The following is a 121,896-nucleotide window of genomic DNA, read 5'->3' on the forward strand; positions in this document are numbered from 1 at the left end:
TTATGTCTTCTTTATTTTTTGAGGATGGAAAACAGAATTGGAATGTCTTATTTATTCTATTTTTCTCGAAACCCAACTTTTTCACTTTAAGTCTGTAAACCAGTAATTAAAATTTAAAAAAGACTGCACTGGAGCAAACTGAAAACATACATAAACATGACATTTCCTTGTTGTTTTTGTGTTAAGCATTTGAGATATATAGCCCAGGGTTGTTACACACAGTCCCCAAATCCCCACATGCACATCTTGTATTTGAGTGGCTTCATATTAGAGACTTCTTTCTTCCGTTGTCTGGTACAAAGATACTGTCAGTACAGTGTGTTGTCAGGGAAGCAAGGAAATGTTATAACTGTAATTGTGGTATCGTAAATAGCTGTGAATATTAATTAATCCCCCCATGACATGATAAAGTTTCCATCCCTGAAACAGGAATGTACAATTATGGGTCTGAATACCAGATTTGCCCTGATTTTGTTTCTAGGTATGTTAGCACCATATGCATCATGTTGGCCTTTGGTGATACCCAACTGTTGGATATCACCAGACTCATACAAGGGTAGGAGACCTCCATCAGACTCGCTGACTGGGTTGACACATGTCATCGTATCCCAATTGTGTAGATCGATGCTGATGCTGTTGATCACTGGATTGTCTAGTCCAGACCCGATTATTTACTGATTGCCACCATATAGCTGGAATATTGCTGAGTGTGGTGTAACAACAAACCAACCAACCTACATGAAGATGACACTGTGATGTACCTGGAATACTGTTGAACCCAACTCACAAATACATGTTTCTTCATTCTAAATATGATTCCAGCTTTTGATTACCAGTCAGTCCTTCAGGATTCCATACATATCAGGCATTCCTGTGGGACTAAGGTCATGCACATCCAACAATAGCTTACATGTTGTGTTGTTTGGCACAGTTGATATTCACATCCAACAATAGCTTACATGTTGTGTTGTTTGGTGCAGCTGATATTCACATCCAACAATAGATTACATGTTCTGTTGTTGGTGCAGCTGATCTTCACATCCAACAATAGATTACATGTTGTGTTGTTTGGTGCAGCTGATCTTCACATCCAACAATAGATTACATGTTGTGTTGTTTGGTGCAGCTGATCTTCACATCCAACAATAGATTACATGTTGTGTTGTTTGGTCCAGTTGATCTTCACATCCAACAATAGATTACATGTTCTGTTGTTTGGTGCAGCTGATCTTCACATCCAACAATCGATTACATGTTGTGTTGTTTGGTGCTGCTGATCTTCACATCCAAAAATAGATTACATGTTATTATTATGGGATATTCATGGGATATTTATATAGCGCACATATCCACGCAACTAGTACATGCTCAAGGCACTGGTATTTTTTCCCTCGATCATTGGATGTCACTCTCAGCGGCACATCATACTTTCAATCTCAACTCCCTGGGGAGCATACAACTCTTGAAGCCACTAGACGCACTGATGTAATGTGGCTTTCCCATTCTTACGAAGTACCCATTCACAGCTGGGTAGACACATAGTCACAGTACTTTGTCCAAGTTTACTGCACGTTGCTGTACCCGCAACTAGGTGTTTGCACGTATTCATGTGGCCTTCATCTGGTCATATACTTGTAAACGGTTTCGTGGGTTCTTTTAAGTGCACCGGGTTGTGTACTGTACACTAGGGGTAGTGACAACACAGAGAGTCTGCACACGAAGTTGACTCCAAGGTCTTTACACCCGGTCACAGGTGGGCTCGAGCTCGCTGGATCACTTGCCTGGTGCCTTAGCCAGCTCGCCCACCATGCCCCCACTGTTGTGTAGTACATGTAGTATGCAGGTGATGTGCACAATGAACAATAGCTTACCTGTTGTATATATGATGCACTTGATGTTCACATCCAGCAGTAGCTCCCATGTTATGTATCTGTGCTGCAGGTTCTGGTGAGAGGATCAGCGGAGGCAACTGATGCACTGGCAGACTACTGTAAGTCTCAGTCAATAGTCCAGGGCAACATCTTCACACCCAGGGTAGGGGAGGTGATTGATGCCACCACAGAAAGTCACATCTACCAGGTACGTTTTAGTCATAAGTTTAATGCCTTTGAACTTTTCCTTCAATTGTTCTTGCATATTAATAATGTCAAATAAAGAAAATATGGAGTTTTTCTGGAGTTCTTTTTGAGGAACATAATATTATGATCACTTCCGTCAACCAGGTGTATATATGTAAGACTGCCATTTTCATGGTTACAATGATAATGGCAGAATTAAAATAAGACATTTAATTGAAAGAAATACATGGAAAATGAACAGTGCATGCCATGATACACTCTACAGGCCACACATTTTCTGATTGCAATATACTCTGTGCAGGGGATCAAACTGACCCAGCTTAAAGCAAAGCAATGCTAATGAGTTGATCTAATCAGCTTTTATATGACACCTCAAGCCCTATCAAAAACAACTAGTGTTTGTTTTTTTCAAATCTCCAAACATGTTAAAAACTTGAGAGATTTTTCCCCAGCATTACACTGGCTTACTCTGCTCAATGAGATTAGAGCTGAAACTAACTTACAACTAACTACAAGGATCCAAAAGGGAACCTAACTCTAAATGAAGAGAGGTTTCATAGGTAAAGGTATGAAACCCAAGTACCTTTAATCATATCATGATCGGAAAGAGGACACAAAAGATAAGGTTTGAGTTAACCTGCATTAACCCATGGGATCCCCAAGGATTGAAGATGCACAAGATATCTGTGAATCGAATGAAAAGGCTTTAAGCTAGAGTCGATCAACACTATAAGCTGCAACTGTAACCTGCAGGCTTGCTGATTCAGAATTTTAAAAGGGTATAATTGATCTCTTTGATAAAAGTTAAATTCAGTAAACTCCTGGATTTGATAAAAGAAGTAAAGTATCATATTTTATATTCAGGGATATTGCCAGTGAGATATTGAGTTTTCTCGGAGCCAGCATGTCCCAGAGCATTGACCTCTGTCAGAATTCAGGCTGGGAGTTTCCCTGTCATGCATCTATGTAGAAACAGTTACTGCAGATGGATGGCAGTTGTCACATAGTGCTGACTATCCTATCTGGTTTATCTCAGCGGACTCAGTAATGACATTTTGCTGTACTTGTATATCAATCTTCTGTGCTGTTGTCAGTGTTAATCTTGATGTGTAACCTTGGGAACACATCATGCCATTGAAAAACTGGGACAGGTTCCAGAAAGTTGCATCTCTGAACTTCTCATTGTTTGAAATATGGACTGTTATATGTGTCAAATCCCATCTACAATGGCTGTTCACATGTTATTCTTCCCAGAGAGTGAGTGATTATGGTAAGTTAAGGTTTTTAGTCAAATTGGCAGTATTTCAGTCATATTTGACATGGCCACAAGACAGGTATTTTGGACACTGTTTTAAACGGTATGTTAGGGCTTCTTATCTGTGGACATGGGCTTCACTTCTGTGGATGGGCGTCATATATCTGCGGACATGGGTTTCATATATGGGGACAGAGACATCATATCTATTGCCAAAGGTGTCATATCCGTGCACTGGGTTTTCATATGTCGACAAGAGCTTCATTCCTGTTGAGGCCAGGCTTGCTGACTTGTTGACACATATCATCGTATCCCAATTGCATAGAACGATGCTCATGAGGTTGATCACTGGAATGTCTGGTCCATGCTCGATTATTTACAGACCGCTGCCATATAGCTGGAATATTGCTGAGTGCGGTGTTAAACAACAAACAGACCAACCAACAATCCTGTTGCTTGTATGGGGAAAGTTTCTGGTCATGGTTGGCCAACTGTCTGTAAATTGTGTGTGTTACAGCTGAGGATGAGAGACCACCTGGTAACCTCCCTGATGTTTTCCAAGGCCAGAGATATAGAGCTGGCCTGGATAGATGGCTATCTCAATATGTCCAGTGACAAGACAGACACAGGCGCTATGTTTGAGATTGAGGAAGGGGATGCCATGGACCAAGAGAAACGCAAAGGTATGTAAAGCCTAACTTTGCTCCTGAAATGGTGAAAAGTAAATGTAAAGGTGGATGATGCTAGTGGGGGTTCATATTAAATTGTTGTTGAAGTTGACATGAGTTCATGTTCAGAGAGTGAAAAGGTACACTTAATGGTAGGTAAATCTACTGTTAGTTCATGCTCCAGATGGAGTGGTTATGTAAGTCACCATGCTCTGCTGGATATGGCTCAGGATTAGAAAGTAATGCTCCAGAAAATGATTAACAACAACTTATAAAAGCAGAATCCCACAAGGAAATATCATAATTTACATAATTTAAGTGAACCTGACCTCTATGTTTACATCTCAGGGAATTATATCCTTTCTGTCATTCACGCTCACTCACATTTTTCATGACTTGTTCTTGAATAACAGAAAGAATTGTTCTTCATTTCAGCCTTAGAAGATGATAAAGAGGCTCAGGATCTGATCCCTACACTGGAATCCTTTCCACCAACACAGGTGTGTTGCTAGTGTAGATACACTGAAATTGTTTTACTTCTTTACTAGAGAGAATGGTATCAGTCTAGATTGGTATCTAACACCACAGGACCAGTGCTTGAGCCAATTTGAGCAGTCTCTTAACAGATGTAATCTTTAATTCCAAGAATCCCCTTATGATATTCAGTCTTTTATAACCATACCTGTTCACATTTTATACAGTGATGAATGTCTATGATCTGTATCACATTGTCTGCTGTCGCCTATCTTGCTATTCTGTATAACTCAGTCTGCACTAACTGATCTACCTGTGAAGATATGGGTTAGAATTGATCTTCAGTAACTCATGCTTGTCGTAAGAGGCGGCTGATGGGATCGGATGGTCAGACTCGCTGACTTCGTTGACACATGTCATTGTATCCTGATTGCGTAGATCAATGCTCATGCTGTTGATCACTGGATTGTCTGGTCCAGACTCGATTATTTACAGACCGTCGCCATATAGCTGGAATATTGCTGAGTGCAGCGTTAAACAACAACCAAACCAAATGAAAACTCACTCTTCTATTGTCCTGACTGATCTGTAACTGATGTTCCTCTGACCAGGTCCCAGTGCACACATCTGTGTTCATCAATGAGCCCAAGTTGTCCGACTTCAAGCTGGTGCTGCTTCAAGAAGGAATCCCCTGCGAGTTTGTGGCTGGTGTGCTTATCTGTAACAACGCTGTGGCAGTTAGGAGGGTGAGCAGGCTGATTTAAGTGGATTCATTCATTCATTCATTCATTCATTCCATTCATTCCATTCACTCACTCACTCACTCACTCATTCATTCATTCGACTGCCTCCATGGTGTAGTGGTTAGAGCGTCCGCCCAGAGAGTGAAAGGTCGCAGGTTCGATCCCCGACCGTGTCATACCAAAGGACATTAAAATATGGTACTTGTTAGTCCCTGCCTGGGACTCGGCATTAATGGGTACAACAAGGACAGGTCGGCTCGGAGTCAGTATAATGTGTCTGAGTGGGGTATTCATGCTTAACTGTGGCATGGTATCTCAGTGGGCTAGCACTATTGAACCAGCTTAAGTCTGGGTTAGTACAAGTACCCACACATACACACGCATGCACGTCGTCATATGAGTGAAATATTCTTAAGTACTACGTTAAACACCATTTCACCTAACAACATTCATTGGCAGTGTAGATGTGTGCCCCTAAATGTGAAACCTTTGATTAAGAGTTTGAAACCCAGACTTCATCATTTCTCAAACTGTGATGCCTACTCAGCTGTGGACCTGTGCAGTCTTTCTTTCACTTGTAAGACTGCATGTTGTCATTTTGCACATAATCCTGAATTCTAAAGGTAAGCTACAGTGCCTTTTGGCAACAGGCACAGTTTTGACAAAAGTGTGATTCACCAGACAGATACCAGTAAAATTTAATCAGGATCATATATGCTTTGCCAATGTGGGTGTTTTAAGTTGCACAACAGAATAAACTATAAAGGACAGAAATGGCAGATGTTTTCAATATAATTGTGTGAAAGTCAATCCAGAGGCTGCCCCTCGGCAAATTTTCTTTTTGAGCAGTGATTAGTCTACATTGTGTCAGTGGTCATGTATTGTCATAAAGTGCTTGCAGTGTGTCATGAAAACCATTACTATGAATGGCTACAAACTTGTTGGTAGAGAACTTCTTTCTGACTCACTCGCTACTAGACTAACGCTTAGTCTCTGAATATATCTACTTTCGAGAGAAACAAATAAAGCCATTTAGGGGGATAACTGTACTGTGTTTGACAAATTGGGGACGTATACCGGTGGTTATATAGCCGCAAATTTAGTTATATCGGCGACGCATAAAGAAAGAAATTCATTAATGAAATGAGCGGCCCGCTGATTCCTCAACTACGGGCCATTATCAGTTCTGTTGTCAAATGACGTCACAGCAGGTGATGTCATGCTGCATAATGACGTCATAAATCATGTTTCATGATCTAACAGTGTTGGGTCAACGGCCCATTGCGAGTAAGTTGTTTGAACTTAAAATTAAATTTATGATACTGTTTTGTCTTTTTTAACACAAATTCCACCTATTTTAGCTGGATAGGGGGAGTTAATTGACCAATGGCTTCTGCAAATGAAAATGTCCTGCAAAACAGCATCACCCCAATAGTGTAGGGATACATTCAAAGGTTTTGGTGACAGTGTGATAATGCTCTTCATATAAAATATCCATCTGAAATCTGTCCATCTAGTTTTTCTTGAATGCTGCACTGTAACAGAGGGAATTTATTTTAGAAAACATATGATATTTTCTCTCTCACCTTTGATGTTGAGTGATCCTCTTTAATAGAGCACTGAAGTATTTACACATTGTGCTGGGGATTAACCATAGCTTTTACTTTTCAATAGGGATGGTTACAAACATGGTTCTTGCTGAGGCAGCCAGATGTGCAAATGCAAGGTTGTGTTGTCATGGTAAACTTCAGTTCATGGAGACAAGCTTTGATAAAACATCCATCTTGATTTATTTTGTACAGATGTTGATATAGTCAACCTTTGGTTTGGAAATAATCTGCAAGCTTGGATGGGGAAAAGTTGTTGCATTCTTTGATGCTGATGTTTTGGGGGTTTTGTTAAAGGAGAATGAAGAGGATTTTCTTGGAATTGTGACAAAAACTCAAGGTTTGTTTAGTTGGGCATTGAAACAGATATCTTCTCAAGTGCGTAAGTGAAGGGGGTTGTTGTTTAAGAACATATGTAAACCTCCCTCATGCACTCACTGATTGTAATCACTTCCACACCAATCCTTCCAACTGTACCCATGTGGGAATCGAACCTGGGCAAGCAAAACCTTTAAACACTGTGCTTCGCTGCAGAACTTGAACTTTAAATACCTGTGTTGATGTCAGGGCAAAATAGGTTCCCAACACATGTTTGTCTGCCTGATTGTATTCCAAAATGGATATCAGACACCAGGTTTTTTTCCCCCCTGTGGGATTCTGTGACAGAATTGCTTTCCAGCACCCAAAGATTGTTTTTCCTTGGGATTTCTGGACTGCCTGTAGGGACTCGGGAAGAGGTTCCCACCATCCCTTCTCATCCAGCTTGTTTCCACATCGGGAGTCTCCAACAGAAAAGAAACCTTGCAACCTTGTGGGTCTTCCCCTGGGATTTTAGTGTAGAATAGCCCCTTGTTACTCTAGCAATGTTTATTTATGCAGACTTGTTTTCGTCACTATATGGCTGGAATAATGCCGATGTGACGTAAAGCCCAACTCAACTCAACTCAACTTATCTACCAGTGGGAATCTTACTCAGAATATGTCTCAAACACCTAGTGTTTGTCTCCCCATGTTGATTCACAAGCAGAATAGGACCTGAGTACCACATTTCAACAGTTTGACCCAAACATTTTTTTAACATTTCTGGAATATTGCTAACTGCAGCAGAAACACAGTCCTTTTCATTTGACTTTATACATTTTCTACTTTAATAAGGTCCTTATTTCCTTCAGTTGATAGATGGATCATTGGCTGAGCTTGTCTTTTTAGTGGCATTTGTAGGCGTTTAAATCTTCAACAACAACATGTAAAGACAAGTTTTGTCCATGCATTACAGCTTGTTGTTTTGAGACTTTGACCTTTTTTACTTATTACATTGTGTGAGTGTCAGCTAAGTCTATCAGGAATGTACAGTTTTTAAGCCTTCATAGACTCAAATCCAATATAAGCATGTACAGACTAGAAATCCATTACAGTCATGTCTGGACCAGATAGTCCAGTGATTGACATCATGCTCATCCATCTGTGCAATTATGATATGACGGCATTCAAGCTCCTCAGAAAACCTATCAGGGGACATCCTCAAGACTGACAGGCTTGAACAGTTACAGTTATTGTATAGAGGCCTCAGAGAGTCTAAGACCTCATGCTTGCACTCTACAAGTTCACACAAAGTAGATTTTCCACATCTGCAAATCAGGAAGTAACTGTGGCATACTACTGTAATTCATTACAACACATGAGACGGTGGGGTAGCCTTGTGGTTCAAGACCCAGGTTCAATTCCCCACATGGGTACAATGTGTGAAGCCCATTTCTGGTGCCCCCTGCCGTGATATTGCTGGAATATTGCTTAAAGCACCATAAAACTAACTCACGCACACATTATAGCAAATAAAGGATATCGTAAACCATGTCAAGTAACATGCTTATTTCATATGACTTATGTTGAAAGTTGATGACCGTCAGAGTTGTAAGATGAGGTATATGTGTTTCTAGATCAACAGAGTAAGGGAGGAAATGTTGTGTAAACAGTAGGAGTCTGCATCAGACAGACCAGTGGTTGATGTTAAGAGCAGTGTCACACACCATCAGGATAAAATCCCATGCTGTCACCCTGATGCCAAGGCTGACTACCTGTTCCAGTAAACTCATCTCTCATAACAGTGGTGTTTCAGTTTCCAGATGGAGACAATATTTCATCACTGATTACACAGTGCAAAATCTCGTGTTTAAAATTTGCTATAATCATGACACTGGGGCCAATATTGATATGATATGTGCACTCCTTGCTTTCATCTCAGTGACTTTGTAAATTCCTGTTGTGTCTAGTGTGTGTTTATTAAATTACCTTTATGTTAATGAATATACTTGGATAACATTTTGTGTTTCAGAACGAGGCTGGGAGGATACAGCTAGAGGGGGCTCTCTGTGACGACTACTACGTTATCCGGGATCTGTTGTATCAGCAGTACGCTATTGTGTGACAATGTTTTCTGTCACTGATCTGTGAAATGTGGAATACTGTTCCCTTTCTACAAAGTGATCTTGGAGCTCATACCATCGTACTCCTACTTTGACCAAGGCATACAACATTTGTTACAACAATTGTTACAATTGCTAAGGTCACTTTGTGGAACAGGAGCTTCATCACTTGGTAGTGACCCTCAAAAACTGCCATGTCTGCTTGAGGTTGTTCATGTGACTCGGAGATCATTTTTCTCTGGTAAAGAAACATTATCAGTACCTATCATTGGTTGAACGACTTATGTGTTGTATTTTTGTTTTATTTGTCTGATAGGATCATGAATAGGTTTGATTCAAAAGTCATTATTCTCACGTGTATGTTTCTTTCTCGACTGGTGGGAGATGATTGTATTTCGGTTTAGTTTAAAAGGCAAAAAGGCAGTGGGATTTTTTCTTCTCATTAATGTCAAATTATGAATTTATTAATTTCAACATGTACATGTTAAGTAAATGTCATCACCTGTGTCCGTCTGAACTGATGATTTGAACTGAGTCAAAGATTCATTACCTTACAGTTAGTATGTCATTTGTGGCAAAGTATCATTGCAAGTTGTCCTTCATATTTGATTGAAAAGTGTTACAATCTGAGGTGTATCTCGTCAGACATAATCAAAACATGAATTCCTCATTGTCATCAAGACATTGTTGTGAACTGTGTATATAAATCACACTGTCACCAAGGGGTCAAGAATTTTGGTGTCCAGATCTGGAATTTGATTTCATGTATTCATCTTCATGTGTCACAATTTGTTACGCCATCATTCATCACTCGTTAGTTGTTATGGTGACAAACAATTTTTTGCATCAGATTGTAATTTTGAAACCTGAAATGAATAAATTTTACACAGGTTGTGACTGTTTTTGTCTTTTGTTGGACATGTTACCATTTCAGGTGTTTGGGAGAGATTGACCTATTGGGTTCAGATCGACACCCCTTTAATTCACTAAGGACCAAGCATTCAAAATTTCTTAAGAGTCCTAAAGGGTAAAGTCTTCAAGATATAACATGTTTTGTGTGAAAGTGGAGCTGAAAATTGTCAGTTTTCGTTAACAGCACATTCTTTCACAAAACCAAGCATGCCTTTTGAAAGCTGCTAACATGACCCCTTGTCCTTACTGAGTGTCCTTTGACCTCGGATCTCAAACAGAATGTATTCAGGATCAATTGAATATGTCTCCATGTTGATGAGAGGAGACCAAAATATGGAATATTTCTGACCAAAAAGAACTCACTAAATAACTCCATACTTGTTATCCCTACGTAAATGGTGTAAAATAGGGATAATGTTTTTATTTAAATGTCACCCAAAAACAATAAATGACAAAATATTATCTCATGCTTGATCTGAATCAGTTTTTACACTGCTATGGAAATGATAATCTTGGGATGGATGTCAGTCTGACGTGTTTTGTAAGACACAAAGTTCATAACATAGGGACCTTAATTTCAGAAACAAATACTTTTATATGACTGTGAAGAAAATACACTCTCCTTTTTTGACATGCTAGAAACCTATAATTATCAGTCCTGATTATGTGTCAAGGTTTGCAAGCAACCATACCCATGATCATGAGTTTCAAGTTTTAAATGTTTGATATAGCCCCAGGCTTTCCCCAACTTAAAGGTTCCATGCAGGGATATGACTTAAATGTTGTTCAAAGCTTGTTGAAACCCAACTCACACATTGACTCACCCATGCACTTTGAAGACATGACTGAAAATATATAAATATGTCAATTCAACTTCATGAGTGACTTCACTGATTGTATGCCATCATTCCCAGTGGATCAGTGCTCATGTGAACCGTTTGTTTGGCCAGGAATCAATAGTCCACAAGGGTAGGTGATATAGCTGGAATATTGTGTCTGTGTAAAACATAAGGTAACTGAGTACTCAATGCAGTAAACAGAGAATCAGCACAGAAATAAATACATGTGGAGTTGGCATAACAAGAACCATTCCTTGTGAAAAACGTTCCTGTGTTCCTGCAAATGAGGCATGTCAAATGAGGGGGTTCAAAAGCAAGTTCATACAGACAGTAGCACTGTTTCCACCTTGTGCATTGATGCAAGCCTGACAACCTCGGCTCATTAAGGCCACTTAACCTGAAAAAAGACTGATGGATAAGCTGGAGCTGTTCCATTTCACCCAAGCCATGTCCAATTTGTAACAGATCGGGGATCCTGCAGGGTAGGGTAACAAACACATTGACATTCAGAAGGAAACGTAAAACCAGAAATCCGCATTGTATCCATGTCAGGAATCGAACTGGGGCCTTTTGAATGACGAGCCAACACTTTAACCATTAAGCTACCCCACTGCTCCCAGAGGGTTCAAATATTCCTCATCATGTTCAGTCCAGCCATGATGCAATTTCAAAACAGTCGGCACAGAATTACAGTCTGAGAACACCGGTTATTGCATTTACATCACCATAAGCGCAAAACATATTGGAGTCCATTCTTAATTTGATTTATGGACTCCCATACAGAACATATAAAGCAACTGCTTCAGATATAGTTATTTGATGTACAATATTGCAGTATCGCCGACATTTGGTTTGCGTTTCTTTGAATTCCGATGTTTAAAGTGATGAGGAATTCGTTCTGCATTTTGTAAGTGAAAATGATGCTCGCCACTGTTATCATTGCCTTTGAGTTTAAACAACTGGTTATTGAGAATAGGATAATGTCAATATCTCCTTCTGATTAGGTGTTCTATCTAAAATCCCATTTCACATGTTTTTGTTAAGCTAATGGTCAGTGGCGTGCAAAGTCGAATATTCCTTCCTAAACGCTGTGACAGACAGGAATATTTACAGACCAATTAACAGTGGGAGTGGATGTCAACAGATCATTCAGCTGAGCAGGTACATCGACATATCACCGTTAGTCTTACACCACTGTCATACCCAAACCAACCGAGGGACACTGCTATCTATTTTTTGTCTCTGTTGATTAACGTTTTTTATTTGGGACGCGTAAGATAAGCGTGTCGATAACAAAATATAATAAACCTTCGAATTCCCTTGCTTCAGCGAAAAACTTAGGCTGCAGACATTTTGCCACATTGTATTGTTTTTGGCACTTTGCATCAACTGCATAAATGTCGTCATGTAACGATCTGTTGTACAGTAATATGGTATATACTCCCTATAGAAAGGTTTATCGTGACATGGAATTTATTTACAATTTAGGCAAGAAAAAAAATGAGTTTCCACCTATATAACTGTTTTTATACTGCGGTATCAGCAGCTTCATCTTAATGGTGTGAGTGTGAGCCTAGGTCGTGTCAGGTACAGAAACTGTCCAGAGCCAAATTATTTGCTGCTGGACTCCAACCTTTATAAACAGGGGACTGGTGACTAGATTAACTGGAAGACGCCACTGGATGACACTCGGCTGTTAAATATCAATAGAAATCACCTCCAGGTGCAGAATATAAGCTTGCTGAGAAACAGATATTCATATGAAGACATGGCAAACCTAATATATAAAGAATGGCGTCATGTATAAACCAGAATATTCATAAATAGAGTCCACATTAAAAGGTATTCAGTATGTCACAAATAATGCTGTTTTCTCGCCAGGAAGATTTACAGAATTTGAGTAATGCGCACTGATCTTGTATTTGAATTAATTCTCCAAGCTAAACCTATGGATTCCTAGATTTATTCACTTCAGTTTAGTTTAATATATTTTTACCAGAGTCTTGACAGAGTTAAATGACTTTTTAACGACCAAACATCCCCGTGCATATGTAAATACATCCGTGAAACTGCCACATCCGAGGCCACTCTTACTGTACCGCAGATGCAGTTGCCATGGAAATACGACACAGATGACTGGAATGAGAACGAGGTGCGATATATTCAGAGATGGCACCACCACAATGTTTCATTAACACGTTATCGAAGACAACCAAAACAGTGTTTTGAGGGTTCTTTTTTGTTGCATAGGGGTTTATTTTTAAACTGGAACATGACAGCAAAGTTTCTGTGAACTTTTAGGGGGCTAAAGTGATGCATTTGTTGCACAAAGTGGGTTGAAGAAAGTCAAACATAGAAGTTTTTGAAACCTGAACAAATACTGAAATCTCTTGTCCTTCAACGTTATAAAGCCATGGGTACATTGTGGCACTAATCGTAGCTCAAATGTTTTAAGGTTTTAATCGGCATTTAGCTTCCCTTGATGTTAGTATTTCAAAGAAAGGGCTTTCTTATTTGATATTTCTGCCCCTGAGATTTCAAACTTGGGAAATAGTTTTGGACCAAACAATCCAGAGATTGACAGCGTAAAATATGGCGACAAAGCATGTGTTTATGAATCACTATTAAATCTTGATGATACCAGGTATTTGCGAAGAGGTGAGCGTATCCTGCCCCATCGGTGGCACCCGACATAAACATATGCAAAGGCTTGTCACCTCTTCACTTGAAAACAGTTGGTACAAGTCAAACTACTGAATTGCGTCGGTCATCATTTGTGTCATTGATGTACGTTGCAAGGTCCGACTTAATTGGACGTTTCATCATACTTTCAAGCACTGGTTTCAATGGTTGAGGCTATATATTGGCAATAGTGACATAGTTTGAATATTGCTGGCTGCAAGCTTTAAAATGACTCGATGTACTCATTGTTAAGTGTTAAATCGTGATATTGTCTCTGTGCATTTAGTTGTGTCTCCACCTGCTGGATTTGTTTGCAAACAAACAAAGTGGATGTGTGTCTAAGTTTGTATCAATTTTGGGGTCACAATAGGAAATAGGCCACTGCAGATTCTAAGACGTCATATGAAGATACCAGTGTTAAGGGCATGTACCTACAGGTCATGTGGCACAATGCAGGCCGTGAGCCTAAAGTGGAAGTTACCCATGAAATATTCATTTCTTGTTTCATTTTTGTTCGAACAATATCTAAATGATATGTTAAAGAAATAGAAGTGTAACCTAATCACTGCCATTCTACCAATCATTATTTTGGTCGGGCATTTCTAGGATTTCTGCAAGAGACACGATCAGTTCTAATAGCCAAGAAAATGATCAGCTGAATTGGAGAGGGATTGAACTTTTGCGTAATGAGTGTGAAATCAAATTGAAAAACAAGACAAAAGTATAGTTAATGAGGCTTAAGACAACTGGTTCAACTCTTAATTGGATTTAAAGGACACTTCATGCCATTTTCCTATGATGACCATTTTGAGAAACTGTTTAACTTCAGGAAACTTTCTTCTGGTTTTCATGAACGTCTGCAAAATTAACATTGCTCATCAGCAGTGGCATGTTTTCGACAGTTCTAAGAGAGTTAAGTTGTCCGACACGTCCGAATTCGTCGTGCCTTGGTCCCTTAAGTGGCTCAACGATCTGCTGTCAGCTGAGTCCTCAAAATTTTGACCGCGTGGTTGTTTATCTCGATGTTCTAACTATCAACCTACCTACCTACACACATACACAAGCACACATACACACACACACACACACACACACACACGCACGCACGCACACACACACACACACACACACGCACGCACACACACACACATTGTACCCACTTGGTGAATCGAACACAGCTCTTCAACGTGACGAGCGAACACTTTAAATAACCACTAGGTTACCCCACAACCTCATGCATGGTATAAAGTGAGCGAGCACTATATAACTGGTATCAGTCGTGACAAGTTCAAGCACGTATGCCCACACGAACACAGGCACGGACGCACGCACGCACGCACGCACCCACATGACACGAATCAGGTACGCGGACTATCCCACCTGATGATACAGATTTATCATAAGAACAACTGAACAAAAGAATGTTTAAGCCTTATAGTTTCCTGTTGATAATTACACTCTACTTGATTTCACTCAAAGGTATTTGCTTAATGTGGGTGTGTTTTTGTCGTTTTGCTATATTTAGTGGATATTGCATTTGTTTTCGATGATAACGTACAGGAAATTCGCTTTAAGGAATGTAGTTCTGTAGCGTTGATAGTGTGATTAAGGTTTTTGTGTCTTCTATACCTCGTTGAGGCTATTTATTATGCTTGGTCTTTATGAATAATTGCTCTTCGATTCTCATCCATGTCCTTTTCGTGTGTATTGTGTATCAACGATATTTATATGATTAAATTTAGACAAATAACTAGTATGGACGCAGATAATAATCATCTCAAAACTCGCCTGACATTTGTGTAACATATTGGTCCTTTGATCTGTTGGTATTTCTATAAATGGGAAGAGAATTTTGAATCACGGTGTCTGTTTGGTGGGCGTTTTTATCAATCAGACTAATTCCAGATGACAAATACACACGAATACATTACGTTCACTGGGAACGTGCACGAAAACAGCAGAAACTTGTATTTTGACGGCAATCAAGAAGAGACACACTCGGCTGGCGTGTCCAGTAAGTCAACTATATTACAGCAATACCGTGGCACTGGACACCAGAAACAGGATTCATCCGTTGTATCCATGATGGAAGGCTAGGCATTACAACAACCCTATGTGTGTTACATTCTTTTGCCAACTGTCACTTTGCCCTTTTCAACAAATAACAACAAAGAAATGATTTTACATAACAATTGTATTCTAAAATTCACTAACTTTCCAAATCAATACAAAGAAATTACAATGACAGTCCAAAATGGAGGAACTGCACAAATTCAATGGCAGTCCAGGTACAGTGGCAAGATAATATACAAGCAGTGATTGTAGCAGTAAGGACAGCCATGCTGATATTCACTTCCCGCAATAGTTGTCACGCTTCCAAAATAGGCCTATTCTGAGTATCCAGGGTGAAGAGTGATCTCCACACAACTGCTGGGTTTCATGAAACGTGAGATGTAATGTAAGATGACCAGTGGGTCCAGTGCGATATTCATTGTAGAGATGGAGATATTCTACCATAGGTTACCATGGGTAATCAAGGATGGTTTAAGTTGTGCTGTTCGTAAGATTAACCGTATAATTATACATATATTATATAATATAAACTTACCTTACAGCTTGGTTGTATTGCACATGCATGTGACAGGGCTATAACTAATATAAACAACGATCAAGTTTTAAAGTGACTTGACTGTTTGACGCCACTTCAGTTGCGATCATAATTAGTTACTAGTTTCCTCTTTGTAGTTCAATAACAGTCATGTGTTCTTTTATCTGTAATCAACTTGTCGAAACTAACGCACTTACATTGACACTAACATCATTATTGTGCCAAATTAATGTTATTGTTTTCTCCTAAGTAAGTTGGTGTTTTAATATTGCTCACTGGATTTTAGGAATTGGCAAATTATTAGGCTTAGATGACACATTTATCAACACAATTATCTCCTTTGAGAACAGCGCTTCCATGTGTGTTTTTTTAAAGGGAATCACCAATGTTATGTCAAACGAGATTTCTTGCTGAATAACTTGTGGAATTAGAATTATTACATATCACTCATACGTCAGTCAATCAAGTGCTGTCCAGGAAGTTCTTATTGGCTATTAAAGATGCATAAATACATTCACATTATTGTCACTGTTAAACATATAGTCTCAGCGCCAGGGAATAAAAAGTTATGCTTATTAGTTGAAACAGATTCCAGTAGACTTTAATGGCAAAATAGTGGTTGATAGATTACTGAAAATCAGATGACACTACATGTTGACGGAAAGGGTATGAAGCATATGTTGCTAATCCCCATATTCATCATCACTCGCATCTTCTCGTAACCTGACCGACACGTCACGGAATGACACGAGCAGACCCAAATGACCAGCTGACATGACTTGTTGGAATAAAGAGATGTAGCAGCACTAGATATTCTGTAGCTGTCAAGTTCTCTTGGTAATCTTTGAACAGTTACTGTTATGTAACAGTTCACGCATAGATGCTGACTTGGACACAAAAGAAGACATTTAATGATAAAATGCAAAATACATTTAAATCTATTAACAACAAGAATCTCATGAACTGAAGAACCATGCAGAACAAAGAAAAGCTCGTTAGAATTTACTCTTGAACTTTTTAGAGATTCCTGTGTTTTCGATTGTATGAAGGCCATATATCTTCTTGTTTTGATTCAATTTCACACCAACTGCGACATCATTGTTCTTATTTTCGCTCTTCGTGCTGCTGTTTTGCATTGAGATGAAGTTCAACAGAACCTGACTATTGGATTAATTTCATCACTTTAATTTTTACTTTACTTTTTGTGTAATAAGGTTTTAGACTGGGAGCATTTGGACATTGCGAAATAGATCTTGGCATCGCTTTTCCTTCTGCGTCTGCACGTAAAGGGGCGGTAGGGTAGCCTAGTGGTTAAAGTGTTCGCTCGTCACACTGAAGGCTCGGGTTCGATTCCCCTCATGAGTTTCAGCAGTCGTGGTATTGCTGGAATATGTATAATAACCATACTCTCACTCACTCACTCGCTCGCTCCGAATTGAAAACGTCGATGCAACATCAGTCATTCGCTGCAGTTGCCAATTAGTTATTACTTGATCAACGAGGAGAGTTCTATGGACATGTAACTTCTTTAATTAATTAGTATTAATTCTTTAATTTTAATTCTCCTCGTTGTTCATCACACCAACTTCTAAATGCCACTCAAAGAAGTAGTTATTACTTGGGGTGGTCAATTGTGGTGTGGTCTTTGTATCAAATATTTAAGTGAAGTTCTTCAGGTAAACAAATGTATCTAATGCATTTGTGGCGGGGGCCAACAGTGGGGCACGATAGTTCGACTTCTCGCGAACGCCTGCGCCTGGTTCCCATTACTATTTGTGTTTCTAAACAAATGCTCATCACTTTTGTTCGCTGTGGAAAGGTGTGTTTTTTTCGTCATTTATCTATGCATGGTAAATGTTAAATTCCCTAGGTTTTAGTTTCCTTTTACAAGGTAAATAAATTACTATTTAATTTTTTTTCGGTGTATGTTCTCTAAATGCAAATACTGCACCTTATCACGAGGGTCTTATTACCTGTGTTAGATAAAATGCTAATCACGCAGTTTCGGCTTAATGTTTGTTCATAAACACAGTTAACAGCCTTGCCTCGCCGCCTTGGATGAAAACTACCAGATGAGAAGCTGTTTAGTATAACGTCTCTCTCATTACAACTCAATACAAGCAATTGACCAGTATCTCCTCCAGACATCTCAATTCTCTCCAGTTAACATAAGTCACACACACCGTGAAACCTATGGTGAGGCACAACACGCTGTAATTCAGATTAATGCAAATGGCATCCTACCACAATTTCATGAAATAAATTACTAATAAAACCAAATAAGCTCAATGAAAAATCAATACACATTCAAGAGTCTAAAATAACAAAGAATATACTCACTATATCATATTACACCAAATAGGTGTTCCACATGGTGGTCTAACTCTAATGATATGGGGTCACTCAGCTTCAAACAAATACCAATGAACACACCCTAATTAGAAACACATGCCCACATCAACCAACACATCAACAAAAATACAACCAATAAATGTATACACAAAACATTTCGACAACACAAAATTTGAAATAAACGTAATAAAGTTCCCTGGTGGACACCATACATCAGAATGCTAGAAGGCAAAGAAAACTATAATTTAGACGCGACAAAATACAAAACAATAACACAACAATTGACAGCCATGTGAAGCAAATATAGAACGTCAGAGCGAAAGTACCCAGTCTTGACTATCATAAAGGTAAAAAGGTGTGGAAGTTACATGAATGGATCACTATAAACCAGTGGTGACACCAGGTGTTTCCGAAGCAGGTAAGAGTGTCCTAGCACCTGCCAATCACAAAATTTGCAAAAAAAATGGAATTTACGGCCATACGGTATACAAAAGCTTTACTCATCCAACAGACAGAAACATGCATTAAAAGTACAAATATTAGCTCCACATTGTCAGCACGTAGGCAGTAGCACAAATCACCCATTCACGATACTCTCTACACATGCTTACATCCTCAATCACATCATTCGAACTGAATCGAACATCAAAGTAGCCCGAGCTACCAACCACTACCTTTTAGCCATATTGATCGACTTTTCAAAATCTTTCGAAATGATTCGGAAAAGCGGTCTAATCACTAAATTGTCAAACAGAAGTATCAATGGACGCATGCTCAACTGTACACACAATTTTCTCACCAATCGCCCCATAACCCTTAAAGTAAACAACGCACTTTGGGATCTGTATCTCATCCAAGATTGCACTCTGCAAGGAAATGTCTTATCTCCAACACTCTTCAGTATTGTCCAGAACATACTTAGCTGCACCTGCTCAGCAAACCGCTAAATTTGCAGACCACACATCTCTTTGGACCTCTCAGAAAACACTAGGTACAACTCAAGAACACATTTAACAAACGTTCAATGATATCGACAAATGGGCCAATGCCTGGGGCTTCAAAATCAATGTTGATAAAACTGTAGCCATGCTCTTAAAAACACCTTATTTGCAAAACTACTCTCAATCCACAACACTAAAATCAACTCCAGCACACAGACAAAATTCCTGGACCTGACGCTTGACCAACACTTAGCATATACTCCCATATCCAAACAAAGTGTCTATATTTTGATATTTCTTACGATTTAAGAGCGGTCCTTTCACAATTTAGATGTTGTAATTTTAGAACAGCAGTTGAAGCATTGAATATACTCAACGGCTGTGTTTGTATTGTAAAGAGAAGGGTTTAGTCCATACTGAGGATGAAATGCATGTACTTCATGAGATTCTTACCTCTACACTAAGATTACTAAATAGGTTACAAAACCATACACTAAGTACACTTTGGTATCTCTAATTCAGGTCATATCATCAGGTCTGTTGTTTATATCATGTCATACATACTTAGTCACAGAAATTAGGTGAGGTGAGGTGAGGTGTGGTGAAATTGGGTTTAACGTCGTACTTGAGAATATTTCGCTCATATGACGAAGTGTATGCGTGTGTATGTGTACGTGCGGCTGCTTGTACTAGCCCAGACTGAAGCTGGTTTTATAGTGCTAGCTCACTGAGATACCATGCCGCAGTGAAGAATGAATACCCCACTCAGACACATTATACTGACTCCGAGCCGACCAGTCCTTGTTGTACCCATTAATGCAGAGCGCCAGGCAGGGACCAACAAGTACCATATTTTAACGTCTTTTGGTATGACGCGGTCGGGGATCGAACCCGCGACCTTCCGCTCTCCGGGCTGACGCTCTAACCACTACACCGCGGAGGCGGTCCAGAAATCTTGCCCAACGAAACAGATCAACGATGTCTGTATTCTGGGCCGGAGGCCTGTTACTGAAATAAACCCGTCTGTCTGTCTGTCTGTATCAAAACTGTCATCTCTGTCTGTCTGTCTATATCAATACTGTGCAACTCAGATCTAATCCTAATGTATAGTATATGAGGTTACGTACAAGCTGGGGAACAGACCATCAGACGCCCTTTGCTATCTTCAAAAAACTTATTCCACCAAAATTTCCGACTCCAAACAGTTAGATTCAATGCTATACAAAACTCGTTCAATCTCACGAGGTACATAAACGCTAAAAATAACCGCATGATTCCCAAACAACCTATCCAGATATGCCAAAGATAACAAGGAGCAACATATCTAGCCCTCGAATGTCATAGACAATCACACACATAAACATTTCCATTTCCTACTTACCCACAACGCGCAATACAACCCAATTCAGCAGAAATTACATAACAGTATCCTAGACCTAATACAATATTGCATTGGAGAGGCATTGCCGTGTCACAGTGGATAAGAAGAGGTTTGACATTGAACGTAACAAGATCATGGAAGCGTATCTGGTAGCGTTTACAACTAAGACATACAATAGAAAATATTCACTCCCTGTTCAGAATGAGAATAAACATTTTATAAAGAGGAAAAGTAGACAATAAAACCCAAAGAAGTGATGAGAAATTGAAAACTTGAACCCCAAAACACTTTTAGGAAAAACGAACATTCGACGAGCGGGAGTATTCCAGAGGAGAATTGTGTGAGCATTTTTGGTGATTTTGGTGTTTATAGAGTTTACGTCATTCGGCAGACCGGAAGTATAGGAAGAGAAGTTCTACCTTAACATGAATGATACTGAAGAATGATTGCAAATGATCTGGATATGGATATAACTAAAGAGGAATTGATGGCATTTGTAAACAAACTGAAGAACAAGAAATCTGGACTTGATGGAACCTTAAACTCGGTAATTAAATCTACTGACGTGTTAGCAGATCCTGTAACTATATTATTCAACGAAATACTAAGTCTTTCCGCAATGCTGAACCGAAGGATTTATGATTCCAATACACAAGACAGCCGCAACAGAAGATGTTAACAACTACCGATTTGTGGCACTTAACAACTGCTTTTCCACTCTTCTGTGTTTCCTGGAATGTTAACAGATTTTCTTCCTGGACCAATCTCTGTTGTGCAGGCTGACTTTAGAGACGCCGGTTCAACACTGATGCAATCTATGTTTATATTCTCTCACCAGCGACTATATGATTGGTGTATTGTTCTTTTATTGAACGAAATCATTGATATTGTATACAGAAATGGGATGCTCGTCCAGCTGTTTTGACATGGATTCATAGGGACAATGTACTCCATCATCAAATCGATGAATACCGATTGCAATGATACACTCTCTACATTAGTATTGGTACAAACATCAAGCAAAGGATGGGTATGTCACCTGCGCTGATTTCCTTATTCATGGAAGACCTGAAATCTAGATAACACGAAAATTGAAATGATGGCACTGACAATGGTTTCATCAATTATATCTTGGTCTGCATATTCGCTGACATGTTTTGTTTTCTCTCCGAGTATTCTCAATTACATACAAACAAATTTTAAAGAATGGCGAATAAATATCAATGTTAAGAAGACCAAAGTTGTGGCGTTTCGTAAGAAGAGAAATTGTTTGACGATAGAGATAGATAAGTTGGAGATATTACAGCAGTGTTCCCGTCATATGCCATATCTGATAAGGGAAGTATAAGGTCATGTCAACGTGCCATTGCTAGTAAGGATTTCAGAATTCTAGTTAAGAAGAGGGGAATTTAAAACCCCAGCTGTCAATAGTTTGATTCCTTTGTTGCAAGCAGGATAAGCTACGGATGAGAGGTATGGGATCAACAAATGCTCCCGATTTGGAAAAGATTTATTTGAAGGTTTGTAAGAGAATCCCAGACTATTATCTTAGAGCCATGTGATATCACCTTTCCATCTCTATATGAATTCATCAAATAGACGTTGTTTGAATTCAGAACGAATTGATCGCAACGTGACACTTTGAGGATTTATCCATATGTACCCATAGACATTTAATATAACAAATCCCTCATGAATTAAGCCCAGTTCTTCTTGCCACTATTACAATAGTGCACATATACTTTTAGTGAGCATTTCACGACATTGTTATTGCTCTTACATTTCTTGAAGCGGTACCTGATCATTCTGACAAATCATTTGAGACAGAAAGTTTATCTACTCAACTCACCACACACACTTGTACAACTGGCTAAAACAAAATATATATGGTTGAACCAATGTTTTCGTAATACCCGACTAAATACACATTTGTGCGGCTATTATATTAGTTTTAATAAAAATAAGTTTACCTGTATTTTTCCAGATTTAAAAACGTTTAGTATAATACATTTAGTGTAACCTGTTCAAGTCCAGTCGCTGTGCTTTGAGACAAATGTGTATAGGCAATAACTCTGACTAAGCCCAATTTTTCCTTGAAAAAACTTCAGTTGTGTTCCGTGTCGAAATCAAGTAGTCACATCTAAATTCATTTGAATAATTTTCACATATTTTAAAATAATTTACCGTTCTATTTCCGGATTCCATGCTTTTTTGTTGTTGTTTGTTTTGTTTGTTTTTTTGGTTTTGTTTGGTTTTTTACTTTCATCTTTTGAAGTTTTTCCATACTTTCTGAACATTCATAAGTTAAGTGTGCATCAGACTTTATGGCTATTGTTGTTAACGTGGTCATTCATATGCTGACGTAGCTGTATGTATCATGGTGTCCCCGGGGACATTGACGTGAGATGTCACGCTGTGAGTAGAGGATTCAGTGAGTTAGTGAGTTGGGTTTTACGCCGCTTTTAGCAATATTCCAGCAATATCGGCGGGGGACACCAAAAATCCATATTGTATCCATTTGGGGAAACGAACCCGGGCCTTCGGAATGACGAGACAACACTTTAACCATTAAGTTACCCCACCGCTCCCAGAGGATTCAAATATTCCTCAGTCATGTTGAGTCCAGCCATGATGCAATTTCAAAACAGTCAAGCAGTGGCACGGAATTACAGGCTGAGAACACCGGTTATTGCATTTACATCACCATAAGCAAAAAATATTGAAGTCTATTCTTAATTTGATTGATGGACTCCCTCACAGAACTGAAAGGAACTTCTTCAGATATAGTTATTGATGTACAATATTGCAGTATCGCCGACATTTGGTTTGCGTTTCTTAAAATTCAGACGTTTAAAGTGAGGAAGTATTCGTTCTGCATTTTGTGAAAATAATTGAGTTTAAACAACTGGTTATTGGGAATAGGATAATGTCAGTATCTGCTTCTGCTTAAGTGTTCTATCTGAAAGCAATTTTTCATGTCAGTGGTCAGTGGTGTGCAAAGTCGAATGTTCCTTCCCTAAACGCTGTGACAGACAGGAATATTTACAGACCAATTTGCAATGGGAATGGATATTAACAGATCATTCAGCCGAGCAGATACATCGCCATATCATCGTTAGTCTAACACCACTGTCATACCCAAACCAACCGAGGGACATTGTTATGTATTTTTTGTCTGTTGATTAGTGTTTTTTATTTACGACACGTAAGACATGCGTGTTGATAACAAAATATGAACAGCTTCGAATTCCCTTGCTTCAGCAAACGAAATGCTGCAGACATTTTGCCACTTTGTATTGTGTATGTTTTTGTGCATAAATGTCGTCATGTAACAATATGATGTACAGTAATATGATCTATATCCCCTATAGAAAGGTTTTACCGTTACAGACTAAAAGTGCATGGAATTTATTCTCATACAATTTAGGCAAGAAAAATGGCGTTTCCATCTATGTTTCTATTTTATACTGCGGTAGCAGCAGCTTAATCTTAATGGTGTGAGTGTGAGCCTAGGTCGTGTCAGGGACAGAAACTGTCCAGAGCCAAATTACTTGCTGTTGGAACTCCAACCTTTATAAACAGGGGACTGGTGACTAGATTAACTGGAAGACGCCACAGGATGACATTAGTCTGTTCAATATCACTAGAAATCACCTCCAGGTGCAGAATATAAGCTTGCTGAGAAACAGATATTCATATGAAGACATGGCAAACCTAATAAAGAATGGCGTCATGTACAAACCAGAATATTCATAAATAGGATCCACTTTAAAATGTGTTCAGTATGTCACAAATAATGCTGTTTTCTCGCCAGGAAGATTTACAGAATTTGAGTAATGCGCACTGATCTTGTATTTGAATTAATTCTCCAAGCTAAACCTATAGATTCCCAGGTTTATTCACTTCAGTGTAGTTTAATATATTTTTATTAGTGTCATTTCAATTCTCAACAACAATATGAACTTATTCATACAATGTAAATGAATGACTTTGTAACGACCAAACACCTCCGTGCATATGTAAATACATCCGTGAAACTGCCACATCCGAGGCCACTCTTACTGTACCGCAGATGCAGTCGCCATGGAAATACGACACAGATGACTGGAATGAGAACAAGGTGAGATATTTAAAGAGATGGCACCACCACAATGTTTCATTAACACGTTATCGAAGACAACCAAAACAGTGTTTTGAGGGTTCTTTTTGTTGCATAGGGGTTTATTTCTAAACTGGAACATGACAGCAAAGTTTCTGTGAGCTTTTAGGGGGCTAAAGTGATCCATTCTTTTGCAAAAAGTGGGTTGAAGAAAGTCAAACATAGAAGTTTTTAAAACCTGAACAAATACTGAAATCTCTTGTCATTCAACGTCATAAAGCCATGGGTACACTGTGGCACTAATCGTAGCTCAAATGTTTTAAGGTTTTAATCGGCATTTAACTTCCCTTGATGTTGGTATTTAAAAGAAAGGTCTTTCTCCTTTCATTTTTCGGCCTCTGAGATTTCAAACTTGGGAAATAGTTTTGGACCAAACAATCCAGACATTGACAGCGTAGAATACGGCGACAAAGCATGTGTTCATGAATCACTATTAAATCGAGATGATACCGGATGTTCGTGAAGAGGTGAGCGTATCCTGCCCCATCGGTGGCACCCGACATAAACATATGCAAAGGCTTGTCACCTCTTCACTTGAAAATGTATGGTCAAACTAGGGAATTGTATCGGACATAATTTGTTCGACTTAACTGGGACGACTAAATTGGGATCATTTGTAAGACAATGTGACTTGACGGCGTGTTATCATACAACGATGGACGTTTCCTAATACCTTCAAGCACTGGTTTCAATGGTTGAGGCTATATATTGGCAATAGTGACATAGTTTAAATATTGCTGGCTGCAAGTTTCAAAATGACTCGATGTACTCATTGTTTAGTGTGGAACCGTGATATTTTCTCTGCGCATTTAGTTGTGTCTCCACCTGCTGGATTTATCTATGAAGAAAAGTTTGCAAACAAACAAAGTGGATGTGTGTCTAAGTTTGTATAAATTTTGGGGTCACAATAGGAAATAGGACACTGCAGGTTCTAAGACTCTACATGAGACTATACGTCATATGAAAATACCAGTGTTTAGGGCATGTACCTACAGGTCATGCAGGCCGTGAGCCTAAAGTGAAAGTTACACATGAAACATTGATTCTTGTTTCATTTTTGTTTGAACATTATCTAAATGATATGTTAAAGAAATAAAAGTGTAACCTAACCACTGCCATTCTACCAATCATTATTTTGGTCGGGCATTTCTAGGATTTCTGCAAGAGACATGATCAGTTCTAATAGTCAAGAAAATGATCAGCTGAATTGGAGAAGGATTTTTGCCCATGGGCGAGATTGTTTAAATAACGCTCTAAATTAGTCGAAATAAGTCCTAACAATTCTTTTTTTGTCATGATACTTATAAACATACACTCATTCATTTACAACCTCCAAAACATGGAGAAAAAAACTATTTTGAGTCAAATTAAATATTCTCACCCATGGGCCAAAATGTTTTTCGCCCATGGGCGAGATTTTTAAATATCGCTCTAAATTAGCTGAATTAAGTCAAAATGAGTTGAATTGTTTCATGATACTCATAAGTATACACTCATTCATTTACAACCTCCAAAACATGGAAAAGCATGTATTTTGAGTAAAAGTAAATATTCTCGCCCATGGGCCAACATATTTTTCGCCCATGGGCGAGCGAGTTTAAATTTAAAGTTTTCGAAAAAAGGTTTTATCCTTTTTTCATCTTTGGCATATATTCATAACAACTGCATGTTTAACTCAAATCCCTTGTCAGAAAGTGTCCACAGTGCGGAGACTTTCTGGACTTTTTTGAGTCCAGAATTAAATTGTGACGTGTTATAGTTAATGAGGCTTAAAACAACTGGTTCAAATCTTAATTGCATTTAAAGTACACTTCATGTCATTTGCCTATGATGACCATTTTGGGAAACTGTTCAACTTCAGGAACTTTCTTCTGCTTTCATGAACGTCTGCAAAATAAATTGCTCAGCAGCAGTTATATGTCTTCGACAGAGCTATGAGGGTTAAATTGTCCGACACGTCCGAATTCGTGGTGCCGAGTTACCTCCCTTACTGGTTCGACGATCTGCTGACAGCTGGGACCTCTGAAATCGTACTGATTTTGACCTGGTGGTGGTTTATCTTGGTGTTCTAACTATCTACCTACCTACAGATAGACACACAAACACACACACGCACGCACGCGCACACACACGCGCGTACACGCACACACACACACCTCACACATTGTACCCAAGTGGTGAATCGAACACGGGTCTTCAACGTGACGAGCGTACACTTTAACCACTAGGTTACCCCACAACCTCATGCATGGTATAAAGTGAGCTAGCACTATAAAACTGGTATCAGTCGTGACAGGTTCAAGCACGTATACTCACACGAACACAGGCACGCACGCACTCACATGAAACGAAACAGGCACGTGGACGGACTATCGTACCTGATGATCCTGACTTATCATAAGAACAACTGAACAAAAATAATTTTTAAGCCTTATAGTTTCCTGTTGATAATTACACTCTACTTGATTTCACTCAAAGGTATTTGCTTAATGTGGGTGTGTTTTTGTCGTTGTGCTATATTTATTGGATATTGTATTTGTTTTCGATGATGACGTACAGGAAATTCGCTTTAAGGAACATAGTTCTGTAGCTTTGATAGTGTGAATTAGTATTTGTGTCTTCTATACCTGTTTGAGGCTATTTATTATGCTTGGTCTTCATGGATAATTGCTCTTCGATTCTCATCCATGTCCTTTTCGTATGTTTTGTGTATCAATGATATTTATATGATTAAATTTTAACAAAAAACTGGTATGGAAGCAGATAATAATCATCTCAAAACTCGCTTGACATTTGTGTTAGATATTGGTCCTTTGATCTGTTGGTATTTTTATAAATGGGAAGAGAATTTAGAATCACGGTGTCTGTTCGGTGGGCGTTCTTATCTATCAGACTAATTCCAGATGACAAATACACACGAATACATTACGTTCACTGGGAACGTACACGATAACAGCAGAAACTTCTATTTTGACGGCAATCAAGTAGAGACACACTCGGCTGGCGTGTCCAGTAAGTCAACTATATTACAGCAATACCGTGGCACTGGACACCAGAAATTGGATTCACCCGTTGTATCCATGATGGAAGGCTAGGAATTACAACAACCCTATGTGTGTTACATTCTTTTGCCAACTGTCAGTTTGCCCTTTTCAACAAATAACAACAAAGAAATGATTTTACATAACAATTGTATTCTAAAATTCACTAACTTTCCAAATCAATACAAAAAAATTACAATGACACTCTAAAATAGAGGAACAGCACAAATTCAATGGCAGTCCAGGTACAGTGGCAAGATAATATACAAGCAGTGATTGTTGCAGTAAGGACAGCCATGCTGATATTCACTTGCCGCAATAGTTGTCACGCTTCCAAAATAGGCCTATTCTGAGTATCCAGGGTGAAGAGTGATCTCCACACAACTGCTGGGTTTCATGAAACGTGAGATGTAATGTGAGATGACCATGTTTTCCATTAATTCACGCTGCTGAATTGCTGGATATTACAACGTGTAAAGATGTTTAATCAGGGCTATAGCCAACTGCCACTTTAAAACAACGATCAAATTTTATATAGTGACACTAGATTATTCTGTAGCTGTCAAGTTGCCTTTATAATCTTGGGACTGTTATGTTGGTGTTTCAACATATGTGTGATACTCCTTTTATGTTTTAATCTTATATTTTATACATTTTATGCACATATTGTCTAGTAGACTGTCTCATTGGCCACCTGGCCTGGTGTTTGTATTTTCTATATTATTTACCACTGCCTTTTGTTGAATAAAGAGATGTAGCAGCACTTGAAATGCCTTTACAATTTGGGACAACATATGTGACAAGTTTTAATCTTATAAAATAAACTATTTTGTCTGTCTGTCTGTAACACTTCACGCATGGATACTCACTAGTACACAAAAGACATCTAAATCTATTAACAACAAGAATCTCATGAACTGAAGAACCATGGTGTTCGCAGAACAAAGAAAAGCTCGTTGGAATTTACTCTTGAACTTTTTAGAGTGTTGGGTGTTTTAAATTGTATGAAGGCCATATATCTTCTTGTTTTGATTCAATTTCACACCAACTGCGACATCGCTGTTCTTATTTTCGCTCTTCGTGCTGCTGTTTTGCATTGAGACGAAGTTCAACAGAACCTGACTATTGGATTAATTTCATCACTTTACTTTTTACTTTACTTTTTGTGAAATACGTTTTTTAGACTAAGAGCATTTGGACATTGCGAAATAGAACTTGGTATCGCTTTTCCTTCTGTGTCTGCACGTAAAGGGGCGGTAGGGTAGCCTAGTGGTTAAAGTGTTCGCTCGTCACACTGAAGACTCGGATTCGATTTCCCTCATGAGGTTTTGCAGTCGCGTTATTGCTGGAATATTGGTAAAACCATACTCTCACTCACTCGCTCGCTCGCTCGCTCGCTCTCCGAATTGAAAACACCGCAAACGTCGATGCAACGTTAGTCATTGGGTTCAATGTGTGAGGCCAACTGCGGTGTAATAGTCCGCTTATATGGCGCTCATATCCATGTACATTGCCTGCTTACGGCGCTACGTACATTACTATCCCCGGTCATAGGACACTATCGTACTTTCCGATACCTTTTCAACTCCCTGGGGACCATACAGCCATGCTCCCTGTTAGGCGCAATAAACTAAACTTTCACATTGCCAGCACATCCTCACGGGTACTCAATTTACAGCTGGGTGTGGTCTTTGTTTCAAATATTCAAGTGTATTAATATGTAAATATGTTTTGTATCTCTCTATTCGATTTTTCAGGTAAACAAATGAATTTTATTACAATTTAATGTTTTTAAACTTCGATTTTTTTTTCGTTGTGGAAAGGGTGTTTTTTCGGCATTTATTTATGCATGGTAAATGTTAAACTCCCTAGGTTTTAATTTCCTTTCACAAGGTAAATAAATTGCCACTTAAAACTTTGTCGCATATAAACATGTTCTTTACTTGCAAATACTGCACCTCATCATGAATGTCTTATTACCTGTGTTAGATAAAATGCTAATCCGCAGTGTAGGCTTAATGTTTGTTCATAAACACAGTTAACAGCTTTGACTCGCCGTCTGGGATGAAAGACTACCAGATGAGAAGCTGTTATGTACCACGTCTCTCTCATAACAACTCAATACAAGTAATTGATCAGTATCTCCTCCAGACATCTCTATACACTCTCCCGTTTACTCAAGTCACACACAACGTGAAACCTATGGTGAGACACACCACGCTGTAATTCAGATTAATGCAAATGGCATCCTACCACAATTCCATGAAATACATTACTAATAAAAAGAAATAAGCTCAATGAAAAAGCAATACACATTCAGGTGTCTAAAATAACAAAGAATAAACTCACTATACCATATTACACCACAATAAGTATTCCACATGGTGGTGGGTCGGTGGGGTAGCCTAGTGGGTAAAGCGTTCGCTCGTCACGCCGAAGACCCGGGTTCGATTCCCCACACGGGTTCAATGTGTGAAGCCCATTTCTCGTGTCCCCCGCCGTGATATTGCTGGAATGATGCTACAAGCGGCGTAAATCGTCACTTACTGCACCACATGGTGGTCTAACTTTAATGATATAGGGTCAAATACCAAACAAACAAACAGATACCAATAAACATACCTTAGTTAGAATGCAGACAAAAATATCACCAATAAACGTATACCATCACAAAATATTTCGCCAACACAGAATTTGAAATCGAAACACATACCAATGGACACACACAACTTAGAAACATGAGCACATATTTAGCTAGAATGAAGACGGGGCGGTAGGGTAACCCAGTGGTTAAAGTGTTCCCCGAAGACCCGGGTTTGATTCCCCACATGGGTTCAATGTGTGAGGTCCATTTCTGGTGTCCCCTGCTGTGATGTCGCTGGAATATTGGTAAAAGCGGCGTAATACCATACTCACTCACTCATACTCATACTCACTCACTCTAGAATGGAGACACAAATATCATTAATAAACAAATACGACCACAAACCCTTTGAAAATATAGACTTTGACATCGCGTAACAAAAAGTACTATCATCTTCGGAAGCTTCAATGCTCATCTCCATAGCTCGACCACCGGACATCATACAGTCATCTTTGGTAATTTACCATTTGGTAATTGAACTACCAAAATAACACACATCTTTAAAACTTGAAGATCCTCACTGACCTAATTGATCATTCATAAATGTTAATTCAGACTTGAAATCATTTTTGACAAATGCACTTAAGAAACATAACCCAACGTCATAAAGTTCTCTGGTGGACACCAGAAATCAAAATGCTAGAAGGCAAAGAAAACTATAATTTACACGCGACAAAATACAAAACAATCACACAATAATTGACAGTGATATGAAGCAAATGTAGAACGTCTGTGCGAAAGAATACTCAGTCTTCAATAAGAAATTTCTTTTTTGACTATGATAAAGGTTAAAACGTGTGGAAGTTACATGAATGGATCACTATAAACCAGTGGTGACACCAGGTGTTTCCGAAGCAGGTAAGCATGTCCAAGCACCTGCCAATCACAAAATTTGCAAAAAAATGGAATTTACGGCCATACGGTATACAAAAGCTTTACTCATCCAACAGACAGAAACATGCATTAAAAGTACAAATATTAGCTCCACATTGTCAGCACGTATGCAGTAGCACAAATCACCCATTCACGATACTCTCTACACCTGCTTACATCCTCAATCACATCATTCGAATTGAACAGGACATCAGAGTAGCCCGAGCTACCAACCACTACCTTCTAGCCATATTGATCGACTTTTCAAAAGCCTTCAGCATGATTCGGAATGGCGGCTTAATCACCAAATTGTCAAACAGAAATACCAATGGACGCATGCTCAACTGTACACACAATTTTCTCACCAATCGCCCCATAACCCTTTAAGTAAACAAAGCACTTTGGGATCTGTATCTCATCCAAGATGGCACTCTGCAAGGAAATGTCTTATCTCCAACACTCTTCAGTATTGTCCAGAACATGTTAAGGTGCACCTGCTCAGCAAACCGAACAGCTAAATCTGCAGACCACGCATCTCGATTGGCCTTTCAGAAAACACTAGGCACAACTCAGGGGCACATTTAACAAACGTTCAATGATATCGACAAATGGGCCAAAACGTGGGGCTTCAAAATCAATGTTGATAAAACTGTAGCCATGCTCTTGGAAACACCTTACTTGCAAAACTGCTCTCAATCCACAACACTAAAAAATAACACTAAAATCAACTCCAGCACACAGACAAAATTCCTAACCCTGATGCTTGACCAACACTTAGCATATACTCTCATATCCAAAAAGTATCTATCTTTGGATATTCCTTACAATTTAAGAGCAGTCCTATCACAATTTAGAAGTTGTGATTTTAAAATAGCTGTTAAAACACTGAATATGCTCAACGGCTGGGTTTGTATTGTAGAGAGAAGGGTTAAGTCCATACAGAGGATGAAATGCATGTATTTTCATCTGTGATTCTTGCCTCTACACTAAGATTCAAATATATCACTAAGTAAGTAAAGGAATCATACACTACTGACTACTGGTATCTTTAATTCAGAACAATAACCCTGATATGATTAGGTCTGTTGCTATATTCCTATATCATGTCAGGCATTTTTAAGTCACAGAAATTAGACAAATAATCTTGCCCAAGGAAATAAATCAACAATGTGTGTATTCTGGGCAGGAGGCCCGTTCCTGAAATAAAACTTGTTTGTCTGTCTGTCTATCTGTCTGTCCCTTCCTCTGTCCTTCTCTCCCTCCGTCCTTCCGTTTCAAAACTGTCATCTCAAAGTGAAAACTAAGACCTAACCCTAATGTATAGTATATGAGGTTACCCTAGCAGATCATCTGACGCTCTTTGCCACTTAAAAAAACTTATTCCACCCAAGTTGCAGACTCCAAGCAGTTAGATTCAGTACGATATAAAACGTTTTCAATCTCACTAGGTCCAGTATCGGTCACTACACTCAATTGTGACTAGCGAAATCATAATCCCCGTTTAACGCGGACAACTCTCACTACTACTGGACTATAGCATTCACGAACGCAAATTACCGAGTAGCTTTATAGCAACAAGCGAAAAAGCCACCACTATAAGACAAAAGTTCAGCAAAAGGTCGAAGTCTCGCTTGTACTCTTCGGCTGAAACCAATCAAACTTGCAACTGTTGAATTCATATGAAGTCCCTCTTGAAGACACTGCTCTAACAAACATAAACAAATAGCATGCTATGTCAACGGACTAAACATTCTGGCAATTGACTACACTCAGCAATCCAACAATCCAACAAATGAACATTTCCATTTCTTACATACAACGCGCAATACAACCCATTACTACAGAAATTACACAAACAGGCTCCTAGGCCTAATACAATATTGCATTGGAGATGCATTATCGTGTCACACGAAGTGGATAAGAAGTGGTTTGACATGGAACGTAAAAAGATCATGGGAGCGTATCTGGTAGCGTTTAAAACTCAGGTAGATGATAGAAATATTCACTCCCTGTTTAGAATGACTGACTGACTGACTGAGTTTGGTTTTACGCCGCTTTTAGCAATATTCCAGCAACATCACGGCGGGGGACACCAGAAATGGGCTTCACACATTGTACCCATGTGGGGATTCGAACCCGGCTGTTTAGAATGAAACATTTCATAAAGAGGAAAATAGACAATAAAATCCAAAGAAGTGATGAGAAATTGAAAACTTGAGCCCCAAAACACTTTTAGGAAAAACGGACATTCGACGAGCGGGAGTATTCCAGAGGAGAACTGTGTGAGCATTTTTGGTGATTTTGGTGTTTATAGAGTTTACGTCATTCGGCAGACCGGAAGTATAGGAAGAGAAGTTCTATCTAAACATGAATAATAGTGAAGAATAATTGCAAATGATCTTGATATGGATAGAGCTAAAGAGGAATTGATGGCATTTGTAAACAAACTGAAGAACAAGAAATCTGGACTTGATGGAACCACAAACTCGGTAGTTAAATCTACTGACGTGTTAGCAGATCCTGTAACTATATTATTCAACGAAATACTAAGTCTTTCCGCAATGCTGAACTGAAGGATTTATGATTCCAATACACAAGACAGCCGCAACAGAAGATGTTAACAACTACCGATTTGTGGCACAGCTGCTTTTCCACTCTGTTTCCGGAAGTGTTAACAGATTTTCTTCCTGGGCCAATCTCTGATGTTCAGGCTGGTTTTAGAGAAACCGTTTCACCATTGATGCAATATATGTGCTATATACTGATTATATTCTCTCACCAGCGACTGTATGATTGGTGCTTTGTCTTTTTATTGAACGAAATCATTGATATTGTATACAGAAATGGGATGCTCGTCCAGCTGTTTTGACATGGATTCATAAGGACAATGTACTCCATCATCAAATCGATGAATACCGATTGCAATGATACACTCTCTACAATAGTATTGGTACAAGCATCAAGCAAAGGATGAGTATGTCACCTGCGCTGATTTCCTTATTCATGGAAAACCTGAAATCCAGATAACACGAAAATGGAAATGATGGCACCGACAATGGTTTCATCAATTATATCTTGGTCTGCATATTCGCTGACATGTTTCGTTTTCTCTCCGAGTATTCACAATTACATACAAACAGATTTTAAAGAAAGGCGAATAAATATCAATGTTAAGAAGACCAATGTTGTGGCGTTTCGTAAGAAGGGAAATTGTTTGACGATAGAGATAGATAAGTTGGAGATATTACGGCAGTGTTCCCGTCTCGGAAATGCCATACCTGATAAAGGAAGTATACGGTCATGTCAACGTGCCATTGCTGGTAAAGGTTTCAGAATTTTAGTTAAGAAGTGGGAATTTTAATACCCCAGCTGTCAATAGTTTGATTCCTTTGTTGCAAGCAGGATAAGCTACGGATGAGAGGTATGGGATCAACAAATGCTCCCGATTTGGAAAAGATTTATTTGAAGGTTTGTAAGAGAATCCCAGACTATTATCTTAGAGCCATGTGATATCACCTTTCCATCTCCCTATGAATTCATGAAATAGACTTGAATCCAGAACGAATTGATCGCGACATGGCATTTATATAACAAATCCCTCATGAATTAAGCCCAGTTCTTCTTGCCACTATTACAATAGTACACATGTACTTTTAGTGAGTTTTTGCTCTTATATGGCTTGAAGGGGTACCTGATAATTCTGACGAATCAATTCATACAGAAAGTGTATCTACTCAACTCACCACACACACTGGTAGTACTGGCTCAAACAAAATAGATATTGTTGAACCAATGTATTGGTAATACCCGACTGAATACATATTTGTGCGGCTATTATGTTACTTTCAATAGAAATAACTTTACTTATATTTTTGTCCAGATTTAAAAAGGTTCAATGTAAGAAATTTAGTGTAACCTGTTTAAGTCCAGCCTCTGTGCTTTGAGACAAATGTGTACAGGGAATAACTCTGACTGAGCCCAATATTTCCTTGAAAAAACTTCAGTTGTGTTGTGTGTCTAAACAAAGTACTCACATCTCAATTCATTTGAATAATGTTCACATATATTAAAATAATCAACCGTTCTATTTCCGGGTTCCACGCTTTGTTAATTTGGTGTTAGCCTGTCCATCCCAATATGCTCACAAAAACGGTCTCAAACAAAGGGCGATAGTGACACACCTGGTCATACTTGGCCTGAAAGTCTTGAACCTGTCAAATACGATCAGTAACCTCTGTGCTCCAGTGTAACTCGTCAAGTCATATGCCGCTCTGGAAGAGAAGACGATAACAACCAGGATGGGTCTACCCCAAGCCATGTATCAAATGAGACATGAATCCCCAAGAGAGGACTAAACTTGAAGTTAAAATACCATCTCATACCTGGACGTCGCTCAGACTATAGGATTAACCACACCTTTCTTTTATCTGAGCTTGCTGAAGCAATCGAGTCACTCCCCAGGATCCTAATTGTTTCCGCCACTTCCGGGTTCAACTTATTTCCTATTGTGGTCAGCGGTCGCCCGTTTCCAAGTCAGAACATTATCGTTTCAAATTTGTGGGAACATAACTGTTTCAAAGCTTAGCCACAACAGGTTCATGACTCTACGGTTTCCAAAACTGTTGAATAGAGAATGCCTCATTCAGGACTCCGGAAATTTCTCAGACTTTTGAAGGACTATATATTTATGTACCTTCCCATTAACTATATCAATAGAGACTATCAGACAGCAGTACACTTACTATAATGGCTTGGTCTAAAAGGTCCTTTTCCTGTGTCTAAAACTCCTTGTCCAAGCCAACTAAGTCCAAATGCTTACTGTTCTCAATGGATGACATCAATGCATGTTCTGTTCACTGAAGAGTATTGTTTTCTATTTTCTGAGGTATAAAAAATGACATATTTGATTCTTGCAAGACATCCATTTTATATTACAGTGGGTGCCACTTTAATAACTATCAGAGAGATTCACAAATTACGCGGTCTAAACTACCAGTTGTGGGGCTGTCATTTAGTATGGAAGCGTCGGTGGATGAGTGGGTTAAAATCGCTGTCTTTGTGTGATGGTAATTTGGTACCAGTGTGGTACGAGAGCAAATTAGTTATACATAACAACGTCTCCCATTTCTAAAATATGTATTTCCGTTTAACACGTTAGAATAGTAATATCTCTTCAAAATAAAGCCGAACCTAATTATCAGTTGTAAAGGAACTGTAATGTGAAAAAATGAAGAAGTAATAAGATAAATCAATTGATAAATGATTAAGATGATAATTTTATTGATATTAAATTGGGGAGGCTGAAATGTCACCTTGCCCATGGAATCAAGACACCACCAACGAAATGTGGTTACATCGATTGAGGATTGTGCATTATGTACAACGCAGACACCTTTTATGGATAACTTCTACATTTCACTGCAAGCCACGCTTTCTTGGTGGATCCTTACACCGTTGCTAAGCAAGGGCCTATACCTAAATGTCTCAATTACAGTAAAATATAGAAGTTGTTGTCAATAATTGTACCAACTGTGTCATCCGTCAACTTCTCAGAAATGTACATAGACCTGTTTATGTACTACGTTGTTAACATACTCTTTGCTGTTGAGAATCTTGTCAGTTTCAAAAGGAGAACATGATCTATTTAATGACTCAAACTAAGGATCTACAAGTCATATGCCGCCCTCAATGAGAACATAACAAGAAGGATGGGTCTAGACCAAGGATGTATAAAGTCATGTAGACAATAATCCTTGAGAGAGGACTAGACGTGAAGTCATTATACCGTGAAAATACCAACTCGACCTAGACGTCACTCGTGCTGGTGGAGAAACCACTCTTTGCTGACACTTTTATGTGAGCTTGTTGAGGCAAACGAGACACTGCGACAGCGTTACTTCCCCTAGATTCTAATTGCTGCAACCACTTTCAGGTTCCAGTTATCTCCTATTATGCTCAGCGGCCGTCCGTTTCCAAGTCAGAACGTTGTCGTTTCAACTTGTGAGAACATTCAAAGCATAGCCACAACAGGCTCATGACCCTACAGTTTTCAAAACTGTTAAATAGAGAATGCCTCATTCAGGACTTCGGAAATTTCTCAAGCTGTTGAAGGACTATATATACCATTCAAAAAAGAAACGCATAACCCATAAATCTGTTGCGAACATGTATTTTCAAACATGTATAACTCTTCCACTAATAGACTTTAGTACATGAATTTTACATCAGTTTAGACAAAAGGAAATGTCTATACAACCAAGTGGATAGGTTTAGGCAACGGAGACGTTAGGCGCGATGGTGACGACGTAGCACGGTCCGCTGTAACACTGCCGCTGTTAGAAGTCATTGGCTCCTGTAACACTGCCGCTGTTACAAGTCATTGGCTCCCTCCCTCTGCAAGCCGTCTGCGTTCTGCTGTGTATTTTGTTGAGAGTTACATAGACAAATTCTTTACTACAAATGCATAAAATCGGTGATTTACAATGTGATTAGGTTGTCTGACAAAACATCCACTTGCACAGTTTGAGATCGATTGGGTCATTGGATGAAGAGATATTTACAAAAAACCGGGTCCACATGCATTTCATGCCAAACTATAGTCAACATTATGAACATGTAATGCCTTTTAGAAAGTGGTCAAATGTAAAAAGTGTTAAATTTGGGATTACACTCCGTTAAGTACAGATTCTAGCTTCTAGGTTAAAACCCACCCGGAATTCGAAACCACACCAAAAGTACTAGAATGTGTACTTTACTCAGAAAGCCTAATCCCAAATACAAAATATATGTTACAAATGGGTCGCCATCGTGTAAGAAGCTGGTTACATAATATGTGGTTTGAGCCAATGTCTGTTAGTCTATCCAGACTGGAATCGAAGCAGCCGATACCTGTGCAGACATATATTCCCTCTATGCATAATTTGGGTCGAGTCAGTACGTTACAACTGACTAGATTACTTCCAATTTTGTTAACGTGCATAAATTTGCTAGATCAAGTTCTTAGAAAACTGCATCAATTGTGTCGAGAGATTAAACAACACTCTTTCACATCTCTGCTTGACTACAAATCTTAAAACGAAAGTGAATTTTAAATAAAGATATCATTTGAAAATCAACAACTCCATAACGATTTGAAAAATCAAAATGGCGGTCCCCACGCATAGATTCCGGGACGCATCAAGTGCAGCTGAAGTTTTATTACTTGGGCCAGTTGCTCATAGCGTCCGGACGCATCGTACAAGTCATGATTCGCCGGATCTGTAGGGACTCCTGGAAGAGTAGGTCTCAAGTAGCTCATGCTTGTCGAGGGATCCAACAAACGACTATGGGGTAGACAGGTTCAGTGAAATGGCTGACTGCCTGTCATTTACTTCTATGGCTGGGTAGCTGCTCAAGTATCAGTCTCTGGTTTTGTCCTGCCAAGACTCGATTGTTTACAGACTAGCGGCTAATGTCTGGAATGTTAACTTGGGTATTAAACAATTGATGAACAAGAGGAACCACGATCAATTCTACTCTTGGTTTAGACGTTGTAATTATTATCTTTTGTCAATATGCGTAATACGTCTATGTGTATTCAGAGCAATCTTTACCTAATAGATCGACTTAAACAAAGCGGGTTTTAACGGCCTGGGCCAAGTTTGATAATAATGTCAATTCATCCTCTAGTTTAAACATTCTGTTCGATCAACATGTCCAATATGGGAACCCCAGATACACTGAACGTCACAATCAGATGTGTAAAGCTGCGTCCATTTAAGCTTTCCGTAGAGGGGCGACAGCATAGTGGTTATAGCGTTCGCTCGTCACGTCGATTCCTTACATGGGCACAATATGTGAAACCCATTTCTGATGTCCCCTCTCGTGATATTGCTGGAATATGTCTAAAAGCGGCGTAAAACCATACTCACTCAGTCACTTTCCGTAGATCGTTGGTTCGAATCCGTTATCATGGCTTTACTTCCACATTTAGGCTGACAGTCATGTCATATGACGATATTTATATGTGAGGCCTGAGAAAAGCAGAAAAAGATAATAAACACGTTGAACAGACAGCAATGACACAAAGGTATACCGCACTGTCAGCGCCAACGTAGGATACACGAACACATCACTGAATGTATGTTGACAGTGTTCAGTCACCCTTGGCTCCAAGAGTTATCACATCTATAATCAGGTCCGTTCGTTCTAACACTGACTGACCCTAGTCGTATACTAACCTGACAATAAAGGTGGTCCTCGGATGGTTACGTTGCTAATATGTCAGGAAAGCGAGCTAACGTCAGCTACAATCGCCATCTACCTTCTAAAAGCGATTTTAAACGAGGAGCACTGTAAGCTTCGAGCGAAACTTACAACTGATGCGGACCAATCATACATTGCTAAGATCGTTGTATTCGAACACCCACTGTTGAAGATCGCGATCTTAAATCTAGAGGTCTCACAATCGCACTATGATCGATTTGAGCAAGCAGAATAGGACTATTGTATTGTATCCTCGCCCAATGTAACGTAGGGATCTGAAATGCTAAATAGCAAGATCTTTTGTGACAACAAATCCCAATTAAGATCATTTCGCTGCCAAATGTAAATGATAATGCCTTCTATACACAACTACGAGCTACTGTATCTTCACACCGAGAACTCTCCTACGATATCACGTGAAGAGATAGGGCCTGCACTCTTCAGGAAACCGCCTTCCAGTTGTTTTCTGCAATCGCGGTAACCTGGGCATGACCTTTTGATATCGATGGTTGCGGTGTCAGTGGGATCCTCGGAATGGTTTATAGGCCCAAACACAACAGTGACACAATCATCAGGATCCACAGGAATGGATGTCAAGTACCAATCTCCTGTAGGTATGGCAGTTGTCTTAATGTCCTGGCACTGTCTACTGCGCTACTGGTTTCGTGAAAGCAACCTGGTGTTTGTAGCACGAATGCAACCCACGTGTCAAGCGACGGTCAAGTGTCATGTCCCAAACTGAAACAATAGTTATGGCCCTGTTTTCTGTTCTTTCAGTAAACTTGGCCTGCTCCTGTTGATTTCCAGACTCCTCAATACTAATGCCTACAGTGAGTAGTATTTATAGCCATATGCTTCCTGTGATCATGCGGCACATGCATTTTTGAGTTTAGCCAGAAAGTAATTTAACTCGGAATTCAATAAATTGAAGAAAGATTTTCCGTTACATCTGTGTAGTATTTTCAAAGTTTTACGTGATTTGCGAACAATATTTCACGACAGAATTCACATCTTAAAACATTGAAAGTATAGTATGAACCCATATATGAAGACAGCTAAAATTTAAATGAGCATGAAATGGTCATTAAATGGTAATTTATGCGGGTATTAGATCTGTGTTTTGGAACTTAAGTTTGAAGAGTTTCAGTGGCTCTTTGGAACATTTTTAAACTTATTTTTAACATTTGTAATCGTTTGGTCAAATTAGATGTTAAAGAGTTTTCTTTTCTTTGCGTCGAAAGCCATCAGAGAAAGTTAGATATTTATCGTGTTGCGTGATGGTGAGTCAGAGATGGATATCTCGCCGTTGGCACTACCGCCACGACACAGACTCGTTGGTCAGCTGTCTGGCTACGTGACACCACCTGGGTATTTCATCGCATATATCCATCCGATCCTGAAATGTATCAACGTCGATACTTTGTCGGGAAAGTGGACCGATCACCCCCAGGGATGACTAGCACGATGGAATACATCTGAGGCTATACATCACGCTAAGCTAATCACTTTCTTGAAATCATTTCTAAGCAGAAATGTGAGTTTTGTCAGTTCATCAATTGTCTTTCGTAATCATTCTCCGGCTTTCTGCACATCCACGATATTCCAATGTGTTATATATTTACCATGATAAATACCATGGGCCCAATAGCCATGATGGTTTTATGATGACGTCACCATCTCCTCCTCACGTTTCACTGATGTTGTTCCTTTCACCGACATATTGCAAGATTTAATTGTTTGCAGCGTAACATATCTGGACCATCATTTCATTCGCTTTAATCCAATGTATGTCAAAATGAAGCAACATTGGCGTACTGGTCAAGCGTATTAATTACAATGCATTTGATGTGGCAGATCTTTTCAGTTTGTGAAACTATTTGGGATTGAGTACCAAGACCAGTCTTTAAAGTTATGGTCATTCTCAATATCTTACCTTGCGTGTAAAATATTTGTTATTTATTAGTCGATGGCGTTTTGATTAATGTCTGTGCACGCCACATGCAGTTTACAATCGACGTAATTCAGCTCCTTACTGTGAAACGGTGTTAACATTGATTTTACAAATACGTGGTGCACAGAGTCTTCGCATATAAATCTCCGCTTGTTTTCAAATGCCTCAACATCTTTTATTTGAGCCTTTTTTCCAGAATCGGGCCTAGTCTATAGCCGCAGTAAGACAAAACTGTTGAAGGCTTGTCCTACTGTACATGTGCGGATACATCACACCGTATTCCCCTACAACATATACGGTATTAGTAACGAAGAAACACGCCTCATGTGGCAATTCCTGACAACCCTTTAGACAGATCAATTGCTGCAGGTATATTTCACCGAAACACATTCCACGTGGCATCGTCTGGGTTTTAGATATTCATCCAATACTGAAATGTAGCCAAACGATTATCGGCTCCGTAGAGACGACCTATCTGTCCGAATGAGATACTGTACATTATGGATTTCTTACGGGGATTTTAATGATGCTCACTCTCATTGTATACACAGGGATACAATATCCCGTCAAGTAGTGCATTGTGAAGGAATATAATAGTCGTTCTTAGAAGTGAATATAAACTGTCGTTGTTAGACGTATAATTAAATTACTTAAACTTATATAAATTGCGTATGTCTTCTTTAATAAACTTTCACCATGTAACATTGTCCGTCTGTGGGTCAAAGAGACTTCTAATCGTCATTCAGTCGACTTAGATCCAGTTTAATGTTGGTATGTCTAGACAGTGGTATTAGGAGAATAAAATGAGAATTTATGGCCGCTATTCCTCTGCAAGGTGGATTGTTTGTGTATATTCCAAATGTTATACATGATCACCATTAATTAATATCATCTTCTCTGTTGTTTATCAGGGGCGGTGGGGTAGCCTAGTGGTTAAAGCGTTGGCTCGTCACGCCGAAGACCCGGGTTCGAATCCCCACTTGGGCACAATGTGTTAAGCCCATTTCTGGTGTCCCCCGCCGTGATATTGCTGGAAGCGGCGTAAAAACTAAACTCAGTCAGTCAGTCTGTTGTTTATCTGGATATTTCCTGTGTGTATTTGCACGCGAGTGTGTGTGTGTGCGTGCGTGCGTGTGTTGGGAAAAGGGGGCGTGTACATGTAATGGGTGGGAAGTGCATTACTTCATCGTATTGACTGTTGATTAACACTCCTCGGGCTCCTTCAGGGTCTAAACGAGAGATTATGGGTCCGCTTCTATTAGTCTATACCTCGTATAACTGCGTATCCAATTTGTAAAATTGTTCTACTCACTAGAGGTTTATCTTTCATCATGAAACTAAAACAACTTTTAGCTAATCCCAAATTTCCTTGACACAAAACACTATCCAATTTGTAAAATTGTTCTACTCACTAGAGGTTTATATTTCATCATGAAACTAAAACAACTTTTAGCTAATCCCAAATTTCCTTGACACAAAACACTATCCAATTTGTAAAATTGTTCTACTCACTAGAGGTTTATCTTTCATCATGAAACTAAAACAACTTTTAGCTAATCCTAAATTTCCTTGACACAAAACACTATCCAATTTGTAAACTTGTTCCACTCACTAGAGGTTTATCTTTCATCATGAAACTAAAACAACTTTTAGCTAATCCCAAATTTCCTTTTTTAAAAAGTTGACACAATTCAATTCAATTCTGTATTTACCTTTAGCTGTAAAGCGTATCGGTTGTGAACATAAAAAATATACATCCTTGGTACAGACAGAGTGGTTGGTTTGGTACAATATATAAACAAACATACAAACACATTTTACAGTAAAGTTAGTCTTAACTGTGAAGCCTTGAATAGGAAGTTACCCAGATTACAGAGTTGCTTAACATTTTGGATACTCAAGAGCTGGACAAGTTTGAAAACTGATGGACTTTTCCAATAGTAAGGCTTAATGTACAATTTCCTTAAATTTTGATAAACAGGACATGTTAATACAAGATGGAATTCATCCTCTATATCATTGGGACATGACAGACATGTTCTATTGTTCATGTCAATATTATGAAATATTTTGTATAAATTGCAGGAATTGATTTTTGAAGATAATATTGCAAAGTGAAAGTATCAATAATATGTTTATACAGTCTACACTTAGTAAAACTGGACAGTTGACTTCCAATAAACTGAAAAGCATGATCAATGAGTCTTTGTTTAATGACAGGCAGATAGGAGACATTCAATTCTTGTTTATACCATATATCACCAAAACCAAGGGTTGTCAACATATTCTTAACCTGAAAGGCCCAGTTCTGAACATTATTTGTTTCTACCTCATCATATAGATGTTCATAACACCCACGTAGAATATACTTATCAGTTCCTAGCAGCTTACTCCAGTACTTGACAATATTGAACATCCGTTTGTAGCGCAAAGGATAACGACCAAGTTCGGCATAAACCATACAAGTTGATTTTTTGACACCCAATAACCGTTTACAATAATCCAAATGTAATCTTTCGATATTTTCAGCCTTATGAGAGCCCCATACTTCAGACGCATAGCACAAAACACTTCCAACATAGCAATCGAAAACAGACAACATCGTTTGAGGATTAAGATACAAGGACCGTGTGTTATTATTAAGAGCAAATGAGGCCTTTCTACCTTGACAAGATAACTGTTTTTGTGCATTTGTGAACTTATTGTTATAGTTAAATACGATACCTAAATATGTAAAACTATCTTGGACCTCAATGACGTCATGATTATACTTCCATATCTCACAAGGCCGAACTTTGCCACCGTGTCGGAAAACAACAATCTTGGTCTTCTGAGTGTTAACCTGCATTCCCCATTTCTCGGAGTAAGTTGATAGGGTATTAAGCATCTGTTGGAGACCATCGGCTGACTGAGAAAATAAATCGAGATCGTCAGCGTACATCAACAAGAAAAGATTAAGAGTTTTGCACTCATACGGAACGCAATTATCTTGCAGAAAAGCGTCTTCAAAGTCATTAATGAACAGAGAGAATAAGATGGGCGATTACACTTCCCCTTGCATTAAGCCTAAATTATTTTCAAAATATCGACTACAGAAACCATTGACATTGACACACGACCGTACATTAAGGTACATTGAGTGGATAACTGATAGGAGCTTACCTCTGATTCCAAGTTTAGACAATTTATACCACAAGTTGATAAAACACAATTAAATATTTTGTTCAGTAAAGGAAATACATATTCTTCATATTATAAAACACAATTAAATATTTTGTTCAGTAAAGGCAATAAATATTCTTCATATTCAAGAAAGTATTCATTTAACATATTATCAGGTCCGTGAGATTTCTGCCGTTTTAGAGAATGAATAGCGATGTCTTCGAACCATGCACCTCCAAGACAGGTTCCAGCCAGCAACCCCAAACTTTCTAATACCATAGTTGTGAAGATAACTGTTTCAGTTGAATGGAGACAGGTTTTGAGGAAGGCGGAGAAAGGTTCTTGTATAACACAAAGGGATGAAGAACCTACAGTACAGTTCATCTAGAAGTAAAACAGTTGAGTTACACAGGCATCAAGTACCAACTTCTACTTATACGGAACTGGACAATTCGTACCCACAAATGTTTAGTGTACTCGTACCTAAAATGTAAGTCTAATAGTATATGGAAATTACGTCAAGTGTCCGAATATAACAGGCACGGGTCTGTGTACAATAAGATGACCCGCGCACGGTGGGTATCTTGATAACGACAGGGGTATTGAAGTAATGCTACCAAAAGGAACGTTCTTCCTCTTGTAAAGACAAGTTTACATCTGTGAATATCGATCTGGAAATCAGATGGAGTAAGGGGGCGGAGAAAATAGTGCATAGCAGCATAAATACCGCGAAATGCATTTCGTAAATGAGCTGAAGTTGCGCAATCATTCACCGGAGCATTGTATCTTGAACATAGTCCATGTATAACTAACTTCGCGCCCATTGGAAGATTTTACCACCGCTTCAGTCAATCTCGTTCGTTCCCTGGTTTCACAATGTAAATATATTCCTGGTTACATTTGTGGCACGTAATGTTAAAAACTGTCTAGGTACGTCAAATAACACTTCAACCCCATCCCCCGATATTTCTTGAAGGACGCACTTTGCAATTTTTGAGAGAGAAAGAGAATTTTACACTGATTGTACACAGAAAACAAATGACCCATGGTCGATATGCTTTTGCACGTATTTTGACGTTACAGATGTTTCAGGCATTAAAATTTAAGAAGGTGGAAAGAAGAGCCTTCTCGCAACGGATAACAATAAACACAATGTTCTGACTCACATTTTCATATATAATCAGTACGCCTATTCGTTAAAACATCTTTTCAGTAGTTTTTAGGGATGTATTATCGCAAAGGGAGGCAAGTCATCGGTTACTTCCGATTAAAACAAACCAACGTGCAGGAAAAAGTCACATGATCAAATAAAACGACGTTCAGGAAAGGGGATACCTGTGATGTTCGATTTTTCTTTTGGAATACATCTGAATGACTCATTCACATCATTCTGACACCAAGCTGACGAATCTTAGCCCGACTGGAAGCGACAGCGCAGGATGGAACTACTGTACCTGTCGACGTTCGCAACGATATTCTGCACAATATTCGTGTTCAGTCTTAAATATCTCTCCCTATTGAGATGGATAAGTGGTCGGGCCTATGTATTAAGACAGGTGAGATATCAATGAAGATTGTAATGTTTATTTGGTAAATCCACGTTTTGTATATTGTGATACATCAAGTAGGATACATCACTTCCTGGCTAATGTTGAGTCAGGAAATCTACAACACCTGTTGAACACCTGTGTTTTTCTTGTTCGGCAGACGATCAAATTCAGTACGCACGTTTGTTATGGCGTTTAATATGGATAATAGAAACGGGACAGTAGGGATGATATGAGTGAATGATAGTAATATATGAAAAGATGTAATTATTGAAATATTCAGATTACCGTGATCATGACGATGTACTGTTAGTGTTACATGGCTATTTGGGAAAGACTTCCGCCCGTATCCCCCCTAAATTTCATTTTGCAAGACTAACCATAACCTGATAATGTCTGTATGCATAATGTCATTTTAAAACTTATTTTATAGATTCTAGTCAAATCATATTACCTGAATATATATATTTTTTCATCATCGTTAAAATTTAGGGGGATATCAGCTGAAGTCTTACTGCAGTTTGTACAGGTACTGGTGATGTTCAAGGAAGAGTTAGAACTGCCATGAACACTGATGAAACATACATAAAGAAATATTTCTCTGGTGGTCTTGGCAATGCTTTGACTGACTATAACAACAGAATTTCATTAACACTCACTGTTAACATGCTCAGGGGATAGACAAATCAGTGTCGCTACAATGATGAGAACTATTCTGTATGTGGGTTGGGATAGCAGGAAACTCACAATAAATCATATGATTATTGACATATATCAGTCCAGTAGCTAATGAACACTTACACAAAGACAATGAATAAGTTTCATATACAACACAAATTGCATCGTTCACTTGCAAAGACAAAAAGGGTTTGTTAATTGTCGGGTAACCAGAATCTGGTTGCTGTACCATCATAAAATCTTAAAAACAGGATGAGTTACGCATTGCACTATTTACTTACTTGCAGATTGGTATTCATGAATGAAAAAGATTCTGATCCCTGTAACATGTATGTATAGTATATACTTGAGGTGCATAATATTACCACTATGCTAGTACTCTACAGTAGTATACACAATGGCAGAATGGGACCACTCCCCATCATCCAGCACCCAGTTCGCTATTGTGTACACTACTACTCCACAATGTGAAAAGAACATGATGAATATGTATCAGAGTATAGTATAGTGCATTTTTAATGAAATATGTTATTTTCACCTAGTTTGCAAAGTTTATACACCTATTGTGACTAGTCGCAATGCAATCTGGACAAGTTTATTCCAGTGACCAACAGTGTCAGACTAGAAAAAACCCACTTCATTTGCAGTTTCTGGTTCACAATATTTTCAATAATAATGCAATTCTGCATAGCAAATGAAATTTTTGTGTTGATCATGTTTATTTTTTAGTACAGAGTAACCCTGACACTGACAATATTGATCAATTTCTTTTTGCAATATGGGTCATCAGAGCATTATTGAAACATTATTAGTCATTAGTAGCTTTGATGAGGTTAATAAAAATACAATACTTTAGTCATGTGTGAGTATGCAGTTACAGTTTATGTCAAAAATGAATTTGTCAATGTTGAAAATATATGTAAGTTTTATGATTCCAACAACTCAATGACATTTTCAGAATCAAGAAAAAGTCACAGCTGAGGAAGTCCTGGATCTTATCAAAAATGCAAAGGTAGGTGGTCATTCAGTCCTTACTCTGTTTTTCAGTAAATATACTAGTATTAAAGGTAACTGGTGGTTATTCTGGAAACATGTTAAGTTATCCATGGTTATATATTTCATAAACATGCTGAATTAGTACTTTTTGTATGACCAGCCAAGGCTTGATTTAGTGCTTTGTTACTTGCACTGGTGCAACCCAATATTACAAAGTGCACACTGCAACCCAGTTATTAGTCTAACTTCCAGATATTAGTCAACTTGCACCACATTGCATATTTTAGTAAAAGCAGTGCAACTGGAATTTGGCTGGTGCAACCAGGTTTTTATTGTAGGTTGCACCTGATGCAAGAAGGGTAACATTTCTAAAATCAAGCCCTGCCAGCTGATAGCAGTAACCATGATCAAGATAAGAGCAAAACATATGTGGCACCCCCTAATCATGCAAATACTTAGGCCTCAAGCTTCTTATCACAACCTGGGGACTGTACCAATTTCTGACGCTCTCTTTGATTTGTTGCACTTCACTGGCAGACTTTTCATCATGATAGAATTCATTTAAATAAGTCAAATTAAAGTATTAAAAAGAAACCGCCAGAAAACCCAACCCACATACATACTCCATTATATATGTAATGATCCACTCGTTAAGGCCAGACTTTCTTGTCTTGTTTTTGGTTTATAGATTTTGATACCTGAAATTTCAGAATGTCTGAGATAACAATTAAAAATAAGTTAATGATTTTTAGATGTCTTTATAATCATCAGAAGTTCAGAGTGGGATCCTTAGGTGATATAAATATATTAATCAATTCTTGGCCTCGTTTGGGTCTTTATTCATACTATGAATCACAGCCGGCAGGACCCGCAAAGATCCAGGGTAGAATAGGTCTTCAGCAACCCATGCTTGCCACAAAAGGCGACTATGCTTGTCGTAAGAGGCGACTAACGGGATCAGGTGGTCAGGCTCGCTGACTTGGTTGACACATGTCATCGGTTCCCAATTGCGCAGATCGATGCTCATGCTGTGATCACTGGATTGTCTGGTCCGGACTCGATTATTTACAGACTGCTACCATATAGCTGGAATAATGCTGAATGTCACTCACTCACTCACTCACTCACTCACTCACTCACCCACCCACCCAACCACCCACCCACCCACCCACTCCACTCACTCTCTCACTCACTCACTCACTCACTCACTCACTCACTCACTCACTCACTCACTCACTCACTCACTCACTCACTCACTCACTCACTCACATCCGGCAGATTCATAAACCATGCCAAACAATGTAAGGATTACCAAAACTAGACCCATGAAGATCACAGTTAGAACTGGTCTTCAGCAACTACAGCTTGTTGTAGTGTAGAGTACAGCTTGTGGCAGCGTAGAGTAACTGGTTGTATAGTCAGACTCGATGACTTGGTTGATGTTTGTCATTGTAATTTGTATCTCAATTGCATCCACTGGTGCGCCTGATGTCAATCACTGGATTTTCGGGACCAGATTCAATTTATTAACAGTCTGCCGACATACAACTGGAATATTGGAGAATAACAAATAAACGAAACACTGTCAGAATTCTACACATGCACTAAAGAAAGCACCCCTCTTTTGTATAATGTGAGGTCTGAGACAAAACTAACCCAGAAATAGCAGTCAGATGGACACATTTACTCCCAATCTGGTGGTGATTCAGTTATAATAATTAATAGCACTACACTTAGAAGTTTGACACAATGACCATGACTCTAAACTAAGTTCAATGCAAGGAATTGTGTATTCCAGTATTGTCTTATTATAGCTTCTGTTGCTGCATTTGCTCTTTCTCTCTTTCTCACTCACCCTCTCTCTTACCCTCTAAATCTCTTTCTCTCTCTCAACCCCTCTCTCTCTTTCTCTCTCTGCTGCATTTTCATCGTAAAGTTAATTTGTAAAACATAATATTAATATCAAATAATAATAACTATAGATAAGCGTACCACTTTGCTTTAACTGATTGATATTGCTGGGTATATTTTGATGTAGAGCACAGCTTGATCAATCATCATTGACAGTTCCCTCAGCTCTGTTTCTATTGCGAATAATTTATGTTGGAATAAAATTGTCATGATTCAGCAAAAATGACTTGTACTGAGTCAGAGTATGACACGTGACTTATGGAAGATTTATCCATTCAGTGATCAAAATAGTGCTTGATTTACATGCCATGGCACAGTAAATATTGAAATGGCACGATTGAAATATTTTCCCACTGCCCAGACGGCACGCCTAAAATTATACAGTTAATAATCACCATGTTTAATTTAATGGAAAATGCAATAAATTGGACGAATTCAAATGATTGAAAATCTGTTTTTGCATCCGATCAAACTATTTATCAATGGCACTCTCAATCTCACAAGCCATTTTGAATCCTGGTGCCCATGACAGGAAATCCTGTTTTGGATGATCACATAGTTTGTGGGTTCGTTTATGATACAGGACAAATAAAGCTGAACTGTTCTTGCAGTCATGATAGTGTTCAGGAAATCCAGCTCCCTAGTTTACCAGGTTTACAGGTTGACATAATGTTTACTGATTTATTAACTGTAAGTTGACAGGGCAAAATTGTTGTGATGTTTTAAGTTTAATCGGATCATCAAAAGATATATAGTCACACATATTTTTGCAAAGGCACATATAAATTACATGATTCATATGTCTGGTGCCCTATGGCACCCTTCGGGAAAAATTGCATTTCTGTCCCTGCCATTGTCAACTAACATTCCTTTCAAGGCTAAATTAAGGTAATAGTGTGAATGGTTGGTGTAAATAAGTGATTTACTCAATCCCTTATGATTTCATTAAAATCAATGGAAGCAATAATGAATGAATCAATGAAATGAATTTAAGAAACTAAATGAAATAGATTGCAAACATAAGTTCTGGGACCTGACCCATAAAGCGTTGGTAACGTTGCAACCTGTCGTAACTCTATAGTTTATCATAGGCCAACTAATGTCGTAGCGCTACTAACGCTTTGAGGATCAGGTCTCGGACTTACAATGAACATTTGTTTATAACCAGTAAGTGTAATGACAGGAGTAGATTATTAGGGCTGCTACGATTCACTCTAGTTTTCGGTGAATTGAACAATGTCCCTTCATGGACTCAATTCGTTATTCGTAATCACTAGAATCAAATAGTCATTATCTATTATAAATGTTTGACTTACATTTGAATGGTTTTATCGAAAAAGATATGCTAAATGGAATATACCTACGCCAGTCATGATGTAGTCAACACTATATATATTTAATTTGACACTAATGAAGTCACGTGTAATGTGATACTGATAAAGTAGTGCCGTCAGCTTGGTAAAAACATGTCAAATCATGTAATTTGTTATCGTCTCACTGAATATATTGTATAATACATCAACTTTTGACTTGTTATTGTATTCATTAGCAAGTATTTATATTTGTTACACCTTATTTGTGACATATTTTAAACGTTTAAACGTCTTCTTTATTTGTGAGGCATTAGCGTTTTGTCATAGAGGGCAGAACCAGAAAGTTAAAATTTAAACCATGTTGCCTTTGGGCTAATATTGTTGTTGTGTTTCAGCCATTCCCAGTGTCATGTCAGAAGGGATGGAAGATCCACTGTTATGTGCATGATCATCGGCTGTGGTTCCACTTCCTCACCATTCCCAACTCCAACACAGCCAGTCTCAAGGTCTTTGCTGTCTTCTGTAAACTACGAGCATCTTCACAGGTCAGTTCACCTTCAGGAAAAAGTTGTCTTTAACCCATTCAATACCACAGGCCAAATAATCGGCCACAACGTTATGAGTCCCCAGACACCGGAGGCCGATTAATCGGCCAGGCAGTATATTTTTCCTTATCCTGACTCATGCTCTTTTTGCTTGTCTTCTTCTTCTTGCGAACATAGTGGAACACTTGTATCTCCCTAATTGAAGCTCCCTTCAATGTAAAATCACTAATTAGTACTCAGCACGAGTTACCTCCCTTCCACAAGCGCGGGAGCGAGAGGCCACCTCCACCATGTGCCTCACTCTCTCCTTCTTAGCCCAGTGAGCTGGACGTGAGAGCGCCTGTGTCTCCGGACACACTATATCCTTTGATTATATTTAGTTAGTTACCTCGTATAGACATCTATAGAGGTTTAGCTAGTATCCTTCAACAATTATATATTGATATTTAGTCTTGTTTCTACTGTTTATTCACGGGCCGCGTGTTTGTTTCAGTGGATTCGTTGATAAAAATTCTGTTCTGTTGCAGATTACGTTTTTATTCTGCTGCTGATCCGCATTTAATATGCCCTAGTTGTACTGCGCCATGTTCATTTTATTCCGCGTTGCAGTTCGCGGTACTAATTTATCCTTTTCTACCTTTAATAAATAATTACTTTGCGTTTGAGGCAGCGCGCAGATAGATGGCGTTATGCAGAGTCTAGCCATGACTGATACACCTGAAACCCTCGCCAGTCTACTGCTGTTGGTAGACCCCCTCCCGTCTGGTGTTCGCTAGAGTGGTGGAAGTGGGGGCGTAGTCCGCCGCCTCAAGAAGCGTCCTGCTTCCCCAGACATCCCATCGTCGCAGCCGAAGACTAGAGGGTTTCTACTGCATCTCAAGCGACCTCTGAGGGGAAATCAGCGAAGTCTACTTGAACTTTCTCAGCCGAGATTGTTCCGTCGCAGATTTGGGCCTGTATGATGATCAGCCGATCATCATACCTGATAATACATCAAAGAATGACCGATGTCGACAACAGTGATGTCAGCGCCAGATCAACATGCAGCCTGATGTACCAAGCGCTGATATTCTATGATCTTCCTGAGGGTCCATTAAGCTACCAACACTCAACGCGCCAGACTTAGCACCCCAGGGCAGCGTCGACCTCTGAGGGGAAATCAGCGAAGTCTACTAGGACTTTCTCAGCGAGATTGTTCCAGCCGCTGAACTGGGCCTCGATGATCAGCCGATCATCATCCCGGCGTCACGCCACAAGAAGCTGACGGGAGACAGCTACAGTGACATCAGCAGAGATCGCCATGCAGCCTGAGGTCTCTACACTGGCGTCAGGCGACTTCCCTGAGGGCCCGCGCTAACATATGCAGAGAGGGCACCGACTAATTAAATCGCAGACCATCCCAGATGAACTGTTGCGGCAAATCATGATCATGATGGAGGCCACTACAGACTGGGAAGCAGCCAGCCCAAGGCCTGAGCCTTGCCGAAGGTTCCAACGCAGACGACACCCCAGAGGCACCCCCATCAGCGTAACAGCCACGGCGAAGCCACCTTCCGCGAAGGAAGTCGCAGACCACCTCCACGAAGGACCCAGATGTACAGCCTTAGCGAAGGCCTTCGCGAAGGCGGGATAGATCATCACCTGCCTCGGCTTCATCCTTAGATCACGGACTCAGACCATCAGACCTCACGGAAGCCTTGCGAAGGTCAAATCGCCGTTCCCCAGGACGGGCGCCAGAGGAAGCTTAGCGAAGGCCTTCAAGGCCTTCGCGAAGGACACCTGACTACACAAGAGCTTGGCGAAGCTATCAACATTCTCCTCACAGGTCTCGAGAAGGTCAACCCATAGGCGCCAGATCACCAACCACGATCTCCGCGCCCGTTAACCCGCGCCCGATCTCTTCATTACATCACCACGTCGATCGTCTCACAGGTCACCACACAAGTCTGCACACAAGTCTACAGTCAGGTCTCCCGGCGTCACCCGACATAGAGATAGAAATACACAGTCCACCATCAGAAGAGCAGCAACATCTCATCAGCGATGCTGGGATAGAAAATGATGGAGGCATCATTTTCTCAGGCGGCTGAGATCACGATATTGGATGGTAAACAACCTAGATCTCTTTCACCTTCCAAGAGTGGCAACTTCGGCGCAGACATACCTGATAAAGGAAGGCGAGGCAGGCGCCATCACCTTACCTCCGATCGACTTCGATTGCTGCGGTGCCACAGTATGTGGACACAGCCTACCATAAAGCCATAACAGTTCAAGCGCCAGAAGCGTATGTTCTTAACATTAATAGATCTAGAGCGATCAATGAGATTCTTATCACCAGATTTGGTGACCGCGACTTCTGAAGATGATAGGATGATCTACTCGGCTCTACTTATGCAGAACCAGCAAGAACCACACCCTGTATGAAGCTAGCGGCTCATATATTGATCGAATTCTAGGCGGCAGCGCTAAGGAAGTCCCAGGCCACCTCCAGCGAAGGAGCTAGAGCCTCACCAGTTACAAGGGGCGTCCGCGGAGGAGTGGCGCTTCACCGACCCCACATATTGCTGAGTCGCGGTAAAACAAAACACTCACTCACTCACTCCTGTTGAACACAGAGGTGGATTCGCGAAGCAAAGCTCATATATTATATATATACTGATCGGGCTCTGACTCGATACCTTCAGCGAAGGTCGCGAAGGCTAAGTGGCTCCAAGTCTACCTCACACAGGAAATCTAGAATGGATGCTTGAGGCTTAGCGAAGTCTCCGGCGTCCACCGAGGAATTCTCCTCCAAGGTCTCCATATATTAGCCACTTTCGTCATATATAGCTACTTTCGTCAGTCCGTTCAAGACATCGCGCATAAGTTGTCTATCAACTGTATGCCATATGCGATCTATAAGCCTCTGCGAAGACAATTGCACAGGCTATTTACAACACAAAAGCGTTAAGCTATATTAATTAATCAGCGGCGTTGCATAGATCTTCACAGAAATCAACCTTTCCGTATAGATTGCTAGAATATGCAATCCCGGACTCTGATCACGATTATCTACATGCGTGACCATTACGCAGATCTGCAGACAATTCAATATCGAAATTGAACAGCAGCCTTGTTACAGCGAGTATAACTCATAATCGTCAAAGTTTCTGAGAAGAAATATGTACAAGTTCAGCTTTAATTCTACAATTATGGCCGATACATTCATGTATACAGTCTACAAGCTGACAACTTGCAAGTTTATTGTACCTTTATATAAGGAAGTCGAATTATATTCAAAACTGAAGTTACATTCCGACAGCCAGGAAAATAACCTACCCAGCATTAATATACAGGCGAGGTATTTGGCGGAGGTTTCAGCGCGTTTTACCTTAACCCTCGAAACACGTGGTCACTTTCGGGTAACCGGGAAGCTTCGGTGAAGACCGGCGATTATGCTAATATCAGCGGCGGCAAGATTTTATACAAGGTTTTTTTTCCTGCTACACGGTGACATCACAGCGGGTATTCTACAGAATCAAAATGCCTTGTTCTGATTGGACCGCGTTGGACAACGACCTACGCAGAGGTCGATCTTAGTTCACAGTTCAAGACTTACGTTACAAGTGAAAACTATATATCAGTGAGCGAGCAAGCCTCCTTACAGTCCAGTTAATCTGAACCTTCATGATTGGGCTGCTTTCTTCAGATTAGAGACCTCCCTGTCAAGTTAGGGCGAGGGCGCGGCAGTCAGGCAATTTTACATAAAGTTCAATGAGGACAGACACACGGGTTGTGCACCTACATCGTCAAGGACTTCTCAGCGAATAACCTAGGCGACGGGATACAAGTGGATCTAAATCCACAGCGTCTCAGACTACAGCTGAATTTCATAATCAAGCTACTAACACAACTAGATGGTTAGTAAACCTACTTAAACTTTCTGATTGGAGAATTAAAGCGGAAGTTTCACCCTCCAACTTGGGGATCTGAATATAGTGCTCCAACACCTCACAAGTGAGGTTTATGAACAACGCCTGGATGACATACTTGGACTCCATGATACGATGATTCTATCACGATGGCCAGCAAGAGCACTGTAAATTTATCTCCACGAAAACAAACAGAAGGGAATAATACAACAGATTATTTCCTCTATCATCAACTTCACGCAGAATGAAATCTCACGTACTATATCTCCGTTTGGATCAGAACTGTCATACTACGTGCATACAAGGCGGATGGACCCAATCCGACCCTCCATGAGCTTTTAATACTCATGATATTAGAAGCTAACTTCTACAATTGATCTACACAATATTATTTGAAATAATGGAGGGTTTAATTTCTGGAGATCCGATATGGTGGTTGCCAACCATTATCTGAGAGATATCATCACACGAGGGCGTCTCAGGTATCCACCAATTCGATCCATGGTCCTCGCACAACAGTTGACAGTTCCTCGGAGAAGATAAGTCAATCTTACAGATTTTTACTTATCTTATAACAGTACTAAATAGCTACATGCTATATATAATTTGCTTAAGTTCTTTTATCATCACAGTACTATGATTATTACATCATACAATATATAAGTTAACAACTCTACAGAGTTGGTTATTATATATTTACCTTAACTTAATTATATCTTCAGCATAGTACTATACTCAGATTGTAAAATATATAAGCTAACAAACTCTACAGAGTTTGGGGTTTATATCATATCAGTATATTAGCTAACAAACTCTAAAGAGTTTTTGCTAATTGGCTTAGAATCTCATCATATCTTAAGCAATATGGTTACATTATAACATGTATTAGCTAACAAACTCTACGGAGTTTTTGCTATTATATATGTAACTTAAGCTTATTCATATCTTAAAGCAATACTATGTTTATATCATATAGGTATATTAGCTATCAAAACTCTAAAAGAGTTTTTGCTATTATATATTTGGCTTAAGTTTCATCATAATTTAAGCTTTATGGTTACATTATAACTTGTATTAGCTAACAAACTCTCACGGAGTTTTGCTATTATATATGTAGCTTAAGTTTTCCTTCAAATCTTAAGCTCAATACTATGTTTATATCATATAAGTATATTAGCTAACAAACTCTCACGGAGTTTTTGCTATTATATATGTAGCTGAAGGTTTCCTTCAAAGCTCAATACTATGTTTATATCATATAAGTATAGTAGCTAACAAACTCTACTGAGTGTTTGCTATTATATATGTAGCTTTAGGTTTCCTTCATAAACTCAATACTAGGTTTATATCATATAAGTATTTTAGCTAACAAACTCTAAAGGGTTTTTGCTATTATACAATTAGCTTAAGTTTCATCATATCTTAAGCAGTATGGTTACATTATAAAATGTATTAGCTAACAAAACTCTCGGAGTTTTGCTATTATATATATAGCTTAAGTTTAATTATATCTTAAGCTCAGTACTATGGTTATAACATAAAAGTATATTAGTTAATAAACTCTAAGGAGTTTTTTTTTTTTTTTTGCTATATACATTTAGCTTAAGTCTAATCTTATCTTAAGCTTAGTACTATGGTTACATTATAAATCTATAAGCTAATAAACTCTACAGAGTTTTGGCTATTATATATGTAGCTTAAGTTAATTATATCTTAAGCACAGTACTATACTCATATTTTAAAAATATATTAGCTAACAAACTCTACAGAGTTTTGCTATTATATAGGTAGCTAAAGCTTATTCATATCTTAAGCTCAGCACTATGTCTATATCATATAAGTACATTAACTAACAAACTCTAAAAGAGTTTTGCTATTATATAATTAGCTTAAGTTTAATCATATCTTAAGCTTAGTACTATGTTTATATTTTAAAGTAATTTAGCTAACAAACTCTAAGGGAGTTTATACTAGCATATTAACAAGCTTAAGTCTATTAGTCTTAAGCATTGTATTAATGTTATAAATACTTTATCATAATAAGTACATTGTAATAACCTTTATATGGCAGCTGATAAGTTAGCAGCAGGAAGTCATCAGTTCAGTACCTTTATGAAGTTCCCATAGGGTTATTACAATCATCACAGTTCAAATCACTAATTATTAAAATCCAAAGTATTATATATTCCCACCTCCCTTTCCGTTAGGATGCTACAAGCAAAAGAGCATGAGTCAGGATAAGGAAAAATATGTAATTTTTAGAGTAAAATTGATATTTTATACTTATCCTGACTCATGAAGTAAGCCCTCCCATCCTCCCCACATAACACTTTGGATTTCCCTGTAAATTCAAATGTTGGGCTCAGTATATGAGGAGAGAGTGAGGCACATGGGTGGAGGTGGCGCCCTCGTTCACGCGCTTGTGGAAGGGAGGTAACTCGTGCTGAGTACTAATTAGTGATTTTACATTGAAGGGAGCTTCAATTAGGGAGATACAAGTGTTCCACTATGTTCGCAAGAAGAAGAAGACAAGCAAAAAGAGCATGAGTCAGGATAAGTATAAAATATCAATTTTACTCTAAAAATTACATTATCATATATTATCAGCAGAATTAAAATTATAAACTATTTTTCGCAATGTTATTGAAAACAACGATTCTCGGACACATGCTTCGGCAGCGGGTCCACAATAACGTTGTCAAAGAGCAAAGTAACAATGTTTCGAGGAATTCATTAAATAAATTGAATAAACTAATGAATAAAATCAAAAACAACATTCATAAAAGTTGTCAAACGTACATATAAAATTACTATTTCCATCTTTTTGTGCGATCATGTAATGTAAGTCAAGTCACTGACAACTGACATCTCGGCTCTCGCCGCCTCAATCTTCACGCTCGGACACGATGTTTAATGCAAAAATATATGCATGAAACATTTTTGTCACAGGTCATAACCTAACACGATACGTCCAATAAGTTCCTTAATTTACGTATAGGTAGCGATTTCTTGCTTAATATGTTCAAAATAGCATTATTTTACCCAAAACTTTCGTCTTAATCTAAAAGCTTTCGTTTACGAGGACGGTATCCATTGCCGTAATATGATTGGCTGCCTCATGTCATTTTGACCAATCACGACCAGTATAACAGACTGTAGCGAAAAAGCGTCATTAGAAACCAATTTTTATCCAATAAAATCGCTTCTTACAACTGTGAAAATACTCTCGGCAAGGGTTCAGTGATGTTGTTGGATGTTCAGAGCTTTTGAACGATACTCGACATCAAACGATTCGCCTGCCATGTTATTCATAGGAAGCTTCGAAAACGGAGGTATTTTCCGTTGTTATGTCATGTTACCGAGCGGAAAGCCACAGATATCGGGAAATAGGCGACCATACATATTATTTAAGAAATCTTTTTATAATAATTTTCTGATTATGTAAAAATGAAAATATAAAAGAAAAAGGCACGGACATGTTATGACATGTCACAAATGGAAAAAAATCTTACTTAGTTGTTGTTGTCTTTTGTCAAAGGTCTGAATAGAGGAAGGATATTTTTAAACTTTTGTTAGCAATATTCATGATGTGACAACTTTATCACAGGGATAATCTCAGTAAAATCAGCATCCACTTGCTCAAAGTGATCTTAGTGCTAGGGTGATCATACATTAACATAGGCTTACAATTGTCAAAGCACTAAGGTCACACTCCATGTTGGCTCCAGTTCAGTGATTTTAAGATTTCGGTAATCAGTATGTTTGCTAAATAACCATATGTTATTTTAAGCCACATATTGTGACATCACCATTTTGTGTGTACACAAGATTACTATGTTGGTTATTGCCGTGAATAGTCATGTAAATTCGGTGATTAATGGAATATAATCATGACAGGGATGGAAATACATTTTTTTTTAAGTGTGCCTTAGGGCATCAGGCAAAGATTTTAAGTGTGCCTTTCAGAAATCAAGTGTGCCCACATCTTTTTTGAGAATAAATGACTGTAGCAATGATGATGATAATTTGAAGAATTTTGTGACAGGTTCACTTGTTCAATATATCAATCATACACAATTCATCAATACTCGAACTATCAGTACTCCCATCACACTAAATGGAAAAACAACCACATTTTTTTATATCATCCATCATAATTCCACTGATTTCCTGGGCGATAAAGTCAATAAATGTTTTTGCCTGTTTGTCATTGCATAAGTGTTTTGTTTTGGGGATTAAATGACTAGAGGTGAGTTATGTCTCTAAAACTTTAGGCATGCCTTAAGGGCACCAAGAACCTTTTTTATCCGTGCCATTTCAATATTTTATGTGCCATGGCATGCTAATATATGGGGTATTTCGAACCCTGCATGATGATCATTATTTTTTGTCATGTAAATATCTACACCCTAATTCATAAGGATCAAAATCTACATAATAATAACATTTCAACAGAACGTGTATTCAGTATACAACCTCTAGCTCAAACTAGAGTGCCAATGTTGAATCATTATTCATTGGGCTCGTTTCTTTACTGGATGTAAATATGAAGCAGTGTTTCATATACATGTAGCTATAACATTCATTGGTCTATAAGTGTTTAAAGGTTATAGTGTACAGCTGTATAACAGTCAGATATTACTAGATTTCATTATCCCCTGCCGTGCGTTTAACGCAAAGCGAGGGATATAGTATTAGGCTATGGTTTCATAGGTACTACATCACGGAAATATGTTTATGTGCACCGAAACCTCTGACGTTTTAACACACTACATTGCAACTGGAATTTGGCTGGTGCAACTAGGTTTTTATCTTAGGTTGCACCTGGTGCAAGTAGATTAACCTCCCTTGAAACGAGCCCTGGTGAGATATCTCAAGAACTAATCACTTGCTTTTCTTCATATTGACATCAAGTTTTATCTTGGGAAGGTGCAGGGCCCAGTCGATTTTGGTGACCTTCACATAATTTTCAAAGTCACAGCAACACTTTGAAGATTTAAGCATGTTAACCTACATGTTAAGCTTGTCAGCAAGATATCTCAAGAACGGTTCACTGGATTTTCTTCATGTACTTTCAAGACTTCTCTTTTGATAAGCAATTTTTTTATTACTATTTTTTTGCATATTTCATACACCATGACATTCATGTTAAGGTCAAAGTGAGTCTTGAAAATATTTGTGTGTTTGAACAACTACAGATCAAGATATCAAGAGAGGTTGACTGGTTACATACATTACTTTTTAAGTTTGATTTGATAATTTGCGGCGGGGGGATTATGTCACCTTAGTGACAATGCTTGTTGAGTACTGAAATGACTGTTGAATGTGTCAGCCTGAATCATTTATTGAGTACTGAAATTCCTGTTGAAGGTAGCAATCTTTGTTTAAAAGAATATATAAAGATATTTCCATGACCAACTTCTTGACCTAACCACGCACAGAAAACTCCAAGTTACAATGCATACAATTTTTAACATCTGAGACACATCTGTAATATATGGCAACAGCTGGTAATATACAGTGAAGACATTATTTCTGATATGCTGTATTATGTACAGTAAACTATGGTTATGTCAAAGGGGACCACTAGTTTGGGTTGTTATACACATTTCGACTGTTACATACAGCAAGTGGCTCAGACAAAGAAACCGTTCGTAGTAATCATCAGTTTGTTATGAGCATAGTTTACTATATATTGAACTGCTGTTGATGACAACTGTTGTGCCGCTTGATATACAACCTTGAACACAGCTCATGGCTCTCTGATCTTGATTGTTGCCCAGAATTTCAACATGATGTTATTTCAGTATAATCATATTCGATATATTCATTTGATCACTCTCTGACTCATCCCATAATGTTCAGTAACCCTGCAGATAAAATCATGTCGTCTGGTTCATGGTAGTTTGTTTGTGTGTTAGGTTTTGTTTAGCACTGCACACAGCAATATTCCAGCTATATGAAGGTGGTCGGTAAATAATCGAGTTTGAACCAGACAATCGAGTGATCAACAGCATGAGCATTGATCTATGCTTTTGCAATGAGATGACATGCATCTACCAAAGCAGCGAGCCTGATCACCCAATCCTGTTAGTCGCTTCTTTGGACAAGCATTAGTTTCTGAAGACTAATTCTAACCCAGAGGTTCATTGTTTTATTAGGTCGCATCCTCTATATGTTTTTTAAAACGTGCAGATAGATTCTGTACTGTTTGTCAAAGACCTTTGGAAAAATGTTTGCATTTTGCTTAGTAAATCATCAGAGCTCTAAATTCTAATGATGCTGACCTTGCATCGTAATTTAATTAACGCTTGCATTAAGACTTGCTTGGTAAAATTGTTATTCGTTTGCTATTCAGGATCATAGTATATTAAGTAGAATTGAAAATCTGCTTGAGCACTTTGTCTTCCCACAAGTAAACTGGACAAACACTTAGACAATGACCAGACCAACAAGTCCGACAGTTTGACTTGTTTAACATGTTTAATATACAGCATGACTCACAAAATATACAATGGGATTTAGAAATTGAAACTCTCTCCATTTCAACTGCTTTTTGTATCTGAAGTGATATTGTTGACAATTCTTGATTACCATGCTAGCTACAGTTTTCTGAAAATGGCCAATTTTTATTATTTTTTGTTAGATATTAAAAACTGTTATTTTCTGTTACATATGTTCATTTCGGAGACTGGATATTAGTCTACCTGAATTCCAAAGGGCACCCCTAAACAACTAAACAGTTGCCCTGGGGCATGCTTGATAACAAATATCCCTGTTTCGATAGACAATGTTGTTTCAGCTTCCTGGTTTGATCGTCTGACATTTCACCACTAGACAACATTCATCAGTATTTGACACAGGATCAAACACATCTGACTGTCTGTACAGGAACACCTGTTGCTGATTCTGTAGTGTCTGTCAGCAGCAGACGCAGCTCTAGTATGTCTGCCCACAGCTTTACTTGATTAATGGGTATTTCTGCAGATATCATATGATGCATTATGCTACACACCTTGTGATTTAAGCACACCTCTATGTAACCAGGGTAACTGAAACTTGATCAAACCTGTAAGGATATAGGGAGCAGGGATTTATCTAGACTGCTCAGATTCTGGTATTCAGCTAGAAGTCGGAAACAAATGTCAGTGAAAGCTCTCCAAATGGAGTAAAGAAATAACCATATCATGTTGTTATTGCAATAAATTGTTTTGCACAGGTGGTATGCATTTCACCGCTTTCACAGACTTCTGGATAAATATACAAGAAGAGGTTTTACTGTTTGACATGTTTGCATTCAATGAAATTTTAGCCATTTAATTTAGTTATTTACCCCCAAATTTAGGAAAATATGGAATAAGTAAATCCAAAGTTTGGAACAAAATCATTTTTCTTTTTCCCAATTGTCTGCCAAGGGTATTTAGTTTGGTATTCTGGATAAATCTGTGTAACAGCCAAAATATTTATCAGTCCTCAGGGATTTACGTGACGCAAATTCCTGCGTCCTATATGCATAAAAATTGACAATGGACGCAACGAAATTTATTAGCGCAATGTTAAACCATGTTGAGATTGATAATCAATATCTAAATAACCCGTGAAGATCTGGATTAGAATTGATCTTCAGCAACCCATGCTTGTCATAAGATGTGACAACCGGGATCTGGTGGTCAGACTCGCTGACTTGGTTGACACATGTCATCGTATCCCATTTTTGTAGATTGATGCTCATGCTGTTGATCACTGGATTGTTTATCCTGACTCGATATTTGAAGACCATCGCCACACAGCTGGAATATTGCCGAGTGAAGCATTAAACAACAAACAAAACGGTATCTAAATATTGATCGGACATAAAAAAATATTGGTGACGTTACACCGAACAAAAACAAAAAAAGGTGCATGACGAACATCAATATATTTTGTGTTACTGGTGAATAGTGACACATTCTTGTATGGATTACTAACAACCACAAGTGGGTAATGTATTCAGCAGGCTCAGTCTCTAAAACTTGCAGCAAATTGCATTCTGTCTTTGGCACTAAACTGTTTTGGTAAATAAAACCTTACTAAAGAAATAATTTATGAAGAATATTATGGATGACACAATTTTCATATTGATAAATGTTAATAATTCTTCCCATTGACTGTATTACCAATTTTTAATCATTTTAGCCAGCCCTATTCAAAATGCAAATAAACTTATATATCTACTTACTTCCTTATGGAATTGTTTAATTTCTATTTCCCCAATGTAATGTTGGGTTAAGACAGGTCGACAGTAAACGTTGCTGCTTGTAAGAGGGAACTGAATGGATTGGGTGATCAGACTCAGGACTTGATTGATATACTGGTAGTGCGTCATTTGTAATTTGTACCATGACAGCGAGGGTCGTTACTCACAAAATCGATCACTGGATTTTCTCGTCCATACTCAGGTCATGAATGATTTATCAGTGTGTGTCGGGTTTTATGCCACTTGGACCTTCGGCGTGACGAGCAAATGCTTTAACCACAAGGCTACCCTCCACTCCTGCTGATTTATTAACATATATCTGGAACGTTGCTGACACAATCATACTAGGGGTGGGTATTGCAGAGAATTTTCATATTGCGATATATTGCGATGCGAAAGCATGTATTGCGATATGTATTGCAATATATTGTATGAAGTACTTTTAAACAAAAAACTACTATCGAGTTACTTCTTGATTTATAGAGCAAAAACACAACAAAATCACTAGGCTTGATTAAGCTTTAATAACAACTTTTAATCATGATAAAATAAAAATGTGAATAATATTTTGGCACAAATGAAACAAGGACATATCCGAACATTTCCGAGTGTTACGAAGTTTTCCGAATGCAAGTCAAAATACCGGTTTTCGATCAGCGTATCGCAATACGTATCGTTTTCATGTCTGAACCGGTAAATACCGGTAAACCGGTTATATTGCGCAGCCCTAAAACATACCCATATAATTCCTACTCCAGGTATTGTGTCTTACTGATTCTGTCTCATCATTATCATGATGATGTTGCTGGCTGAAACATAAACCACTCACTCACTCAACAAATCCAACCAACTCACTGTTCCTGAATGAACTGAACAAACTCATGACTGGACAAATGAAAAGAACACACATAGCCAGAGCTACAGAAAACTTTTTGGGTCATTGAGTTATGTACTTGCTTGTGTTCATCTCTCTTGGGTATCCTAATTTTCCTTTGAGTAACCAAAAACATTGTACCCACTTCACTCAAACTCAAGTGGGTATTTTGCCATTTTCCATTAATTTTAAATATATAATAAAGTTTAAATGTTGGTTTACGTGTTTGTTATTTATATTTGATCTGTAATATGAGAAACTATAAGAAAGACAGCAAGTTGCCAAGTTCATGTGCTGAAATAGAACCCCTCAATATTCCTCAGATAATTTATCTATCCACAGTTACGCAAGCTACGATCTGACATTTTTGTGTCTACGCATGTAAGATGAAATTTATTAAGTACAGTAGAATACTTTTATAACGAACACGGATATAACGAACTGACAGCTGTAGCGAACTGTTTTAAAAGTTCCGAATAAACCGTATATTATCACATAAAAAAGTGAATAGCGAACTACAGATAAAACGATTCAGTGGTCCCTTGGAGTTGGTTATAAAGGTATTTTACTGTACGCAATAGCCTTAAAAGGAATTGAGTTTTCACATACATATTTGCGTAATTTATGCAGATAGTCAGCTTGTCTGTACCTCTGTATAGCTGTTATTGTTTTGGTTCAGTTGGTGAATAGCTTATGTCACAATGTTTATTCAAAACATATAGCACATGCATTTGATGTAAATTTATTCAATTCATATGGCACATTAATTATGTTAATTAGCATGATAAACATCACAAGATGCATTGTGGTGAATAATTCGTAGGTATGACAGTTTGGTGATAATATTGGTTAAATTCTTGCAGGGCAATCTTGGTGATTGGCAGTTGCAACACAACTACAGCTGAAAGATGGCAACTAGTCCACAATTCATTTTGGACAATTCATTTAGATTTTTAGAAAAGACAAGTTGGTTGGTTGTTTTTTCATTTAATGCCATGCTTAGCAATATTCCAGCCATATGGTGGCTGTCTGTAAGTAATGATGTCTGGACCAGACAATCCAGTGATCAACATCATGAGCATCGATCTACGCTGTTATGATGCGATGACATGAGAAAAGACAAGTAGTTCTTCCAGATTTTCATCATGTTTAGTTGTCCATGGATTAGTGAACTAGTTGACATGTCTTTGCTTGGTTCTGTCTGTTCCATGTGTGTATGGACCAAGGCTGTAAGGCTTAAATGATGTCTCTTGATGTTGGTCATGCTTTAAAGGGAAAAACAAATATTTCTCAAAATAAAGTGAAAAGGTTCACAAAATCAGTTACATTAAAAAATTCAAATCAAAACCAATTCACAGTACTGACAGGAAGATTATCAAGATTATTATTACAGAACCTGGGTCACATGGCGTTCAGCCAGGTTTACCATATTGAGAGCATGTTGTACCATGCTGCGCCCTGCCTGACTGGGTGCTGTGAGGCTGTTTTTTTAGACTGTTTTTCAGCTGTTTTTAGTTTATATAATTTTGACAGAAACCAGTAGATTGAAAAGGAGCCCCAAACAGATGGAAAATTCAGAACCTGAGGATATCGAGACTTGCTTTGTTTAGGACAGGCAGGCCAGAAGGAAAAATAATGCAGTATAGGGACTGAGAAAGTCTAATCCAGAAACCTGATTTCTCTAGTCCCCAAGGTTATTTTAGTTCAACAAGACAGAAATGTTTACTGTGTATACTAGTATATTTTCTGACAGTTGAAGTCATTTCAAATTTGAAGCACAATTGAAGCATTGATAACTGGAGCAGAACTGATAATCTATCAGCCAATGAGCTCAATAATTATTGGATTTTGACCTGTCCCAGTACTATTTAGTATTGTCGGAAAAGCGTGAATGATGAAGGCTGAATGAGGCTGTTGGGGCATTTGTCAGGAACACATAGTGCAATATGGGGCAATTCATTCCCTGACAGCTGCACATGCTGCTTGCATCTCACATACAGGTGTTTTTACCTGACACCATATGGTGCATAGGAACTGTATCTATGAGTCATCAGTGTTTGTTAATTCTGCTAACTCATATTCTTAGTATCATATTCCGCTTTCACTTTGACAAACATTTAAAGTACCAAAACTATCATTATTCACCTCAGTACACGGACCCTTGCATTGTGAGTGAGTGAGTTTAGTTTTATGCCACATTTAGCAATATTCCAACAATATCAAGGCAGGGGAACACCAGAATTCGGCTTCACATTTTGTACCTATGTAGGGCATCAAACCCAGATCTATGGCCTGACAAGCTAACACTTTAACCACTAGGCCACCCCACCACCTTCATTGTGAGTGAATGAGTGCATGAGTGAGTATGTTTTAATGCCCCTTTTAGCAATATTTCATCAGAATCGCTAACCCTGGCCTTTGACCATGGTGACGTGATGAGTGAACACTTCAACTACTAGATTTACCACAGTGCCCAAGTTCCACAATGGAAACATAACAGCTGGTGTGTGTGCATGGTTTCAACCAAATACAGCTATGTGAACAGGGAAAATTAAATAGTGTAATTATCAGCTGATCATGTGCATCACTTATTAGAATATTATAATTTTTACACTCAGTATAACTGAAACAGGTTTTGAACATATTGTGGCATTTTGTATTTTAAGCAGGTTGTGATACATTTTTGACAGAAGATATTAGTATGAGCAGTATGGAGTACACGTATTGATTATGTTAATCATGGGTGTGTCCGTGTATAACTTGGTATGTGACCTATGAGAATATTCCTTAGTTTGAACTATCTGTGCTAGTGGAATTACTGCCCCATCTCAAATGCTTTGTCTGCTTTATTGTCTTCTAAACATCACCTTTGTTCCTGTAGGGCTTCTTACTACCCTGGCTAAAAGATAGACTAATGGTTAGTCTCAGAATATATATAATTTTGATTGTAACAAATAAACCCATTTATATTGAAATGGAGCCCAAGGGAGACCAGACATTCATTTTCCTGAACCTGGGGAAATCTAGACTTGCTTCATTTAGGGCTTTAGGATTGCATGGTGGGCTAGGCTGTAGGGAAAATAATATGGTTCAGAGACTGTGCGACAGACCAGCTAAAACACAATATGTATTTGAAGCACAAAATATGTGTTTTGCACAATCAAAGGGGAACCCTTTACAAGATGTAATAGTCTCAAATTCATTAGAATGTGGAGGAAGTATGACATTTTCCTTTCAGAGATTATACCGAAGTGTGCCTTAAATTTCTTAGGCAAATTTACCTGCATTTTTCCTGGTTGAATGTTTGTATTACATTTGGTTGATCATCATATTTGCATGTGGTTTGCTTTGTGTCCTTCCTTAGAAATTGTTATGGATTTGGGCATATTTCACTTAATAGCATACCGGTAGTAGTTTTTCAATAGCAAATTTATGATTTAAAGGGACAGTCTTGTTACCTGATCAAATACAAGGGAAAATCTGGTAGCAGAGTCTGAATCAATATCAAAGAGGTTCTGACACTTGTAGAACTAGTATATGTTGTTACAATTTTAAAATAAAACAATATTAAATTATTACAGCTTTTTTATATCACATTGATTAGGAAGTTTTATGTATTATGTTTCATAAAATAGAAAATGAAGCTAGTGAGTGAACTGCCAAGATTATATTTTGACTGGCCAGAAACTGACACAAACAAAGTAGTAGGCGCTCTTCAGTGCAGGTGGTTGTTTTGCACTCTGCATGAGAGACGGAATCTGTATTCAAGGTCTATGCAAGCTTGTGGAAATCGTGATGGATGTGATATGGTTTGACAAAGTTTCAGATTACACAACACAGCTCACTGTAAGTTTACAGGCCCAGAATTGTGGTGTATCAGTCAGTTGAGCCGTGGGATGTGATAGTATAGAATAAAGAAAGCATTCAGTCACAGGACAGAAATATGTGAATATAGAACTTATCACAATTTTTCGGGAACAACTTATGTGAATTTTTTCACATTGACCTTCAGAATATTCCCCTTCTGTTGACATTATCCTTGTTTCTACTGAAGCTAAAAAATGACAAGTCATTGCAAACTCTTCAGAGAACATGAACAACTGCCCTACACCTCCAGGTTGGGGCCAGGAAACTAGCATTCTCTTCCCACAGAGGTTACTCCTGTCATATCTTCCTACGTAACCTCTGTTCTAATACGGCCCTTTCATGGTGTGAGCGTTCAAGACTCGTGATTGGAGGTAATCAGATTTAGTTGTGCAATCAGCGACGTTGTTTCAAAAGTGATCATTCGCAAGGCCTCGGTAATTTCCGTATGCTTCGAGAAAACTAAACCTCTTCCCCTGCGCGATGCGCAAACGTTTCTTCTAGACAGAACTCAGTCATGTTATGGCGGATCAGTGGCGTCTCCATCGCCCTCGTTGACAACGGACAAGCTAGCCATTAAACGTCTTGTGTGTAATATCAACACAAGTCCCCGGCAGATGGGGGGATATTTGTGGCCCCACATTTGCTTGTGTTATTCAAGTTGAATCTAAGTCGATGTAACGCGTGTTCTGATTGGATAGAAAGAAGGGAGATAATTCGTGTTGCGATCTTTTGCCGCTAGGGGATTTTACGAGAACCGGGAAATATGGCCGTATTAGAACAGAGGTTACGTAGGAAGATATGACAGGAGTAACCTCTGTGGGAAGAGAATGGGAAACTAGGAACATGCACAACTTGATCTTACATAAGCCAAGCCTTTAGTTACTGTTTCTCAAGGAAAAACATAGGCTATAGTCTCAAGGATACACATAAGCTGATAGTTACTGTCTCTCCAGTCTCTCAAAGACATGTAATCCCATAGTTGCTGTCTCTCAAGGATGCACATAGACTGATAGTAACTCTCTCAATGTAACTCATAAGCTCATATTTACTGTCTCTCAAAGACGCGTAATCCCATAGTTGCTGTCTCTCAAGGATGCACATAGACTGATAGTAACTCTCTCAATGTAACTCATAAGCTCACATTTACTGTCTCTCAAAGACGCGTAATCCCATAGTTGCTCTCGCTCAAGGATGCACATTATCCCATAGTTACTGTCTCTCAAAGACACAAAATTTCCATAGTTGCTGTCTCTCAAGGATGCACATTATCCCATAGTTACTGTCTCTCAAAGACACGTAATCCCATAGTTGCTGTCTCTCAAGGTCGCACATTATCCCATAGTTACTGTCTCTCAAAGACACGTAATCTCATAGTTGCTGTCTCTCAAGGTCGCACATTATCCCATAGTTACTGTCTCTCAAAGACACGTAATCCCATAGTTGCTGTCTCTCAAGGATGCACATTATCCCATAGTTACTGTCTCTCAAAGACACGTAATCCCATAGTTGCTGTCTCTCAAGGTCGCACATTATCCCATAGTTACTGTCTCTCAAAGACACGTAATCCCATAGTTGCTGTCTCTCAAGGTCGCACATTATCCCATAGTTACTGTCTCTCAAAGACACGTAATCCCATAGTTGCTGTCTCTCAAGGATGCACATAGACTGATAGTAACTCTCTCAATGTAACTCATAAGCTCATATTTACTGTCTCTCAAAGACGCGTAATCCCATAGTTGCTGTCTCTCAAGGATGCACATAGACTGATAGTAACTCTCTCAATGTAACTCATAAGCTCACATTTACTGTCTCTCAAAGACGCGTAATCCCATAGTTGCTCTAGCTCAAGGATGCACATTATCCCATAGTTACTGTCTCTCAAAGACACAAAATTTCCATAGTTGCTGTCTCTCAAGGATGCACATTATCCCATAGTTACTGTCTCTCAAAGACACGTAATCCCATAGTTGCTGTCTCTCAAGGTCGCACATTATCCCATAGTTACTGTCTCTCAAAGACACGTAATCCCATAGTTGCTGTCTCTCAAGGTCGCACATTATCCCATAGTTACTGTCTCTCAAAGACACGTAATCCCATAGTTGCTGTCTCTCAAGGATGCACATTATCCCATAGTTACTGTCTCTCAAAGACACGTAATCCCATAGTTGCTGTCTCTCAAGGTCGCACATTATCCCATAGTTACTGTCTCTCAAAGACACGTAATCCCATAGTTGCTCTCGCTCAAGGATGCACATTATCCCATAGTTACTGTCTCTCAAAGACACGTAATCCCATAGTTGCTGTCTCTCAAGGATGCACATAGACTGATAGTAACTCTCTCAATGTAACTCATAAGCTCATATTTACTGTCTCTCAAAGACGCGTAATCCCATAGTTGCTGTCTCTCAAGGATGCACATAGACTGATAGTAACTCTCTCAATGTAACTCATAAGCTCACATTTACTGTCTCTCAAAGACGCCAGAATCCCATAGTTGCTCTCGCTCAAGGATGCACATTATCCCATAGTTACTGTCTCGATGCACATTATCCCATAGTTACTGTCTCTCAAAGACACAAAATTTCCATAGTTGCTGTCTCTCAAGGATGCACATTATCCCATAGTTACTGTCTCTCAAAGACACGTAAATCCCATAGTTGCTGTCTCTCAAGGTCGCACATTATCCCATAGTTACTGTCTCTCAAAGACACGTAATCCCATAGTTGCTGTCTCTCAAGGTCGCACATTATCCCATAGTTACTGTCTCTCAAAGACACGTAATCCAATAGTTGCTGTCTCTCAAGGTCGCACATTATCCCATAGTTACTGTCTCTCAAAGACACGTAATCCCATAGTTGCTATCTCTCAAGGTCGCACATTATCCCATAGTTACTGTCTCTCAAAGACACATAATCCCATAGTTGCTATCTCTCAAGGTCGCACATTATCCCATAGTTACTGTCTCTCAAAGACACATAATCCCATAGTTGCTGTCTCTCAAGGTCGCACATTATCCCATAGTTACTGTCTCTCAAAGACACATAATCCCATAGTTGCTGTCTCTCAAGGTCGCACATTATCCCATAGTTACTGTCTCTCAAAGACACATAATCCCATAGTTGCTGTCTCTCAAGGTCGCACATTATCCCATAGTTACTGTCTCTCAAAGACACGTAATCCCATAGTTGCTGTCTCTCAAGGACGCACATTATACCACAGCTACAGTCTCTCAATGTAACTCATAAGCTCATATTTACAGTCTCTCAAAAATATGTGCAGTTAAAATTGCAGTGGGTAGTTAAATTGAAATTTTGAAAACCGGTTCAGAATGATGGCTCTCAAGTGCTACGAGTCATCTTTGCAGGGGTTTCATCCTCGGTACACCTTTTTGTCTTTGGCTATCTTTGGCTAGCAAACTAACATGCAGATTTGGAAGGATATTTTATCAAGTTCAAAATCCCTGTCATGTCAGTTTGTGCATCGGTATGAACAAATATGGTACTGGTATTCTGAAGTAATGAATGTGTATCAGCTTAACCCGTGAAGAACTGGTTAATGTTTCACAAAGCTCTCGTAAGCCTAAGTTCTCGTAACTTTTCTCGTAGGATTCGTACCTCCTATACTGTAACATAGGCTTACGACAGTCGTAACGGTACGAAAGCTTTGTGAAATGGGACCCAGGTCTTTGGCAACCCATGCTTGTCATAAGAGGCAAATTTTGGGATCACGTGGTCAGGCTCGCTGACTTAGTTGTCATTGTATCCCAAATGTGTAGATCAATGCTCATGATGTTGATCACTGGATTGTCTGGTCAAGACTCAATTATTTACAGACCATCACCATATAGATGGAATATTGCCGAGTGCTGCATTAAACAACAAACAAACAAAACAAGTGTCAGCTAGTCAGATGGAACTGAAGGACAGTGGTAACCTTGGAACTGGTTTAGCATGACACCATCTCTATAGAACACATTTTGTCACAGCGCAGTAACATCCTTGACAATGTGAAAATGTGATGATATGGAACATTGCTTCATAGCTTAAATGTTATATAGTGCAAACTGACAGCCTTTTCTCTCACTGCAAAAATTATCAATAAAATAGTGAATGTTGCAATGTTATGGAGTGTGTATTATTGACAAAATTATCACCTGTTCCTCCTGGTGCAAAAAACAAAACAACAAAAGCAATCTAAGAACTAGCAAACAATGTTTCATATGTTTTTAAAAATGGTCCTGGGAATACAGTAACCATCAATTTACATAAATTAAAATCAATTCATGAACTAGCTAAACAAATTGAGTGAGTGAGTGAGTTTAGTTTTACGCCACACTCAGCAATATTCCAGCTATATGGCGGCGGTCTGTAAATAATCGAGTCTGGACCAGACAATCCAGTGATCAACATCATGAGCATCGATCCATGCAGTTATGATACGATGAGATGAGAATAAAAAGGAGTGATCAACAGCATGAGCATCGATATGCGCAATTGGGAACCGATGACATGTGTCAACCAAGCCAGCGAGCCTGACCACTAGGGCTGGATATTGTCCTGATTTTCATATTGCGATGTATTGCAATAATTTAAGAGATATCGCAATACATATTGTGATATATTGACTGGAAGGTTTCTGGCCAAGTGGGTACATTATAATTTCATAAAAGCTCTCTGTGGGCGACATCAACTTCTCAGTTGCTGTAACACCATACTTTCAGGCTCCCCGTCCCCTTTGTGTATGGCTGTATGCCAATCATTTACAGATAAATATAATTATATAGAGCTTTAACGTGGAATGTTTGATTGAAGTATTGCAACAAAGTTTTGCAAACATAATGATAAAGGTAATAGTATAACATGATTTTCATGGTCAGTGTTGTTTGCTTCAACAGAATGCAGTATGCAATTATTGTTTCTGTATGTCAGTGATTCATTCAGATTCAACTCCAATATAACATGTGTTAACATGAACTATTGCAAAATGAAATATAAACATGATGTAGGTGAACTACGTGAGCTTAAAATCGCATGTGACCTCCAGTAACTAACATCCTTGACAAGAATGGCATATTACAGTCCTACAAAATTTATAAGACTTAAACCTTCATGATAAATTGATATCATATGTCCAATTATGAAACAACCAAAACAAACAAAATACTGTGAATTGTAAAATGGTCACTCAGAGCCAGACGCTCTACTATGAAGTCCAAATAAAAAAAATGGTCCATTTGGGGCCACTTAATTCCTCCAAATGAAACTATTCAAACCCACAAAACGTAAAGCATTTGGTAGAATATTATAATGATACTTCCACTTGTAAAATGTTACATGAATCCAACAGAAATAAAAGTATATGTGGCACATATTTTTGCTATCGAAATCAAGGGCAGGTAATTCAAGGGAGCTAACTCTGGATGACCCAATATATTGCAGAATCTGAACCATATCGCGATAATCATATCGGGGAGATACTGTACCAGTGTATACTGGTTTACTGGTAATATTGTACAGCCCTACTGACCACCCAATCCTATTAGTCGCCTCTTACGACAAGCATGGGTTACTGAAGGCTCATTCTAACCCGGACCTTCACGGGTCCCAAACAAAGTGATGGGGTAGACATTTGCTTATACCGAATGTGACTAAAATCAGGAGTTCAAGTAGTTAAAGGACGGAGTCTACTCACGTTCTATTAAAATGTTGCTAGGAGACAATTTGGGACAGGCAGATGTATATAATTTGGCACACCTCGTATGTCCTTGAAAACAATAGTTAACCTAGTATTTTCAAGAGCCTGCATTTTGAGATCAGGAGTGCTTCCATCCTCCGAACAGCAAAAACTTCCAGCTTGTATTCTTTCAGCAACTGAACGAAAAAACGAAAATGATTGCTCAAAAAATCATTTATAAATATTCAACTGATTTGAGTTATATTTAACATGTTTTTATTAGTCCTTACTTTGAAAATACTATTATATATTAACAGGGTTAAACTATAGTCAAAATGCTCTCAGTAGTCATCTCTGAAGGTGATTGTCTTTTTCATTGCAGTCTGTACTTCAGCTCCTCAAGGATATCTCCATGACATGTGAATGGAAGCCAGGAGTGGTAGCCACATCGTATGTTCGTGATGTCAGCTCCCATGATGTTCCCGTCAAGTCCAAGGGTGTGCCGCCCATGCCAGTGAAGCAAGATCTTGTGAAGGAGGAAAGAGTGTGTCAACGTCCGTCCAGACCATTTGATGCCTGGTGGCAGCCCAATATCACCCAGACAACCACAGAGGAATACCGGAGGTGGGTTTCTAGGTCTAAGTTCTAGCTCTAACATTGGTTTCAAATTACAGTCGAGCACCGTTGTGTCAAACTCAGATAACTCTTGTATCATTCAAGATGTACACTGTAACATGAGCTGTATCGTGTGTGGTTGCGATGCCTGTGAGTAAAAATATATATACAAATAGATATACATGAAATCTACTTTTTGTTTTGTTTTCTTTCATAGTGATATGTGATGATATGGCCTGATCGGATGTCTCGAAGTTCGGACAACTCGATATTTGTTCTTGGTCCCATGAATATCGAGACAACGGTGCTTGACTGTAGTTCATTAGGTGAAAGAGTGCACCTAAATCTAGATATAAAAATCATCTAGAACTTTATCAGCATGATCATTATTGATTACCATTTGTATCCTTACTTGTTAAATACTAGAAAAATACTGTATCCTCTGTGTATATATTTATAATCGCAGCAGTTTGTAGAGTAACAAGGGATTCATATCTCAATCTCTGTTTAGCTGTTCAACTGTGGTAAATCATAAACATGGGAGGTATAAAGTTCTGCAAATGGCACACAGCTAAACAGAGGGTATTTGTGTATGCCTGGTGAGAGTGAGTGAGTTAAGATTTTAAGTCACATCAGCAACATTTCAGCCATATTGTGACTTACCCAGTGGGATAAGCCTACAACTTATTATGTACCGTATATTATGGTCTATAAGCCAAATTTTGAGGACCCAAAAAATATGTCAGTAGAGGGGTGTCGTCTTATCTATGAGATACAATTTCACGGAAATATTTTTTAGCTCGCCAGTGCCCCGCCAGGACGATGTTACAGGTTACCGGTACATCTGCCAGGATGTTTGCCACGATAACAGCCTTTATGTTGTGAATGATGAATAAAATGCATATTAACCTGTACGTTTTTATTATTTCAACATACTATTACATATTAGTCATTATGACAATTATTGTACAATCAGCTGTGCACACGTTTCCCGGCGATCAAGTTCAAACATGCACAATAATATAGCGGGATAAATTCTGGCGCAGTCATCAGTAAAATATAATACAGAATACTTAGGAGATAAACCTACTGTGTGGGAAAATCAGAGGTATATAACGAAATTATAATAGCTCTAAATTTCATTTAAAACCGAACGCGTAGCGTGAGGTTTTAAATGAACAATTTAGAGCTATTATAATTTCGTTATACCTCTGATTTTCCCACACAGTAGGTTTATCTCCATTCTACCATGACAATTTTATGAACAATTTCAGGTGGAGCTCTTTCTTTGGTTACGAGTCAATACGTGAATCGGCCTCGCATTCCAATCTCAAGTGGTATCGCCGAAGCGGGTGTTTTGTGGCAAACCGTCAATGACTAACAAACTCCAGATTCAGTAATAACAAATCACGTTTTTGTTTTTCAATGCATCAATCACCAATCATTAACTGATAAGTTGGAAAACATATATCAAATAAGTTTAAAAGCTTGGTTCACATTTGAAAATTCCACCGTAGACCCTTTCCCCACCAGAATAGTGGCAGCAACCTCATGGCCTTGACCTTTTCTCCGAAGTCATTGTTTACATTTGGAAAGATGCGACAGGAGAGCCTCTAACAGTTTATGCGCAAGGTTAACCTGATTGTATGACTGAGATAGTCTTTGATGTCTAATTACTGGTACTGGTACAAAATTTAAGAGTAGGGGCGGCGCTTTTGCTGTAACGAGAAGTCCGTGTTGTACCGAATTTAGATACTGTTGAATTTTGCGCCCTGTCAACTTGACGATTTCACGCACCTCTACGTCTGCGTGCGACAGCTGTGGTGACTCTTACACACTCATGTGTGTACTTTGTGCTCAAATTCGATTCTACGGATATTATTTTCTACATTTTGGAAAGTGTTTTGTGACCTTGTGGCTTCAAAGTGTAGTGAATTCAAATTGAATCGCGAGTCTGTTGACAAAGAGCCAGATTTGTGGTGATATTTCCGAAAGGATGGATCAGGACACGAGGGTGTACCTCTGGCATAAACACGGTAAGGTAATTAATTATACTTTAATAGACTACTTTAGATCAAGCAGTGTAATGGATAAAGGGATTATGACTAAGCTAAATAACTTTTTCAACGATATTATACATTTAGAAAAAAAAATATGTTGGGCTAAACAGAACGGTTTGCAGATTCTGTAGATTTAATTGTTTTACTACCGCTAAATTTGAAATAGTACAAATTTCAAAATATCATTTTGTTTGAATTGATAACCCAACTGTTTATTTATGTGGACGGAAGGCATTAAAATTTCTTCGGCGTTCGAAGTTAATGCATCCTCCATTACCGGATCAAGATCAGTGGCGATATCGTTGACGAAAGCTGATAATAAATTTAACACGGAAATTTTGTAGCAGTCTATTGCTGGATCTATTCTGACATAACCTAGAATCAACGTAAACATATTTGTTTTTTGCTGAATTTTTATTCGGAAAGCAGACGATGTTTTGATCTTGTTCGACTGAATATTTGTTTACATGCTTTCGAAGTACTTTTGTATGTATAAACACCTATTGCTGTGATTTACGCAAGTAGTGAGTCGTGCCCATCATCGCTAAATCCATCTTTAAAGACATATGTGTAATTTCCGACAGTAAAATCGCCGTCATTTATCGATGCATCGGTAGGTTGTTTGGTGTCCGCCATGTTAGTGGGCAGACAAAAATAGTGCATTACCGTAAACCATGTATGATTGCGCACGGAAAACAGAGACCTGTATAACGTGATTATATACCTCTGACTGACTTTAATTAACCAATCACAATCCAGTGTTTACTGAAGTCATGGTAGAATATTATTTAACCCACAGAAATATATCCTAACATTGTGTAATTTTAATTACAGTTTTTGCTCTATAAATTAATTAAATATAAGATTACTGTGTGTATTTGAGCCGTAAATAGCAATCAGCCGTGCACACATTTCCCGGCGATCAAGTTCAAACATGCACAATAATATAACGGGATGAATTCTGGCGCAGTCATCTGCTCTTAAAAAACTGATTACAACAAATTTTACTTTTATTAAGCAGGGATGGCAACAGGAAAAAGCAGTATGAACTTCTTACTGTTGACTTATAGATCTATTAACAAGACTTATATGTCATTTTGCAATTGTTGAGCTGTAAATGTCAAGTTATATAAATCCAGCGCCGATATTTATAAACAGTACTGACACTAGTTTTAACCTCCATTTATACCTCTATAAGGGATGGCAATTTTCCGCTGATCTGCGGATTTGAGCCGATTTAAAATCAAATTGATCAATTCTGTGATTTGTGTAAATCCGTTGAGAAACTCTGAACCCCCCCATTCGATAACACAGCATTAAGTTTTCAGCGGAAAATAGTTATTTAATCAGTAAACATAAAGCAGTTGTAGGCAGTACAAAACCAGTTGCATTGATCAGCACAATAATGAAACACCAGCCCACTCACTATAATCAGCCAGTCAGAAAACAGTATTCTGTAATGTGGGCCTGTCCTAAATATTTTCAGGTCTGTATAACAGACATGAGAATTTTGATCCACAGATTTCCGGGATTTTTATTTCATTTTGAACGTTTTTGAGATCAATGTAAATTTGCAATAAAAGAACCCCGGCTAAATTTTCAGCGTTTTTGTGCTTAGTCATTCTCATTTCTGATATGAACATAAACGGAAAAATCTGCTTGGATTGCGGAATCTGTAGAATCAGTTGAACCATATTTCTTTTGGGATGAACATGTTGTGATCCAGGTATCTGCTCATTGCAAAACACATCTGTGTTTCCACACACAGGGTGTAGAAACTAGTACTCTTCCTTTAGTTCTAACTAACATAAGAAAAACAACTTATCCTTACCCTAATTGCAGTGACAATGTCTGAGGTTCACACATTTTACTGTTTACTTGTAAAATTCACCAAACATCGATTTTGTTATTACCAGTGATTACTTCTGATTAGATGATATGCATAATATATTAAATAATAAACCTGCAAAGCTCCAGGTCAAAATTGATCTCCAGCAACCCATGCCTGTCACAAGCGACGATTAATGAGATGAAATGGTCAGGCCATATCCCAATTGCATAGAATGATGTCCCTATCACTGGATTATCTGGTCCAGACCTGCTTATGTACAGTTGACTGTCATATACCTGTAACAAGTTGGTAAAACACATGACAGGTATTTTATTGAAGCTTGTATGTTTTCCATTGTGCAACATCAGGACCTAGTAGGTATTCACTGTTGTAATTATGTAAGTGTCTTGCATACATGAATGTGTCTTGATCAGTGTAATGGATGTTATCACTGTACTCTCTGAACCGATTCAAGAACTAAAACATTTGTCATATTGCCATGACAGTCATGCATGGGAAATGATTAACAGACATGGCAAGTCCGGTGCTTCTGATCCATATGTGGAATTTTAAAGGCATGTTTCTCCACATTGATATGTGTCATCAGTTTGTTCCACATGTACAAGCTTCCTTATATTATAGATATATTGGCATGATCATCACTATAGAAGTTGTTTACATGTGTTTTGTATCAAACAAACTCAAACCGAATGTATACGTGGTCATATTGATCATGTTTAGCAAAAAGAAAACCACAATATGATTTTTGTTTTATTCAAACAATCTTTTCACAACTTCACTTTTGACTGTGTTTACATTTGTCTAAGTTCAGCATTCATGGATGCCTTCTGCATCATTGTTCACAGTGATCACACATTTTAGTTACTTGTAATAAAGAAATTGCACACACATATCAGGTATTTCTTGACTGAACAAACATGGGGATATTTCACACCACTTTGGCTTTTAACAAAGTGAAATAAAATGTCAGTATTTCCTTATACTTCATCTAATTAAACCTGTCGTCATTGTGATTGCAATGTAGAACCACCGGTGACAGATTAGAAAGAATACTGTGGGCAGAGTTGAGTTGAATATGCAGTTCAACCTGCAAATCCAAGAGTCCGTTTCATCTTTGCAACAAACCCCATATCTGCATTGTTAAGCTCCTCCAGAGCCTCTGTAGATACTACAAGTGTACACTGTTCCTTCACAGCTCCCGTGGCACCAGTTTCTGATGTCCTTTCATATTTCTGTTTGAAAGCATTCATGTTGATTTTGTTCAAATGTTCAAATGCTTCATCACATTGAGCTTCATTTATCTGTGAGGCCTCACCCTGTTTGAAAGCTTCACCAACTCTTTGACGTATCACAGTAGCAAGATCTCTTCCAGTTTTGGTCTTATCTAATGGCCATTCTTCGCACAGTCTGAGAAACTGCCTGTACCTTGCTGTAGCCATGTTGCTTTCATAACTCAAGGGGAGGTTACTCTAATTCCCTGAAGGTCACTGTGACTTTGTTGTTGCTGTGGTACATTACATGTTCAAAACCCTTGAGTGTGTTTCAGTGTTACACTTTATTATTGAAAGGTATTGGATAGTTTGAAAAGTTTTTTCTGATAGCATCAAGGTTATATTGTATATTTTGAAAGGCACTGTTTTGTTTCACAATTGTTTTGTTGTTGGTTGCTTTTTGTGTGTTTTAAGAATGAATTTTGTGTGAAAGTCTTATGCAAAAACAGTTATTTTTTTGTGATATGCTGTATGTCAAAATTATACACTGAAATAATGGCATGTCCACAATTAGCACTATAATACCACAACACATCATTTCTGATAGTGGCCTTATGGCCTTATTTGGAATATTTTATATTATTTTATATATTTTTTACTAATGCTTGTTAGATCTGCACATTGAAGAAATGAGGAAAATTGACAAGTCAGAAATGTTTATGAAAATAATTACAATTAGAGTGTCTACTTTTAATTCAAAATTCAACAGTTTGACTGTTTGCTCAAGCTGTGTTTGGTTGTGTTGACAGTCACAAACACCTGTAAATGTGAGATAGAAAATTACTGGTTGTCACATGTTCTAGACACTTGAATATATCTTTTGACTTTCATAAGATCATTTTCAGTATTTCATGTCACCTAATCCTTTGTTCATTTAAGTTTCAAATGATATTCAATAACAATAATTTTTCACTAACATTAAGTTGAGTATGTTTTTACTCAGTGATGGTTATGAATACTACTAGCTTGCTATAGTTACTATATATGTTCTATCACATGTACAGGTTCTGGCACAGAGAAGATAACGGATGCTGCTGGCTGCTTCAGATGAATGAGAAGAGACAAGCATGGACATTTTTCCTTGCCCAACCTGTGGAAGGTTGGTTTGGTCAGTATAAGGTTTCCTTTACCGGTCACTTGACCTGTGCATGGTGTTCCTGGTCCACTAAGGCATGGTCAGTGGTGGAGGTAAAGTATGTCTGTTACTGACTTGGTTCTTTTTTAATATTAGAGAATTTTGGAAGGATGGTTTCATACTTTTGTTTTAACCTTTCTGTGCAGGCAGGTTCTTGAAACCTTTCCCCAAATGGAATTATTATAATAAATCATTATTATGCATGGTGATTGGTTCAGTCATTGTTATACACCAATCCCTGTTTTCTTCTCTTGGATAACAGGTTTAAAAAGATAAGACTTGAGGGATAAAGAGACAAGCACTTCAGTCTATTTGTTGAATGTGTAGCCTGGATACAGACAAACTTCAAGGGGAGGGAAGTGTAGGAGGATGGGGGGCACTCATGGAAAGCACCAAGTGTGTGATCGTACGTTAGTAGTGATACAGCAATTGTATGTATTGCAATATGAGGCTTATGATACCATAGATCGGTTTATAACTCCTGTATTGCAATAGATAGTTACACCTTTAGTAACACAAAGATTCAGGGTTTGATCTTGTGATTAGTCCTGGCCCCGATTTCTCGAAACAAACTTAAGTCTGAGTTTTGACTTAAGTTCGAGTTTTTACTCAAATTTGAGAAAACACAGGAAAATGCATTTCACAGAATGAACTGAAATCGGTATTAAACTCAAACTATAGAAGATAATTTGAGTTTGGTGGATAGATTACTTTAGTTGTTTTGGGCTTTTATATTTAAAAAGTGCAGTTGAGTTAAAAATTCAGCTGTTCCAAATCGTGAACTCATTTTTGAGATTTGAGTAAAACTTAAGTTTGTTTCGAGAAATGGGGGCCTGATGTAGATCCTTGCCTGACTGCATGGATTTCTGCCTTCAACACTAGGCACTTCCTTCTAATATTATCCTGATATACCATTATTTTAAAGAAAAACTGATCAACGTGATGTTAAGCTCCCTCAGTCCCTAAATAATTCTGTTTCAAGCAATGATTGCTGCCTGGACTGACAGGGTCATGCCAGACCCTTCAGAGGAATATAATGGTGAATTAAGCTATAAGAGCTGGCTGAAAGGTTCTGAGGCAAGCTATGATGGACTGCATTAATGGTTGCTGAATATTTTTCAACATAATCACCTCCAAGCTGCTGCCTTCGATGTTGGAGTGCTTGGATCCCACTGGTGTTGAAGGCTCCCCCCAAGTCCTGTGACTTGTCTATCTGAATCATTAAGGAATACCAAGTCACTTTGATAGCTACATACATAATGCTGCCTAGCTGTGTATTTGGTTCAAATGCAGCCTTCAGGCATGAAATTGGTTCTTAGTAACAACTGCTAAGCATGGAAAATGTTGCACTTGACAAACGATTATGGGTGTACATCCTTTGCTCCTATGTTCATAACTTTTCTGTCATCCTCATAGAAGTGAAGAAAGAATGGAATCTGTGATTTTAATATTGCAAAGGAAGTTGCCATTTTGATTCTTTAGGAGCATGTGTAGTGATGTTAAATAACTTAACTGCTTGTTCTTACCAATATGTTCCTGAACATTAACCCTTTCAAACCAATCTCTTTTGTTTGCATGTGCCAGTGTATATTTAAGTACACTGTAGACAATATACTATTTGCTTTCACTGAAGAACTTCTTTGCTTGCATGAAGACATTCTTTTATTCTCTTAAGTATGTTTTCCATATAATTTTTGTATAAAGTAACATGCACACTAATGTTTTAATGTTTTGGGAAATATCTGAACTTGAAACTCTGAACTACAAACACACCTTATTATTTGAAAAAGTTAATGATAATTATTTTTTCAGAGCTGTTTGACATTAAATTTGTTTGTCGCATATATTTTACAATACTTATGTTTTGAGTTCTTAACATATGTTTCTGTGTTTGTAGAAGTTGACCAGAGCCTGGTAACCATAGTAACGTGGAGTTCCAGGAATGATGGAAACGAATCAGGGGAGATGGCAGCCGCTACTCTAGGATCTCTGCGAGAGTTTCTGCACATGCGTAAGATGCAAGCCACACCCCTTCTTACCCTGTCACTGCCCCGAGACATATCTGCCTCAAACATTACATCCAGCACACCTAAGTCAGATGAGAAAGAGTCCCGATCAGAAGGGAAAAAATCACACAAACTGTTAACAAAATTCAAATCATTCATCGAAAAAACTGCTCAAAGTAACAATGCATCCAAAGTTGAAGCTCAAAAGGAAGAGATAAAAAAGTATTCCAGTATTTTGAAGTTTGGTTCATCTGCCTCTGAGAAGGTAGAGACAGAGACTGTGGGGAATAATGAGTGTAAGCCTGAAACTCCTCGAGACAGTCAGACAGTGAGTGAGGAGATCCATCAGGACAGTGTGTCTGAGAAGAAGACAGTGGAGAATGGCAAGCAGCTTCTCCAGAGGTCAGTCAGTGATTCGGCTGCTCTCAGACAGGTAGCTAGAAGGAAGAACTCTCAGTCTCACAGTGTGCCAGAGGCTGTCATGGAGCAGTCGTGTGAGTTTACAGGTGAGATAACATATCATCAGGCTCTTTCTTATCTTCCAACCACCCAACCCATGGTTGCACTACAAAAAACACCCGTCAAAACCACCATCTTGACCACCCTGCACAAACATTGCTCTAAACACATCTCACAACGAACCATCCCTCTCACCCTTCCTTATGAAGGCCTTCACAACAATCATCACAAGCACCTTCACATCCATCATCGCATTCAGTCTGATACTACCACCCTAACAACCACATTCACAATCATCTAATATCCCACCCTAACAACCACATTCACAATCATCTGATGCTACCTTCCTAACAAATACACTTACAATCATCTGATTCTACTCCCCTAACAACCGCATTTACAATCATCTGATCCTACCCTCCTAACAAATACACTCACAATCATCTGATACTACTCCCCTAACAACCGCATTTACAATCATCTGATACTAATACCCTAACAACCACATTCACAATCATCTGATACTACCACCACTAACAACCACATTCACAATCATATGATACTACCACCCTGACAACCATCCTCACAAATTCACTTCCACCCCATAATACCATACTACCGTCCCTCACTACCACTGTCACAACCTTGCCCCTCAAAAATGCCTCACAGCCCTCACAACCACCTTAACATCCAGTCCACAATACCACCCCTCACAACCACCTTAACATCCAGTCCACAATACCACCCCTCAAAACCACCTTAACATCCAGTCCACAATACCACCCCTCACAACCACCTTAACATCCAGTCCACAATACCACCCCTCACAACCACCTTAACACCCAGTCCACAATACCACCCCTCACAACCACCTTAACATCCAGTCCACAATACTACCCCTCACAACCACCTTAACATCCAGTCCACAATACCACCCCTCACAACCACCTTAACATCCAGTCCACAATACCACCCCTCACAACCACCTTAACATCCAGTCCACAATACTACCCCTCACAACCACCTTAACACCCAGTCCACAATACCACCCCTCACAACCACCTTAACATCCAGTCCACAATACCACCCCTCACAACCACCTTAACATCCAGTCCACAATACCACCCCTCACAACCACCTTAACATCCAGTCCACAATACCACCCCTCACAACCACCTTAACATCCAGTCCACAATACCACCCCTCACAACCACCTTAACATCCAGTCCACAATACCACCCCTCACAACCACCTTAACACCCAGTCCACAATACCACCCCTCACAACCACCTTAACATCCAGTCCACAATACCACCCCTCACAACCACCTTAACACCCAGTCCACAATACCACCCCTCAAAACCACCTTAACATCCAGTCCACAATACTACCCCTCACAACCACCTTAACATCCAGTCCACAATACCACCCCTCACAACCACCTTAACATCCAGTCCACAATACCACCCCTCACAACCACCTTAACATCCAGTCCACAATACCACCCCTCACATCCACCTTAACATCCAGTCCACAATACCACCCCTCACAACCACCTTAACATCCAGTCCACAATACTACTCCTCACAACCACCTTAACATCCAGTCCACAATACCACCCCTCACAACCACCTTAACATCCAGTCCACAATACCACCCCTCACATCCACCTTAACATCCAGTCCACAATACCACCCCTCACAACCACCTTAACATCCAGTCCACAATACCACCCCTCACAACCAGCTTCACAAACCTTCAGAACAACCCCTCACAATCACCCTCAAACTGCCTCAAATTGTGAAAAATTGCAGCAATGTGAACTTGAGCTTTGTAAGTCCATTTACCAGACACATTTGGTACAAGAAGCCGAAGAAGTATGTATGTCACTGAGTGTGTTTGTAACAGTTTACGTACAGGTGTGTACTGATCTCCCCAGATCCAGCCCTGCTGTCTAGGTACAAGACTGTGGCCAACCAGGCTGCTGCAGAACTGCTTGCCCAGGTAACTACACACAGCATCCATAAAATACATGGGGTGCATGTCCAGGATCTGCAGTTTGAATTCAAAATTCACCATGATTATAAACTGATGGACAGATTTCAGACTTTGCAGAATTTAAAAAGCATGTGTGCCATCAAATTGTCCTCAAAAAACATTTTCCAATTCTCTTCATGGTTTAATCAATGTGTTAAAGTAATTGCATGCACCATGCAAGGTAAGAACTGTTTTATTACAATATATATCTTGATTATCAATCTGATGATAGTTGAAATCTGGTTACTAGAAGGGGTAAAGAAAAGACAGAATTCATAATAGCCTCTGGTGGTGCAACAATCATAAATTCCATCCTGAAAAGCACGGGTCCAAACTTGACTTTTAGTCAGTTAACCTCCTTGCCTGGGGAAGATTGTATGTATGTTGGCTAGTTGTTGAGTGTTTCTTCATTCAGGTTTTGAAGGCCTCCAACATCGACCTGGACAAGGGAGCTGAGGAACAGTTCAGCACAGCAGGAGGATGGATGTATGTTCTGCTTGGGGGGAGGAGGCAACGGATGTCTAAATGGATGGCTAAAATAATTAAAGGACCACTCAATTCCCATACATTGCTATAGTTCATCTGTCATTCAATGACAATTTTACATATATGGCTCATGGATGATCAAATCAGCTGAAACTTCTGTAGAGTTCAGAGTCTCATTGACCATGTTTATGGTGTGTGGCGGCCTTCATAATTCTAGTCCCCTAGCCTACGGCTATTTAATAAAGCTGAGGACATGTAAAAATCCTTTGATGGTAGGCCTCATGAATCAGTAGAAGTTGAAGGCTGTAATTCTGAACTGAGCAGTGATATTGCTAAAATACTGCTCTATATGTCATGAAATGAAACACACATCCTCAATCTTTGTTCACTATATTTTTAAAATTTTCCTAGCTCTTTGAAATATTCACATGTCATGTTTATGTTGTATTTTCTGCAATTTGTTTAGGTTTTATGGTTTTGAAAGTGATGTAGTGATACTGAAGAGATGGTTCAAATCGGGGACACATGTGCAAAGGTATGTAGTATTTACTTCAGTGGATAATCATTGGAGGTGGTGGGATATCAGGTTTAGCAAACAAACATGTCACCATTATTGAATGCTATTGATACCTCCCGCTGGCCAAGTTTCACAAAGTGATCATAGCTCTTAGATGATTGTATTATCCATAGTTTAACGTAGGCTTATGATATTCTTGTTGCTCAGATCACTTTGTGGAAGGAGCCTTTTGATAAAATATTGTGTTTGATTCACCAAACTTTGGAGAATATATGAAATCTTTACAGTTTTGATTTCCAGGAGTGTTTAAAATACCTATACAAGTATGTTTCTAGTCTTGATGAGAAGGTTTTCCCCAACCATTATCCTCAAGTTGGGTTGCAATTAACAAAATGCATTGGAACCATGATGCTTAGATTTGTTGTGAAAAATGAATGCGTGGCATGATCTGAGTATAATATTAGCTGTTAACTGTTCTTGTATTGTGGGGGCGGTGGGGTAGCCTAGTGGTTAAAGCGTTGGCTCGTCACGCCAAAGACCCGGGTTCGAATCCCAATGTGTGAAGCCCATTTCTGGTGTTCCCTCGCCCTGATGTAGCTGGAATATTGCTAAAAGCGGCGTAAAACCAAAACTCAGTCAGTCAGTCTTGTATTGTGTTAGATACACCACCTATATTATTGAATGCAATGTTATACCCCATTCCACCTCAACTCACCTCCATGTTTCAGCTACCTGGGTAAGGGTGTGGTGGAAGCCCCGCCCCAGACTGTGTGGGAGGCCCTCAGGAACCCCAGGACAAGATTTACATATGATGAATCATTAAAGGTACAATGACTCGCATATACCACTTACAGATCAGTTGCAGGGACTTTCTGGGATGGTAAAGAGGAAATGATATAATATTTTTATAAATATACTTTTGAGTGAGTGAGTGAGTTAATATTTAACGTCACATCGGCAATATTTCAGCTATATCGTGACGATAATATACTTTTGAATATCCTTTAAAATCTTTACGATGGTTTAATAGTATGATTAAAAGAATTTAAAGAAGATCATTATCGTCTAATCGTATTTCAGGGTTTTACTGGACACTACAAATATTGCCTCCTATATGTATATTTGGACGCAAATATTTACACTGTAAACCTTTAGTAATGTAGGGTAGTATCACTGAATCATTAGATTTGTCACAACTGCAGATTCAAGAAACACTTTCTAAGTTTAATGTGTTGTTTATTTATTTTCTTCAATCTTACATTGAAACTGCCATCAAGGACAATAGTAAATTTCTTGAAAATCAAGTAAAACATACATGCCACATAACCCCAGTCTTGCTCGCCCATGTCGTTTGACCAAACTTAGTCCCCCTGGCTTGGAAATATGTCTTCAATTCTGGCTTTTTATCCTTTGATCCTGTATGGAATTTGAAACAGAATTGTTGTCCGCAACCTGTGCTTGTTGTAAGAGGTGAACGATTGGATTGGATGGGCAACACTGTGACTTCTTGAGTGAGTGAGTGAGTGAGTATGGTTTTACGTCGCTTTTAGCAATATTCCAGCAATATCTTGGCAGGGAACACAACACTGTGACTTCTTGAGTGAGTGAGTGAGTATGGTTGCAGCAATGTTCCAGCAATATTATGGCGAGGATCACTGGAAATGGGCTTCACGCATTGTAGTAAAATTTGTACCCATGTGAGAATCAAACCCCGGGTCTTTGATGTGACGAGCCAACGCTTCTACCACTAGCCTACCCCACCACCCCCGCAATTGGATATGATAGTGTTATAGCATTTGTATATAAATCTGTGAAACGTTTTGAAAAACAATGCTATACTTACACATGTTACCTCTCTTTGTTTCAGAAAGTAGATATTGTGCAGACTATTACAGAAAATCTTAGAATAGGTAAGATGGTTTATTCTGATGATAATAATAGTTCATACACCACATCTTGTTCAGAAAAGAAGTGATAATTTAATGTCCATTTTCCTTTAAAACACTCACTGAATAGTCAAGAGATTGTGTTAATCATGATAAATATTGACTTGTCAAATCTGTACTTTTCTCAATAACATGTCCTGATGTCACTGGACATGGCTTGCTGTTTGTGGTGTTCTGTATTTCATCCTGTGTTTGTTTCAGTATATCTGTACCATGAGGTGCATCAGATTCTCAAGAAAGAGAGCTGTGATTTCTGTGTCGTCCAGAGTGAGAGAATTGAAGGAGAAAAGTATATCCTGGTGTATCAGTCTGTAGAATGGGAGACAACTCCACCGAAAGATGACACCCTTAGAGCAACAGTAAGTATTGGGAGGACATTCTGGTGTATCAGTCTGTAGAATGGGAGACAACTCCACCGAAGGATGACACCCTTAGAGCAACAGCTCCACCAAGAGCTGCAACAGAGCCACAGAAACTTGTATCTGTCTGTATGAGCTGAGGATTGACTGCCTCACTCACACTGAGTTGAACTACAGAGCCTTGGATCTCGGTCACACAAAACCAAATATTTTCTATAGTAACGTTATTATTTTTTTAAATTTACTAAGCCATCAACCGCTATTACATGTACATGTGTGCATAGTCTGGCCTTAAAAAAGCAATAAAAATTTACTACCTCAGCCAGCTCCTTTTCCGAGTGCAGGAAGCTGTACCAGTTCCATACAAAATGTCACCCTCTTGAAACTATATGAGGTCACAGTCAGTATAAGTTATCATGCTCCTTTGCATTCTAAAATACAGCCCTAAATATTAAAAAGTATGGTCCATTTTAATTACTGGGTAGATATACATTTGAAAAACACAGAAGTCTAACACAAAATCATCCAATCGCAGCTGCCAGATGTTTCCGTCACTGAAGGCTCCCTAAGAAAACTGCAGGTTAAGCTATGGATTGAGTTTAGTGTAACCTGTATGAGTATTGACTGCCATGTGTTCCAGCTGCTGCCCAGTGGGTGGATCATACAACCAGTACATAGGGACAACAAGGTCTACTCCATGGTCACCTACTTGATGCAGGTCAGTCAGAACTGTTACGTGTTGATGGTAGTCGACTCATCTAACAAACAGCAGTTCTCCAAGAGTGAGTGAGTGAGTTTAGCAATATTCCAGCGTTATCATGACACCAGAAATTGGCATCACAGATTTTACCCATGTGGGGAATCGAACCCAGGTCGTCGGCATGACAAGTGAACACTTTAACCACTACGCTACTCCACCACCCCTGTTCTGAAAGGGAAAGTTGTTAACTGCCCTAGTCATAAATAACGAGAAGTCAGCTAGGGCGGTTGGATAGTCTAGTGGTAAAAGCGTTCGCTTGTCATGCCAAAGACCTGAGTTGGATTCATAGGTACAATGTGTGAAGCTGGAATATTGCTGACAGTGGCTTAAATATAAACTCATTCCTTCACTTAAAGAACAGCTGATATTTTTTTATATGACTTAAGTTAATCTGGCATGCCCATAACATATTTACTATAGTCAGATTTCCGTTTGAGTATTATATATGTATGTCAGCTTTGTAAAGATGGGGGCATAAACTATTGGTTAGTGGTGTGAGCTTCGATCTGTGTCATCCATGTGTTCTGAGATATTCAGCTGTATTCTCAGTCGTCACCTATTTAGGTTTTGCCCTAGTTTTCATTCAGTGATAAAACATGTGTTCGATCCTTGTCCAATATTCAAGAAAAATGTTAGATGTGTTTCATAGTTTTAAATAAACTCTTCAAATTATGTGTGATGTAATTTACTTGAAATGGGAAACTTTTGTGGGACTAAGTACACGGTGTGTTTCATGAGATAATGAATGTTGGCAACATGTATGGTGGTTTCTATTTACTCTGTATTTGCAAGAAAATTATGACAATTAAAGTGTTTTGAAGAAAGCATGGGATGAAATTCCTAAAATATTTTCGACATGATTTACGACAGCTTCTGACTTGTCTTGCTCTTTACTGCTTTTTTTTATGTAGATGTATGTTAAAACTCACATTCATGTTGTATCTATTTGTATCCTGCAGGTGTAGTTTGTCTTGGCAGATGTGAAATGTGTGGGAAGTGATAATACAGTATATTAGGTCCCCATTATAACAACTGGGCACACTACGTCTCTTTCTAGATTGATTGTGGAGCTCCAAAGCCTACATCCGAGAAAATGCCATTTGAGGATATGGTGACGAAGCAGCCCCTCAGCATAACATTCCTCCAGCAGTACCTTCAGCCTGCCGTGATGTTGGCGCGGAGACAGTCACTGCCGTCACTCACAAACATGAGTTAACACTGTTCCACAGCCTGCCAGTACAGCAGTAGAAACTACCATTGCTAACATATTTAATTCATGCACATTTCATCTGTGGACCTCCATAATTCCTCTGTGATCCTCTAACTCCTTTCCAGTGTTGGCGATGGGCATGGAGGTCATCACTGCCATCACTCTCCATGTCATACTTTTCCCTGGTCCTCCCCTGTGATACCCAGCCTGCCTCAAGTCCCCAGCAGGTACTACTGTGGTGTAAGGATCAGTCATGTGAATAGATCATGATACTTCCATCTGTTACATTGTCTTCTGTGCCAGATCATCTTTACTGAGTGATGTCGACATCATCATGACAATTTTCACAAATCAGCACATTTCTTTTACTCTAAGAACAAAATGATAAAGATCAGTTGAAGCAGATTTTGTGAAAAGTTGTTACCATAAGAGACGACTTGAATGCATGTTTATTATCTTGATTATACATGTATATGATAAACCAGGTGAAACTCCTGTCAGCAATATTATATTGTAAGAGGCCTGGACATGGAACATAACCAGTTTGTCACTGTGACATATCTGATCCATACATCTGTCATATCTATATATATCTGTACCTGCGTGGTATTGGTTTGCATGAGTTTCACTACAGCAGAAACAGTGTCCTGATAAGATGCCAATCATTTAGCTAAAATATATAGCTTAGTGAACAATGATTATTGATTTTATGTCATTTTATGCTGAAATTCTGCCTTTATGTATTCTGCCAAGTAATCTTCAGATATCATTTCCCCTCTCAAGCAATTAGTAAGTGGCTCATGAGATAGCAATTCCTTTTCAAAGACGTGTGGTGCTTGTGAAATATCATTTGGCTTGCAAAGAGATGTAAGGTTCTCATGAGATATCAGATCCCTTGCAAAGAGATATGTAAGGTTCTTCTGAGATATCAGATCCCTTGCAAAGAGATATGTAAGGTTCTTCTGAGATATCAGATCCCAAGCAAAGAGATATGTAAGGATCTTATGAGAGATATGTAAGGTGCTCTTGAGATATCAGATCCCAAGCAAAGAGATATGTAAGGTTCTTCTGAGATATCAGATCCCAAGCAAAGAGATATGTAAGGATCTTATGAGAGATATGTAAGGTGCTCTTGAGATATCAGATCCCAAGCAAAGAGATATGGAAGGATTTCATAAGAGATATGTAAGGTGCTCTTGAGATATCAGATCCCAAGCAAAGAGATATGGAAGGATGTCATAAGAGATATGTAAGGTGCTCTTGAGATATCAGATCCCAAGCAAAGAGATATGTAAGGTTCTTCTGAGATATCAGATCCCAAGCAAAGAGATATGTAAGGATCTTATGAGAGATATGTAAGGTGCTCTTGAGATATCAGATCCCAAGCAAAGAGATATGTAAGGTTCTTCTGAGATATCAGATCCCAAGCAAAGAGATATGTAAGGATCTTATGAGAGATATGTAAGGTGCTCTTGAGATATCAGATCCCAAGCAAAGAGATATGGAAGGATTTCATAAGAGATATGTAAGGTGCATTTGAGATATCAGATCCCAAGCAAAGAGATATGGAAGGATTTCATAAGAGATATGTAAGGTGCATTTGAGATATCAGATCCCAAGCAAAGAGATATGGAAGGATGTCATAAGAGATATGTAAGGTGCTCTTGAGATATCAGATCCCAAGCAAAGAGATATGGAAGGATGTCATAAGAGATATGTAAGGTGCTCTTGAGATATCAGATCCCAAGCAAAGAGATATGGAAGGATCTCACGAGAGATATGTAAGGTGGTCATGAGATATCAGTTACCTTGCAAGGAGATATGTAAGATGCATTGAGATTAGTAAGGCGTTATGATGTTTATTACCTTGAAACAGATTATGTGAGAATTACCCAGTCATTTTCTTGTACATGTATAACTTTCATTCCTGTTGTATCACTCAGGCAATATTTTCCTCAAACTCAAAGGAGCAATGCAGGGTGTGTGATTGTCTTCCATGTTGTTTCCCAGTTGTGTACAGATGACATCGATGGGCAGCCCTTGGTTCCATGTTTCATGTGCCATTATCAGCATTTTCTATACTGCTGATGATGTAGAAATGTAGAGAGCTGTTGTTTCCTTTTCAGTTGTTTTCATATATGTATGGAGTATTTGTAGAACCCCTGGTCTTTCTGTGTAAATAAGTTGATGGCCCCATGTATGCTACATCTTCCATGAAGGACAGATTCCACTGTCAACTTGCTCAGGTACTCCCAGGTATATTCCTTGCTTAGATCCACTATCAGGTAGCGGATGCTTGGTCATCTTTCTGTAACTCCAGAGTTGGCAGACAAATCCTGATCATACAGTTGGCTCAAATATTTGTTTCAGATTGTTGTTGACAGGATGTTTGATTACAAAGGTGGTAATATTCATTTGTCAGCTGATGTTCAGGTGGAGACTGATATCAGGCCAGCTGTCTGTGTACTTGAGTAACAATGTGTGAAACACAGTTGACATGATCACCCTATTTACCCAGGTACTACTTTCCAGACAACATATCCATGCTGTAAGATCTAAATCTTATAAATATCAGCTAAAAAAATCAGGGAAATATTGTCAGCTGTTTTTAAAAACTTCCTTTTTCTCATAGTTTTTGTATAGTTTTGTGACATTTAATTTTATTAATGTTCAACATGAAATTTAGTGATAACTTAATGATTGTGTTGCGTCTAGTTTGACAGCTTCTTATAGTTGATTATGTTGAGGAATTAGGGTGTATTTTGTTAGATTTTCTTTGTGTATATTATGGTAATGAATTTTTATATTTTCAAAATGCTATGCACTTTTATGAATCTTAACTTTATTGCTGCCTTAGACACTTTTATTGTTATGAAAATCCCTAAAGATAGTGCCTTTATTAGTGGACTTAAAGCCACTATGTTGTACTTTTTTTCATCTATGAGCATGTTGTATTTATTAATGTCAGATTATGGCAAGTAATACTTGTCCATGTTATTTTCTTGCTGTTATGATTGTTTATACTTTTTTACTCAAAAGTGCCTCTCCATTATGTGGTAAACATTAGCACCAAACACAGGGTACTGTATAACACCATCCTGGAGACATAACACCAGCCGGAATCCACAAAGCAAATCACAAACACCTCCCAATTTCAGGCCTAAAAAAACACGTTGTGGTTCCGATTACCTGACCGACCCTTGAATTCTGGTGCCGACCCTAGTTTTTTTAAGAGGTATGAGCATCACAGGGGTGGTGAGGTGGCCTAGTGGTCAAAGCGTTGGGTCATCATACCAAAGACCTGGGTTCGATTCCACACATGTGTACAATGTGTGAAGCCCATTTGTGTCGTCCCCGCTATGATATTGCTGAGATATTACTAACGGTGGCTCAAAACTAAAACTCAAACGTCATATTCACTCACAAATATCACACTCACTCACTAACAAATAGCTGTAAGGCTCCAGTAAATAAAGTGGGTCTGACCACTCACTGGTTGTAGCACCTGCTGATTCCATCTTGGTAGAACCAGGCTGTCTTGATTCGTTCATTGACAATAGCCTCTTCACTGCAAGTTGGCAGAAGTATGGGTGATGGGGAAATGTTGTGTGTGCACATTTGTGAAGTACTGGTGATGGATGTTCCCCACTGATGCCCCTTCTCTTTTTTTTCAGAGACTAAATTTCAAACTCACATACATTCAAGTTGTCAGTTCCTGTGTCTGTATCCCTAGCAAATCTCATTTTAATATTTTATTAACACTTGTCTCTTTAAATTAGCCCGTAGACCTGTAAAACAATCTTCATTTCTGTTTTTGGATTTTGACAATTATGTAGACATTACGGGAAACTTCAGTACCACTAAATGTTGAAGATACATTTGCCCAGAAGCTGTTAGTGTGTAGCTAGTGATTGCTCCACAAGCCTTACGCTAAACAGTATACCTGTTCAGGCCCTCTTGGGATAGATCGATGCTCATGACGTCAATCACTGGATTGTTTGGAATATTTGGCGAGTGGCATTAAACAGCAACAAATACATTCATGAGAATGCTTCAGCCTATCTGAGCAGAATGATCAAATATCCAACAACACTGCCTTGACAGAAGTCATACCTTCTTTATCCTCTGTTATACAGAATCTAATGTCTTTGTCGTTATGATAAATACGCTGGACCTATTTGCCACTTAAGTCATGATTCTGAAGTGATATCACCATCTCCATCATCAAACCACTATCTGAGCACTTTTTTCATTGTAATTTGATTGGCCTGTCATTTTTGGCACCATGTCATTTGGTTTTGTACGAAGCTTGTGAAGCAATGGCTCCAGAGTACTTATTCTAATGGAACAAGATATAACACCCTAGATGAATGAGGATGATCCATTTCAGCATTACTACAAGGCATAATTCACCTGATTTAACAAGATGTGAAAAGTCAAATGTGAAACATTCTCTTAATTCTCCATTGTTTATCTGTCATTTACTAATAGTGACATGTTTAGTTCTGTCGATTTCACTATTGAAGTACTGCTTCAGTGATGAATTCTGTCAATGACATAATATAGAGTGCTTTACGTGTGCAATTAGTGTATATTACTTTGCTCAACATTCCTTTTGCTTGAACTACAAAGTTATATGAGATTCTTTACTGAAGGGATATTCATCAGATATCTGTTATCAAATACAATAACCTGTTGCTCATATACATGATGTTAGTGTGTAAGAATGCCTCTTGCACTATATCTGCCATGCCTGACAAGCATTATACAACATGTACAGGACAAGGTACTTGATACTATACTATTATTGACTTTTAGTGAGGTTGATATTATGATTTATAGACCTTGGACATGTGATATTAACCGAGGCGAATCACATGTCCAAGGTCGATAAATCATTGGATCAACCGAACTGAAGTTAATAATTGTTTTATTATATGACAAAAGTACTGAATACTTGTTCTTCTGTCATATAGACGATTTATTCCCTCCAGACAGTCACGAATATTCGTGGTGCCTGCCATTTTGATACAGATGGGACGTAACTCTAAACCAACACAGTCACAGGGACGCTTCCTTATCTAGCGTGACGCACACAGTGCAGAGTTCACAGCTGGAATATTCCAAATCTACTTTTAGCCACAGGAGGTGCTTGGATTATGATATCAACCTCTCGTGACATGGCGAGGTTGACATCACTTAGCGTCAAAGCTGTCATGTGACCATGTGGGCCAATCAGAAGGGCGGAAACCTACCTGTCCCATAGTAATATTTGAGAAAGACCTTGGAAAGGAATAGGCTAAAGGGTTCTATTTGACCCACTGACTAAGTTTAATGTTATGGAAATGTAACTTGGCCCAAAGACTTGCTCATGGTTTGATCTTAAAATCCTCTCATAAAATCTGTACAGTTTACATATTAATTAATTTACCCATGTCCCTATTTTGTGTTGGAAGCAGTAAAAAATTTAAAATGTGTTTTAACTGATAGGATGAGATGGTTATAGGACTGTTACTATCTACCACCTCTTGGTGATGGGCTGTAGACTCCCCAGGGAGTTGAGAATGACTTTTAAGAGTGCACTGATCCATTGATTGGGGAAATGAAGTTATTGCACTTTGCGCATACAAGTTTGTGGAATCAATATACTCATTATTGTATTATACATCAGGTTTCCAGTGCAATGTTTTGATTGGTTAACAAGACTTGAAATTGATTCACTTAAGAGATTGGAACACATTGCCTGAAGTGACCAGTTCATCAATATTGTGTATTACTATACGCAGTTAATAACCACTGGTCTTTCTTTTGTAATATCATTTCACACACGAGTATTTATCAAACACTGTACTCTAGGGTCATTGGGTCAGCCCCATGTGACATAATGCTGGGGTTTAACAGGTGATATCACCCTAGTTTGATCATCTGGATGCCAGATATGTAATACATCTAGATTGGTATCTTGAGTTTTGTCTTATTGGCATCTCACAGAGGCAAGAATGTCCTCTAAGGTTTATCAAAGATCAAAACTAGACAAGACACGCTTGGCATTATGGTAAATGGTGGCCAAGGCTTGCTGTGAAAGCAATCTCTTTATGTTCAGATCTTTCACATCCATATTTGCATGAAGATCTAACATCTTTCAACAGGAGGTCACAACAAGTGATTTCTTATTGGCAAATGAGCATGAAGACTTCTACATTCTCAGTGCGTGTGAGCATAGGTTTTGAATCAGTGTATCTCATTGCTGTATCGCGGAAGCCGATTTAAATTGAAGGTTAAAGAATTTAAGTTACTTTCCGTAGAGCAATTGTTTGCTTTTTTGACATGTTAGTACACCCATTTGAATCTGAACACAGTGGCATCTATACCGAATTGTTTTGAGGAAAACTGTTCAGGACATCTGATTGGCTCAAGGACATGTAGATTTGGCTTAAAGGTAAAACATTGGAGTTAAAGATCTGATCATAATGAGATGTTTTTAAAGTGTTAGCTGGCGGAGATGGCAAGCCTTAAGTGATGTGCTGTTGTGATCCTTCAAGCTTGTATATTCTTATCATTCTGAAATACATTTAACAGTTACATGTTTTTTACAATGTTGACAGTCTTGGTTTGAAAACTGGTGTTGTTCAGGTCACCTTCATTTTAAGACTAGGTATGTCAGTGCTTGACTCATGTGAGGAGGAAGTACAGTTCATTGTATGATTTATGAATTGCTAAGGGGAGACTATTCTTCACAGTGTGGTAAAACGTCATTATCAGTCTGTCCAGAGCTTGATAGCATGAAGAGACATGGTCTGTTTGCTATATATTTCCACAGTTGTCCAGCATGTTAAATGTCAATTGAATACCCTTACTTGTTCTCAACTGTATTTGTATTCTGTGTCCAGTTTAAATGACATGGGATAAATCTACATGCCCCGTCTTTTTACGTGGGTCTCACATTAATGAAACAAGCACTTGATTAGATGGACTGAATTTCTTGTGTTGTCGGACTACATGAGGTATGTTTTGTAACAAATAGACTTCCCTCCATTTTCTTGACTATCAGAAAGCATCTTTTACAGCTCATTCAAGTTTTTCATCACTTTCCTGAAGTCAATATGAATATAACGAATACTTGCTCGAAGGAAGCTACAATTTGGAAATGTAGATCTATGCCAAAATCATGTTTAGAAGACACATTTTTATTGGTCATGCTCAGCAAAACAGATTGCATATTAGGTTAGTTTTGAGAGACTTGTTGATCAGGACATGAAACTCCAATCTGTGATAGGTCTAAGGTGCATATACACTGGATAATCAATAGTAATAAGAGTGAACAAGAAACTGAGGACAAATTCCATGTCTGTTTCCGGCAAATAAAGTAACCTTTGTTCAACGGGAGTGAAACTGCTTGGACAGCCATCTGAGAGAGTAGTCTCCCTTTAGTCGCTTATGGCTATTTCCAGTCAGATTATTCATTCTGTGCAATATTTGTTTTGTATTCTTGTGCCATGTTTTTATGCTTCTTTTATTCTTTTAGTTATTTATATATTTTAATTTACTCATTCATATATGGGCTCTGTTGCACCATTGAATTTAGTATATTCTGTTATTAAGGTATGTAAGATCTCACTATGTTACTCAATACCATATTGGAATATTTTTAAAGGTAAAGGCTTGTACATATTCATGTTTGATAGTACCATTCATAATGTCATGTTCACACATGTAAGCTCATGTTAAAATCAAAGGTTCTGGTTTAAATATACTTTCACTTTTAAATATTTTGTGTAAATGAAATCCAAGTTTGTAAGCAAAACTATGTTCATGTATTAAGCTCTGGGTATCTACATACAGGGTTTCCAGGTTATAACGTCTTTATTTATTTTCTGGTGTCAGTATTTTTCAGTCTAATGAGCAGGAATGAAATGCTTAGTGCTAATTTTTGTGTGTGTCATTATGGTGGTTTTTGAAAACCCAGACTTTTTAAGGCCTTATTTACAAATTGTTTTTATGCGTGTACACACATTAAGTTGAGATGATATTTGGATTACATCAGGAACAGCTAAGAGTTGTACCAGTGCTTGAAATGGAAACTAATTGACATTTCTTCAGAGGTATTTTAGATACTCCTTTGTGTCCCTTGTGCGGCAAATTAGTTGATGACTTTTTAAGTGGGATCAAAAGTTGTCTCCCTTCGTCTCACCTGACATGTTCATGTACTTTCAGGGAGCAGTTCCAAATCTTGAAGATAACGCATACCTTTGTCCTTAAAAGTATTTTGTGAAAAAAATTCTATTTTAGAAATTGATAGAGTAGTGGTAAAATATATTTGTTTTAAGTATACTTGTTTTATACGTGATAAAGTTGCTGTTACTTTTTTCACTGTTAACAAATTATGACTGAAAGTGTTACTGAAAACTGATTATTAGGGATTAAAACCCTTTCATAAATGATAATTAGAACTGTTATAAATTCACCGTAAAGCCCCTTTATTTCAAACCTGGTAATGTTGTTAATTGAAGATTTTAATGTAATATTACACTTTAGATCTGCTCATGTAGAGCTTTGTCTGAAATAAGTAACTCTCCAAGTCACCATACTTCTTAATGTGTTTCATATATCTTCATGTGAAGCGTTTAGTTATACTTTTGCAGAATGTCATGATATTGAATAAAGAAACGAAACCAAAGCTAACAGATCAGCGTTCAGTAATTATACTCAAACAGTTGTATATATATTGACAAAGAGGCCAGTTATATTTTGTGTGTGCCAAAATGTTATTAAATTTCCTTATTGCTAAATCATCATGAACACCTAGTTGTGTTTGCTCCTCTAACGGCGGAACACTATCCCTGGGATGACTACTGACGTGTGTGGTGGAGTCACCTCCCTTGAGGGTTGATGTGAAGGTCAAATTGTTTTAGCATCAGAGTAGAGGTGGGCATGGAGCAAGCTAGAGACATACACCTAAAGTATGAGAATGGTGATGATTGTTTGAGAGATGGTTCTGGTCAGATAGTTTCTTCACTTGGAAATATTTTATAACTGTTCTTCAATTTGCATGCTTGTAGAAATTCAGATATGGTTAATATACTAAACTTATGTTATGAATTTTGTTTTTACTTATTCCACCAACTATATGAATAAAAATGATTCAAAACTCACTTGGGTGTGTGTTATTTTGATGCATATGATACGTCAGATTGAGTAAGTAAGCAGGGTTTTGCTCTGCTTTCATTCAACACTCTGAAGACTGGTTCCATTCTGCATGTAGCTACATATTTGAAATGAACTTGCTGGTATCTCCCTCCAATGATATTGCTGTAATGTTGTAAAAAGTAGGGTAAAAACATCAACATCCATACCGTGACAACATTAAAACATCTCACAAAGAATCAGTCATTTCAAATTGAGGTGATGGAATACAAGTTAACAGGAACCCGGCTACGCAATGTCATAATCATTGGTTAGTGCCTATGAAGAAGAGTATGTCTAGAGCTGAACTGGCCAGTGGGGTAGATTAGTGGTTAAAGCATCGCTCATCATGCCGAAGACCTGGGTTTGATTCCCCACATGGGTACAATGTGTGAAGAGCATTTCTGGTGTTCCCTGTCGTGATATTGCTGGAATATTTATAAAAGTGGCGTAAAACTAAACTCACTCACTAAAGCTGAAATGAACCATACAGTCAGTTGGTCATTGTGGAGAACAAGACTGGTGGACAAATAAATCTGGTGTACATTAACTTAAATGAGAATGGCTCAATATGATTCTTTGAAAAACAACACACGATATGAATATATTTGTTTCACATCTTCAGTATTTATTCATATGATGCTCCTTAACCAGGATGGGTTGTCAAGACAATTATGTCAGAATGGAGACAAAAATCTGTTGCATTCATGATCAAAGATAATAAAACCACATTTCTTTCCATAAATCCACAAGTGTATAGCTTGGAATGTACACCATGGTCCAGATCCTGATTGAAGTCAGGTTGCATGAAAGGCTCTTTACATTGTGACTGGAGCCTCACTAAAATATCAGTAGGTTCCAGAAGGTTCCATTATAGGCTCCTGGATATCAGTTGGTGGTGATGATAATCTTTCTGGCAATTCCACGCAAAAACTTGACACTAGCCTGCTTGACCACAGCTAGCAACAGTTTGCATGGTGTCTTATGTTGAAAGAGTCGTGCCATTTTCACTTTCAAAATATGATCTTGAATTAATTTTCCAGTCCGTAAATTGCAATGTCAGAACATATTTCACATACTGGTATGTTTCTGACACCTAGGCGCCAATAAGGCCAGTGCATGTCTTCTGCTGAAAGGCGATATATTTGATGATGGGTTCATGCTGCAGGTTCTTCCTGGTGCTGTCCTAGCTGCTGACCGTGGTGAATGTCAGAAGGTATCCACCTGTACCTGTCATCTGCATCGTTGGGTGAGTCCGAGCTGGGAGTACCTGTATGACATACAGTGAGTGAGTCAGTCAGTCAGTCAGGGACAAAAAATACAAAATAAATATCACTAGTCCAAAATAATTTTCCTTTTAAATACTAAAAGTATTTTATTTTTGGCAATTTATGAAATTTATATGGGGCACTAAACAATCCAAAATGTTTTCCGTAAGTTTACATTTTTGGCCAATAAAAACATAAGGATTATATTGTTGGAGCAGGGAATTTTTTTTTTTTTCTTATTCTAGAAAAATTATGACCAGTGGATCCATAAAACAAGAAATAAAATTGGTCTGGCCTTATGTATAGAGCCTGGGGCAACATTTAGTACCACGATACAAATACTGTATTAAAGACATGATAACTAAAGACAATATGTGGTATTGCAACAGTACACATGCCCCCAACTTTAACCCCTGGCAGCCCCTACACCCTCCTACCTGATATTCTCTGTACCATGTTTCAGTCAGTCTGAGACTCAGTACACCACCTCGCTCCTTCACACAGTTGTAGCAGTCCATCAGAGCCTGCAGCAGACAAAACATCACAGACATGGTCTAACAGACAGTCACAACAAGGCTAGAAGTACCCTATGAAATGATATACATGAAATAACTTTCCATATTTACAGCAAAAATTATAATAAAACTATTATTGGAATCTTTGATGAGCATTCTGGAACTTGTTGGCATGTTAAGCCCAACAATTGCTCCATTTTTTCTCTGAAGTCCTCCAAAACTGCATTCCAAAGGACAAGCTACTTGGGTGAAATAAAACAATATCTTCCTGGGAATATCACTACAATGAATTGCTTGGGTGAGATTCTCTTCATATTTGGCCAGTAACAGAGGTGTTTGAACTAGCAGTTTTATAGGCTGTTACTTGGATATTTTTACTCTCATCACCTCAATGTTAATCGTCAGCCTTGGTTATTCCTGAAAGTGGTAGCAATAGCCAATGCTGTTTGGGTACCATACATTGTTTCACATGATCACTCAATACAGCGATACTGACCACAATTTTGACCACTTGATACCCTATTTAGTTCCAAGAACAATGAAGAGCCTTGAGGTTTGTCAGGGAGAAATGTTACCTCTTTGTAAGACGAGTACACCACAACTGGTCTCGAAGGGGCAACATATTCCAGAAGAGCCAGCACTATAGGTGTCGGGTGGTGCTTGCAGGCAACAATCAAACTGTGGACAAAGAAGCTACCGTTATCATTTGATTATACTGAAATATGTTATTCTTATACAAATTCTGTATTGGTCGGTAACCAGGAGCTTGAAGGTAAATTTTAGGCTTAACTATTACAAAAACAAAATTAATGAATTCTGATAACTGAAATAATGTAAGTGATGTTGCGCTAGATACAGTAAATATTTATGCAAAGTTCTACTTATTCTTACCAGTCAAAATCCTTCTGCAAAATAAGAGTTTTCACATATTCTTGTATTCTGGCTTTTTCCAATCTTTTGTCCACTTTCTACAACAGAAAACAAACTAATTACATGGAAAACTTGACAACTTTCCCTGGTCAGTTTGCTGCACAAGGTAGAATGTAGGCAGAGCAAAAACCTGTTTTTCATGTGACGTTTAATGGTTTACCTCAGAGTTATCTCCCTTCCTCTTCTCCCCAACCTGACTGCCATCTGTCTTCATATGGCTCTTGTCCTGACATGTAGCACTGTTATTACTATCACATACTTTCTCTCCAGAGTTATCTCCCTGCTCATTAGACTCCATCTTCATATCTGGACACTCAGCACTTTCTTGTCCACTGTTATTACTACTGTCACATTGCTCCTCTCCAGAGTTATCTCCCTTTTCTTTAGTCTCCATCTTCATATCTGGACACTCAGCACTTTCTTGTCCACTTTTATTACTACTGTCACATTGCTTCTCTCCGGAATTATCCCCCTTTTCCTTAGTATCCATCTTTATATCCAGGCACTCAGCAGATTCTTGACTACCTGACTTTAACTCAGACAAGTTCTTAAGTGCAAAATTGTATAAATTGTCCTTGAATCCTGATGGGAAGTCGAAGAAATTTATCACATTCCTGTTAAAAAGTAAATAAAAGAAAACAATCTAAATGTGGAAATTAATATTGAAATAAATCTGATAGAAGAACAATTTTCCTGAGAGCTTCCAGTTATCCACATTTTCACAAGAAAACAAATCCATATCAATGCCATTATCAAGAGATTTCATCAGACCCTGTAGGGTTGAGAATTGATTGGAAATTTGTATTGAAATACATTTTATTTACGTATGCTTTTCTTCCTTCCACTCTTGAGTTCTGATTTCCTTGAATATTGTCAAAAAGTGGGGTAAAACAAAGAATGACTCAGATAGACAAGTTAGATGATAAAAAGAATTTACCTGTTGAGATCAGATCCTGGGTAGAACTGGACAACCTTCCCTATACCTGTAGAGCATGGGAAATACACACAAGTCAGCTGAGATTATATGTGATTACAAACTAAGGCTCCATGGCAGATTGACTGGATAAAAATGACATTTCATTAAAACAATATAGTTCCTTGCAATAATACAAAACTAAGCCTCAAAGCCTCTTTATTTTCAACAAGTCTTTGTTCTGTTATCCAAGAAAAATAAGTCACCTCTACCATATCACCAAAGCCATAACATTAGTCATCTAACTATAAAAACATTAATTGGGATATCTAGTTAAGAATTTTCACGAACATTTGACGCCAAACTGGGTCCAAACATGTACCTCTGTCTTGCTAAAGCCATTAATATTTGATAACTCAATACACAAACTGTACATGTGAAATAACAGCAAGAATTACCTCCCATTCTCTCCATCACTGACCCCAAAACCAGCCCTTGTAGTGTGTCAACAATAGCTACGCTGATGCCGGCCATGATGTTGGCGCACTGCAGGATCTGTGACAAGCTGTCTATTCGGAGATGGCTGAAATAGTGGTTACATATGATACATTTTTAAGTTGCTACCCAGGTTAGTGTTGGTCTCCAATGCTCTGTGGCACTTACAGCTGTGATAGGCAAATAAACCGCATACTCAGAGATTTGGTTGATTGCCCAGCTGTTTATATTATCATCACTGTTGTCCTGGTGATTTACAGGCCACTTTGATACTGCTGGAGCATTGCTGACTATGATGAACATTTATCCGACTCATCCATGACACTTTTCACATTCACAAGTAATTGATCTAATGATGTTTCCAAGAAAGTCAGCAGAGCTGTATTGATAGGTCAAACTGATTAGCACCTTGGGGAATAATATTATCAGCTGTGGGACTGACTCAATGAACTGACTCCAAGAGAGGGTATTGGTATGTAGTATAAGTAGGGCTGCGCAATATAACCGGTTTACCGGTATTTAACGGTTCAGACATGAAAACGACATGTATTGCAATACGCTGATCGAAAACTGCTATTTTGACTTACATTCGGAAATCTTCGGATATTTCCTTGTTTCATTTGTGCCAAATATTATTTACATTTTTATTTTGTCATGACTAAAAGTCTTTTATTGAAGCTTAATCAAGCATAGTGATTTTGTTGTGTTCATGCTTTATAAATCAAGCATTAACTTGATTATAAGCAGTTTTTTGTTTAAAAATACTTCTGCAATAGATTGCAATACATATCGCAATATATGCTTTCACATCGCACTGTATATATCGCAATATGAAAATGCGATATCGCAATATGAGTGACTGTGTTGTACGCTGCAGTCATCAATATTTCAGGACAGGCAGGTAAACATTGATCCATACAGTGGAGGCAATCAGCCTGGACGCGGGCTCCATTCCCCACATGGGTACAATGTGTGAAGCCCATTTCTGGTGTCCCCCACCGTGATATTGCTGGAATATTGCTAAATGCGGCATAAAAACATATTCTTTCACTCACTCAATGGTCGTGTTGTTAGTCTCAACCATTCTATGTTTTCATGGTATGGCTGCCAAATTTATGTTAGCATATACAACACATTTAGTATAATGTTTCACAAAAGGCAGAAAGATAACAGCAGCAATCATTATTATTGAGGTTATAATGTCTGGGTAATTTCAAAATGTATTTTTTTTTAAATTGATCCAGAATGAAATCACGATCTGATATACAGTATTGTGCATCATCAAGTTTGTATTGCATTGATAAATTCTAACAGCTCAAAATACACCATGTATATCATTTGTACCAGTATTTCTTCAGACATACCTGATTTTTTCTGGAGATTTGGTGTACACCATCTCAATAAGCAATCTGGCTGTTGGCTTCAGGGCTGTGAAGATGAAGATGTGCCTGGAAAATACAGTAACCATGGTTATTGCCTGAACTCAGGATTTAGCACAGAGATTATGCTTTGTATATGAAACAGTTCTCCACAAAAAGAACAAAGAAAAATTACCTGAGGTATACTTATTACAGGTTTAACCTCCCTGAAATATATGCAACCACAAAGTAAATACTTCAGAAGACATCAAATTATCTCTCACAATGTGCAAATGATTATTGCCACTTTTCTATTAAGAACATCCACACAGCTATTCCTTTTCAATGTCATGTTCTGTTTGTCTGCTATGTTGTAACTTGTATATCTATGATGTAGATAGTTCCATATTATTATTTAAATGGAGATTTAATCTTGATTCCACACAGCAATAATCAAAACATTGAGTGATATCTGAAAATTGGCAATAGCTCCTTGAGCATACTAGTAATCGCCTTTCACTTTATAATAAAGTACTTTGCATACTTTTTCATTTTCTTCCGCAGATATTTCCTCTGTGAGTACTCTGTTTTGTTTTCAAACGTCTCACTGTTTGTTATCAGCTCCTGAATGATTTCCTGGAACAAATTAAAAAAATGTAAAGCAAATGGAATTCATCTTGGTTCCCAGGAACTGCATAAACAGTTTCAAAAGAATCCTTAATAACTGAGGCTCAGGGACATTACCTCCCCTTTCTTGCCATCTTCTTTCATCTTGAGGATGTCATCTTGAGACAGCTTCTGGTTTGACCCTGCAGCAACCAAGTCCCGATTGTCCTTACCACGGACAGCTGCTGCAACAACTTGCATCTTTGAATATCAAGTATACTCGATCATCATCTAATTTAAGAAACACCTGCAATCGCAACTGCTCAGGATGCAACAGTTCAGGAAAATGTATTACAACATTGTCTAATATGGTAAACTTCTTTTACAGCAAATCTCAAATGAATAATACTTTTTCTTCACAAAAACCAGAGACCATATGGTCTCTGCAAAAACACACTGATCATTCTGACTGGATTTGCAGAAATACTGGTATATCATGATAATGTACCTGATGATTCTGTGTCCATTAGTTCATTAAGAACCTCTTCTGCATCATCAATTCTGATCATTCCTCCTTTCTCCACCTTGAACGTTGCACCAAATGGATGTCCAATGAGTCCATCTAGTGTGAATTTGGCTTTGTCAAAGTGAAGTTGTCTGAAAATTAGTTATAATTACCTGAGTTGTTTTTTAACTGAAAGTATTGCTCGGGGTTTCCATCAGTTGATATATATTGATAATCATGAAAATGGAATGATGAATGACTATCATACATATAACATTCAGATAAATAAGCTTTGACTGTTCATCGTGTGGAGTTTACATATATACTTTACATAAGTATAAGTATATACTATATCATTGTGTTAAGAGTTTTCTGAGCAGAAGGTCGTGGGTACGATCCCCAGCCGCGTCATACCAAAAGACGTTTAAATATGGTAGTTGTTGGTCCCTGCCTGGCGCTCGGCATTAATGGGTACAACAAGGACTGGTCGGCTCGGAGTCAGTATAATGTGTGTGAGTGGGGTATTCATGCTTCACTGCGGCATGGTATCTCAGTGGGCTAGCACTATAATACCAGCTTAAGTCTAGGCTAGTACAAGCAGCCGCACATACACATGTATACACACGCATGCACGTCGTCATATGAGCGAAATATTCTCAAGCACGACGTTAAACCCAATTTCACCTCACCTAAGAGTTTTCTGACAATTTTATATTTAACACAAACCACCAGTACTTACAATGTATGTGTCACGCTGTCCGCCTCATTGTAGAGTGAGTAAACACATGCTGTGTGAGGTTCAAACTTATGACCGGACAAAATATAAATTATTTATGAACTATCTGATATGATAAATAATATGATTACATAGTTTTAGTGATGGCTTGTTTAGGATAAATTATCGTTCACAAGTTAGTGACACGTTTTACCATTTTTAATGAGATTAACCAAAAGTGTCCTTAAACCCATAACAAGTGGATAAATGATAGTTAGAAGAACAATCTCGTAGAAAGGAAAGATTCCTTCCACTTTCAGATTTTACCTGTTTCGTTTCACTTGAAACACCCCTGAATTGTCATCTCTTTTCAGCAGGACTTGATCTCCTTCCTGTATCAGTCTAGCCATCGCTGAGAACAGAGTAGTATGACTGTGTATCTCTTCTTTTCATACGACGCAACTGCAAACGCTTTATTCAAAACTCAAATTCCCGATTGCACATTGCTTTCAGCAGAACGAAACATGTGTTTATTCCGGAAGCGGAAGTATAATCACAGCGCCACCTGTAAACAAAGTCACGTGCAGTAACTGTCACCGCCGGCTGCCAGAAGATTTTACGTACGCGCTGACAGTTGGCCGCTTCGTCCGAAAAGCCATACACTATGGGGTAGGGGGTTGTAGAAACACTTCTATCATGCCGCTACTTTTTCGGAAGAAAAAAAGACGAAAGTCAGCGAAGAACCCAACAAAAGGGAAATCAGGCCTAACGGATGATATTTCTGAAAAACAAAATGACGTCTATTGGTAAGTGACAAAATTCATGTTCTTGTATGATATCGTAGTCGAAATCATTAGGAGTTTATTCGTTATATAGGGAATTAAATCTAAAATCAATGCTAGTCGAATTCATTATTCCAACGTGGTATTGTAGACATAGATCTACCGAAAACAAGGAGATCAATATTGCCACTTGTTTTGAAAACACTCCTTGATATTTTTATTTACCACTGAGTTCCTCATTATATGTATACTCTACATTAGTTTATCTTAGCAGATGTATGAGGGTATGATAATAACGAATGAATTGGAAACACATTAGGCCTACTACCGGTAATGGTACCCGTACTCTAATAAGATTGATAACAGTTTGCTGTTCAAAATGGAATTCACCGTTTAAGTTTGATTTTGTTGAGCCTGGTTTCGGATGACTCAGTCCCGTACTCATTTTGGATTTGTTGGCACGAGTTGCATAAGTCTACCAATCTAAAGTTAAACATTTTCAATGTTTGCTGACTCCGTTCTTAATCTTCAACGTAAAATTGATATCTTAGCAAGTTATTGTGTGAAATGGGGACTGACTGTTAATACCGAAAAAAATAAAATCATGGTATTTTAAAATGGTGGTAGACTCTCAAAATGTGAGAGATGGTCATTAAAACGGGGAAGACCTTGAAGTCGTCTCCCATTATAAATATCTTGGTATAGTATTTTCTTGTAGGAAATATTTTCTAAAGCATGTTATACTTTAGCAAAACAGGCTGATAAAGCCCTAGGCCCTATTCGTAAAATGTTTCATCGTTTTCCTGATTTATCAATAGACACTCTTTTCAGGATGTTTGACAGTAAAATCTTACCTATTCTACTTTACGGTGCGGAAATTTGGGGAGTGTTTGTCAGCAAACCAGATGAACGAGTCCATACCAAGTTTTGCAAATATATTTTAAAAGTTAGTTACAGAACTTCAAATGCAGCTGCTCTGGGAGAGTGTGGACGTACTCCATTGTATGTGAACATTTATACGCGTGTCATTAAATACTGGTTTAAAATTATAAGAATGCCTGAAAATAGATGTTACACATTGTTATGATATGTGAAAAAATTTGATGTTCAAGGTTATACAAATTGCGTGTCTTGTGTTCGCCACATCCTATTTTCACATGGCTTTGCTTTTGTTTGGCTAGCACATGATGTTGGTTGTATTGATAATTTTATTATTGTATTTAAGCAGCGATTGAAAGATGTATGTATGCAGGATTGGAGTGCACGTCTACATGAATCCTCATTGTTATCTTCTTATTGTATTCAATACCATCCTTCAGCCAGAGCCTATTAGTTTGTCCTCTGTACCAAAACATTAGAGAGAAGTATGTACCACCTTATTACTTTACATACCACTCTAGACTTAAATTTACACAGTTGATGTCCAGCCAAGATAAATCTGTATTGTTTAATACTGCTATCTATCTGACCAAAATGTTTACGGGCGCTCATGTCATTATGATTTCCCCATACTAAGCACGGCATTGTACTATAGACCTCAACGGCCATCATCTACGAAAATAAAGAGTCTGAGTCATGTAACGTTTGCGCCACTGCAAATTGGGTTTTGCCACTTACCAGCGTGCCAATAGCCATTGGACGTTCCATGCGTTGCAGGTACCACCTCGCTAGTTCACACACAAACATTGAATGAAACCCAGTAAAGGACCCAGTAAACACTATGATAAGCGGGATTATTCAGTTGTATGACCGACATTCTAAAGCTTGGCGATTCAATAATGAAGCATAGCACGTTATGGATAACAACGCCTTGTTTATTGCATATATATAGAGCGACGTTTCGGTGTACATTTTGTAGACACATAGTATGTTGTGACAAAGATAAGATTATTATTTACAACAGCATGTAATTAATAACAAGTCTGATGTATGGGGAATGATTATGCTTGCAACTGCCGGACAGTTCCTTCTTATTGGTAAATTATGTGCAGGACCTCATTACTACTCCCCAGCAAGTTAATTAATTCCTGGTGTGAATATTTAAATACGATGTTAGGTTACGGTATTAATGAACATACTGCGTTTGTTTACAGGTTATTACTTAATAAACATGAAGATTTGGTTTTTAACTATAGACACGTGGCTCATTCTCAGGACACTTGATCTCAAAGTGCCCTTGTATGCGCTGATAGATGTATCTCATACTAAACGATTGGCGAGTTATAATAATGTTTAATTCAATTTCAGGTTACGCGGTAATGATTACAGAGATTTCTCGCAGATGGGGTCTGGACAAGAAATTGTCAAAACAGTCAAGAGAGCCAAAGCATTAGATAAAATAAAATCTGTGTTCAAAAGAGGAAAGGAGAAGCTCTGTAAGAAAAGAAAGGGCTTGGGAGGAATATGTAAGGTGGACAGTATCGGAGATCTCCTGAAAGCACATTCCGGAAATGTGAACCAAAGCGCGTTAGGTTGCGATGTCGTTCAAACCAGCGATCACCTCCGATCACACAGCTGCACCGATTGTAATGAAAGCAAGGAATCATCGTGTTGCCCGCTGGACATACGCGTACCTGATCTTCAGAAGTACTGCAAGTATATTCCTGTCCGAAAAGTGTGGGGTCCATTTTACCCCAGAGGAAGCGTGGCCAATTCCAAAACGGTATGGCTGGACATGCAACTGTGGTATTCTAAGTATTATGATCTCAAGCTGAAACGACAAACTAGTGAAAACCTTAACTCATCCTTGAACTCGTCTAAAAGTGAAAGCAGCCTAACGGAATCCCCAACAAAATCGCCCAAATCGAATCACTTGAAGGTGCCAAGAGAACTTATGAAGGAAAGCCTGCTAGAGTCTCGCGCAGCTGATCGAGAATCTCGCCACAAGAGGACGCTTCTGAGACAACGTTTTCGCCGTGGTGCAAACGCTGAATACATATCGATGGTAAGCTGGCAGCGCTTTTACGTCCCTGTTGAATGTCGTCTGCAGCTGTTCGTCAGCTCCGTGACTGCAGACGACTTGCTCCACCTGAAGACCGAAATACTTGTATCCTGTATGCGTAGTTTTGTCCAGGCTGATGGAGACTTCGAGGTCCTGTGGGTTGCAGAAATCCAGAGAGTTCTCCCTTCAAGACTGGACCTCGTTTCCTGCGATTGTCTAAATCCAGAGGTTGCTCTTGAACTAGCCTCACAGTTGAATGGAGTAAAAGCAGTGTTATTTGTGAGTCGAGCTGCCTCTATCTTACTGAGACACCAATCAATAGGATTCTTGGACACGCTTGCTGTGTCGGCGGACGTGGAAAGGACGGACCTCATTGTTCTACCAAATGCTCTCGGTCCGGCTAAGGTGAAACGCGCGGTCATCTGAGTGAACCCAAACGCAATGGGTCTGAATTTATTGTTATTACAAAGACATAGGTGAAAGGATTCAAGAGATGAATAGCCCCACGTGATTTCGCCTTTTTGTAAACTTTTATAATTTATTTTGAGAAATTCGAATTGGATTTTTTTCCTTTCTCAGGTATAGTACTGATATATGTTTTCGAGGGGATGTCAATTTGGATAATCTGGATCATTGTAACAATGAAGCCTTTATCATCAACGCTTCCATGATTAATATGACATTGATAGATATGCTTGTGCACATTGTCACTTCTCTACATGAAACTACCAATAAAGAATACATATGACATATCTTTCTAGGGCTTTGCTTGTCTTCGTGACGCATGCCGCCCGTGGGGCAAGATTCCCTCGAATAACCTATTATAGTACATGTTTGATATTGATTCATAAATACATGCTCAGGTTATAATCGAAATCGTACAATAAACTCTGCCTTTTGCAAAGGAATATTATGATTACGGAAACGTTGTTTTGGGGATTTAATTGAAAGTCTATAAGTGAGTCATGTACGTCGAAACACGGAGTGCACTAATGTGGGACATTATCGGAGCCTGGTGATATTTACTCAAAGGCAACTGTGACGATGGTACATGTGCATGTATAGCTGTAAAATATTCACATTTATTACAATATGGAATATCTGCCTTTACAGAGTTGTTAGTCTGTTAACGAACCAATGGTGGCTTGGCACCGTTCCAAAGAGCGTAATATCTGTTAGTTTGTATTAGGGAAAGAAATTAATAGTTCAGTCAAATCATGAAATGAAGGACCAGTACACTTACAATTTTAGTACATGAAATATTTTTCTTCTACAAAACAGCAGTACGATGATCAGGAACATGGTTGTTGTTGCTGTGATTAAGTGTGCAAATCCACCATGACACTGAAGAATGATTGATTCTGATTGGTCAAAATAATATTAAAATCTGGTGTCTAATTCCAACGAAAACCCGAAAATCAATCAGCCTTTTCACACATCGATCATCAAAGTTTGCCGAGAACCGATAGAATACTATACTTTCGATATATATCGCAACATCAGATATTTCATCAGTAACTGGCACCCTGTAAAAGCACTTGGACACAGCAACTTATGATGAAAACTGTTTTTGAATACATACAATTAAATAAACCCTCTAACCGCTGGGGTATAAACTGTAGCAATTGTTGGTAATTGTAAGAGGTAGGCTCTATCAGTCTCCACGTTCGGCTGCCTCGGTAGGGGATAATTCACACTCTTACAGTACAAGCATACGGGTAAGTGGGTTCACCAGACGCATTTTTTACTTTGCAACGGTTTCGAATCATGTGGGTGAGTGAGTGAGTTGAAATTTTACGCCACATCGGCATTTTTCCAGCGATGTAGCGACGACACCAACTCTGCAGATAACCATGCAGGTACATATACTTGTGTGTGTATCTTATTTGTATTAATCATTGAAAGGCACACGACATTCGTGTTTAGAAATTATTAATATCTATGCGTGTCCTGATTTGTTTTAAAGCCATCAGAATATTTACATAAAGACGTGGTTCAGTTGTGGAGAACAATTTTATTCATTAAAATATATTTAAACATAACTTCTTTAAGTGACATTTAGAAGCTGGTATGATGAACAGGAACGATTTTGATGGATAGACATAGGTTAGTTAAAGCGATTGACACATTATACATCAGGAGGGGGGTCTATTCGAACTGAAGTACAGAAATTGAAATCAATGGTAATACGTATTCAATTACTATTCTATTTACACCCTCTGCGGTTTCATCATACATGGTTCTTGCGCCCCCTCGGAGAAACATTCTGTGTTCCAGTACGAGGTTTTCATCGTGTATCGGTTGTGTCTCTGACATGTTTTAGTACTGGAATCAGTGTCTTTCAGATGTTTCCTTAAAGTGCATATGAATTACGGAATTGACGAAAACATAGAAGCGGTGTTAAATACTTACTGTGTACATTTCCCCCGTATCATAGCACATCTGGTAACTCGGAAATATCGCTATCTCTACGATCAAAACGATCTGTAAATTGTTTCAGATTGCTCTCTATATATAAGCGACTAGATTGTAGAATATGACATGACTACCACTGTTGCATGTATAATCACATTTCATGATGTCATAAGCAATTTCAATCAGCAATCAACATAGAAACTGATCGTGTAGGTTTTAATCCTTGAATCTCCAAAGAAGAATGGTATTGTCAGTAACATGTTATTATAAACATGAACTCTTTGAATGACATTCAGAAATGATACACATAAAGTGTGCGTGTGGAATTTATGGAAGTCAACTTCTGTAATGTGTGGAACAACACCAAGTATAACATACCCTGAAACGTCATGTTCCACACATTACAGAATTTAACTTCCCAAAATCCTCTCCCCGCTCAGTACTTAATGATAATCATGTTTTGATGTAATGGCGCCAAACAACAGGAATTATAGACATAGATATACTGTCAGATAACGTTCTGTGACTCGAAGCACTGGTGTATAGATGAATTCAGTTTTCTGTGTGCCGGCTTGGCAACAAGCTTACAAGGGAGTGGGTTCGCTACCAGATGTATTTCTCATCAGAAGGCTGATCATGCCAGCCATCTTCGGATCCGGACACGTAAACGGGACGTAACTCTACCACGAAAACAATATAAACACAGGATACTGTTATCCATATGATCTGAAGAGGACGTCGAACATTCGTCATGCATTTGTCGCTTCTCCATCACGACTTCCGTCTTTTTCAATGGCGGTTTCTGTTTCCAATGCCTGTCTGTTGTTATAATAACATCCATTATGCGATGTTATCACGTCGTGTTTGCAGACGTTTCCCGTGCTAACGTCATCATCGTCGCTGAAGGACTTTTCACATCGGGAGATGTTTTCATAAACAGGATCGGCAACCCTTCTGTTCTGATGTTGGTGATACGTCGTTTGTGCACCCGGAATTGTGCGATTTCTGTCGTCTGCTCTGTCTGATTCCTCAGGCTGACCATTACCCACTTGCCCAGGGTTGTCTTTAAGATTGAGATTTTCGTATTGACCCGGACAACCATTATCACCCAGACTCAAATTGCTATTGAATTGAGGTCGGACGTTTAAGATTCTCGCTCGATCGTAACCACCTTGAGATACTGTGCCATCACCACCTACTACGACACGATCATAAGGTTTTACGGAGGGAGCTACGAACGAACTACACTCGGATAAGACATCGTACCCTTCTTCCTTGGAATTCTGAGGGTCGTTCATGTAGATGTTTATCATGGGTCTGACGGTGGCGATGGGGAGAGGTGGTTGACCATGTCTCCCTGGGTATTCCGTCACAGACTCATAGATGTGTTCGTCTTCAGACATCGTATACGTCCTGTTTTCAAACCCGACGTTGACTGTACTGTTAGTCGTTGGTTTTGCTCCAAAGAAAAGCAATTTGCGTCTGGAAGGCAGTATTAAGTCAATTAATTATTGGTGAAATGAACTTTAGTACAATCCTGAACATAAAGGCAGAAAGAAGTCTCATATGCATTTTGTAACAGTTCGAACTTTCATGTCATTGGTTGCTTGGTTGTTTTACGCCGCACTCAGCAATGTTCCAGCTATATGGCGTCGGTCTGTAAATAATCGAGTCTGGACCAGACAATCCAGTGATCAACAGCATGAACATCGATCTACGCAATTGGGATACGACGACATGTGTCAGCGAGCCTGACCGCCCGATCCCGTTAATCACTTCTTACGACATGCATGGGTTACTGAAGACCAATTCTAACCCGGATCTTCACGGGTACAGTTCAATGTCAAGTATGCACGGTGCGCGCCATAACTTTAGTAGCCATGACGACAGAAGGGCGTTATTTTGAAGATTTCATATTAACAGTCTCCAGTTCATGAGATATCGAGTTCGCTGCAGCAGAAAAATGCATGCATATAGTTGGAGATATGTAGTCTTCGTTTGGCGTTCCACGTACCTTTTCATGATTACAAAAGCAGCAACCGTCAGTGCGAGTATGGCCACACAAACCGCAGAAATACCTATGCGAGTACCTGGAACGCAATGCACAGTAGATGTAATGTAGAATGAGTGTAGCCAGGGGTATTGGGGCATGAACTATTATATGTTATATACTTTACACTGCTGATCAACAATATTTATACAATATGTAAACATGCTGAGGTCACCCATTCTTATTCCGACCATACCATAAACTAGTGCAGATCAGTCACTCAATGATGACACCAGGAGCTCGCCATAAGATCGGATATTCTGCCTTACCGGTGGCACATGTCACAAATGTATTCAAAGACATTTGTAAAAAAATGCAAGCCAAAACAAGTTATCTTTTTTTGACGATAAGTACTATAAACAGATTAAAGGAACAGCCATGGGAACCAAAATGGCGCCGACTTATGCGACGCTTGTCTTAGAATATCTGGAGGAAAAGTTCAAGCATAAAATCAGTCAAATTCTTGGAGAGGATGTTGCCCATTATTTCATGGATAATTGGAAAAGATTTCTAGACGACTGCTTCATAATTTGGCCATTTTCTGAGGAGAAACTAAATGCATTTTACGAACTATTAAATAGCATGGACGAAAATCTTGTTTTCACTATGGAGGCAGATGAAACTAAAACAGCTTTCTTAGACACAATGGTCATCAAATCGGGGCGGAAATTGGACACAGATATCTTCTACAAACCTACAGATACGAAACAATATTTAAACTTCAAATCTTGTCATCCGAGCCACACTAAAAGAAGTCTTCCATATAACCTGGCACGAAGAATATGTACAATAGTTTTACGGGAATATCCAAAATCTCTTGTTGAAGACGGAATAAATAAAGCGTTACAGCTTAATAGAGAAAATCTTTTGACAGGAACGATGAAGAGTAAAGAACGAAACATGTTGGAGAAAAAGGCATTCTATGTGATATTTATGACTGACAGTTGATGACAGCACCGTCAGAGATTGAGCTGGGCGCGAACGACATGACTAGCAGAGAGCCGTCTTCACTGATGCAAGCCGATTCTGTCTGAACTGTTGGAAGACAGCGTGTAGCCGGCAAAGGGGAAATCGAAAGGCGGCATGTTGCGTTTACGCCCCACAGCTGAGGGAGTATTGATATATATAGTTTGGGAAAACAAAAACCACTGGCATCGTTAACAGAAATTTGACAACTGAGCGTTACATGGATGCCATTCTTCATCCAATTCTCCTACCTTTACCAAAGCTGTCCTTTGTCAGCATAACAATGCCAGACCCCATTACAGGCTGCATTGAACAGAACGTCTTTGCAGCCAACGTCAACGTATTGCCATGACCGGCACGCTCCCCTGACATGTCCCCCCATAGAACATCTCTCGGATGTCATGAATCGTCTTGGTCAACAGCTACCACATCTCCAAGCAAAAGGACAAGTACTGACCCAAGCCCTCCAAGAAAAATAGCAACGCATCGGACGTGAAGTGGTCAGACGACGGACTTTTCTTTGCCCCAGTCTTTGCGTGTTTTTGCAGCAGGAAGTGGCCACACTCGTTTTTAATGCGACTTGTCTTTGAACATGTGAGCAATTGTAGATGTGTGTATCCTTACATTGAATTTCATCCATTACACTGAAAGTTTGTTTTGCTGCTCAGCCTCGATGGCAACTGTGGTGCCAATAATATGACTGACATTTAAACTGTTGATTTTGCTGAGATTTTGTTTTTTTTCAATACATTTTTTTCATGTGTATATCGTTTGAGTCTTTTAAACTAGACGTTTCTTTTGGCCGCCAGTTTATATGTATGGTCACGACGTGGCACAAAACAACATTCATTCACGTTTAACGTGCATACGTTTAGCTAATATTCCAATAATGCTTTCCGTTGGCATCACTAGTTTACCACAAATAGTCCAACACCAATTCTACATTGAGAAACGTACGTATACGTAGGATAAGCAGGAGAGTGCTAGAATACACAGACATGTAAGGACTGATACCAGTGTTGAGCCGGACAATTGCAGAGCTGCTTGTAGTGGACGTGGCATGGGTCGGGGAGGGCGATTCTGACTCCGGTGGGGTCTCTGTTGAAGGGGTAAATGGTGGTGATGATGTCGTGGTGCTAGAGTCGCTGCTTGTAGAAGAACTAAGTGCTCTTGCTGAAGGTGAATAGTGTTTCGTGACAGATATTAATTGAAAAAAACAGAAAAGGACCTGAAATAGAACAGAAACGAACAGAACTGCTGTTACTTTCACAGTAATGGGAAGAGAACCGTCCTTGCGACGACAGCAGGATTAGGCTTGCAATGATGACAATAAATATACAGCATAAATGTAAATGTTATATTTTCAGTTTTTTAAAGTGTTTAAATATCCATGTTATAAAGCATTATGACCACACCGTCAAACACTGACAGCACTATATACCAATTTTGGAAAGTGGTTGGTACTCGGGACCGTTCGCACCCTTGGATCCCACGAACTGTCTGCATGTCTAGGAAATATATACTAAGGCTCTACATCTCATCTTTTATGGGGTACAATGTGTGAAGCCAATTTCTGGTGTCCCCCGCAGTGATATTGCTAAAAGCGGCGTAAAACCAAACTCACTCACTCACTCACCTTTTATGACTGGTAATTGAGGTTTCATTTCGCAATATTCCAGCCATATACTGCGGAGATCACCAGAAATGTCCATAAAACATTGTACTCACGTCCCACATGGAACCGGAACTCACACATTGTACCTACGTGGGGAATCGAACCGGGTCTTCGGCGTGACGAGCGAACGCTTTAACCACTAGGCTACCCCACTGCCCTTTGTGACATACGAACGGTCTACCACACTACCTCCTGTAGGGATAGCACATACCGGCTTGACACACTGCCATCAGCCTATAGGCACAGGGGTTCCAGGACAGGGTTGTGTCGTTTCGGGGGAATTTGTGTATTGACAGACAGTACCTGTCGGTGTGGACGTCATTATTCAGGCTGACGTCACTTCCTACAGGATAGAAAACAGCCGTTATGAGTAGTAGTAGATTAGCACGTGTAAAATGAATACCTAATTCTCCAGAAAGTTACGGGTACGATGCCATACATGGGCCTCCTTTCTCAAAGCACTAAGGTGATTGTAAGTCACTAAGGTAACCTTAGTGCAATGTTAAAGAATGGGAGTTAAGGTTAACCTTAGTAAAGGTTGCTTCGTGAAAGGAGCCCTAGCATAGCTTGGTTTGTTTTTGGCTGGTTTGTTCGTTTGTTATTTAACGCCGCACTCAGCAATATTCCAGCTAAATAGAGGCGGTCTGTAAATAATAATATGGTCAGGACCAGACAAGCCAGTGATCAACATGATGAGAATCGTACTACGCAATTGGGAACCGATGACATGTGTCAATCAAGTAGGCGAGTCTAACCTCCATGTCCCGCCAGTCGCCTCTTACGACAAGCATGGGTTTATCGTACGGTTAGAAGTACGACGACACAGGGGATCTATTTTCTACACTATATTCGATGCGGGAAGCCGAACTTCCGAACCTCGTCCGGACCTAGCTAAATATACCTGGCCGCTGACCTTACCGTGGTCATCTGCAGGTTATTTTGGAACACCTGCTAGTTCAACTCCCTTCCACATAGACATATATTATGTCTATTCTACACATGCACAAGTTCTTAATTCTTCTTTACATACTTTGTTACAGTATACAAGAGTTATCTAGCATCATTTACCAAAAATTTTTAACGCACACTTGCATAAAGGTAAAACAACTGATTCTTATCTCTTAAGATAACAGTTACTGAACAACTATAGTTACTGAAGACCTGTCCTGACCCGGATCTTCACGGGTCTACATATTTCGACGCAGAGGCAATTTTAATAGCAATAATATACAATAAAATATTAAGTAAAACGTAGCATAACATAGGAACCAGAATCTGTTTGTATTTCACTAAAAGGTATATGACGTAAAGATGCTCTGTTTCGCCTCACGAAAACTACACTTCCAACTATAGTTCGTTTGGAAATGAATACACCTAACCGAAAACAAATAAACATAAAATACTCACGAAACGCTGATCATATTGAAATCATACCAACTCTGTGATTTATTTGCAGATCCTAAAATAAAAGTTGTTTAATCAAAATTATCATTAAAATATTGACACAGTTCACTGTTTGTTACGAGGGAGGAGTGCAGAGAAAGGACAGCCAGATGTTCGAGAAGCACGTTCGCAGACAAAGTTATTTATTCATTAACCTGTGCTGTGCCGTCTCCATCCGTTCTCGAACACCTGGCTGTCCCTTTCTCTGCACTCCTCCCTCGTAACAAATAGTGAACTGTGTCAATATTTTAATGATAGATTGTTAAACAACTTTTTATTTTTAGGACAAACAATCTGCAAAAACCTCACAGAGTTGGTATGATGTTTTGATTATGATCAGCGTTCATTGACTATTTTATGTTTATTAGTTTTCGAGTTAGATTGGAATTCATCGGTCCGATTTTGAGCCCAACGGACTATAAGTAAATCTAAACTGTCATGTCGTACCTGCTTGACAACGATACAAGAATCTGTATCAAAACGACGCACCACCTGAATAAAGAAGCTGTTCATCCTTAAAGTTTGACCCCTTTTCTGTCGTGTACATACCGTTAATCCACACACGTCGGTACAGACGTCTCAGGCCGATCCAGTACGTGTAGTAATCCGATGGGTAGACGGTGTATGCCATAGCGTAAGTCAGGTCGTCGAGGTTGACGTCAGACACTTTCAGCAGTGTATGTCTAGCCCCAGAATCGTCCCAGCTTCTGTACCCATGCTCAACACACGTGCTGCCTCGGCATCTACTTAGAATAGGTGCTTCGCCTGTAAACCATCATCAGGTTGACAGTCGTGCAGGCCAGTTTCACAAGATAGGTTATCACTTAATTTACCCGTGGAGTTCCGGGTAAGAATTGTCTTCGGCAGCACGTCATGGTACATGCGCGTCATGGTATCGGAGACCCTTGAAGGTCCGGGTTAGAATATCGGCCTTCATTAACCCATGCTTGTCGTCAGAGGCGACTAACGGGATCCGGTGGTCGGGCTCGCTGATTTGGTTGACACATCTCATCGGTTCCCAATTGCGCAGATCGATTCTCATGCTGTTGACCACTGGATTGTCTGTTCCAGACTCGATTATTTACAGACCGCCGCTGCAATATATCTGGAATATTGCTGAGTGCGGCGTAAAACTAAACTCACTCACTCATGGTAACGGGTGGTCAGGCTCGCTGACTTGGTTGACACATGTCATCGTATCCCATTTGCTCAGATCGATGCTCATGACGTCAATCACTAGATGATCTGGTCCAGATTCGAATATTTACAGACCGCCGTCATTTAGCTGGAATATTGCTGAGTGCGGCGTTAACCAGCAAACATAACATGTAATTTACTGGTGAAGGAACTCGTTATACCCTTAGATATCCCTCCTTCCTATTTAAACTAGCTGGTTGAGATACACAACAAAAAATGTCCACCTTCCAGTAACTGCCTGGGTGTGATACATGGAACTTGTGACACCCCTCGAACTTATAATTCTTTCAATATATACATGATAAATATTCTCACTTACGTCAGACGATATACATATGTCATTATCAACTAGTTTCATTTTAATGTATAAATAACTCTATTAATAAATTTGTATTGAAAATCCAAAAAGCTTTGGGTCTTTAATGGTTAGTCTATATTGCACAAATATGGTCTTCCAATCGATATGATCGTTTACTTCACTTTCCCATTTATCGCATACGTTAGGAAAATTGGATTTCGATATGAGACTCGTAAACTAATCTATATCCTTTAGTCGGTATAATAAGATCATTCCATGGGGAACTTATCGATACTTTTGTTATGTTTGGGTGTCCAGCAGTTTGAATGACTTCTTTCCA

At 38.7% G+C, this 121,896-nt stretch overlaps 5 protein-coding genes across 11 annotated transcripts in view; 3 read left to right on the forward strand and 2 right to left on the reverse strand.

Moving 5' to 3' along the window:
• The window catches only part of LOC124275568 (cleavage and polyadenylation specificity factor subunit 2-like), a 188,458-nt gene extending 178,318 nt beyond the window's left edge, over window positions 1–10,140 (forward strand). For all 3 annotated transcript variants that reach the window (XM_046711149.1, XM_046711151.1, XM_046711152.1), the window contains 5 exons: window positions 1,942–2,079; window positions 3,851–4,016; window positions 4,437–4,501; window positions 5,087–5,221; window positions 9,158–10,140. In XM_046711149.1, the coding sequence (XP_046567105.1) occupies window positions 1,942–2,079; window positions 3,851–4,016; window positions 4,437–4,501; window positions 5,087–5,221; window positions 9,158–9,250 (597 nt within the window). In that variant the 3' untranslated portion in view covers window positions 9,251–10,140. The remainder of the gene's footprint in view (window positions 1–1,941; window positions 2,080–3,850; window positions 4,017–4,436; window positions 4,502–5,086; window positions 5,222–9,157) is intronic.
• Window positions 10,141–46,309: 36,169 nt separating this feature from the next.
• On the forward strand, window positions 46,310–100,453 carry LOC124275570. 5 transcript variants are annotated; one of them, XM_046711156.1, is made up of 16 exons: window positions 46,310–46,593; window positions 48,221–48,274; window positions 51,878–52,027; window positions 74,971–75,212; window positions 81,391–81,494; window positions 83,419–84,033; window positions 85,926–85,990; window positions 86,439–86,509; window positions 86,976–87,044; window positions 87,755–87,851; window positions 88,894–88,936; window positions 89,174–89,331; window positions 89,972–90,049; window positions 91,149–92,597; window positions 92,640–92,703; window positions 92,938–100,453. In XM_046711156.1, the coding sequence occupies exons 1-14, from the start codon at window positions 46,477–46,479 to the stop codon at window positions 91,305–91,307; spliced, it is 2,022 nt and encodes a 673-aa protein (XP_046567112.1). In that variant the 5' UTR covers window positions 46,310–46,476; the 3' UTR covers window positions 91,308–92,597; window positions 92,640–92,703; window positions 92,938–100,453. The 5 variants fall into 5 exon arrangements, with proteins under 5 accessions (XP_046567112.1, XP_046567110.1, XP_046567113.1 ...); XM_046711154.1 differs by having other exon boundaries at window positions 91,149–92,703; XM_046711157.1 differs by lacking the exon at window positions 92,640–92,703 and having other exon boundaries at window positions 93,066–100,453.
• LOC124275571 (ubiquinol-cytochrome-c reductase complex assembly factor 2-like) lies at window positions 79,853–80,587 on the reverse strand. Its single transcript, XM_046711159.1, has one exon. The coding sequence runs from the start codon at window positions 80,552–80,554 to the stop codon at window positions 80,198–80,200; it is 357 nt and encodes a 118-aa protein (XP_046567115.1). The 5' UTR covers window positions 80,555–80,587; the 3' UTR covers window positions 79,853–80,197.
• A 636-nt stretch (window positions 100,454–101,089) lies between the features above and the next one.
• On the reverse strand, window positions 101,090–108,324 carry LOC124275572 (tRNA (adenine(58)-N(1))-methyltransferase non-catalytic subunit TRM6-like). Its single transcript, XM_046711161.1, has 12 exons — window positions 108,117–108,324; window positions 107,078–107,226; window positions 106,708–106,814; window positions 106,508–106,599; window positions 105,970–106,053; window positions 104,569–104,693; window positions 104,135–104,180; window positions 103,358–103,811; window positions 103,159–103,235; window positions 102,843–102,945; window positions 102,190–102,276; window positions 101,090–101,754 (listed from the first exon to the last, which is right to left on the reverse strand). Exons 1-12 carry the CDS (start codon window positions 108,197–108,199, stop codon window positions 101,671–101,673), a joined length of 1,491 nt encoding a protein of 496 aa, XP_046567117.1. The 5' UTR covers window positions 108,200–108,324; the 3' UTR covers window positions 101,090–101,670.
• A 40-nt stretch (window positions 108,325–108,364) lies between these two features.
• On the forward strand, window positions 108,365–112,266 carry LOC124275573. Its single transcript, XM_046711162.1, has 2 exons — window positions 108,365–108,595; window positions 110,819–112,266. The coding sequence occupies exons 1-2, from the start codon at window positions 108,486–108,488 to the stop codon at window positions 111,936–111,938; spliced, it is 1,230 nt and encodes a 409-aa protein (XP_046567118.1). The 5' UTR covers window positions 108,365–108,485; the 3' UTR covers window positions 111,939–112,266.
• The last annotated feature ends 9,630 nt before the right edge of the window (window positions 112,267–121,896 follow it).

The sequence above is a fragment of the Haliotis rubra genome, unplaced genomic scaffold, assembly GCF_003918875.1.
Source record: "Haliotis rubra isolate DU_JTF1 unplaced genomic scaffold, ASM391887v1 Scf20, whole genome shotgun sequence".
In the NCBI taxonomy this organism is placed as follows: Eukaryota; Metazoa; Mollusca; class Gastropoda; order Lepetellida; family Haliotidae; genus Haliotis; species Haliotis rubra.

What these genes read in the sequence shown, in the direction of transcription:
- LOC124275573 (XM_046711162.1), top strand. Translation starts at nt 108,486, where the DNA reads ATGCCGCTACTTTTTCGGAAGAAAAAAAGACGAAAGTCAGCGAAGAAC. An exon ending in AAACAAAATGACGTCTATTG is followed by an intron (nt 108,596 to 110,818) that starts GTAAGTGACAAA and finishes ATTCAATTTCAG; the next exon opens with GTTACGCGGTAATGATTACA.
- LOC124275572 (XM_046711161.1), bottom strand. Translation starts at nt 108,199, where the DNA reads ATGGCTAGACTGATACAGGAAGGAGATCAAGTCCTGCTGAAAAGAGAT. An exon ending in CTGCGGAAGAAAATGAAAAA is followed by an intron (nt 106,054 to 106,507) that starts GTATGCAAAGTA and finishes TGTATTTTCCAG; the next exon opens with GCACATCTTCATCTTCACAG. An exon ending in GGAAGGGAGATAACTCTGAG is followed by an intron (nt 103,236 to 103,357) that starts GTAAACCATTAA and finishes TTTCTGTTGTAG; the next exon opens with AAAGTGGACAAAAGATTGGA.
- LOC124275570 (XM_046711154.1), top strand. Translation starts at nt 46,477, where the DNA reads ATGGAACTACTGTACCTGTCGACGTTCGCAACGATATTCTGCACAATA. An exon ending in GGGCCTATGTATTAAGACAG is followed by an intron (nt 46,594 to 48,220) that starts GTGAGATATCAA and finishes TGACATTTTCAG; the next exon opens with AATCAAGAAAAAGTCACAGC. An exon ending in ATCTTATCAAAAATGCAAAG is followed by an intron (nt 48,275 to 51,877) that starts GTAGGTGGTCAT and finishes GTTGTGTTTCAG; the next exon opens with CCATTCCCAGTGTCATGTCA.
- LOC124275571 (XM_046711159.1), bottom strand. Translation starts at nt 80,554, where the DNA reads ATGGCTACAGCAAGGTACAGGCAGTTTCTCAGACTGTGCGAAGAATGG.